Source organism: Colossoma macropomum, unplaced genomic scaffold (genome assembly GCF_904425465.1).
Source record: "Colossoma macropomum unplaced genomic scaffold, Colossoma_macropomum, whole genome shotgun sequence".
NCBI classification, from domain to species: domain Eukaryota; kingdom Metazoa; phylum Chordata; class Actinopteri; order Characiformes; family Serrasalmidae; genus Colossoma; species Colossoma macropomum.
In genome coordinates this window covers 6,406,531-6,550,709 of record NW_023494810.1, presented here as the reverse complement: position 1 = coordinate 6,550,709, position 144,179 = coordinate 6,406,531, and the positions used below count along the sequence as shown (strand labels likewise).

The 144,179-nt window shown below is 39.8% G+C and overlaps 1 protein-coding gene across 2 annotated transcripts; it reads right to left on the bottom strand.

Moving 5' to 3' along the window:
* Positions 1 to 51,280: 51,280 nt before the first annotated feature.
* Positions 51,281 to 136,245, bottom strand: pax7a (paired box 7a). Of its 2 annotated transcripts, none has more exons than XM_036559736.1 (9): positions 135,791 to 136,245; positions 133,239 to 133,474; positions 132,120 to 132,264; positions 131,426 to 131,554; positions 101,643 to 101,842; positions 89,879 to 90,044; positions 89,579 to 89,775; positions 57,234 to 57,483; positions 51,281 to 53,923 (listed from the first exon to the last, which is right to left on the bottom strand). In XM_036559736.1, the coding sequence occupies exons 1-9, from the start codon at positions 135,873 to 135,875 to the stop codon at positions 53,808 to 53,810; spliced, it is 1,524 nt and encodes a 507-aa protein (XP_036415629.1). In that variant the 5' UTR covers positions 135,876 to 136,245; the 3' UTR covers positions 51,281 to 53,807. The 2 variants fall into 2 exon arrangements, with proteins under 2 accessions (XP_036415629.1, XP_036415630.1); XM_036559737.1 differs by having other exon boundaries at positions 132,135 to 132,264.
* Positions 136,246 to 144,179: the final 7,934 nt, after the last annotated feature.

Sequence of the window (144,179 nt, the reverse complement as noted above, 5' to 3'; positions counted from 1 at the left end):
TCTTTCTGTGTCAGTGTGGTTTCATTCACGGCCAGACTTTTGACATATTTGCATTTTCCTTAAAACTAGTCTCATTCTGAGAACTCTTTTATGGAATTGTTGCGATAATAATTCCACTCTCCAACCAGCAGAGCGCAGTGTAGGTTATAATATTGAAAAAGTCCTGCTTTTGTTCTGGCTAAATCAAGTACATAGTTGCAATAGAAGGCTGGTCAAGCCATCACCCAGTTTAAGCCAAACTATTCAGCTTATAAAATTTGAAACCAATTCTCTGTCCTATAAAAACTGTTAAGCTTTTATGAAAACTTGGGACTATGAAGTGAGGAGGTAGAAGATATGAGTACATGCTGTGATGTGGTTGATGTTTAACCACTAGAATTTTAAGCTAATTACTTAGTTATTAACTCCAATTCATAAATATAATAAATAATTATAAAGCTGTTCTTTATATAGATATTAGAGTGAGGTATTGATGCGTGACCCCACATATGAGTTAAAGCTGTAACAAGATGTCTTATAGCACATATATAGATATATATAGATACAGATTCCATCACTTGAAAAAATGGCCATATAACATGTCATAATGATAAGACAGTTTTTCATCTCATCATAGATATAACTTACATAATTATGAGATACTACATTGTGATTATGAGAAAGTAAGTCCTAATTATAAAAGAGTAAGTAATTATTATGAGAAATGTTCTACAAATTATGAGATCTCTTTATTATAAGATAGCAAGTCATAATCATGAGATATCTCTTTATTATGAAATAGCAAGTCATAATTATAAGATGCTAAGTCAAAATGATAAGATATTATCTCATTATTATGAGAAAGTAGTCATATGTATGAGATGCTATTGTGAGATACTAAGTTATGGGAAGCTTTTTCATTATTATGATTTATTGAATGACTATATATTGTCATTTAGTAAATCATAATAATGAAAAGGCTTCCCATAACTTAGTATCTCACAATTATAGCATCTCATACTTACGACTGCTTTCTCATTTAGTTTTAAATAAAAAGGCAAATTCAGTAGAGGGGTTACATCTGTAACTAAAATCCACAATATAAAGATGGCAGACTGGTATGGATGGATATTGGTATCGGGCCAATATTAGCAGAAAATGATGATCTGCATATCAGAGCAAAATGAATCCGACCCAATCCTGTAACAAATCTATCCTGAAATAACACTGTGTGATGTGATGTTGTTAGCTGTGTAGTTCTTTCTGTGGAGTAGCAGAGTAATGGAGTAATTTGATCATGATAGTCTGCTTTTAGATGCTCACCTTAAGTGCAGTGCTTCAGTTGTCTAAGCTGTATTGGACCGGTACTGGTATTGGCCAATACTCAAGGCATCCATATCTGTATTAGTGTCAGAACAAAAAATAGTAATCTCACCAGCTCTAGTATAACAGATAAGTTTAGAAAAATTCTAAAGGCACCCAGAAAACAAACACTTTCAGGGAGTTTTGTTTGAGACACGATATTCCTCAAGAAACTTCTACCCTGAGGCCTTAACAAGTTCCTGGAATGGAAGTGCAAGGGCACCTTTCCCAGTTTAGCTCTGCGTGCTCACATACAGATGCGCAGTTGCCCATATATGCAACAGAGCGGAGTGCTATACAGCAGCAGATTAGTCTAAAGCGTGGGGTTCTGGCAGCGGCCTGCTCGCTCTGCGCCTGAGCCCAAATCCACCAGGCAGCAGTGATTTACCAGCATATGCAGCTGGGATCAACCGAGCCCACTGCTCTGCTCGACGCTAGCTCATTTCCCTAAACATGGACTTTATTTATTTATTTCCTTCCCCTCCTTTATAAAAGCAGCTTATAGTATGCATATGATTACTCTGACAAAACACCATTAAAGTTGCTTGTAAACCAGGTAACCTGGTAAGGCCCTGGATTAGGCTGTGAAACACTGACGATGCAAATTCGCCCGATGAACCATCTGTGCAGGACGGCGACGCGGAATTAGCCACAGCAGATGCATCCACAGCATACGCTCAACTTTGTCTTGGCTGCTCTTGCGCTGGTTATCATGCACAGGCACTTTCTGAGGCTGAGTGTAGACGGAGTGAGCGTCCTAAATGAGTTTCAGTGTTTAACATTGGCCTTCTTTGTTTATTTTCCAATGAGATCTACCTGAATTGTGTAGTTTAAATAGCTTGCATGTAGCCTGTGTATTGTGTGTAAGTTCTTACTATGCACATTTCATGCCACCCTCAAATACTGATATCAGAAAATATACTGAACTGTTACAGCCAAAGGGAAATAACAACGAATCAGTCATCATTTCGTAAAATAGAGAAAGCATTAGTTCTACTTTTACAAGCACAATGCTAATCAGTATCATTATTAGAAGTAGAAGGAATGGTGGGAGTAGCAGGAGTTGTAGAAACAGTGTAGCTTTCTTTTTAGCAATTTGACTGTTACCCCACAGGTAGTCTGTCCAAACTTTGCTCCATTGGTTTTGCACTGGAGGCTAATGTAGCTTATAGCGGCTAGTTTAGCATTGTGCAAACTGCCTGCCTAAACCTCAAACTGTGAAGTATTCTCTAACAGACTTGCTTATGAGGTTTTTGACAGTATTATCTATAAAAATGCAGTAGTATTGTAGTTCTTGGACACACAGAGGTGTGATTTTATTATTTTTTTTTACTAAATTCAACAGATATGTAGCTTTTCTCACAATCATTCAGCTACAGAAGCTAATCTCAGTTATCGCTGAGATAACTGAGATTAGCATAATCTGAGTTATCACTGATCCAGGAAAAAATAATTTTTTCCTGGATAGTCAACCAAAATCTAGGATAATCAGGGAAAATTCTAGATGGCAACACTAGAAGTGTCAGCCATCTTAAAGTCTGACTTTTGCCTGTACTATGTCCATGCTGTGTGCTACACTTTTGTCCCACTTTATAGACAACAATGTGCCAGAAACCATATAAGGAGGTCTGTTTGGGATTGCTTAACACCTTGACCCAGTTTGAAGTGTGGGATCATTTAGGGATGCAGTTTGCACAATGCTAAACCGGTGCCCAGACGCTTCCATTACTTGTTGACCACATCATAGCACCAGTACAAAAACAAAAGGAAAAACTTCAGCCACCAAATATGCCTTGGTTAATCAAGCACCTTTAGGGTGAGGGGAAAATTGTATAAATTAGATTTCTGGCCAACATATTGCTTTAATGTGGCCAAGTTAAACATTACTGCTGGGCTTCTGGGTGGCCCAAACATCTATGCATTGACCCCATCAGTGGCTATTGATCTCCAGTGATGCCACAGCCAGGAGTTGCTCTCTCTGGGTGGGTAGTCACTCAGTGCGATGCTAACATAGGTGTCTCTTAGCTAATGTAACAGAATGGCATTCTCCTTCAAATGCGTTGAGCTCTCCAGTAATGTTGAGTTAGGGGAAGCTGGCTGGGATTACGTGACTAGGAGGAAACACATGCTAGCATTTACCCTGCCATAGAGTGACCATGTTTTGGTTTTGAAAAAAGAGGACATTGAGGGCTGGAGGGAAGCAAAAGGCAGGCTGTGGACAGTAAATGTGAACATAAAAGCAAAACCAAATCCTAGACATCCCGGCCCAAAAAGAGCATATTTATTATTATATATACAAATATCGTGTTGTCTTGTCGTTGTAACATGTGGGCCTCACAAGTATAGCAGTATAGCAAGACGAACACATACACACAGACACACAGACACACACACACACACACACACACACATATATATATATATATACATATATATATATATATATATATATACATACATATCGCAGTTGTCGGAAGAAAAACTTATATCTCCATTTTTGACGTTTTTCAGTTTTTGACATCATTTGAAAATACCCATTACTCTTTACATTGTATGTAAATTTCATAATAAATGGAAAAGAAATGACTCAAAATGACTTGGAAAGAATTCTGGTTCCATTACAAGTAAAATATGTTTCTTCCTTCTTCTGTAGAATTATCATTTTGAAGATACGAGGTTTTCTTCCGACAACAGCAAGATATATATACACATAAATATATATAAAACCAAGCTTTTAGGGAAGAACCATTTATGCCTTCTTTGAGTACTCACAGTTTTATGTATAACCATTGCCTTCACTAAAGAACCCTTGCTGGTCCATTCTTTTAAGCATGTATATATAAATTTAAAAAGACTGTGTGATTTGTAGCTTAACGCTTGTGACGACAGCTAGCAGAGTCACTTTTCAATAGACATCCGACAGTGTCAGTCCCTGAGAAGAGTAGGTGTGGACAGACAGAGCCCTGTGAACAGTCGGAAATGAGCAGTCTGTTTCTACTCAGCTATCTGTGGAGTTTGGGAAAGAATCAAGGAAGTGCCTGCGCACCATAAGCACACTTTAAAGAACTGAAGCAGCAATCGCCACTGACATTCTTGGAGCCCTCCCAACATCATGTCCCACCAACACAGAGCTTAAGAGAACTAATACAAACCAGATTTAACGCCTGAAATCTGCGGAGAACAAATATATAAGAAGGGACAAGAACAAGTGTCAGCGCCTTTGATCTCCATTTGGCAGGCCTACAAAACAGTATGGCTTTTTCCTTCTCTGTTTCCTGGTAACTGTATGTGTTTGAGTGATTGGGTATGTTCAGCCCACCGAGTTGCGATGGGATCTTTTTTCTCCCCTAATAGAGTAGGAGGACCCTTAGCGTTCCTCATCGAACTAGCATGGCTTATTATCTGGCGCCCTCCTCAGCAGCCCTGTGGTTGCCAGACGCTCTGCAGACTCAGCTTTATCTAGTGCAGCACAGAGGTTTCCTCTCAAACCTGAGGGGCTTCTGGAATCTAACCACTGGGGATTCTTTAATACTGGGGGATTTTTTTTAAAAAGAAGGCAAACCAACAGACACAAGAAGTCAGGGAATTCCACAAATTCTTGTTTGTCACTAAGTAATCCTGTTACCACTGATGTGAATATGAAACGGTGTAAACATGGCAATAAACACATTTTTTTTTTCTGCCGGGGCGAAAATACAGGCGAGGACCCTGCTCTGTTCAGATACAGGGCCCGTAATGGTATCCTCACATAAGATGTCTCCATAAAGAGGCAACACAAGTCTCCAAAATGGTCACAGCACATTTGGTTTACAAGAGCAGATTAAAATGTTCTACTCAGTTTAAAAGAAACCTCGGAATACATTAAAGTGGCAGAGTCTTGCATCTGTTCTCATACAGCAGCCAGAGAAAACTCATCATTTCCATAACTTTCCAATTAATGCAGTGTTTTTGCACATTTAGATTGCAGATTATAGAAATCTTATCGGGCCATCTCACTCCAAAAACTGCAACATTACCTGGCTGAAGGTTTCAGAATAGAATTAATGTGATGGAGTGGAAGTGATACAGATAAAAAAGAAAGAATGAAAAAAATGTTATCTGCAGAAATTAAGTACATTGATAAAATACATGTGACTTTGTTTGTTAGTGATATACATGTTCATAGGATTTTAACATAATTTAAAGTGTACAGTGAAGCAATGCCTAACATAATGCACACTGGGCGTAAATGCAACCGTCAAGTAGGGATGGGCGATATGATGATGTCATCATCATTGAGATAAATATAATGCTTTTTTGAGCATGAGTATCTTCAGTACATCAAGAACTCTAAATAACTGCACTTATGTATGCATGCAGTTATAGAGAGCCTGTAAACATCAACAGCCACTATATAGTAACTGCAGAAACATCACAGTTACATAGCTGATTGGATGTCAGCCATTGTCACCAGATTGGGTGGGTTCTGAAGAATCCAAACCTGCCAAACCAGGGAGCAGACTTATGTGGGAATTGGGGAATTGAATTTTTATTTCTTATACACAGATACCAGACATTTAGCCAGCCCATTAAACAGTAGACGGCCACAATTATAGAGGCTGGACTGATGCCAAAGATTAGGCCCAGCATATACCTGACAAGTGACAGGGGTGACAGACAAGACAATGTAGGGATAGACAAAAATAGGCAGAACAGAATGTTCTAGGTACAATCACATCACATGTATGGTACAACACACAATATCACATTATATATAATTAATATACATTAATAACACAATGTATAAAAACGTATAACACCAAACACATTCCTTCAGTTCCCACAAAATTGGGTAGATTTTGATTAGATTTTTTGGGGTTGCATTTTTTGTCTGGAAACTATAAGAAGCAATCTTATATGGCAACCCTGATGTCAGCCCATAATAACATTACCTTACTTTAATGTTTTACTCATTTTTACCATTTTTTCTTTGTTGTCTCTTTCTTTAGGCCCTCTAGTGGCAATTCCTTCAATGGACATTTAAAACTTATTTTTAATCATTTTTATTTTTAGTAAAGATAATCAAAGAAATATTTTTGTCTGTAACTCTGTTATCAGAGAAGCGCTGTTAGCTCTGTGTGTGTGAAATGTGACTCTGCGTTGGGCTGCTAGTGAGCAATGAGGACTGAAATATGAGAGCTGAAAACAATTCACATCTCTCAACACAGACAGCAGTGCTGTGATAAAAAGAACAGCAGCTTTCATGTCACAAAATGTGATTTCACAATAAAAATAGCATTTATGCATAATAAAATGAATGTTCTAAATGTTGACATGCCTGCTCACCCACAAAGATGACAATCCAGGTTTCTTTCAGTTTTGTAATCATAAACCTTTCAGTTGAAATGTATTATGTCAATACTACTGCACAATGCAAAAGACCTCCAAAACAGGTGGAAAACATTAGGCTTTTGTGGCTACTCTTCATTTTAGCCAAATAAAAATTAAATGTGGCATTCAATGCATTCCAGCATATTCTCAAACCTCACAAAAACTAAACATTGAGATACATATCATGAACATGCCTTCAAGTATTGTGAAATTTTAGCCGTATTGCCAAGATTACCATGAGGTAATCACAGTAGCCTAATGTGTTGTTTTCATCACTATCATAGTAGCTCATTTTTAAATGTGAATGTTGCTCCAAGGCCATATGGGTTCACAGTGATATCCTTGCCAATAGACTAAAGTGCTCCCCCATGCTGTATAAGAGGGATTTAAAGCCCCCCCAACCTTTTTCTCTGTGCCACCATTAGATGATCTAATACTGCCTATCTTCAAACACAGCACGCTGATGACATGCAGACTCGGAGCACGGCTCTGGCTCTTCAGCAGCCCAGAAACGTGTATTGAGGGGTGATGGAAGGGAAAAAAGACAGATGGATTATTGTGTCAGAGCATATCTGACAATGACACTCATCAGCTGGGCTAAACCCACTGGCTGCTGCCTTACCTGGGTCACCCCCCGGTCACGTCAGCTCCAGAACTGCCACTAATGACTCCCTGGTCATGTAGCTAAAGTATAGAATATTTAGGGCTGTATTTCCAATATTTCGGAGTATTAGAAAAAAAATTTCAATGTGCTCATTTTCTGGCCAACTGAAAAATCTAAGGCTATTTTTTTTTTTTAGAGTTATGTTTAAATATGGCACTCATTGAACATAAGAGTGCTGGAAATATAAAGCTTAATGTTTTAATTGTGCTAAAATAACCAAAAGAGTTGTGGTAAATTTTAAACCTGTGTTCAGAATTGCGCCCTATCAAAGTAGAATTCCACCAATTTTCAAGCCACTGGATGTAAATAAAAGTCATTCAGTGTCGTTTGATACAAAATACTTCATTGTAGAGAAACTATAACTATTATGCCATGTTTACACGTTAGGGGTAGATGGATGAGGGCAAACAGGATATTCCAGTGTTTATAACAGAAACGTGATGGAAAATTCCACCACTGCCACCAGAGGCAGTCAGTTCAATTTTCCCAACTTTTGCCAGCAGCCACAGTGGTGAAATAAACTGGATGTTGAAGTCCCTGGTCACTCAATATAATACAAAAAAAGAGTGTTCTCCTATTTTTACATTTAAATGAGAAACATATGTTGCTAAAGCTCTCATCTAAAAATCTTCCATCTTCACTGGTTTTGCTGCTGCTTCTGTGTGTCACCTTGAGCTACAACAGTATTTTGAACAGTAACGTGAACACAGCCTTAGAGCCAGGTATTAAATTTCTGCTGTAACAAGAAAACAAAAAGAAACATGCTTCTACAATAAGGCTTATTTCTACACTAACATCTGGTAACACTTGTTGTCAGTTCTAGATTAAGCACAGACATTCACAGCTTGTAAAAAAAAATTAAATAAAGTTCGCAACAGACAGGTGTAATGTGTAAGGCCTTCTGTACAGCTCCTGAAGGCCTTACCAATAGGAGAGCTCGCTTGGCTGTATCTGCCTAGATACTACAGATAAAAAAATTCGAATTGGACAATTTTCCATTGCGCATTTCAAGATTACCATACTACTGTAAAAACACTACAGTACTTACAGAGTTCAAATATCACACTCATGATAATACTATACTAATTAAAATGGACTAAAATTTAGAGATATTTTTTAGTGCCTAGAAATCCACAGGCTTTCCTGAAGGCCTAAAACGTCCTGAGGTTCCACTCTGAACAAACACTACCTATATAACGCTTATGTACTTTTATGAATAGTGAAGGAATCATCATTATGATTAGCATGAGCGCACAATTTCATAATGCACTGAATCGTTTCTTAAAGAATCATAATTAAATTTAATCTTTGTGAGGTCACAGGTTTTCCCCCTCTAGTCTGCGCTAATCCACGGCCACAGGACGATTTCATCACCACTCATAAGGACACACACTCACTCCAGGTTTATTAAGAACCATCCAAAATGAAAAGAAGCACTGGTGAAGGAGATCCCCATTCAGCTAGCCTCAAGCATCATTAGTGAATAGCCTTTGATGCGAGCTGGACAGTGCTGATGGACAGCTGTGTATGGGATGAGACAGGTGAGAGGTGCAGCTGCTTCTCGTGTTGTCCCTCAAACAGAGACCGTGACCGATCCTGACAGATCCACTCTCCCACACACAAGCGCACTGGACCCTCATCACAGGCTAGCTGTCTTAAGCCATGTAACGCTCTGGTTGCTAGCTGGCTCCTGTTGCGCTAAGGCTAATGTAATTTACTGTAGAAGCCCAGGCTCGGACGCATATGGACGATATCAGTGCCCCCGCTACACCCCCTACACCATAGGCCGCACTCCGACAACATGGAGACAATTCCCTCCAAAAATCTGTTTGCTTTTTACCTCAGTCACGCTAGCAAGGATTCACACGCTAGCCCTGACGGGGTGGGAGGACGGACAGGAACGCTTCTGTTAATACTTGGCTAAGTTTACATGTTCATTCACACTTGATTACATGGGCCAACGACTTGCTTGAGGAAGTAAATGTGAAATTCTGCTGTGCTCGCACCAGCACTGTAAAACACACGGCTTTATAAAGGTTTACAAGGATAATATGATCGTAAGTGTCCTCTGATGATTAATATTAAACCCTTACATCATGTGGCATGATGTAATATGCAAAACCGAACCTGGTTAATTAATATAAGCTCTGTAATACAGTCATATGGAAAAGTCTAGGAGTCAAATTCCATGTTTTTGTTGATTTTCTAGGTGAAAATAAGTTACACATCCTCTACAGAGAACTAACTTCTGCATGTTTTAATGCACAGTTACAGTTTATTTACCAAGTTTAACATAGTGGAAAAGAAAGAAAGCATAAAATGTGCTTTGTGCAAAAGTTATGGCCCATTTTATGTCATTGCATGTTTTATAATTTCCAATATGTTAAACTTAGCAAAAAATAGGAAAGAAATCTGCAGAAAATTGCCAAGACGGTTAATTTATTTTAACTTTGAAAATCAGCAAAACGTATAATGGGGCATATAACATTTTGCAACACATACAACTGTTTGCCAATATAAAGTAGCCTTCATATTTTGATCTTTGAAATATTAATTCTCCTGCCACCAATATTCCTTAACTGAGGTTTTATGTATATATATATATATATATATATAAAACCTTTGTTCTGCTGTCAGAACAAAACCTCATATCTCCATTTTTGTCATTTTCAGTTTTTGACATAACTTGAAAATACCTGTCGTCCTTTACATTTTGTGTAAATGTCATGATGAATGGACCAAAAGATATGACCCAAAATGACTTTCTGGTATATATATATATATATATATATATATATATATATATATATATATATATATAAACCCCTTAAATGGTCAGGGCCCATACAGTATTAACATAGTAATACGTTCACAGAGTCTACATGTTTTGTTCCTTGAAATATCATTTCTTTCAGAAACTCAAATATGCTACTTTGCCTCTAGCAGTAAAAGTTTTATTTATAGCTTTGTTAACTTAAGTCAATATTTTGAATGGCAAATATGCCACAAGCCTAAACAGAGGTGGGACTTTAGCCCTGTCAACCAAGTGTTTATGGATCCTACTGCACAACCGTGCTAATCGGAACCAATCAGATTACACTCCACTTAATTCCACAGTGAGGCTGCAGTAGTTGCAGTGGATCCGGATGCCTTTACAGAAATCAAGACAGCTGGAAACAGAACGAGTGTCCAATAATCACATGTGACTGGTTTGGGAAATTAATTTAAACTAATATTATCTAGAATATGCATTTTTATCAAATAAAGTAATTAATTTGTTTTATAAAACATGTACAGAGTTTGGTTGATATCTTCTTTTGCCTAAATGTAGTAGTGAATAGTAAAAGCTCTGCTTTGTAGGATTTTAAGCATTGAACATTGCCGAGTTCAGGGACACCTTACCGTCTTTTAATATTTGATTTGAATTAAGACAAAAAATATGTGCAAAGATTCTGTTAACATAAAAGAGCTAATATTTTGGGTACCTTTACCTTCAATAGTCAGCTTCCTTTATACAAAGAGCAGGTTTTGTCTTAATTACAATTTGACAGTTTTCTTTTCTAAACTATGGTTTAAAGCATATATTGGACCTCAAATGTGGGACCCAGAGAGGTTTGTTAGATGAAGAGTGTTGATATCACAACAAGGGGATCAAATGTGTGGGATTTTGTACTATTTTGTCTGTTGTTCCTTCAGTTTTTCAGTATTGCGAAGAAAAAAAAACAAGATCTAAAGAGCTTACTAAGTTAATTTACTGCAAACTGATAAACTTATTAAGCATTTCAAACTTTTGACAGGCAGCGTTTATCGCATAGTTGAGATGCATGTTGTGAAAGAAGAATTCCATTGATTTTCCAAAATAATTATTTGAATAAGGATGTAAAGTCATTCAGAGTGGTTTGGTGTCAGAGTTGGAGTCAGAGTTGTTCACAGTGGTGGTGATGGGAACCAGACGTCTAAAGAGTTTAATGCCTCTGAAATCTTCCTCACAGAATGTTATTACATGAAATAGTTATGAATATGATGCTTGATGCCAGAGACATTACTTTATAATCATTTTGTGAGAAGTTTTTTAGCCTAAAACTGTATTTTTTATCCATTCTTGGTGGAGGGGTACATGCAGGGTGATGTGAGGCAAAATAGTCCCCAAAGACAACTTTTTAGATAATTACTATTTAATCTACTATTTATAAACTATTCATTTTAAGCTCCCTCACAGAAAGTTATTACATGCAATGGTTATAAATACTCAGCCTGAAGTCTGAGACATTGTTTTATAGCAGTTTAGTGATAAAGTTTTGGCCTGAAAGGTATTTTAATCAATTTCTTTTAATCTTTTCATGGTGGAGGTATTTTTGAAGGGTGTTCTAAGGCAAAATAGTCCCCAAAGTAAACACTTTGTTTTTCAGATTTACCAGATTCTTTTGTCAACATTGCAAATAAAAACTCAAAGATACATGTAGGTTCACTGGTGGCTTTGTATAATAATAAAATGGCTATATTTGCATTGTAGTCATGGCAACCCCTGGTTCCCATCACCCCCCCTTGTAAAGAAATCTGAGTCGGTAAGTTTATCAACAAACATTTCACATCAAACCACTCTGAGTCACTTCACATCTGTCATTCACTTGTGCAGAAATTTTGGAAATTGGTGGAGTTCCCCTTTGACTTCATAGCCAAGTCACTTCATATATTGCTCATTTGCAGCTTTCTTTCTTTTTTCAATTTGTCCTTTTCAGTTTGGCTGTTTTTCAAACAACCAATCCCGAGACAAGCACAAACACAAGCACAGCGATGACAAAAGCCTTCCTTATCACTCCGAGGAAACTTTCAGCCTAGAGCAGAATGTTTTCTTTCGCTTCTATCATAAGCATATGCACACAGACATCCCGATATCTTAATTATGTCTTTTTCTCAACACTTGCTCCCCACATTTGTGATTTCCACTTTAAAGAACGACGCAGACGGGCCGATTGGAAATTTTCAATGCTCTGATAGAAGCAGGTCTGGTGTCCTGTGCAGATAAGGCAATGTGTGCGTGATCCAAGCAGCTGAAATGAAAAAAAGAAGAAGACGAAGAGGAAGAAGAAGAAGAAGAGGAGGGGGGAAGAAAAAAAAAGCCCCGCTGACAAACAGTCCTCTCTTCTAGCACGCAGTGGGTGAGGAAGACACTCGAATGGAGGCCTTTGAGCGCGCTCCTTTAATATCTCTGCCACTGTAACATCAGTGAGGTGACATTTCGGCAGTGCCATCAAGATCCAACAGTGGCCATGCTACTTCTCTAATCAGTTATCCATGCGTAATAGGCCGGCGGTGTGTACGACATGAATGCGCCAGGGGACGGCCCTCTCCTCCACACACTTCCTCAGGAAATAGAGGCCCATTTTTTCCACCCTCATTTAAAAAAATGAAGGCCTTAAAAAGTCTCAGGACTGATAAAGCTGAGAGCAACAAACTTGGAGCTCCTTCATCTGCAGCTCACAGTGAAGATGTCATTTCTCCCAACCGTCATGCTGTAAACAGAGAGATACAATCACTGAAAATGTTGACTATTCATATAGAGATGGAGCCTAAAGGGAAATTCCCCTGATTTTTTAAAATGTCTGCAAAATTCAGTTGTTGAGATGTAAACATGATTTGAAATGTTTCATTTGTTGAGAAACTTACTGACTAGGATTTCTTTACAGTGGTGGTGATAGGAACCAGCCATCGCCATGTCCACAACACAAATACAGCCATTTTATTTGCTATCCAAAACCACCACTGAACCTACAAGTGTATTCTGAGGTTTTTTGTAATATTGATGAAAAAAATCTGGTAAATCTGAAAAAAAGAGTTTTCTTTGGGGACTTTTTTTGCCTTAGAACACCCTTCATGTATCCTTTCACCATGAACAGATTAAAAAAAACTGATTAAAATACAATTTAGGCCAAAACTTTTTCACAAAACTGCTGTAAAACAATGTGTCAGGCATCCATAGCCATTTCATGTAATAACAACTTTCTATGAAGGAGTTTTTAGAGGTGGATGTCTGGTTCCTCCTCCCACCACCGTGAACAATTCCGTCTCTTTTAGTTTCTCTAGAATGCAGTATTTCACACCAAACCACTCTAAATGACTTTGTTTACATCTCAACCAATTAATTATGTAGATTTTTTTTTAATTGGTGGAGTTTCCCTTTAAAGGGGAATTCCAATGATTTTTCAAACTGTGTGCGTAATTCAGTACTTAAGATGTAGACAAAGTATTTTGGAATGGTTTGATGTGTAATGCTCCATTTTATAAAAGTATACCAACTTTCTTTACAGTGGTGGTGTTGGGAACCGGACATCTCAATGTCTACAACACAAATACAGCCATTTCATTTACTATCCAAAACCTAAACATCTATTCTGAGTTTTGTATGTAATGTTGATAATGGTAAAATCTGACTGCTGGGACTATTTCTTCACTCTGTGTGTACCTTTCTGCCATTAATCTGTTTTAAAAAAAATGGTTTTATATCTAAACATTCTCAAAACTATCATAAAGCCCATCCCATCAAATCCATTTCATGTAATAGCATTCTGTGAGGAGCTTTTAGAGGCTTTAAACTCTTCAGACATCTGGTTCCCATTATCACTGTGAACAATTCTGACTTCACATTTCTCTAGAAGAAGCATTCACATCAGACCGCTCTGAATGCCTTGGTTCACATTTCAATGACGGTGTTATGCAGAACTTTTGAAAAGTCAGTGGAATTCCCCTTTAACACATTTCATACCATATTGTAACATTGTGATGAATAGACTGCTTTTGAATCATTGAGTATGTTTACATGCACTTAATAATCGGATAACTGCAGAAAATCAGATTTTGTCAGTAATCCAGTCAACATGTTCATGCTGCAGCTCTTTCTTTTAAACATCGCGTCACTTTATCTGAAAATATGAACATACATCATCTAGAAGATGAAGAATATTTCAATCCTTTATTTCATATTTGGTTTCAGCGCCGCTCCAAAAGTGTTTTGCTGCATCTCACGGTAACGCTGCTCGCTTATTTCTGGTACCGTCTGTTCTTGCGCATGCACAGACTAAGAAATCTGAAAGAAATCAGAGTAAGAGTTTACATGCACTGAGAAATCTGATTATTGAGCTAAAATCCAGCTCTCTTTATCGGATTTCTAGATTGGAGTATGGTGTTTACATGACCATTTGAATACTCAGATAACTGCAGAAATCCGATTATGATCAGATTACTGAGTGCATGTAAACACACTCAATGTTTTCTTAATGAGTATTACGTAAATGACTACATTGTGTTGATGTTTAGATTATTATATAATTGTGCCAGTTTTGGTGTATATATGAATGCAGTCACTTACTCCTAATCATCCAACTTTATTTAATAGATTTGAAGTCCTCTTGTAGAACGTGGCTTGCCACTACACTGTCATTGAGTCTGGACTAAAATTTCACTTTAAGGCTATTCATAAAACTCTCTAAATCATTATGGAGAATAAAATTGCGTTAGCCAGAACAAGTCATGTTTTAAATGAACTATCCAAACTCAAAATTAGACGACAGGCTTGGAAATTGATTTAAGGTGCAACCATGAACGAAATTATGTAACAACTGACAGAGAGGCGAACCAAATGAAAAGGAAAAGAAAAAGAAGCACTTTAAAGACAAGGCAACACTAGTTTAGACGAGTGCTGTGTTCATTTAACACTTTCAGCCTGTTTTTGTACTTTTCTTGCACTTGTGAGAATTTTAAATAAAGAATTTGTTGTATATACAGTATAAAATATGTTTGTTTTCTCATTAGGTGAAGGATTAGCTTACCTTTTTAGCCAACTTTGACCTGTATACAACGCTTCGGGCAAAAATTAATGGAAGATGGTTTCTTTGATTCATGAGATCCCATCACAAGCTTCAGATCTGTGCCCTGAAGTAATATAAAGAAATACATTTAACCTTTAAAGCTAAAGCAATAATTTTCTATGTAACATTTGATTCATTTTACCAGGTCAGGCTTGTCAGTGTAAAATATTTTCTCATCAAATACTGACGATGAGAACTGTAACTGAAAATGTTTCACTTTTAGAAGCACAGTAGGGTGTAATTTCTGATAAAAGTGCTGTAAACATTTCAAGGTTAAAAATATGCAGGCAATATTAGCATATTACTATGTTAAAGAGGAATTCCACTCCAAAATTCTGCATAATTAAGTGGTTAAAATGTAAACAAAGTCATTCGGAGTTGCACTGTAGAGAAACTTGCAGTGTCAGACATCTTTACAGTGGTGGTGATAGGAACCGAGGGTCACCAGGTCTACAACACAAATACAGCCATTTTATTTACCATCCAAAACAACTTGTGAAGCACAAGTCTTCTGTGTTTTAGATGTAATGCTGATAATGGTAAACAGTGATAAATCTGAAAACTGGGGACTGTTTTGCCTTACAGAATCTTATAAACAGCTCTCTGCCAGGATTCTCAAACACATTTCAGATCAAAACCATCAAAACCGCTGTGAAACAAAGTCTCAGGCATCAGACAACATATGTGCAACCACTTAATGTAACGTGAAGTCTGTGAGGGACTTCTAGAAGAATAAGGTTCTTTGAATGTTTGATTTGTTGATTGTTTTGGATAGCAGACGAAATGGCTGTGCTTGTTTTGTAGATGCCATGACTCCTGGTTCCTATCACCACCACTGTAAAGAAATCAGAGACAGTAAGTTTTTCCTCAATGAACCATTTCACATCAAACTTCTCTGAATGATTTTGAACCATGAACCATTTAATTTCCTGAAATTTTCAGAAAGTTTTAAAAATGATTGGAATTCTACTTTAATATGTTACTTTATAACATATATTATATTCATTGCAAGCAAATTGTTGTTGTCAGATCAAAACAATTCCATTTTTACACCATTTGAAAATGGCAGCTGCCAGTTACATTAGGTAAAAATTTCAGAATGAATGGATCGATAGAAATACTCCAAAATTACTTGGATTTAAATCTTATTACATTATTGTTAAGTCAAATTAAAAGTTAAGAAATTTATTTTGTATATCGCTGTTGTCGGAACAAAACCTCCAAAATCTCCAAAATGGTAAGAAAAAAACATACTTTACTTTTAATGTAAGTCAATGGAACCAGACTTTTTTCCAAGTCATTTTGGGCTGTTTCTTTTGGTCCATTCATCATGAAATTTACACACAATATAAAGGGCAACGGGCATTTTCAAATGTCAAAAACTGAAAAATTATAAAAATGGAGATGTAAGGTTTTTTTCTGACAGCAGCAAAATGTGTTACACTTATGTGTCATTCATTCAACACCTTACATTTATTTACAGACTAGCTATGTTTCACAGTTTGTCCAGCACAGGGATGTGCCAACATATTTCTGCTGTCATAGAGAAATTCCTACTCTTGCACAAACATTTAAGTTCTAATTCAGTTGTAGTAAATCTCTCTGCGTGCTTCTTTTTTGCACTCTATACATTACTGCATGTTAACGCTGGTTCACCCCTCCACCAGCCCCCTGGGCATACAGTATTCAGTCAGACTTTGCGGCCACTTTCCTATATGGTGGTATTTCCCGCCGACTGTGTCTACCATGGCTTCTGCAGTCCACCGCTCTGTAAGCTCCTCCGCCGAGCTGAGGCAGTGCCCGAGAAAGCCGGGCTCCGGCGCTGTTCCTGGCGTGTTTAACAAACAGCACCAGTCTGCCTCTTCATTTCCATCTGTATGCTATCACGGAGCTGTCAGCGCCCAGATTGGCCTGCGGTTCAGAGGGATGAAAGGCACAGGGAGATCCTGTTGAGTGAATAATCTCGCCAGTTTACAGAGAGAAGAGCCGGAGTCAACTTGACAGACTAAGAGTTGCACACAGGTTTGAGGATTCATGGGCAATCCGTTAGTCTCTTTACGTCTGGACGGGCGAATGTGAAATCAATGGTACACCCATGTAAGAGTTTGCTTGTGTGGCCCTCACTGGCTTAGAAATGGAATAAAAGTCTCACTTTTTTCACCTTAAGGGATAAGGGATGGTATTAAAATGAAGACTGAGCTCGCTTTCATGAATACAAAGTCGCATGGATATTTCGCATTGACTTTGCGAATCTCAGCATTCACAGCTGCTCTTGCTGGGAAAAAAAGGCTCTGGATTTACAGAGGGAACAATGTCGTCTGACTAAGCGAAAATCATTAAAACAATTATAACTAATGGAAACTAATCACTGTTGTTCCAAAACTCTGAAAGGTTCCTTCTTTGTCTTCTGGTAAAAATGGCAAAAAGAATCCACTTATATAAGAACAAATGCTCCCTCCTTTATAGCTACACTTCAGCAGACTTGACATAAGCTAACTTCATTAAAATGACAAAAATAAGTCATTATAAAGCATAAAAACATGAAGAAGGCTTATCTATGGCAAGATTTCATCTGTAGGTGGCAGCATTACAAAAAAGCCTGACCTGCAACACTTCACTCTGGGTAAGAGCCATTAGTCCTAGTCATTTGCTATGGCTAACTGTCCAGCTACTGCATATTTAGGCAGCTTTTTGGTCAGTAATACTTTTCAGCTACTGGTTTCTGAAAAAGTAGCAATTCATGCTACTATGTGCCCTCAGAAAACTGGTGTTTCTCTCAGCAGAGAGCAGAACAACCATAGCAGAACCAAAACACTGTAAAGCTGAGCAGGCTGGTTAGCTTTAGATGAGCTAACTTTCTTGCTAGCTTTCTTGTTTTGCATATTTAAACCAATTCTGTATAAAAGAAGTCATTCAGGCAGGTTATTAGCTCAAAATACAAGGTAAACGTGACTGAAAAGACTGTTGAAAAGTACTGCGGGATGTTAAACTCTTTCAAAAGCTAGCATTGTAGCGTCCACAGAGTTAGCACAGTGTCTGGCCTTCCAAGCAAGAAATGTAGCCTCAGAGTTAGCGCCAGTCCAGCAGAACTCTCAATATGAAGGCCAAGGTCCTCAGTTCACCTGCATTTTAATGTGTAACAAGTCTATTGACACCCCAGCGAGCTGAAGCTAAGCTGCAGAGCATCTATCTCGGAGAGAGGAAGCAGCAGGGGCTTGGCTCTCCTTGCCTCCACTTCATATGCAAAGGAGAGAGGGGAAGCGCCACGGTCCCTGGGCTAAAGTACTTTCCTCCTCACATAACCTAAAGTGACAACAGCGGCAGGAGCACGGCCAAGTGCGAGGTGGCACTCACTAATGCATAATGCACTTAGCTCCCCTCTCGCCTTGATTGTCTGCATTACAGGGGGAATCGAACAGGAGATAAAAAACAAATGTTGCTGTTCATTTCGGTTTACGCACCGGCAAAAACACAAGTCTTTTAAGTGGCCTCTCTCTTTTTCTCCATTCATGCTGAAGTGAATGAGGAGCGATGAGGAGGTAAATGAGGGCAAAAGGAGCCGATAGCACGGAATACTAATAACAGGCCTGAAAACACTGTGCTCATCTTGCGTCACTGGACTTAAAACAGCTCCTAAATGGGACACATTATTCATGGTAACAGTTTCTCCATTGAGGCCATTAATTTATGACCATTAATTATCATTTTCATCACTGAAAATGGTTTCAATGTTTGTGTTAAAGGGTCGAAAAGCACTTTTCTGGATCCCATGGAAAAAGAGTTTGGCACATTCTTCAGTGCATGCAGTTCAGATTTGGAAAGGTAAAAAAACCCACTTTTAGCTAATCATAGTTGTGATGTCACAAGCAAGAACACAATTATATATGTGCATACAGCAAATTTAGCCTGCCCATTGAAGTGATGTGCAATTTGAAGTGATGTACTGCAGATAGTCTGTAACTTTTTGCACTAGGCACAATAAAATAGCCTTGTGAAGGAGACAGCCAATCAAAACGGGTTGGTTTACGTAAAAGCACAGCAACAGAAACAGCCTTTTTAATTTATAGGGATAAAGAGAACCTGGAAAATGGCTATGCACAAATAAAAGATGACTGGTTTTGGTCCATAAAACCACACAAACATTAAAAAGTAAATTACTGGAGAAAAAAAATATAAAATACAAGTACAATGTAGAATGTAGGCCCTTTAACTTTATATCAGCCCTCGGCTCAAAACCCATACAGGAGTGCCAGAGGCTACATGGCGCTCTGGGGAGTCTCTTATGAAGCAAGCTCCGCTAAGGGCCTGCAGGTAGCTCCCAGGACCATGCTAACACAAGGCCTGTTTGGTTTCAGTGTTTTTTATTAGAATGGATCGAGACTTAAGCTCCATATCGGTGCCTTAGCCCCTCTCCCAGACATAGGCCCCCTTCCCCCTGCTCTCTTCCCAGCCCCACTGTGAAACTATATCAAAACAAAGCCCTTTGAAACTCTCTCTCTCTGTCTCTCTCTCTCAGAAAGATTATTCTCTTCTTTTCAAAACAGTCCTATATGGTGGAATGCAGTCACTTCCTTCACCGTTTGCTTAGGGCCCATTTGAAGGGAGCCAAACTAATAATTATTATTGCCGAATAGAAACTTGGCACAAACAGGCTCCCGTCAGCATGCTCACACACACACAGGTTTGTTTTCATACAATGTCAGGACCTATATGTAATAACGTAAAAACATAATAACATAAAATATAATAATAATAATCATTTGTATTATACATGTAAGTACCTATGTGAAATAATAATATGTCTCATGTATTATTTATAATTAAGTTCTATAATATATGCCATATGTATTGTATGCGTGTAGGTACCAACATGTAAGTATAATATGGCCCATACATATTATATACAGTATAACGTTTTTAATAGTCATTTATTTTGGCTTGAAATATAAAATTTTGGAGAACCAGGTTTATTTTGAGAAAAACAATATCACACATGTAAACATTGCAGTTCTACAGTCTTAAAAGTGGTTCTTCAGGAGTTCCTTAGTAAAGGCAGTGGTTATATAAAGAACCATGATGACACAAATAACAATTTAAATGCATAAGCAGTTCTTTGTGTGGATTGTTGGTTCTTCTATATGATGAAAAATATGTTTCACACAGTTTGTTGAAGGATTTAAAAGAAATGTTTTTATATAGAACTAAAGTGATAATCTCTTTTTCAGGTACTATAGAATTCTTTTTGCGAAGAGTGAATAAATCCTTGTTCCACAGAAAAGGTAATGTTAGAAGAGAAGGAAAAAAGTCAGAGTCTGCCATTATTTTCTTTTATTTCCAGTTAAAATGGCCATAATTACAAGTTATTCATTTTTCAGCATTAAAAAAGCAGAATATATATTTAACATAAACATTACACAAAGGAATCAACAACTAAACATAAGGTCAAATGTTTAGTATTTAGACTCTTTGCCTTCTATTCTTTTCTGGACCTGCCTTCATTTTTTTCAAGAAATCTACAGAAATCTGCAAAGAAATCTCCAAAGTTCAGTCAACGTTTGCTTGTCATGATCGAAATAATCCAAGTAAGAGTTTTATTTTCTTCTTTCTATTAAAGTGAAAGCTATAAGTATTGTTTATTGATGGTGACAGTTTGGTGGTCTACCAGGTCTTGCACAGTTGTTAGGGGTCCCATGTGCTGTATGTAATGATAATTGGTCAGATGTGTATTTCATATGTATAGAGTTACCTATATGTAATAATGTGTTTTTTCAGTTTTTGATATAATTTGAAAATGCCTGTTGTTCTTTACATTGTGTGTAAATTTCATGAGGAATGGACCAAAAGAAGCATCCCAAAATGACTTGGAAAAAGGTCTGGTTCCATTGACTTACATTAAAGTAAAATATATTTTTTCCTTTTCCTGTAAAGTTACTATTTTGGACATACAAGGTTTTCTTTCGACAACAGCGATATGTAAAGACCGATATGTAATAGAAATGAATAACATTTCTAAGCCTAATCCTAAACTTTACCCTAATCTCAACCCTTAACATCGAAAACCAAAAAGAACTGGTTTTACTCTGAAAGAAACATAAAGATTGTTAAAAAAGCACTTTATAAAGATAAAGTCAGGACCATTTGGTTGATTTTGTATGTTAGCCTGTTTTTCTCTTTTTGTCCTGAAAATGTACAAAAACCAACACACACACACACACACACACACACACAAACAGTGTATGACACCACCCCCCCCAAACCTCCAACCCCCTCAACCAGGCCTGTAGTATCAGTAACGTGTGATAACATGCCCGTGACTTCAGCCCACAGGGGGCTCAGTGGGAACGGGCTGAATTCCAGAATCTTCCGGCGAGGCGGCCGCCCACCTCTCCTTACATCACCCGGGCCCATTTTCACCATGGCCTCCAACACTGCCAGCTGCCCGCCTGTGACATCATTTTCTCCCCCAGCTGTGGCAGTATGGCAGCATTAACATGGGCAACCTGTAACCCCGCCCACAAGCCTTCGTCTTCCTTCCCAGTGTTTGACTATACTTTCAAGGCACAAGGCAAGACATATAACCTCTTCTTATCTTCAGTCTCATTTCACACTCCACTCACCCATCTGGCCCCTCTCTCACATAGGCCCACTCTATGTGGGAAAACACAGCGTACTGGCACTGGACACTGGCACAAAAGAGCACAAGAAAGAGAATAAAGTCCAGCTGTTCCATTCACGACCCTGGGAACCTACACCCACGTTCTGTGTGTACGTTTAAAAAAAACATATCAGTAAAATCCATTGATTCCTCCTGGAAAGAATCTAATTACTCATACAGCACTGTGCAAAAGTCTTAGTCACCTGTGATGATTTGTTAAGGTAGCTATCTGGTTAGTAAGAGTTTATTTGCTTGGAAGAAAACTCATATTAAAATAAATACAAATATATAATATAAAACAAAACCAGTGCCAGTTGCCCTTTAAACTATCTACACTTCATAAGAAATGGACCAATAGAATTGCTTCAAAAGGACATTGTATTTGGATGGTCCCCTACAGATGATCTACATATACTCACATTATTAACAAACGTTCTGGTGATACTCTACCTTGAGGTTAGGGTTAGGTTTAGGATTGGGGATAGATTTAATATAATCTTTCACATGCAACTTCACGTTCAGTTGCATTTAATAGATATTTATTCGAATGTTAGTTAAAGATAGACTGAGCATCTACAGCATTTTGGAGATTTGAGGTTTTCAGTGATACATTTATGATTTCACTGAGAGTAACTTCTTAGTACTTTGTTGTTTTGAATTGAGTGGCTGAAATTTTAAACAGTGTATACATTACATAAACATTAACATCATGCAAAATTAAATGCTTTTTATATTAGATTTTTTGTTTGATAACTCACATCAGACAGAGCGCATCATAATGTGCAATAATATGACAACATTATACACATTATACACATATAACAAGCTATATGCAGATAAGCTGAGCAGCAACCAATCAGATTGTTGACACGTAGTACTGAAACCAACTGTGTGACAGTCAATCTATGCCTCGAGAATTAAATACTTGTACACACACTGAGCACAAGATACAGCAGTTGTTTGTCTTGCTGCAATTATTATTTTTTTATTGTTTAAATATTAAATATTGTCATATTAAATATTTATTAAAATAAAATATTTATTGTTTTTATTAGGTGTTATTGTTATTTGCTACTTGTTGTCGACCAGAGGAGGATGGGTTCATCTTTTGAGTCTTGGTTCGTCTCAAGGTTTCTTCCTTTTGCTCTTAGGGAGTTTTTCCTTGCCATTGTCACCACTGGCGACGCTCATGGTGGCTTGGACCCGGATTTTTCTGTGAAGCTGCGCCTGTTATCACCTGTGTTGTATAACTAAACAACAAACCTTAACTTAATAAGCTACAGCAAATATAACATATGACTGTTGTCAGAAGAAAACCTCCAAAATAGTAACTTTACAGGAAAAGGAAAAAACCTACTTTTATGTTTAATGTAAGTCAATGGAACCAGACTTTTTTCCAAGTAATTTTGGGTCATTTCTTTTGGTCCACGATTCGTGAAATTTACTCATAATGTAAAGGGCAACAAGCATTTTCAAATTATGTCAAAAACTGAAAAACGACAGCAACGGAGATGCAAGGTTTTCTTCCAACAACGGCGATATACAAATAAAACAGAATAAAAATACAAACTCCACCTTCAACTACGTACACATTGGTCTTTACTACACTCAGATATGCTCAGATTTTTTTGCAGTTAAACAATCCTGAAATCCTGAAATCACTTTCCAAATCTCTGCTTTGTTATAAACTATATTAATTTATTCAACACATAATTTCCACTCAGTCAAATAGAGTGGAATCAGCAAAAGGACTTTGTAATTTTAACCTAATATAAATAGATTTAAACATATTTCATATAATAGATTCTTAGTTCAGAGGGGCTGTTTCTGGCTATAAGCAATATAAGCAGTGGCTTAGGGCCTCTGAGATATGAAGCAGGCCTCATGCCTGTACTTTTTCAAATTTATTCAGTATTGCTTATAGAAAAAATGCAGATTTTCTTTTTTGTGTGATCAAAATGTATTAAGCATTACTTATTTTTCATTCATCGCATGCAAAAGAATATTGGGGGTTTAGGGGAAGTTTAGGGCCCCCGAATATTCAGAAACGGCCCTGTTAGACATGATCCCCCAGAGCATTAGGCAGAGAGCACACATGCACCATTCAGTCTGATGTTGGAGAAACTCCAAAAGTGCTTTCCTCTCCTTAAAAGTAGATCCGTATCTCTCCAACATGGAGATACTTTATCTCCAAAAAGCCTGGAACCAACTAAGCCACACAACACTCTCATTACAGCCCCTTTATCCACCTGAAATATGTGATTTGGCCTCTGATAGGACCTTTCAGGGCTAGAAGTTGGCCACTTTTCCCAAACTTGGTAAACTTAGCAATTTCCTTATTGTTCTAGGGGGGATGAAAATAACCCACTAACACCCATACATTTTCATTCCCCGGGCCTAGCAAGGGTCTTAAAATGAGACTTTATGTTTCATACACGCCAGCATCTCGGTTGCTCCAATAATCCTGCAAATGAAATCGATTCCCCCCCTTCTCCCTTTCTTCAATTCAGAGCCCAGCTGGGTTTCCCATATGTGCCAGTAATGAGAGAGGGCGCGCTCGATCCCCCTCCATCGGCGTACCTGCTAAAGCCGGCCCACACCAGAACATCCAATCCTTCGTAATTACCTTCAATGCAAACCCCTGACGTATTTGAATAAAGTTATTGCTGCATATTGTGTCGCCACCGCCATAAATATGGATGCAAGAATCTAATGCAATTCATTACATGGCTCTCAGCGAATAGTACTCCGTCGAGTGTGTGATAGAAAGTAAATAGATATACAAGTTCGACACACGTTCTTTTAAGATTATCGCTATCTGCTCAAACTCACCCTGATGAACCTGAGCACTCAGACAGAGACAATAATAATCTTTCCCTCCAACACTTGGATGTGACGTTTGTTTAGAAGCACCACGTCCTTGTTGTTGTTCTGCTTTCGGATTGGAAGACGAAACTGATTTTCCTCACAATTATTTTAAATGGTTCCCCACCACTGACCTATTTCATGTGTTTTCTTCCAGCTGTTGTCAGTATGAGTAAACACTCATTTTATGGCTGGACCGGTCACCAAAATTAGATTATGCTGGTCATCCCTCTGCCAGAGTCTGTCTTTTCTGCTTCTGAGGAGAGAGTGAAGTTGAGACGAGACAGCATAGGTCATTCCCACTCTTCATATGCTGCACAAGCTTGTAGCAGATGGGGGCGGTCGAGCACGGATGTCAATAACAATGTCCCTTATTATTTACTCTCACCTCGATAGGAGGTGATTTACAGTGCTTAACTAAAATTTCAGCATGCAAATCAGAGTTATACACAAAAAATGTATGTCTACTGAATACATAGAATACATCTTGACATGAGCTAAACCTGGGCTGACCTGGCCCTTTGGGGTCCCTAAGATTTTTTTGGCTCCAGATATGTACAATCTTTTTTGAGACACTTACTTAAGCATCTTAAAGAACATAATGGTGTAGTTATATCCCCGAAGTTGTTAGGAGAACCCCTGGAGGTTGCAGGGCCCTAAATAATTGCTTACGCGGCTCATTACGTAGAGCAGGCACTCAGGCTTTAGCAGGGCTCATTACGTAGAGCAGGCACTCAGGCTTTAGCAGTGCTCAGTAACACAGAGATTAATAACTGATCATCACATTGATTTATCAATGTCTCAGAACTTGAGTGTTTGTAAAGAAGCTGTTTGTTGACTTTCTCTTTACAGTTAATCTAGCTTTTGTTTAAATAATGAACAAGCGCTGATGGAGTATCTTTTGTTTATTTTACTGGGTATATATGGGTTTTGTTTATTTAGTGGGTATGTATATTAAAAAGTAATCTCTTAAAAAATGTAAAAAGTAATTTTCTGAATGCTGCCTGTACAAAATGTAGCTTGGACTAAATACAGATACTTTATTTCTGTATTCTGAAAACATATTCCTAATACATTTATTGCATTACACTCTAACCCTGACAGCACATCCAAACAAATAAATAGGATAATTTAATGTACAATATGTAATATTTGTCAAATAAAGTGTGTTTTTTGGCAAACACATTTAATCTTATGTGGCAATGGGTGTAGGCCATCTGGTATTTTGATTAAGACCTTTTTTCGTCTCAGCAGCACAAAGAAAAAAATATTATGTGTTATTGTCGCAAAACTCAAAATACTAACTAGCTCACTGAATGATGTTGAAACAACCTGCAAAGACTGGTGAACTAAATGGCAAGGGTGACCTGTTGTGAAACGGTGCTTGGACCCCATGGATTGCCATCATCATGTGATATAGTAAAAAAATACAATGCAATTAAAAATGATATATTTTTCTATTTGTTTGCTTGTTTTTTACTATTTCAGACATGCTTCCGAGTCTATGAAAAGCACTTACATTTAAATGTACTTGCACTTATCTCTTAAGCAGGCCATAGAGGCGCAGGAGTGGATGTGTGTGTGTGCATACATGTACGTGCTGTGTCCGCTCCAGGGTCTCAGGTGTGTGTTATCTTGGTCAGCGCCTCTGGGAGCTCCTCCAGAGTGTTGCCTGTCAGCCTGTCCTGCCCTGCCACTGTAAATGACTCACTAAACAGCCCTGAAGTGGAGGCCGCATTCTGGGGGAGAAATCAATTATTTGACCCCCTGTATGTTTCACAGCGCATCTTAAACATGCTAGAGTGAATTAAAGCCTGCCAGAAAAAAGACTCAGTTCTTTGCGCGATTCCTACGATGACCGCCGTCCTGCCATAACACAGACAGTACCTGCATTCCACTAGCTAGTGTGTACAATCTCAGCAACCAACTGCTAATGTGTTCCAAGCTGGTAGTACATTCACAAAATTCTAGTGTTACAGTGCACATCTAGATAGATATGTTGTTCCCAGAATTCTGTTGACCATTACTGGAAACCACTGAGACACAAGTTACAGGTACTTTTAATGGCTTCTTAATAAACATACAGAGTGTGCAGTTTAATTTTTTTATCTACATGTTTAATGTTTACTTTTGTCTTACAACTAGTTTATTAGCTAGCTATCGGTTAAATTCACACTAGCTACCACACAGGTGTGGCATTTACCCGCCCACCGGGCCCCGATGACGGCCGCAAGAGCCGGCAGGAAGGCGGGCCCGAACTCCGAGCGGTGACAAACCCTGGCGAGGATGGCGAGGAGAGAGCCGTGAGTGAGTAGGGGATGGCACGCATGCCACACCAGGGTACAAAATTGAGTTCTGATCATGAAATTAAATCCAGAACCTCATGTGTACCTATGACGTTGAGATCTGACTAGGCCCGATTGCTACTGCCAAACTCAAACTCAAACCTGACTGAACCCACTCATATTACTGTGGAATGGCTACATCCCGAGTCAGTGTGTCCTGAAGAGACAACATGCCAGTCCTCCTGCTTTCATAGCTCTACACTAGGCAAAAATTGGTCCAAAATGGCAAAACATTAATCTTTTAATGGTCTTAAGCTTTTAGTGGGTAAACTTGCAGACAACGGTTTACAGAAAAAAGAGCAAATTTAGTTCTGCTGAGCATTGATGGCTTCAGACCAGGGGTTGCTTTTTATCTGATGTAACAACCAGGTCTTGTCATGTTCCCACAATGAAGATTCCACATTTGACTCATTTGGAATTTTAATCAGTTCCGTTTAGATTTTCGATATAGATTTTATTGTACATACAGATTAAGAGAAAGAGAAAAAAATCTGTTATTGTGTTAGTGTGTAAAATTTCTGTAGGCTTATTATTTCAGAACAAAACTACTACATAAAATAAACACCTCAAAACAAACCGGCCTAAAATTGGCCTGAAGCCTGATATTTTGTTGTGCCCAATCGGGCTTGGGTCAGGTAGCAGACCTCAAAACAAAGTGTACAAACACCAACACAGCCTGTGATGCTAATGCATCTGTTTGTACTATTTTAACCACTCAGAGCTTCTCTAATGCACTGTAGGTGCTGTACTAATGTGTTGTGTCTCTAAGTGACGGGCACGAGGGGTGGGTGGGCAGAACATCCCCCTGTCCACCATACCAAGCGACCTCTTCACCAGCTGACAGCAAAAACTTGACAGCTCTAATGAAAGCTGATTACCAGGAGGCATCCATTAATTTGCCCCTAATCACGACAAAGAGAGCGGCAGCACTTAACAGCTGTGAAATGGCAGCCGCTGTTCGGAAATGAGGCGCGGGGGGGAAAGAAAGGGGGCCGAGGACGAGGGGTTAGCGCCTAGGCTGTCATTACCTGCCTGCTATTGTAGAGCTCTTCCACCCGGCTTAGCTGCCGGTAACTTTATAGCGCCGCATTTGTCCGCCACTTCACCTGGAGCCTTTTGTACGAGGGGGATCCGTGGTGGCAGAAGAAAGAGAGCTGGTTTGCACATAGCTGCAGCAAAGCTCTTGTGATCCAGGTGAGAAAGCTGACAGTAACAGGTTTAAGCTCCCCTCCTTATCTGCTGAGTGTCAGGGATTGGACGCTGACCTGGGCTAGGCTGATGAGGGACAGGAAGGCCATGTGTGTTGGGGTTTTAGCAAATAAAGCATCAAGGTATTAGCAAAGGCCTTCGATTAATAAAGGCCAGACACTGTTGACAAGTATACGGCAAAGAAGCCTTATATTAGCAAATGCTTTTCAGATGCAACATGTCTGTTGTGGAAGGACACCAAATGCCAGGATTATGAGAAACTGGTGCGGTTGTTCCTGAGGAACAGCAAGCCAAGGCTTTTTGCTAATGAATATAGCTTTTTTGTTTGTCCATGCTTGAGCTCCTTCCAAAAGGCCTTGTTACATACAATCGAGCATTGCGCGCCATCTCTAAGCCAATATTTGTTAGCTTGTCTGCAGGATTCAAAAGAGGCCTTCCTATAGGAGCCATCCTAAACCGCCTGAGTGGCTAATAGGTTTTATATAGGACCCCTGGGAATCCCTGTGGGTCGGCCATTGTGGCTGCTACAAGGGGTCTGTGATCTTCCAGTGTGCGCTCAGACGGAAGAAGGTGGATTTCGAATCCTTATAATTATCTTACCATTGTGCTCCGCTTGGCCGAGGAGAGGGCCACGGGCGTGCGCTAGAAAGAAAGCCTGCTGGTTTTCATACAATACGTACCGCCCCACAGTGCCGCACACGCTAAATAACACTCCTAGCGTGTGATGCCAGGGAGCAGCAGCACGAGGAAGGAGGAAAATTCCGCTGGCTGGCAGCTGCTGGCAGACGCCGCTCTGTTACCTTTTATTACCATCATAATTAGTGACCCGCGGTGCCAGGCTCGCGGAGAAAGAGGCTTTTTGAAGTTGTCGGCTTGCAGGGCGTCAGGAGGGACCATGAGGAGATGCCAGAAAGAGCCAGCTTGATGGAGGTAGAGCCGAGCTCCGGAGTTGGGATAATATGACAAACAAGGCAGAACATTCCGTGTGGCATCGTTTGAATTAATCAGTCAAATGGCGGCGGGTGCGTTGGGCAAGCAGACACTGGAGTCATTTTCGGGGGCCCTGATGGGGGCCAGTGATTAAATTAGGGAGCTTTTAAAGACTGCACCAACATGTCAGAGTGTGTGTGTTGGGGGGGCGATAGACCTACAATGGCAGCTAGGTGTTTAAAAAGAGTCCAACACACACTGACAGGCTAATGGTCTCATTGAGCTCTCTTAGCATGGTGCTAATTGCCTCATTAATGACTGAGAACAACTGCCTCTAGTTGTTTTTGACCATGTGATAGATTATGCAGATGCTTTGGTCCTGTTAGCATCTCTGATAGCAGACATGAAGTAGACACACTGTCCCCAGAGTGATAAGGGATGCATGATTTATGCTGATATTCTCCAATATTTAATGTTTTATACACTACCGTTCAAATGTTTGGAGTTTTGTTTTAAATAATATAGAACCAAATTGGTAGTTGAAACATTTATAAAATGCATCAGTCATGCTGATCTAAACTAAAGTTTGATGATGAGTGGAACTGTGTAGGTAGTTCCACAATAATTGGAAAGCTGTATAGCACTGTGAAATGAACTCACGATAAAATTAATATCCATAATGTCTCATATTTGAAACTGATCACTGATCAAACAGTAATTTTATGTCAAGAGACTACTATAAATAGATCGTCACAGTTTAGTATTTACAAACATTTACTATTTTTTTGCCATGTCATTCTTGTTCCCAATGTACTTTAAATTGTGAATAAACTGCAAATAATTCCAAACTATTTTATTGTAGTGTTGGTGTATTTACATTCAAAGCAGTTCAAATATTCTTAAGCAGTCACTTAACATGGTACTAATTGCCTCAGCAATGACTGACAGAGCAATTGCCTCTAGTTGTCTTTGACTGTGTTGTATCAACAGTGATAGCAAACATATAGATCATGTCCATGGAGTAAAGAGGTAAGACAAGTTAAGCTGTACAGGTTAAACCTAGATGCTAGGCTAATTTTGATAAGTGTATTTACATTGATACCACTCTCAAACAGTCTGTTTGGTCTCTACATTAGGGGCCTGGCCCCACCAGATGTCACTGTCGCAACTTTTTCTTATTCTTTTCAGTATGACTTTTTTTTTCTTCATAACTAACATTGTTTTGTGTTCATTACATATGACAGTGGTTGGGCTGTCCGATACATTCCAAATATCTTCCCGTACCTGTTGGGTAAATGGCCGTAGGCTGCCTATTTCTCCTGACAGTCTTTGTCTGGTGAGCAAGGGGCCCGTCAGCATTAGTCTAACCAAGTGAGTAGTTTAAAAACACTCTATGCATGTTCAACATGCTTTCAATCACCAGCTGAGGGGCCCAAACATGTTGGCCCCATGCTGAGAGCAGCCAATAAAAAAATAATAAATTTACATACGTCCAGACGTTTAGTAATGCAGTTTACAGTGCGGGCATCGCTATGTAGCTAGCCATAGTTCCTCATCAGTTGTGGTAGCCACTCCTAATAGCAAGGCAATATAATGAGTCAAGTTGAAAATGTTATAAAAGTTAAATTTGGTACCAGACATTAGTGCAGAAATTAGAGATTAAACATTAGAGACCACACCAGCCAGAGGTTTTCAACATCACTGCCACTCTTAGCATGATACTAAGTATTTTATTAATGACTGACAGAGCAGCTGCCTCTTACTTTAGACCATTTAGCTGATCATGCAGAGGCTTTAACACGTTAGCTGTGCAGTATCGCTTTCCCTACAGTAAATAGAATCAATGACTGAAAACATATTGGTTGATTGATTTTGTCAAGGCATTTTCATGTTTCCTTTGCAAATTGTTTTTAAAATGCCACTGACTATTATAAAGCCATTTAAAAAAAAAACTATATTTTGCTCTGAGGTGGATTTGGTGAAAATAAAAAAAAATGCAATTTTTTGTTTTGGAATTTTTAGTGTGAATTTATATGCTATGAATTTAATTAGGAACCTGCACAAAACCATGCAGTTCCATGTATTTCCTACCTTAAAACACCTCTTCCAACTCATAAAGGGCTTGAATAAGATGTCCAGGGGCTGGGAATATTTGAAACTGTGCAGGGCAGTGGGTCCCTAGGACTGGAATTGAAACTAATGGAGTAGATTATAAACCATGATCCCAAAAAATGCTTTGACTTTTGTACATATACATAGTTTATTTACATGTAATTATTTTTATTTCTAAATATGCTGGTAAAGTAAGATTAAATATCACTGGTTGAGTACTTACCTTCTGGAGGATGACCGAATTTGCTACAGAACACAGAGAAGGCATACCAAGGAGCGATGTTGTTTGATTTTGCATGCTGTGAAACTCAGAATATTATGTTTTTTCACCACAAATAAAAAAAACAATTGTAATTTTACAACAGAGCATCTCTGAGGGTTGAACTTGCATACTTGACTAAATTCAAATGCATGACTTTTTTATAGTATTTTAGCTTTTCAGTTAGATGGTTAGCAGTTAAAACAACATGCTGCCAATGTGTGTATTTTCCGTTAGCTTTTTTCTTTTAAGGGCAAAGCTTGACAGGTTGGTACATTTTCCCATTTCTAAAGTAGCTTACTAAACTGAGGGACTGACCAGGCTGCTCTGAAAGCCACTGATCCATGTGGACATACACGATTACTCTTGGTTTATCCTGGACAAACAAATGGGTGGAAAAGATACTGCATTTATCACTAAACATTAGGTCTTACCACTCTATAGGACCAATTCATTACTGAGCTCATTGAGTTTAATTATGCTTGTCTCATTCACCTCTGGCTTCAATTATGATTCCAAAACGTCCGCATTCAGAGACGCTCACGAGAGATCTCACTAGACCGTGGCCAATTCCCTAACATGGATGGTAAATATATGGTACACACAGCAGTCTCATATGCTCTTAATGGCCTCTAAGAGCTTGAATTTAAGGCTTCTATTTTTACGGTATGTATCCTTGAATGTACAGCATGATACCTCTGTAGGATTGAAGGAATTCTATTCTTTTCCCCCTCAACGGAGCTGTTGTATAGGATTAAACTCTATGTCCTGGGCATAGCATGTACACGCAGTTGTGTGTACAATGCAGTTTTCAGACTCTCCTGCAAATCCTCATCTTATTATGAGCAAACACACAATTGCCATTAGTAATTGAACTCCGGTGAATCTAAATATTGAATAATGTAATGTTTTCCCAGGTCGAGGGCAGCGTTTGCCTGTGGGCTCCGTGCCGCTGGCACATTGGGCCCAAAACACACATACGCATGCATAGGCGGCGCTTTCACCTTTGCGTGATGCTCCCAGCTCACTCGAGCACCCAGTAAGCCACTTAAGCTCCGTTTCCATGGCAGCCTCACAGAGGCTTTTTAGCAGCCCGCCGAGGTGTTGCTTTTTTGCAGCTGAAATCTGAGCGCGCACCTCCAATATTAATGAGCTAATTACACGAGCATACATCCTGACTGCTGTTTAGAAACACTGGATAATGATGCCTATTTACATAAGTTAATTACGAGAAGTTAATGCGCCACTTTATGCATTTCTCGACTGTGCAAACTCGTGGAAAAAAAAAAAACCCAAAAAAACTGAACATTCTGAATAGCAAATGCAAATGTTTTGCATAAAAACGTAGCTCAGATGAATTGTGCCTAAATGGGTATTTGGCTGTTTTACTTTCAGACCCATTCAACTATCTATCCTAGAGAGTTAGTACTGAAACTTCTAGTGCAGTTATGCTAGTTAGCGTAGGTGGATGGTGGAATGCTGAGAGTTTTTCATGTGTGCATCTTTGTGTGTGTTTGAGGGTGAAATCTATACCTTGATAAAAACACAAACGCAGATACAAAAACTCTCTGCATTCCACTTTCTACCCCAGCCAACTGGCATAACTAGCATAACTGCAATGGACAAATCAGTCTGCTGGGTGAAATAGTTGAATAAATCTCAAAATACAAGAGCCAAATACCCATTTAGGCACGTTCCACTTGGGTATTCATGGGTAAAATAGCTATGTCTTTGAAGGAAAACAACACATGCACAAACAATTCTCTGCGTTCATCCATCCTCCTCTGCCTCATAACTGCAATGGAATAATCTGTATTAGCTTATTAGGCTAAGTAGTTGAATGAATCTTGTAGTACATGAGCCCATTGAGGCACAATCTGAGAGTGAAACATCTATATTTCATGAACTAGCAAATCTATATATCTTTATATGTGTAACTCTGCCAACTAGCATAACTAATAGCATTACTATATAGGAAAAAATCTGTATTAGCCTACTGGGGTAAATAGTTCAATGAAGTACAAGGCCCAGATACTCATGTAAGCCCAACCCACCAGTATGTTTTGTGGGTGAAATATCTATGCCTACATACATAGAAAAACCAATACAACCTCAAAAAACTTTCTATATTGCTAGAAAAACTAGCATAGACAAGCATAGCTCATCACCAGCAAAACTAGCATATATGGTGTCTTAGGTGCTGATTAGCTGATCAGCAGCAACAGAAGTTTTATACTGATTACCACCAAAACCAGCATATGTTGTGTTTTGGATGCTGGTATGCTGGTCAACAAGCATAACCATGCTAGGTGACCAGCTAAACTGGCACCAGACCAGCTTAGGCCAACTTGGACCAGCATGGAATTTTTGCTGGTATGTGCTGTGTTCAGTAGGGCACCATTTACCTCAGCCAACTAGCATAACTAGCTTAATTTGGAAGATTCAGTTGCCTGCTAAGTTAATTAGTTAACTGGGTCTCAAAGTAAAATAGTGAATTACCCGCATCTCTGCCAACTAGCCTATATAGCATCAGTTAGTCTAGTAAGCTAAATAGGTAAATGACTCTCAAAGTACAAGAGCCAATTATCGATTTACATACAATTTGGAGATTGTCTACATTTTTATAACCAAACAGAAACTCAGGACCTCTCTGCACTCCATCCTCCTGTTTTCCAACTAACATGATCACAATAGAAAAATCAGTATTAGCCTAGTAGGCTAAATCATTATATGAATCTCAAAGTAAAGGAGTGAAATACCTATTTAGGTCCAATCCACCCGAATGTTTGGTGGGTGAAATATCTACTCTTTTATAGAAAAACAAACCCACACATACGGTTATTGAGAAAAGCCAGGGGCCCTCCTACGGTGGCCCCCATGCTGTGCACCCTGGCGCTGCATCACAAGAAGCCTGAGACAATTCCCTCTCGCCCCCGCTAAGTTCGCAAAAGTCCAATTTTCGGCTAATATGGAGGTCGCGGCAGCGGGCGCGGAGGGCCTGGTAGGACATAATGGCTGCGGAATTGTAAATATTGGTTGGAGAATGGACCCAAATGGAGGGGGCAGACGCAGGGAAATTTCCATCGAGCGAGCTCACACTCGCAGCTTCTCCGGAGGCCCCGGTGCGGCAGAATAGATTTTCCATTCTAGTGTGTCACATTAGATTTTCGGAGGTGCTGGGTGGCAGGTACATGTCATTAGTAACACTTTAGCGCCGTAATGAACCTTTTTATTTATCCGCGCGCTCCTCTCATGAATGCATAAGGAGGCTCTCAGCCGTGCCCCCTGGAGAGAAAGGCAGAGTGTGGGAAAGCACGGAAAGGCCTTTGGAGTGTCTATTGCTATACGGAGGATAGGGACCAAGGGATGCTAATGGCTACAGGCACGGATATGTAAAGCTTAAATATTCACAGGAACCATACACACTTGTGCATACATACGCGTGTTTTTATGCATTGTCTGGACATGAGGTCGTATATATGTCCCATATACTCCTCTTTTATGATGCTTAGCTTGGAGGTATGGTGTAACTGGTATGGAACCTTTACATTATGTGGACCTTAAAAAAGGTTCTTCATACATTTTACACACGTAATTTTCAGAGATGGATTTTAAACAATTTTTTTTTCACTGAAAAGTTCAAAAAAGTGAAAAGTGACAAAACTTGGTATATCCAAATTCATAACTTTACCATTAACTTTGCTATTGATTATATTAGTAATTATGTAATCTACAGATTATTTTCTTGACTAATTGAATAAATTAAATAAATGCAACAGCAAACATTTTATTCTACTTTGTGAAAGCTGTAACTATAAACATATACACATTTGTGAGATCCTGCTGGTGTGGGTTTCCTCATTTTCAATGATGCACACTAAAGCAACTTGAAGGCTAGTAGGCCTGCTAAACGTGGTTTTATAATGACCTGCAGACACCCTGTTCATTCAACTCGCAAAGTAATTACTAAGCTGATTCATCGAGAATGTAAATTTGAATAGAGTAATTGTGGCAGCCCCAAATTTTGCATGAGAAGGAATAAACAGAGAGTTTTGACACACATTAATGTAGTGAGATTTTCACTCCAATTTTGGGCCATTTCTATTGATTCACTCCTCATGAAACACATACACAATGTAAAGGGAAGTTCAAAATGTGTAAAAACAGAAAAACTGATTTGACAGTGACAGTGGAAAAAATTGATCATTTATGGTTTTTTTTTTTCTTATTTTGTGTATATATATATATATATATATATATATATACACACTCATATAAAGAGAAATAGAGACGGACTGGTCTGGGTTTAAGATGTTTTTTGGCCTATAAATGTACGAAAACAAACAGACCTACACACATACACACAACCTCTCCCCACCTCAGTGCCTGGGGGCTGCTGATCCGACAGTGTATTTACACACTCACTTTCACTCCTCTCCTCCATTGGTGAACCTGACAGCCACTTAAGGAACACATCACTCAGATGAGCTCCAGCCCCCAGGGCAAAGGACACAGTGGGAAGAAAATGGCAGTCCAGTCGGGTTTGTCTCTTGAGCCAACACATTGCTGGGCCAACCAAAGCAAATGCTTATTTAATGGAAATTCCTATGTGGAGCTGGATGTGGATTTTATTTGTTCATGTATTTCCACATTGCTATTGTGAATTTCCACAGGCCTCAGGCTTATAGTAGAAACACTGGTCAGTTTTAATACACACACACACACACACACACACACACACCCTGAATATTTCCTGACCATCAAATGTGGGCAAAAGCCTCGCCAGCTCAGTGGCCAGGGGGAGCTGTGACATTGACTCTCCACAACTACCTGCTCCATGTAATTTTGCGGATGCGCTGGTTGCTCTGGAGGTGCTGAGCTTCTGAATCCATTCAGACATTTAAGCAGACATGGCTGGGGTCATCAGGGCCATTTAGGACTGCCTTCAGCTTGTGGGTGCGATACTTGTGGATGTGGGTGTTTGTCAGGGTTGGTTGTTGTTCCTGGAAGTTTCTTGATGATACATCTATTTTTAAATAAATTAATTACAAATGGCACTTGAAATCAATTAAATTCATGCTATCTTGAGTAGTTTGCCTCCTATAAAGGCACTGAAATACACCACAACATTTAATTGAAAATAAAAATAACAATGTGGCTAATAATGAAAGAGAGCTAGCAAGTCGAGAAAGGGTGGAGTTAGCATGCTAATATGACTGTATGTGTCCCAGAGTTTTATGATAGTACATTTTGATGTGAAATCACTTAAATTCATGTCGTGTGAAGTGATCAGGTTGTCTTTCGAGTTGCCATTCAGTTGGAATTTATCACATCTAAGTAAAAAAGTGCAAGTGTGACTAGCTGTGAATGAGAGCTAGTTAGCGCAATGTGCAAGTGTCCTTGGTGGGTTTTCAGGCTGATATATTTCGAGTTGAAATCAGTTTAATTTCCAGCTGTTTTGAGTTTTTAAAAATTAAAAATAAAAATAATGCAGTTAGTGATGAAAGAGAGCTAACAAGAAAATCCACAGTTAGCACAGCTAACATGACTGTATGTGACACATAGAGTCCTCTAATTCTGAGCTGAAATCAGTTAAATCTATACTGTGTGATCATTTTATCTTACTAGTTACAATTTGATTGGAATATAAATTCATATTATTTTAGTTAACTGGTCAGTTTGCAACCTTGAGGGGCCCTCCACTGAATCCATGAATATAAAAATAAGTATGTGACTAGTGGGAGCTAGTAAGTCAGGAAAGGATGCAGTTAGCATGTTTACATGACTGTACACATCCTGTAGATTTTTCTGATGCTACATTTTGATGCAAAATCATTTAAATTCATATTTGGTGAAGTTGTCCCATGAGTTGGCATTCAAATGAAATCAACCACAGCTTTTAACTGAAAATAGAAACGCTAACATGGCTAACAGTGAATGAGTGCTGGTAAGTCAAGATATGCCTCAGTTAGCATGTTAGCATAAATGTGTTCCTTTCAGCTTGTCCTTACTGATCTTTTTCTTTTCAGTTGAAATCTGTTCATGCTGTTTGGAACGATTTGTAGGGGATTTTGAAGTGCCCCCTATGAAGGGGCGCATGGCCGAAATCTACCGCAGTGATTAATTGAAAATATAAACGCTAATGATGAATGAATGGACAATGAATGAGAACTAGCAGGTCAAAGGCTGCAGTTAGCATGATCTCATTTGCATGATGCTAACTGGCCTTGGTCGCTTTCATGCATTGTTAGCAGAGGTGTAAACCTCTGACCTCAAGAAGATTGGATTGGATTTGATTAAAATTCTTTAGGAAATGATGTAATGGATCACCAAGAGTCAGATTGTCACTGTTCTTTTAGATTCTATTTCTTTTTGGATATATATATATATACGTTATATTTAAAATGAAAAACTGAATGCACAAATATATGCATGGAACATAAATCAATAAAACCTTTTGTGATTTTCTTAGAATGTTTACTAGAAAAACTAGTAATTAGTAAAACTAGTTTACTAGAAAACTTTAAACTTTTAATTTTGAAAATTCTAACATTCCTTTATTGATGCAGCTGCATTGATTCTTCATGATACGTTTTTACAGCCCTATTTGTTATCAACACTGTCATTTTCACTTTCAATGGCATGCGCTAATTTGTGTGTTGATAAATGGCCCTTTGTAGCTTTTGTGCATTGTTTAACTGTTATTTGGTAGTGATTGCAGCTCGCTCAGTGATAGTGCAGTGGTGCGCGCACACACACACACACACACACACACACACACACACACACACCTCTGCTCTATGTCCCAGAGTGCACTGAAGCGGGTCAGTCAGCCTGGCCAGGGCCCCATGGTCACTCCAGTGTCCTGCCTGTTCATTTCCCTTTCATCTTTAGTGTGAAATTGTTGCCGGTGTGCCACTGACCCGCAGCATTAAGAGGTCGGCTATTGAAATCTGATGTGTGCCTCTTGGTTGACAGGATCCCACAGATTGAGGGGGAAAGGAGAGACGGGGGGAGATCGAACTTTAATAGGCTCTCTTTAGGCTTTGTAGTGGCAGTGCTGTAGCACATATCGTCCAGTTATATGATCAGGGAGTGGGGGATGCTCTCTCAGCCTCCATAACTCCATATAACGTTAGAATAAATTCAAACATTATGTTTAAGTGAACATATTAACATGCATTAATCACTACTTATTATTTATTATTTTATTTTTTTTGTAATATTAGTGTCTTCCTGTGCAAATAAATGCTTACTGTCAACTAAAATGAAATAAAACCTTTTGGAAATCAGTGTGAAACATAAAAAATTTGTCACTATCAACTACCAGTTCTGCAGTTAACTAAAATCTTTTGTGCTTTAATGAAAATATTATGATTTTATGCATGTACAGCTGTTCAAAGCTGTGTTTGCTGGGCATGTACCACCTAGAATTTTTGAGTTCTGCTCAAAATGAGCTAAAATTGTCACTACAGAGACTTTTGGTAACATTTTTAGTAGTGTTACGATTGTTTTTTAGTGACAAAAATTGAATGTTCAATCATTTGTTTTAATAAAATAAACAAAGTCCAAAACGTGTTTTGAACCCTAACATTGAACCAACGCTGTAGAATGATCCATATATTTGTGCATATATGTATGTATGTATGGTCCAGTCATTGTGGACAACAGCTGGCATTTTCAGATTACATAAAAAACCCTTTAAATATAGCAGAACAAATGACCTCTAGCTTTATTAGCTGCAGTGAAGCACTGTTGTACCAATGTTTGGTAACTTTTGACTTTTTGGTGAAAGTTATGCAAACAAGAACGTATTAAATACTAGCCAAAAGGTTACTGGTGTTCAACTCTGGTCCTGGAGGGCCAGTGTCCAGCTTGTCCTCTAAATCTGACCATTAACTGATGAGTTGAATCAGTTTCTGCAGACACTCTTCACACAGAGGATAACAGTAGTTACAGTGATTTTAAGTCTCAGTGGTCCAAATCTCTATAATATATGAGACCTTGTCCAAAATGTTTGGCATCTAATTATTTTGAGGTCAGAGGTTTAGACCTCTACTAACAAATGCAGGCCAGTTTGCATCATGCAAATGAGATCACGCTAAGCGCAGCCGTTCTTCACCTGCTCATTCATTCATCATCATTTTTATTTTCTATTAAATGTTGTGGTTGATTTCAGTCCTCTGCTTAGACACGAATCTCCAAACAGCTTGGATTGAACTGATTTCTCAACTCAAATGTATCATCAGAAAACTGAAACACAGGGACAATCGTAAATGGAACCACTGAAAAAGTTCTACATCCAAAACTTGCAGAACTTTTGACTCTAGAAACCAAATGTTTCATTCAAAGGGAGTCTGTAATCACAAATAAATAGAGAGAGAGGGCGAGACAGAGTGAGAGAAAGAGAGAGAGAGAGAGGAGGATGGGGAGGGAGAGTCTATCATAGAAGCAGATAACTGCTAGATATGATTCTCCTGATAAGGGCCCATAATTTGGCTTTTAGAGATAGCTGCAGGGGTTACTGAGCCGAACGACGCCGATTTACGGTGTGTACGGCTGTGTGTGTGTGTGTGTGTGTGTGTGTGTGTGCGCGGGTGTGTTTTCCTCTTCTCCTTCACATTTTTTATCTCATCCATTGAAGGGCTTTTCATCTCTGATGATTTTCTCTCCTTTTTATGTTATTTTTTTTGCCCCCAGAAGGTGAGATCACATACTCACAGAAGCCAAGAGTGGCATGTTTTAAAGCGATGGACAAAATACAAATATTTGAAACTGTATTTCATGGCAATTATGTCAAGTTTCATGGCCCCGGCACAGTACTGAGGCGCAGCCTGGATGCCTTAATTTGTATAGAAATTGTAATCATTTGTTCATTTCAAGGTGAAAATTGCATTTTTTAATTTAAATTGTATCCTGCATGATAGGCTATTATCTAGAAAAATTGTCTCTGTGTATGGCGGTCTATGCCCAGGCGTCATGCCTGTTAAGCGCTTACTTCCATTCAGAAGGGGGCTTATGTACATCTCCCTAACAAAACGCAGGGTTTGTTCTTCACTTAGGGCCTCCTCTGTCTGGAGCTCATTTCCATTTTAGTTATTAATATTAATTAGTCTGCGAGCCGAGCCGAGATTTTATATGTAAATCAACACCGGGGCTTCACAGCGATTCTTATCTCGGCCTAGTGTCTCTCAGATTTGCAACTTCAGTTGTTTTTTTTCCATAACTGCTCTCTTATCTACTGACGAGGAGGAGAGATAGGTGCATGTATGAAGAAAGAATCTATTTAAATTGCAAAGTCTAGAATAATTTGCATTGGATCCTACTTGTATCCTAAGTTAATACAGGTGGTCCAGGCAAACGACACTCCAGAACCTTCCTTAAAGGCGAAAGTAGTCTCAGTAGCACCTCAGCTCCATGTGAGTCTTAAGAGCCAGGACATAAATGTTCCCTCACTGAGTAATTCATGATCCGTCCCGAACAAATGAATCGACTTTAAAGATCTTAATTCAAGCCGCTTCCCAGAATTCCTTTAGCACACGATTAGCCATCTTTTTTTTAAACCCATATTAAGTAGTAAAAATGGAATATGTGCCTTTCAGATGAAAAATCTCCCGCTGCCAGACGTGAGAGCGAAATCCCCGCTTACAGAGGCCTCCGTATGCGCAAAGCCGGAGTCGGAGTGGGAAGTCAGACAGGCCGCGGCGCAGGTACATTATGTATCCTGGAATAATTACGGGATTTAGGGAATTATGGGCTGCCGTAAGTGCTTTCACCGTGACAGCCATGAGAGACGAATGTGGCGACGTGCACTCTTAAGGCACGTAAGCCTCGGAGAAGAAGGCCTGAAGTGTAATAGGACTGAATCATTTGCTCTAACGCTAAGATACCAGCCGTTTTTGTCCTTCAGTCCTTGTTTTTTTTTTTTTAATGTCTGTTGAAGTTAAAAAAATATGTATACATGAAAAAAGAATACGTGCACTGTCCAGCTTCAGTCTCAAAGGGTTAGCCAAAAATGGCAAAGTTTGCAATTGTGCAAATGAAAAAAGTGCTAAATGCTAACTACTGGTTTATGTAGACTGGTAGCCATGTTAGCATGTGTGGGTGAAAAAAATCTATGAAATGCTCAATTCAAGTTCAGTTATTTTTAACTCATTTGGTGAAAACTAGGCAACGGAGAAAGTGCCAGCTAATAGCCACTAGTTGTGCTGACCACTAGCTGCATTAGTATTATTAGTAATATAGTAATATTGAGAAACTTGGTGAAAGTTATGCTAATGTGTAAGTGTTAGCAGCTAGCCACTGACTTATGTCGCATGTTATCTGCTAGAAAATCCAGCAGAGACCAGCATGTCCAGTCACCAGCAAAACTATGTGTTGTATTTTGGATGGTGGTATGCAGCTAAGTCAGCACCAGAGCAGCACTAGACCAGCTTAGAATGGAATGCATGCTATGCTATGCTATTTTTCAGGGTTAGCATTTTCTGAGTGAAAAACCTTTTTACTCTACTTTTGATAAAACCTAAGTAAATGAGAAAGTGTTATGTATGGTATGTACTGGTTTGCACTGACCGCTAGATGCATTAGCCACATGGCAAAGAATTTGAAATGAAAGCACAGTGCTGTTCTGTCATTGTTTGGCTACTTAAATTTGGCAAATGTTTGCAAATTAGAAGCTAGCTGAGAGCCACCAGTTTGCATTGACCACTAGCTGTGTTAGCCGTGCTAAAGGACTCCTTTAATGAAAATATATTTATTTGTATAGTGCTAGCTGATAACCACTGGCTGTGTTGACCGCTAGCTGCATTAGCTGTGTTGAAGGAATCCTTGAATAAATGCGCAGCACTGTTGTGCCATTGTTTGGTTATTTTTGGTTCAATTGGTAAAAGTTATGTAAAGGAGTGCTAGCCACTGGTTTGCGCTGACTGCTAGTTGCATCAGCCATGGTGAAAAACACCTTGAATGACTGCACAGTGATGTTGTGTTACTGTTTGGTTATTTTTCATTCATTTGTTGAAAGACATGCTAATGTGTAAGTGCTCGCCACTGTCTGGTGTTGACCGCTAGCCACTTTAGCATTTCTGCTAAAGCAAAGAACTGTTTTAATGAAACCACTGCACTGTTTGGGGTTGTTTGGCTATTTTTTATTTGTTTGGAATCACAAACCAGTCCCCCAGCACTAGACCACTACCAGACCCCCACACTTTACCCATATGTGTGCCAAAGTTGAACCAGGAGATCAGAAAGTGTAGCACTAATAGGTTCATTAAACTGCCTTCATTAAACTTCATTCTGTGCTTCAACTCTCTCAGGTCCTGGCCAATCAAACCCACTTTGGTGTCTCATTTTCCATGCCTGTCCAGCCCTGCTTCCTAGCGCCCAGCATTTTAGCGACCCCCGCTCTCCTCAATTAGATCCAAATCGAGGTCCATCTCTTTCTCGCTCCACTCTCCAGCCTCAGCCCTGTGCAGACGCCCCTCTGCCTACTGAGAGATAGTGGCCCACCGGCATCCCTCTCTGCTCCTGGAGCTCAGGAGTTTCATTTCCATCCCTCTGATCTAAACAAGCCCATTACTGGCAGGACACAAACCCCAACCCCTGGAGAAAGTGGCGGAGTTAAGCCACCGTGGCACCTAGCCACCTTCCTTGACGGCCGAGCGTCTAAGTGCAGGCGGCCGTATATGGAGCACCAGGGACTTTTTTTTTTATTATCAGAACCTTTGCAGAAGAGGCGAGCGGAATTGGCTCTTGTGGGTTCTGTTTATCCCTCCTCCTGTAGTCAATCAATTACGGCATCAAAGAAGGGGAGAGGAGAGAGGCACAAAGCGGAGGCGCAACGGCGGACGGAGGGAAGGAGGGAGAGGAGACGAGGGACAGAGGTGGAGGCCTCAGGATGCACGTTAGAGCAGAAGGGACAACCATAACACACGCTTGGGTCTAATCCCGGACACGCCAGAACACGAGGCAGGAAAAGGGGACGGGTGGATGTGCCACCCACAAACACACGAATGCACAATTGAAGGACTTGAGTGACCAGAACTCAGAGTAGAAACACTGTAGCTGTGAAGAACAATGCACATATTCATCTCACTGAGTACAGTACTGTTAAAGAGCAATGACCTCTTGACAAGCCTCTCTTCTCCGCACTCCTTTAGGTTCTGGGTTAACAGCTGCTGTGAAGTAATCACACATCCGACAGCAGCGATTTACTAGACAAAAACATAACACTAAACGGTAACATTAGCTAAGTAACTTGGTAGGCATAATAGCAAGCGAGGGAGTAAGTTAAGCTACCTAAATTGGAGGTAAATAAAAAACATGGTGATGAAATGTATGATTAAGTAGCTCAGTAGAGAGCTAACAGGCTAACAGACTCCTCCAATAATATTCAGAGACAGGCTTTGAGTTTAGATCCTTACGGTGGGAGTATATATATATATATATATATATATATATATATATATATATGATGTTTTAGATTTGGAATGACATAAAAAAATGACATAAAACCAAATGTTTTTGAAATGCAGTAGAAATAAAATGTAGGTTTATTGTACATTTTTAAATGACTTTACTGTCAGCATTAACATACTTTTACTGTTAGCATTCATTACTTATCATTGTAAGAGTTTTTTCCACAGTCATGATTCGACTGTGGAGGGTGTTCATACAGGGCCCCCTTGTGGGAAACACTAAAACCAGGTAAATGCTAAAACCAGCATTAGGAAGTTATCTGATTTTAATCTAATCCTCAGAGACACTCTGTTGAAAAAAAATAGCCATAATATGTACTTTCAGCCTGTTTGGAGGTCCCTCAGTTCAGCCACAAATTTTAAGATATTTGAATTAAATTTGAAAAAAAATTATATATTTTTATATATAGTTTTCATTAAATATTGATTATATCAACAAAAATATCTGGTGAGTAGATTTCTGGCAGTCAGTTAAAATGCTTTATTTTCATCTACATCTCCCAACAGTTCACACTCTAATGTGTATCATAGCCTCAGCTGTGGTGAAAAAATTAATATTTGGAATTTTACAGCATGACTTAGTCAAGCAACATGTCTGCCCCAAGCTGACACCCTCCTCACTCTGTGTTTTGGGGAAAAATTACAAGTAAATATTTTGAGCACTTTTTCCTTCATTTTCATGTTTAGTGATGAAAAATTCTAACATGTAAATTAAAGGTGTACATGCACATGTTTGAGGCTCATTAGCTAATTATCAAAGCCTTTATAAGCTGGATGAGGTGTTTTGAAGCAGAAAATGCATGAGACTGCAGGGTTTTGTGCAGCCTTTCCAGTTTAAAGTTCCAAAACACATTAGAGAGCACTTTCAAAAATGTTCCTTTTTCCCATGATATACATTATAGGCTTTTACACATACAGAAATTATTAATGCTATATTTTGATTAATACCAGTAAAAGAATAAGAGAAATCAAAAGGTGTTTTATATATATCGCTGCTGTCTGAAGAAAACCTTGTATCTCTTGCATTTTTCAGTTTTTGACAATGTGAAATTGTCTGTTGTCATTTACATTATGTGTACATTTCATGATGAATGGACGAAAAGAAATCAACCAAAATGACTTGGAAAAAAGTCTGGTTCCATTGACTTACATTAAAAGTAAAGTATTTTTTTCTTCTCCTGTAAACCTCCTGTAAATCCTGTTACCATCTTGGAGATATGAGGTTTTCTTTCTTCCGACAACATATATATATATATATATATATATATATATATATATATATATATATATATATATATATATATACAAATATATAAAATAAAATGTTTGTATGTGGAGTGTATGTATATTATACAGTCATAGGCAAAAGTTTGAATGTCACCTGGTCAAATTACATGTTTTGTTGATTTTCGAAGTGAAATGAGTCGACACAGCCTGTACAGAGAACAGACTTACTTAAAAAATAATAAATACAAATAAGAAGAATAAATAATTACATGAATTGTAAATAAAAACCTATTAAATAATAAACAATTATTTGTGATTATATATAATAAATTAAAATAAATTGTAATAAATAAAAATAAATAATACAATGACAAAGTAAAAAAAATATATTTTTCAGCAAATTTTAGCACAGCTTCTATTCATTTGCTAAGTTTAACATATTGGGAAAAAAAATAATAATAAAACAAATGAAATGTGCTATAATTTTTGCTCAGATCATGTTTTGCATTTTTCCCATTATGTTAAATTCAACAAATAAGCAGTAACTGTGCACTAAAATGTGCAGAAGTGTGTTCTCTGTAGAAGGTGTGTTCATTTATTCTCATGTAGAAAATCAAAAACAAACACAAACATTTTCAAAAAAATGTGTTACTTTGTTGACAATTCTGCAACATTTCCCCAAAAACCCACCCCAAAGCAAAATATGTAAAAAGATCATGTTTTATAGTCAATGTTTTCTTAAAAACAATTTTAATCTATGAATACTGGATTCTGAGGGCTGCTGAAAATATGAATGCTACATAGGTCTAAAATAATCTGGCATTATTTTTTCCAAGCATAATCTCTCATATCAAGATGTTTTAATCCATGGTAATTTATAAAACATCAACACAGACATAAACATGTGGAAGGACATTATTTTGTTTACACTCATAAACAATCTAAATAACATGATAAAAGACCAGATACTACAGTACATTGTCCTCTTATCTGTATCAGATGATGATAAACGAGTGATTAACACATCGTTGCCACCGACCATCCCGCCATCCACAGATACCCTGAATGTGCAGGATGCCCGTCTGTCGCGCCTTCGGAAGAATGCAGTCAGTGTCGCTGGTGTCAGTGTTATATGTGGAGCAGCTGAAGCTCAGAAATTCCTGTGTGTGTTCAGCATATCAGCGGTCTGGTGAGACTGCAGCAGTCTGAGACATCAGACCCCAGCGCATGGAGCCCAGCCAAAGCAGCCAGACGGATTTCAGCGCTGGACATTAGAGGAATGAATGGCTTCCTACAGCTGTGCACAGCGGTCAGCCCCGAGCCCATTTACACACATGCAGAGAGCCGGGAGGTCCTCAGATGAAATGCATGGAGATAACTGGCTTCGGACATCAGTGGTGTGATTTAAAACCCTCATCATGAAGCGCCGAGCTTGCAGAGAGTGCAGGAGGCCTGCGTATTGAGGTTGACAGAGGGGGCATTGTAATGGTCAAATAAGGCTCAGTTGCTGTTATTGTTACTTTATTTCTTACTTTTCTGAATGAGAGCAAATAGTAGCAGCACTGTCCATCAAAACTTTGAGGACAGAACGTTTCAGAATGTTTTATACACAAACTGTCTGTGTCAGTTTGCAGTAACGGGATGTCTTGGTGAGTCAGAAAAAAAAAGATTTGGAAAAAAAGAACCTCATAAATTATTACTGTTCTACGCCCTTAAAATGGTTTGTCAATTCTTATTAAAGGCAATAGTGATATATAGAACCATGACAACTCAAGAAAGAGAACGGTTTAAATGCATAAAGTCTTTTTCACATAGTTAAAAAATGGGTTCTTCTCTAAACTCTTAAAAAAGATGATTCTTCAAGTGTTATTTAGTAAAGAAAATGGTTCTATGTAGAACCATGGACAATCAAAGAAACCTTTGCATGACTAAAGGGTTCTTTATATCATGAAAGTGTTCTTCAGACTGATGGAGAATGTGTTGTAGATGGTTCTATATAGCACCTTTTTGAAAAGGGTTCTATAGAACATCAAAAATGGTTCTATTATTATATATATTTGGTGCTATATAGAACCCTTTACAAAAAAGATGCTTTAGTCATGCAAAAGGTTCTTTGATTGTTCATGGTTCTACATTGAAGCATTTTCTTTACTAAAGAACCATTGAAGAATCATCGTTTTATAAGAGCATACGATGGAAAATCTATGTTATTTGTTCCTTTAAAGAACCTGTTAAAATGGTTCTATAAAACCAGAACAGCCAAAAAATCACAGTTTTTTTTTTAAGTTTTTGTTCATTGATGGACCCCTTTGATCATTTTGACAGAAAAAAAAACATTGTAAAATGTTTATTACCGGTACATTTTCAGTCTTTCCAAAATAGTTTGTCCATTTATGGATTTTTACAGTCAACCAATAAAAGTTTAAACCCAGCATTTTTTTTCCTGTCTTAAACATAATATGACATTTCAAGAGCTTAAAGCTTTTCAACAAGGTGGAGACTACAAAGCAAATGATTGAACGTTTGTCAAAACAACTACTATTGCATCAGTAATACTAAACTACCTCTTTCATTATGTGATCTAGCCCAGTCGTCACCAATCCCAGTCTGGGAGATTCACCTTCCTGCAGAGTTTAGTTCTGACCACCATCTGCAACACTTTCTCCAACTATTTAACCTCTTCAGAAATTCCTGATTGGCTGGATTGGATGCATTAGTGTTTGGCAAGGAGGGAGCGGCATGTTAGATGCAAGTTAGAACCAAAGTCTGCTGGAAAGTAGCGGTTTGGTGACCACTGATCTACACTTTCAGTGTCCAGTTACTTTTACATTAGATATGTTTATACCTGGATACGCAATAAATGTCTGACATTAGCAAGTTAGCTAGCCAGCTATCAGCCATTACGCTACCATTACAATATTCAATTCACATTAAGTAACATCCTAAAATACAGTGGACATAATAAACTGAGCCCACTGACTGACATTTTCAGCAGTAAATATACGAATCATGAAATATTATGAATGACACTCAGTAGACTACATGTCCAAATGAATGTCATCAGTGTTTAAAAAAAACTGGAATGCAAAATATCATTTTATTACTGATACTACACAGGGCCCACTCACAGTCATGACCATGGAGACTGAGTAGGCTACTCGTATTGTTGCTAGCTAAGTCTGCTTTAGTCTAGTTCCAGTAGTTGCTCAGTTTAGCCTACAGGCTCTGTAGTTGGCTATAGTATTAAAGAGATGAGAAGGTAAAGTAATATTGTGTTAACTACTCATAACTCTACACACTACAATGAGCCCGAGAAAGTTCACTCTTAACTAACATATCGATGCTATAGAGCCATGTAACATAATTAAGAAATCAACAGGTACATCAGACTGTGTTGTCTCATTAACTGTATGGGGACCCTGTCCTTTCCATTAGCAGTGGTTCTACAGAGATGGACTTCTATAACATATGTTTAATGTGTGCTTTTTCAGTATCAAACACTAAGATGCTAAAGAGAAAGAGAGAGAGAGAGAGAGAGAGAGAGAGAGAGAGAGAGAGAAAGGTAAATTTAATACAATCAATATGATTTAGTAAAGTTTCAAGATGGATATTCAATATATGGGTCATTCTACAGAAACATCAGTTTTTGTGTCCCTAGCGTTTACAGATACATTACACTTGAAAACATGTTAGGGTTACAATTTATTTGTATTTTAAAAGAAAACAATACGTAATTTTAACAGTTACACCTTCTTGAGCCGTCAATTTAGCAATATTGGTTTTTAAATCAATCACATAGAATTCCAAGCACCACAGAAGAGCTCGTCCCCATGTGTAAAGGGTGAGGCCATATTTTGAGGTAAAAACATGTGTTTCTACAATTTTAACTGCAATAATCTATACATGACTATGAAATATATTATTTAAATGACATTAAAAAAAGCCAAATAAATATTATAATATACATAATGAAAGTTGTGGTCCCCAGGAGTCGTGTCACTGGTGTTACTGCGTCTCTTATTTTGAAATAAAATTCACACTGATGACATCACTTGACTTCCTTTTACCTATTTTCTGAGGATCTATGAAGAAAAGCACATGGTGAGTCCACTGTGTCTTTTCAGTTATCAGAGATTTTCTCATTTAGCTCATGATTTCATATGAAGCTTTTAGTTGAAGTCACTGGTGTGACTGACTTTATTCTTAGGTAAATAGAATACAAATGGATTAAATTACATATTTTAGTGGATATTCCATGATTGACAACATGTGGTTTTATGTTCTGTAGCAGCCATTTTGTAAAATGCATTTTTCACTAAAAATGTCACTGGTTCTACCTTTCTTATGTGTAAGACCAATGACGATTGGTGACACCAGTGACTCCTATGGATAGATAAAAAAGTGGACATTTCTGTAGAATGACCCACATACGTAAATAAATAGTCAAATGGTTATTGAATCAAATTAAACAGCATAACTGGAGTCAAATCAGTTTATGGAACAGTAATAGCGAATGAAATGAAAAGGAAAAGGAAAACAATTATGACTGGGTAAAAAAAAAACTCTAAACGAGAAATTAAGAGTTGGTCAATTTCCGGTAAAATGGACCTCATTAAAATTTGGACCCTAGGTACACATAGCATTGCACACACTGGCCTTCTATGTGAGTAGTAACTACCTTAGCCTGCCCAGTGATTGAGCTGAGCGTAGTGTACAAACAGAACCTTGGCTGACAATGACTTACAATATGCTAATTTTGTTGCTACTCCTTTTGGAATTAAAATACACAGAGTGTTGTCACAGACCACCCTTTCTTAATTTAACATCCAATCGAAACAGCCTTGAAGTACACTGTCAATAGATTTTCAGGAGATATTTTGATATCTATACTTTATATATAAGATAATCCACTCACATAAGTCAAAGGAAAATAAGTGACAAACAGGAGTTTCCTAAACTGGAGTTAAAAAATATTGTTAAGAGATGCAGAGAAAATACAACTCCTAACAACCACCTGGAAGATCTGGTAGACCATCAGATAAACAATGCTTTCATCTTTGAGAGAGAGGAGAAAATCAAGCTGCTTCAGATCTGAAAACATCCACAGGTCCATCCTTCCACTGTGAGAGACAACTCAGCGCTATGGGTCTGAAAGGATGTGTAGCTGTCAAGAAGCCTCACTGAGAGAAGGAGACGGACAAAACAGAAGAAAATCTGCAAACCAGAAGAAGCTGCTGGTGTTCTCAGAACAATGGAAAGGCCGGCCCAGAGTCCAGACTGAATGATTACCGAATGTGTTTGGAATCACTCGGATGAGTAAAAGCAGAAAATGCAACCAACTTCTAAGACTGAACTTTGGAGGTGTGGAAAAATATTAATTATGAGACAGCTTATCATTATAAATCCTCTATTATAATCCACAGTTTGTTATAAACATTACATTTAAATATGTGCACAGCTAAAGCTACAAATGGAGATTTCAGTTTAACCGGCAGACTAGTTATGTTATCTTTGTGTTTTTTTTATTAATTTATTTTTTATTTGTATCCTTAGTGGCGGCATGATGACTCTGTTGCTTCACAGCACGAAGGGTCTGGGTTTGATTCCCGGGCCGGGCGACCAGGGTATTCTCTGTGTGAAGTTTGCATGTTCTCGCTGTGTCTGCATGGGCTTCTCACCACAGCCCAAAGACATGAAATCAGGCCAACTGGAGAATCTGAAATTGCCCCTAGGTGTAAGTGTGTTTGTCTGTGTGTTTGCCCTGCAATGGACTAGCGACCTGTCCAGGGTGTTCCCTGCCTTCTGCCCAATGACCGCTGGGATAGGCTCCAGCTCCCCCTGCACCCCAGGAGGATAAGCACTTTAGAAGATGAATGAATGAATAATATCCTTAGTGCTTAAATGTATGCAAAGTGATGAATCAGAAACATAATATACATAATAATATGAACATCACAGTCAGTGATCTGTTTTAGAGCTTTAATTGGTAACATTTACGCCAGTGTTACAGGAAAGACACCAACAGGCTGAAGGAAATTACCAAATACAAGTTTCCCACTACTCTACTACGTCATACAGCAGAATAAATTATACCATGAGAACGTACACACACATGCTGAACCCAAATGGAAGAAAGCATAAACACAAATCCTAACGAAAAATGTTTAAGGGCGTGGGGGGCTCCGAACAGGGAGGGACGCTGGGTAATACACTTTTAATATCCAAATGCTGAGTAACGCACGTGTTAGCCACGGATGGTCTACGCCAGAAGCACTTTAGTCAGGTTCCTCAATCGTTCCTTCGTAAAATGTTTACGATCAGGGCACAGACAGGTCCTCCTTGGGTCAATGCGGTCATCAGTACTTAGACAGATGAGGCCTTTGAGATGATGGTGACCCTGGTAGCACCGAGCATGTCTGTGTACCCCCCCACCCACAGTCTTACTGGTCCAACAGAAGATTCAGTCATTTCTCAGGAAGAGTCTCGGACTGTTCAAACGTAAGAGCTATTCACATATTTATTCCTTCGTTTGTCATCAAGGATCCGCGTAATCGTAATCCGTCTGTCCGTTCACATGGCGGTTAAAGAATTATCAAAAAACAAAAGACATTTCACACTTTTTTGGAAAGTTTGGGAATGAAATTGCGCATCATATTTCGTCAAGACCTTACCACAGTAACCGAAGATAATACACTTTGTCTTTCTATTTGTAAATGATACATATCGATCCGAAAGATCCAAAGCAAAGAAATAGAAACCAGTAAAGGTAACACAAAAAAAACCAAAACAAAACAAAAAAAAATACATTATAAGACTCACGCAAATCCCTTGTTTCATCTACCACTGAACATCTTTTTTGTTTTAGTATAAAACATACTCTTTATAAACAAACAATAAACAATCTGCTTGGTCTACTGTACAACTCCATTTATAAGCAACTAAATAGACTGTGTTGAGGTGTGAACTAACAGGGCTACACAGAGGTCAAAAATTCACTAGTTTGTTTAGAAAAAAGAACAATTTTGTACAAATCGGAACGCGTGAGATTTGAAATTAAAGGAGAAGCCCTGCTGGATGGGATTGGATAGCCGGCACGGAGAAGGAAAGAGCCGGAGAAAGAGCGAGAGCGACAAGGAGTGAGATGGCACCACAGGAAATGAAAAGAAGGAAAGAGAAATGGAAATATGAGTGAGAATTTGATGTGCCGCTACCTGTGCCCTTTAGCTGTTTGAGAGGATTATTTGATTTGCCAAAGTGCACGTGAATGCCACGGCCTGTGGGCCTCTGTATGCTTCCCAGGAGCGTTGAGGGCGCTTGGAAAAAGTGGAATGCTCCAGAAATTCATACTTGGTCTCAACTCCACATGTGCAAAGGTGTTCTTTCATCTTGAAACCTGAATTTTGTACATTCTTATAGCGTTTTTATAGATAACAGTACATCATACAGTGTCAGAAAGTCTATTTGAGATTACTCAAGAACCTGACACGGTTTGAAGGAAGCATGAGATGATTTAGGGATGCAGTTTGCACGAAGCTAATTGCTTGTTATGCTAATTACTTGTTAGCTTCATTAGCCTCGTAGCTCTGGTGCAAAACTTGGTACACCCAACATGTCTTGGCTGACTACATTTGGAGTAAATATGACCTTTCAAACTGCGATTTGACTTAAAAAGTTCAGGGTAAGGTCTAGTTTGGGGTTAGCGACTTTGGTCCTCCTTTAAAAATAAAGTAAAATGCACAGTATTTTCCCCAAATCCTCTTTCCTAAGACAATGCCCTTTCCCCCAGGACAGCTAAGGACAGAACGAGCATGGGAGGGGTAAGGGAGGAGAAGGGAACATTTGTCTAGCGAAAGTCGACGCTAATTCCCAGCAGGATGCACTTAGCCAGACTTCCCACAGAGTGGCCAAGTTCGTACGGAATGTCAAGTGAAATATGAAAGTGAAGGTCAAATTGCTCAGGAGCGCTGGCGCTCCGGGACATGGGGAAGTGGAAAACCACCGGCCACATGCTAGCGTGCTAGCGAAGCACACCGCTAGCATTTCACATGAAGAGCTCAGCTTCAGAGAGGAGGAAGAGCAGAATGGTGAGGTTAATAAAGCAAAGAAAAAGATACAATCATCGTAATTACGACAACTATGAAGAGGATAATCATCAGAACAATATCAACAGCAAAAAAAAAAAGCTTATCAATTTGAATGACATTGGAATTCATAGACAACTATATACAACATGTTGGAAATACATACAGAAATGCTAATCGTAGCAGTCATTGGAGTCATTGGAGTGGCTGTGGCATTGGATTTGCCTCGTACCCTTTATGAGGCTGGTCAGGGTGGTAAGAATGGGCAACTGGAAAGGGGGAAATATAGACTGAACCAGTATTTTCATTTAAAAACTAGGAACTTCAAGGGAGTGAAGTCTCGCTCCTGCATACAAAGGAGACTAGCCGGTCCGGGACAGAGCCACGTGTAAGCTGTAGGTCTAGTGGTGATCAGTAGGCCTGTCCTGTCTCCACCTGCAGTAGTCCAAGGACAGCGGAATGATCACCCAACTTCATCCTCCGCTGGGTGGACAAACTCACATTCTTAGCCAGGTAGTCCACTGCACCTAGAAACACACATATATCGTTGAGTACAGAGCAGTAGGTCGTGTCAGTTTGCTTAAATACACATACTTTATATATTATTTTCCATTTACAATAAATGTAGCGGATCAGCCAAGATGTGCTTGATGTCTGGAGTTTTCCTCTTCTGGAGGTTCAATTCTAATCTAGCTAATGATTAATGGAAGCTTACATTAGTATCATGCTAACTGCCTACTACCTAAACCACACACTCACCTCAAATCGTGTCGCGTTTGCTAAGTAATCTCAAATGGACTTGTTTACGTGGTTTCTGACGTTGTGTGATTTACTATTATCAACAAAAATGCTATAAAATGTTTCAAATTCAGGCTTCAAGATGAAAAAAACAGCTCAGCTCAGCTTTGTCAGGACTTGCCAGATTAACCTGAATGTCGCTTTGTTCCTGTAAAGTGTTTCACAGCCCATCTTGTTTGCTGAACTGTATTCTGTTCATTTCGGGCTATTTCCAGTTTGTTTGTTTTACCATCATAGCATCTGACTGAAAAGCTTGTTTAGCAGTAGTGGCACATTCTGAGTGCGAAGCTGTCACATCTTTCTTTAGTATCTGACCAGGTCAAATGTTCTCTTATAGAAGTAAAAAGCAGAAACTCAACATTAGCTGTTGCAGAAAGTGAGTTGTTACTTAGCGACTGGTGCTCAGAGGAATGATACAGGTATTGTGAAACACTTACGCTGCTATGACAGATATCAGCCTGGAAATGCTCCTCAACCAATCAGACTGTGCCGTTAAAACTGACTGCCATATAAACTGTTAATATGGAGAAAACTATGTTGGCTAAAAACAGCAGTAGCAGCCATCTTGAAGGGTGAATTGTTCATTTTCTTTGTCATTTTTAAAGATATAAGTATGTCATACAGTGTCAGAAACTACAAAAGCAAGTCTATTTGAAATGATTCATCTACTTAAAAAAGAGTGTGATGATTTAGGCATGAAGATTGATGCTAATCACTATCATACATGTTAGCTAGCCTCATAGCATTGTTCAGTCCTGAGCCTGTTTATGAATTTTGGATTTGTTTATGGAAAAGATTTGGGTGATTATTGGTTTGTTAGCAAGCTCTGTTGCTAAACTAGCCAGCAAAATTGTACAAATTTGATTCAACCACTTAGCATAGCTTAAGGAAGAGTGTGTGATGATTTAGACATGCAGTTTGCTTAATGCTAATCATTACCTATCGTTACTTGTTAGCTAGCCTTGTAGCGCCTGTGGAAACTAGAGAAACACCAAGCATGGCTCGGCTCAGGGGACAACTGTAGGGGAAAACTGTGCAAATGTGACTAATAAACATATAAACTAATATAAAACAAAATTGAATGATAATAATGATAAAAAAAGTTGATTAAAATGTAAACAAAGCTATATTTTGCTCAATCCTGAGCCTGTTGTCTGTAAAATACTGCTATAGATGAAGTAGAAAAGCATGGCGTCACTCAGTGGAGATGAAGTGTGTGTGTGTGTGTGTGTAAGTGTGTGTGTGTGTGTGTGTGTGTGTATGTGCGTGCCAGTCTTTATTACTCTTGGCATCTCGGATTTCATGCCTCACACACTGCTCATCCCCCCTTCATTTTCCTCATCAAACCCCCTTTCATTCATCCTGCAGTCATTAAGCGGCCCACGTCGCTCAATCTCACCCATAATTAACCTGACATTCGCTCATCAGCGAGCCTCCATCAGCTCCTGCACCTTCATATTGATCCAACACTATTCCTGCACACACACACACACACACACACACACACACACACACACTTACACAAACTCATACACACCCCACCTGCCCCTTACTGAGGCGGTGGGCACATCCACTTCAGTTTGCCCCAGTGACAACATCAGTCACTGATTATGCTAATTCAATCAATCAGTCCTTTCCTGCCCTGCGGTGCGTATTTGCGCGAGCGACTGCGTTTTGCCTGGCTGTATGTGTGAGGGAGAAAGTGAGAGAGGTGGCTAGGAGGACAGTGGAACCCTGGGGGTGTGAGGGGCTGACTTTGAAGTGGCCCCCATGCCCGTTTTCCCAGTGGAGCACAAACGAGTGTGACTAACCCAGCCGCCCCAGGGCACTGGAGCAGCTCTTTATCAGGAGCATGTGTCTGCTGCACTGGCCACAGGGGTCAGGGCAGGAGATTCGGCCACCGATTGCCCCGACTCAGCACCCTGACTGCCCCTAAAGGAAGCAATTAGGATTGCTGGGACTGGATCATGGAGGCTGGAGCCACTGGGCTAAACCTGTGATGGGCCACTCCAGGTGAAAGGAAACCAATTAATTAATAACCTTTCCTGAATAACTGTATAATGTGCTGAATCAGACAGGTGATACCTAAATTAGCCTCTACTGCTTTAGACACTGTAAGTGAGTCATTATTTATTAAGATGTTAATACTATATGGGTGTTCAGTTGAATTCTTTAGGTAGTGACAGTGCCAATCCAAAATTTCACCACATTTTCAATTCTATCAGTTCATCTGTAGTTAAAGGAATAGTTTGGGAAAATAACACATGAGCACAACTTTCCACTCACGCTGGATATAGTTGATCAACCAAGACATATTTGGTGTCAGCATTTTGTTTCTTTAGTTTAGCTGGTGCTACATGGCTAATGTTCAGCTGCTGAAACTGCATCCAGATGTTCAATTAGGTTACACAGACTTGGTTAAGGACACAGTATGACTTAGTGTGTAATATAAAAATGAACAAAACTTCACTGGATAGCTGAACTCTGTTAGGCAGCCAAGGACGCTGGTTACATTTGCAATTTCTTTTATTTCTATTTACCATAAAGAACACCTGGATGTAGTTTGAGTGTGTTGAGAGGTTTTTGCATCTATTTACGGAAAAGATTTGGGTGACTATTGGCTTCTAGTGCTTGTTAGCAATGTTAGTCTTTAACTAATATGTGGACACCAGACGTCTTTTTTTTTTGGATACCAAACATGTCTTAGCTAATCAACTACAACTGGGGGAAGTAGAAAATTACGTAAATTTGATTTTTGCCCAAATCATTCTTGTACACCTACCCTTTGGGTGTCCATCTCTGGTCCAGCACAGATTGATTCAAGCTGATATTTGCCCAGTTTAACAGGTGTGCTGGATTTGTACCACTTAAACAAGATCTGGACAAACCTGACCAATGCTCCAAAAATTTCCTACAATTGTTTTGAAGAACGTTCCTGAGAGTGTTGACTGCTTCAAACTGCAAACAATGTTAAATCTTATTTCTCTACTTTTGCCATAAAACCCAAAGGTAAACACACAGAATTGTGTGGATACTCACTCTGGCCATACTGGCTGTACTGGTAGCCAGCGGTAACAGGGTCCACGCTGTAGCTTGTAGCGCTGTAGGTTGGGGGGCAGTAGGACTGTGAGGAGGCCAGGCTGTCCACACTCTTGATGGGGTCAGAGCGCTGGCTGCAGCTGGCCGAGATGGGGTTAGAGGCCTCCAGACTGCCATGGAGCGGAGAGATGGAGAAATCATGCTGGGACTGAGAGGGTACGGCACTGGGGTTACTCAGGATACTCATCACCTGCAGAGAGAGAGAGAGAGATTGTAAGGCCATTATGTACCTCATTTGATCTGTAATAGAATGTTCTTCTTCATTGCTGTCCAACGTGTACACTTATCACACTTGATGGCACAAAATCCGTAGGAGAACCACTTCAGGTTCCTTTAAATGGGGGGCTCTTTACAGGACCATTGATGTAAAGTGTAAACCATCTAAAGTAATGTAGTAATATAAAAGTTCTGCTTACTAGAACCAAATTTCAAAGCCAAGAGCCATTTAGGAACCTTCATTTTTAGGAGTGTTTTTATAGCTCTACCTTGTTGGTGTACAGTTAGATACTACAGTCCATCTTCTGATGTAGTTTGTGTTAGCCACCTTCTAGCCACTCTAAAGTTGTTCTTGGATCATTTTGGGTGGTGGTCAGTGGTGGACCACACATACCACCTTCACACAAACTGAGAATGGTCCACTACCCAAACCATATCTGGTCAAGAATAGTCCTGTGGTCAAAAAACTGAGGTAGAAGGTAGCCGACAAATGGCAACAGCTGGACTGCAGTGTGTATTTGTATAATTGTATAGTGGACCAATAAGGTCAGTGATGGTCATAAAGTGGTCAGTGAGTAGATAAGCGTTTCTAATAAAGCCAATGGAGAGTTTATAGTAACTCTTCAGTGATTATTCCTTGTGTCATCAATTCTCAAAAATATTGATGTCAAGCATTTTCTAAAACCAAAAACGTATATATGGAACCAGAGTTTTTTCCAAGCCATTTTGGGTCGTTTCTTTTGGTCATCATGAAATTTACATACAATGTAAAGGACAACAAGCATTTTCAAAAAATGTCAAAAACTAAAAAACGTCAAAAACTGGAGATACAAGGTTTTCTTCCGACAACAGCGATATGCATTTATATTATGCATATAAATATGCATTTATTTATTCATTTATTTTAATTTATGACATTGAACTTGATGAAAAGTATAGAAATGAGAAACTACTTTTTCTTCCACTTAGTCCTTGATTTCTGGCAGTTTATTTAGTACTAATGCTAAAGCTTTCAAATATCATTTTAGTGTCCACAGTTAGTAGTTTTCATAAGAAAATGGAAAATCAGTGGTATCACCCATCTTTAACAGAGGGACATGAGAGAGAGTTACAGAGAATGAGAGTGCCATGCGCAGAGCAAGGCCAGCATGGATTCTCAGGCTGACCAGGATGACCAGAGGGAGAGACAGAGAGAGAGAGAGAAAGAGGAAGAAAGAAAGGCAGAGCAAGAGAATGGCCAGGCCCATCACACTCCATCAGCGGTGTCAGCCAGCCCCCTGTCCCAAGGCCTCCGGCACAACAAGCGCTGAGGGAGAGTCTAATCCCACCCGCCAGGCATCCCGCAAGCCCTGCGCTCATGAATAATAATGAGGAGAGAGCACAGAGGCCCCAACCCAGCCAAGTACGTGTCTCTCCAGTTCCAATCAATGGCCAAAACACTTTACACAACCCAACCCAAACCTTCCTCCATTCCCGGGTATCCCGACGTGTAAGGAAACAGATCACTCAAATATGAAGGTGAGCACTGGTACCATTATCTTCCTCAGCTTCAGTGAAGATTTAATAAAGATTATTAATACTTTCATATATCAAAGCGCTCATATTCCACATTCTACCTTCCCCTGAAGTCAATTTTTTCCACCAAAAACAATCAATTAATTTTCACATAATTTTCCAACCACTTAAACCGGCTGTTTTAGTCATTGTGCCTTCAAGACTGACCTCCGTTCTCTTTGACTGACATGCATTGTTCCTTGTTCAAAAAGCAGTCTGGGCTGAAATATACAGAAGAAACTGTTAAATTCTGAGTGAAATCCTCATGGATGTCGGAGAATATAAACTTCTGCCACTCCTTTCAGATGTCTGGATACTTTGGAAGGCTGCAATGATCCATCTGCTTTCGCCAAAGCCAAGAACAACTCAACATTCAGTCATTTTCCACACATCTTTCACTCCGAAACCACAGACTGTCTGCAGTAACAACACTACTTGTCACATCATTGTGAATGTGTGGCTAAACTGCTGAACGCTAGTCATATGTAAATGTGCTGATGGCATTGACATCACAACCATGATGCCTTTGAAACTGGCTATTTTCGCAACTTTATATGTGACCAGGGAGCGAATGGCATGGAAAGGTAATGGAATAAAAAATGGAAAAGTTTGATTGAGGCTGTTGATTTTCTAAGAGAAAATAAGTTGATATATCCTCTACAGAGGACACGTTTTAATGGAAAATTACTATATATTTGCTAAATTTAACATTTAATGTGGTCTGTGCAAAAGTTATAGCACATTTTATTTTTTATTTTTATTAGTTTTTTCAATATGTTGAACGATATGTCTAAATATTTACAGAAAAATGTCAGATTTAAGAGGATGTGTCAACTTATTTTCACTTAGAAGATTAACAAAACATAAAATTTGACTGGGGCTGTTCAAACGTTAACATATGACTGTATAGTTTTGAACTATGTGCCTTTTCTGCATTTGATAAGTGGAGGAAATTGATTACAACTAGGGTTTGTATAACTGGGGTTTGCTACATTGTAAAAATTGCTTTAAAATGTTATTTCGCTTTGTTAATTCAATTTGTCATTTCAAAGTATCTATTTGAGTTGAATGACACCAGTTAAACTGTCTGTTACAACATGATTGTTTTAGGCCTGACAAATCATTTTTTACTGTATAGTTAGCCCAACATCTCTCGTTTCTTGGGGAAAATAACGCAACGCTATCAATCAAAGAATTGAGATGGAACAATGCTATAAACCAGCATGGAATTTCAGCCGGACAGCTGGTCTCATACTGTTAATTTGATGATTTAAGCTACAAGTATGATGGTGAATGGAGAGTGGATTGATAGAACCATACGGTTGCCAGTGAGTCTTGGGTTATTCTGTAGAGTAAGGCCAGATGTGGGACAGAGAGAGGATTGAAATGGGAGGGAAACTGTTTAGCAAGGCTGAAAACACTCTGGACCTGTCCTACAAACAAGATAGTAAATCTTTAACCTGCAGTACACATCACAGCATATTTTGAGGGTTTTATGGGGCTGGCCCTTTCAACGTCCTGGGAGATGAGGTCTAAAAAGAGAGACAGAGGGATAGATCATGGAGAAAGAGGGATGGAGAGGTGCCTCACACATGATCTCTCTCTCTTTCTCTCTCTGTCTCTGTCTCTCGTCCCACATCAGGTTCGCATTGTCTCGTGCTACGCTATGCTGGCCTTTGGCCTCCCTGGCTGCTAAACCAATTAGTCCATCATGGAGCTGCTTACACACACACACACACACACACACACACACATACACACGCAGACACAACCTTGCCGCACTTCCCACGGACACACACACTCCCCTCCGACGGCTCCTCTCAGAGCGAGTTTTAAATGCAGTTTAAACTCAACAGCCTGCGGCGGGGAAGTGAAAAACACAGACCCCAAGAGTAGCCATTCAAGCCGCCTTTGTGGAAACAGCACACGCGCTCCAGAGCAGCAGAATTAATCATATTATGATTAATATTCCACCAAACGCTTCTCCCAGGAAATATGAAGCACTTGAGGCACATCAGAGCCGCAAAGCTGGTTAGCCATTTCCTCATGTTAATTCTATCAGTATGGACCCCCCCTTCAATCCTTACACACACACACATGCGACACAGATCCACATAAGCTGGAGTTTCATACCCCCCCTCCAGTCAGGACACATGTGACGCACCCATTTGGACAAGAGATTGGTCCGTTTCCTGATTAAAATGGATTAGCGAGTGCGAGAGCACAAGTAGCCCTTGTCGGGACGCAGTGGAGGGGGCCCACGAGGGTGGTGAGGGGGTGCTGATGGGGGTGTGGGACTGGCTGGCTCGTCGGGGGTCCAGGGAAAGCAGCTGGAGGGGTGGGACAGATTTAGTCATCAGTTAATTGAAGCTTGATTACACCGCTTCCTTTTTTATATGCACATTAAATTAAAAAGCGGCAGACAATCGAGGCCCATTCCTCTATCAGTGCTTCTAATTATAAGGCGGCAACTTTGCGAGGAGTTCCTCAACATGAGGGGGAAGAAAATGACCTCTTTTAGAGAGTGACTGGCAAGCAACTTTTGCAGCTTTGCTTAGAAAGTGGACCAGAAACTGGCCAATTGTCACTTTCAGTACTGAACGTGTTGTGGTTTACATGGTAGAACCTCCTCAGCAACACGTTTTTGTCATCATGTATGTGTACACGCTAACTAGCCACTTTCTTAGAACATCCACATTGTGCTTCCTCTCACTAGCCACTTTATTAGAAACATTTGCCTACTGGGCTGAAGTCAGAGACTAACCCTCATTTAGTCAAAATGGCCTTTAAGTGCAAGTTATTCTTTTTTCAGATGATATTTGTGAAAAAATTTGCTATAAGACAATCTATTCACCACAGGAAGGAGATAGTCAAGGGAAAATAAGTAAACAGGAGGTTCTAAAACTGAACTTCAAAAAATGCTTCAAAGATACAGAAATACTGTGACTTCTGACAACTGTGCGAGACCTGATAGACCACCGAAACTGTCACCAACAGATAAACAGCACTTAAATCAGGGGTGACAAACTCAACCACTAAAAGGGCCATATAAAATCTCAACAAATCTGTGGGCCAGAGAATGTCTATGTTTTTAGTTCATTTTTAATTAAAGTTGTTTTGAAACCCGAAGTGGCAATTCTTATTCGACATACACAAAAACTTCAACAGTAAAATATTGCCACTTGTAGTAAACCTTGAAATATTACATTACTGCTTAAAATATTCAAAATTGAATTGTCCCCAGGAGCTCAGTCTTTTAAACATGCCTATTTGCTTGAACGAGACACCTGGCATCTTTGCTGCATGTTCATTAAGACCTGGGCTCAGTTTCTGAGCTGCTGATCTGATGTTTTTATTGGTTGAACTGCAGCTGAAATGCAGCTAGTGTGTTTGGTGATATGACTGGTGTGGAGTTGTGCAGAATTGTGTTTTGTGGGCCGGTTAGGACTGTGTCGTGGGCCTGATCTGGTCTGCAGGCCTTGTGTTTGACACATGGGACTTTCATTTTCTGAAAGGATGTGTAGCTGTCATTAAGCCATTGCAGAGAAAAAGAAGTATACAACAATAATTTGCAATGATTACTTCAATCGCAAGTGGCAGAAAATGAAACCAACGTCTGAGACTGAACTTTGGAGATGTCAAAAATAGCCCTGCAGTTTTCATTTCTTTGGAAAACTGAAAGCAAGTCTCCAGAAAAGAATGGGAGCTGTAATAAAGACAAAGAATAGATTCAATAAATGCTGCATTTTTTAATATTACTTTTTATTTAATTTTCTATTAACCCTTTGTTTTGTGCTATTTTTCCTGATGCTGAAAAATTATTGACTTGACTGGAAATTGAATGTCCAAAAGCAGCTCTGTGGTCAGAATGTCCACCAATCTCTCAGTCATCATTTGTTTATCATTGTTTTTATCAATGGTTTTTACACGTCAGTGTCAGTGCTAGGTTGAGAGTGGTCCAGCACTCCAAGAGTAAGTTGGAAACTGACCACTAATGAAGGTCTAGAGGATGTCTAACAAAATTATGAATGAACAGATGTACACCAGTTAGAGATGTAAGATAAGAATTTCTAATAGAGTGAGTGGACAATTAAATAACACAAAGGATCTGTAAATATAGGTCACTTTTGTCCATTATGTGCTCTCAGTGAGAGCCAGCAGGCCAACAACCTAATACCTCTCATTCTTGAGAATTAGAACAAGTTACAAGTTATTCCATCATTAGACTTCCTTTTCCTTCTGCTGTGAAGTAGTGAAAGACCCTTCAAGTTGAGGTGTGGGTTGGTTTGACCTTGACGCACCTTGGCCAAACGTATAAGTGCTAAACTCTTGCTGCAGGCGGGAGATTAGACCCTTCAGCTGAGCCGAGATATCATTACAAATCTGCTCACCCTGGGACGCTAATGTAGCTAAATAAACAAAAATCAATAGCATTCCCACTCTTAATCTGATATGAGAGCTGAGCCTAATCTGAAATATCTCCAGTTGGAGCAGGAAAAACAAGCACCTCGGGCCACCAGTGGCTATTGCTGCTCCGACACCGATTAAAGCTCAGGGGAAGCAGACGAAAGATGAGCTGCATGCAAACGTGGGTAGTAACTAGTTCTGTTTTTCTCAGTTAGTTGAACTTAAATGCAATTTTTCTGAATTTATTTTGTGTGAGTACGTTTTACTCAGTCCCAATTTAGTTATTCATATTCGGTCACTGATTCCTTTTGGATTCAGTCTCATTATATTGTGTTGGTTCAGCTCCTGGACCACTTTGCTGCTCTTCACACCTCTCACTTTGGAGCATTAGCATTTTATTTTAGACCAAAAGGATCCCAAAAAAGAAGAACCGCACAAACTTCAGTTCCTCTTAAAAGTAAAGGATCTTAACTGGTTCCTGGCTTGGAGGTCATGGTTTTATTGGTGTTTTTATTTTTATTACGGATTTTTTTAAACCTTGAAAAGGTTTGTCACACTAGCATACTTTCACTGTCCAAAGAAAAACAAGTACCTCCAAAACGGTAAGTTTACAGGAGAGGACAAAAAATTTTGGTACTTTTAATGTAAGATTTTATTTCAGGCAAATTTGGAACATTTTATGGGTCCATTCATCATGGAAGTTTCAAATGAGGCAGACAAATAAAAATGGAAAAAAAATGGAGATCTTTTGCTTTGGACAGTGACAATGTCTCTTTCACAAAATGGTTCTGTAAAGAACCATATACTTGAAGTTTACTTAGGGAACCAAAAGTGGTTCTTCTGCAGCATCACTCCAAAGAACACTTTTTGGCAGCATTAATTTTGTGAGTTTAGATCAGTGGTTACTACCCCTGCTCTTCAGACTTTAGCTCCAACCCTAATCAACCCAACCTGATTCACTGAATTGCTGCCTTCAGATGTCCTTGATTCACAAAACTGGTGGTCTGTTAGGTTTGGGTTGGAGGTGAAACCCACTGGAAAGCAGATCTCCAAGAAGAGGTTTGGTAACCTCTGATGTAGATGCTGAATGTATTAAGAAGTTTCATTGCGGTTCTTTGGGGAACTCTGTACTTGAGGAGTTTTAGGACTTTAAAGTTTATAGTAACGGTAATTGTAAGCTGTTTTTGCTTTGCTACTGTAGCTACAACCTCAATTATTGTTTACCTGAAGTTACAAGACTTTAATTTGGTTTGGGCTGGTGATGGCGCAATCCTACTTCTTCTTTTCTTTCTTCCTTGCTAAGCTTTAAAACCAGCTACGTTTGATTTGAATCACTTCACTCAACATGAGCATCTAAAAGTTGGCTTCCATATTGAAATTGATCAATCACTCTACTACCCCACAAGAAATACACAGCTATTGTACTGTGGAGAAGTCAGAGACCACCCTTATTTATTGCATTTCCAGTCAAAATAACAATTAAGCACAACTTGTTAATTTTACAGGAGTTACTACATGAGACTACATGAAATAATCTGTACATTCATGGCATTGGGCAGACACTCTCATCCAGAGTGACTTACAACTTGATCGTTTTACACAGGTAGGTAAAGGTAGTGTTAGGAGTCGGTGTTACCCACTACACTATACCAACCACCATAAGAAAGACAGTGAAAGTTAAAGGAAAAGAAGTGAAAAAACAGGAGTTTCCAAAACTGGGGGGTCAGTTAGGGATTGTTAGGGAGTCCTAACAACTATGCAAGAACTGCTATACCACCAAAACTGTCCCAGACAAACAGTACATAAAGCTTTCATCTTTGAGACAAAAATCAAACTCCACTCTTACTTCAGATATGAAAACATTGACAAGCGTTTTTGTCCACCCTTCCACCGTGAGAAAAGAACACAACACTAGGAGTCTGAAAGAATGTGTAGTTGTCAAAAAGCTCTTGCTGAGAAAAGGAAACAGACGCAAAGAAGAAAATCTGTAAATCAAACAAAGAAGCTGCTGGTGTTTTCTGAACAAAGGACTGTCCACCACAGACCTCAATGCCACTGAATGTGTTTTGGGCTACCTTGGATTGTAAAAAGCAGAAAATGCAACCAACGTTTAAGACTGAACTTTGGAGGTTTGTTTGTCTTCGAAAGCTTCCAAGTAATTTTCCATTTAAATAACGGACATTTTGATGGAAAATAAAAAAATTAAGGTTGGTCTCTGACTTTTGCAGGGTACTGTATATGACCCATGTGTCAAACACAATCCTATCCGGCCCACAAAAGTATTTTAATTTTCTATTAATATTAACCCGTTTCACAGTACACTACAGTCCCCAGCATGCACTGCAACGTAACGTGTGCTCTGACTCTCCTACCCCAACCACATGCTGTCTATGGGACAGCAGTTAAACCTCAATTCTGCACCAGTCATATCACCAAAAGCACTAGTTTCATTTCAGCTGCAGTTCAACCAATATAAACACTTAACGTCAGCTCAGCAGCTCAGAAACTGAGCCCAAGTCTTAATGAACTTGCAGTAAAGAAAAGATGCCAGGAAACTAATTCAAGCAAATAGGCTGGTTTAAAAGACTGAGCTCCTAGGGACATTTCAGTTTTGAATATTTCAAGTATTCATGTAATATTTCAAGGTTTACTACAAATGCCTATATTTTACTGTTGAAGTTTTTGTGTATTTTGAATAAACAATGGTCAATTCGGGTTACAGCACAACATTAATTTAAAATGAAATAAGAACATTTATTCTCTGGCCCACAGATTTGATAAGATGTTTTCATATGATCCCCTTAGTGGTTGAGTTTGACCCCCCTGGTATATGACATGACAGTGTGTGGTGTTCCAGGCTAGATTTGCTAGATCAGTTGATGGAATTTATTCTCTTTTTCCAATTGATATAATTGGCCTGGTACCAGATCAGTGCCACTCAGTTTAGTCTACACATTTCTGACCATACTTCCCTGCTCACTCCCCATCAGGCCCATCCCACTGTCTCTTTCTACCCGGCCTTTCTCTTTCTCTCTTCAGTCTTCTCTCTCCCTCCCTCTCTCTTTATCCAGCTCTATCTTCTGTAGCACTTTTTCTCATTTGTCGGCTGACTCTGTATGAGCTGTGTGCGGCACAGATAACCGGTGCAGGACTCCAGCGTTTAAAGGACAGCGCCTCGGGGCGTCCCCTGCCTCTCACCCTACTCTCTCTCTACTCTCTCTCTCTTTCTCTTCCCCCGATAGATTACTCAATAAATAATAATAAAAAAAACTAATTAATTCTCCCAACTTCTGAGAGCCTCCAGCCTGCAGGCGTCTGGAGCGCGAAGCCGCAAATTGATACAATGTGCATCCTTTCAGATAAACAAACAGGCCATTCGCAACACACAGAAAGGGATTCTTTCATACCCGCCTAATTTCCCTAACAGTCAAATTATGCATTTTTTTGTGCGCTTCGATGTCTGACGAGTCTTTTTCGCGCGCAGTTCAGCTCCAGAAAATAGCTCGACAACTGACGGGCTAAAAGGAAATCTGTACGACGCAGATGAGAATGTTTCAAGAGACAATTTAACCACAAGGCGAATGCTGAGTCTTTGTGAGAACCATAAGGGCCTACTAGATTACGTTTTCACAAGTGAAAGTGGAGGAACAGTGCAGGGTTTGGAGGATAATAATAAGTAGGCTGCTACTTTTTCGAATAACAGTTTAAAGCTGCACTCAGCGTGGTTTGACCTTTGACTACCAGACAAGGGAAATGTCACAGATGCCTGAAAAACAGACATCAGCAATAGCTTGAGGGAAAGATTCAGCCAAAAAGAGTGCATAACTTTCTCCTTGGCCCATATGTAGTCGATTAACCAAGACATGTTTGGTGTCCAAAGTTTGCTTCTCTAGTTTTGCACTGGAGTTATGAGGCTATTTGCATTATAATTTTGATATTTGAGTATCTGTAAGAGTTACTGAATGAATATTCAGTTAACAAACTGGGAACTTGGTCAAAATTAGCGTAGAATTTGCTTACTTCTTATGATAGAACTGGCGGCTGATAGAACTCTGCTCAGTTGATGATGTGCCAGCAGGTCAGTTTGTCAGAGAAATATGTTTTTACAAATAAAACTTTCCCTGAACTGTTAGCTTGCATTGTTCCCGTCTGAAACACCAGAACAGCAATTTCAGTTTTCGAATACTGGCACCTTAAACGGTAGTTGAGAAAAGGAAGCTTATACCCCACCAATTAGCCTAAAACTAAGTCTACATAATCTACATAATCTTGCTTATGTGGTTTCTGACCCTAAAAACATACATTTGGACAAACCAGCAAAAGTACGAACAAAATTCTGGCTTCAACTTTGCTACTACTGTTTTTAGTAGTGTTGTGTTGTCCTTAAAATGTGTCACATTGTTTTGTGATGATTTAGATAAAAAGTTTTCACAGTGCGAATTGGTGGGGCATAAACTTCTATTACTGGTTAGCTAAATTAGTCTTGTAGTTCCTAAGGAAGCAAATTTTTAGACAACAAAAATGTCTTGTCTCATTGACTACATTCAATTTTTTAGATTAAATCTTTGTAATATTTTGGCTAAACTATCACTTAAAATATAAATAAGATCGACCAGAGTTTATTACAACTATATATGGAAAAATGGCCCCCCAATAATGGAAATGTACCCACAAATGTACAATATGGTCCTTAAGGCCCAACTGTGTACTTTAAATAAATTTAAAAGGTCATTTTCTTTGTATATAAATAGTGCATGTTTGTACCTTTTTATAGCAAGTTTTATAAAATAAATGTAAAAATAGAAAATTAGAGAAAATGAAATACAGGATAAAAATGTAAAAAAAATAGATGAAACAGAATGTGTACCGTTATGTTCCCAAGCTAAAAAGAGGACTGAAGACGTATCCCTAAGGGTAGCGCCCCAGTGACAGCGACTGTATCCAAAAAGATCAGTTTAGGGCCTTTTTTATCATTTAAGGTCTGTTCAGTATATTCATAACCACACAAAAAGCACCCTTACTGCACAATATATAAACAAAAGGGTTCTGGAAGCTCTGAAAGCAGAAGGGAGGCAGCAGAACGAGACGGCGAGAGTGGAAGCAGCAGCAGACAGTAGATCAGTGGTTGGTGGGGGTGTGAAGTACAAAGGCTTCAGTGGGACTGAGTTAGCCTCAGGACTAGCCTGCCTGCAGAGAAGATAGCAGAGGCCTCAGTTCCCAATACCAGCCTGTGTGCCAAAACACACGCGCACACACTCCTAATCTGGCCCTCAGTGGATTATGAAGCCCTTGTCGCCGCTATCTCCCCCTCTCCCAGTCCCCACTGCCCTCCGGTGGTACCTTCAAGTTTAGCGGAGGTCAGGGGGGCAAAGCGCGGAGAATGCGCCCTCCAAGTGTGTGCGAGTGGGCGCGCTCGAGCGTGTGTGAGTTATCGGAGACGAGCAGAATAACATCTCGCACCTTCACTGATCTGCCAGCCTGATACCCGACTCAGCTGGAAATTGCGAAAGATTTTTTTTTCCCCTTCGTAGTTGCTATCGCATGTGGGTTGATGTTATAAAAGGGAGACCTGAGGGGGTGATTAGGGGAGTTGGGATGAGGGGGGTGGGCGGTGTTAGGGGAGAGTATTATAAATAAGCATGTTCCTTTAATTCCTTTAATTCACCAGTCTTATGGACAACCCGTGTTCATCCTCCTGTTTAGCTTTCTGCTTAAATGGATACAGGCCTGAAATGGATAATAAACAGTTTATGCAGTTTGCACCATTTCAGCTTGTTTAGTAAATGTTTTGATGTAACAGACACAGTATACATTAACCACATACTTTTCACAGTTTCTGCATAATTAAGTTGTTAAAGATTGTCTAGAGAGATGTACCAATTCAGAGTTGTTTACAGTGGTGGTGATGGGAACCAGACATCCAATGCGTTTAAGCTATCTTACAGAAAGTTATTACATTAAAATGGTTATGAATGTGCTGCCTGATATCTCCGACATTGTTTTAAGATAGTTTTGAGAGAAGGTTTTGGCCTATTCACTCATGGCGGAGGGGTACATGATGGGTGTCGTAAGGTAAAGTAGTCCCCAAAGAAAACCTTTTAGATTTACCACTATTATTATCAACATATACAAAACTTATGTAGGTTCACTGGTTGCTTTTGAACGTTAATAAAATGGTTAAATCTGCACTGTAGACATTGTGATCCCTGCTTCCATCACCAATAGTGTAAAGAAGGTTGCTAAGCTACTCTAGTACAGATCATCTCACCTCAAACTACTCTGATTGACTGTGTTTACCTCAATAGAATTATGTAAAAAAATCGATAAATCAGTGGAATTTCTCCTCAAAATGGCTCATTATGCAGTAATTCCATGGAAAACAATGCACAATAAGTCAATAGTATTTAATAATAATAATAATTGGACATGTAAAGGTTTGACCCCCTAAACTTTAAGGGACCCTAATGTGGGCATAAGTTATACATTAGTTTCAGAGTATTTACTGAGTAATTTATTAGAGTTTTAGAATATAAGGCTTAAGATTGATAACGGAATAATAAGCTTGTGACAAGGGTGAAAGATGATTGTGAAATTCCATGTCAAATCAATTTATTGTCCATATCATCACTGTCCAAAAAACAGTATCTCTATTTTTGTCCATTTTTATTTTTCTGCATAATTCAAATATCTGTCCTTTATATTATGTGGAAATTTCACAATAAATGGATGAATAGAAATGTTCCAAAAACACTTTGAATAAAACCTCCTTACTTTAAAAGTTAAGAACATTTTTCTACTTCTGTAAAGTGTTTTGGAGATGCTTGTTTTTCTTAAGACTTCAACAATATGTAGGTCCAACTTCTCACTCTCATAACTGCATAACTTAAAGATTTGATAGCAGTTAGCAAAATAATTTATAGTTGTTACTGAATGAAAGTCTTCATAACTAAATAATAGGCTTGTTTAAAGGGGTTAAGTGGACTAGCTTTACTTTATTACATTAGACTGCAGACATACTGTTTTTAATCAAACATCGGCTGACCACAAACACCGGACGAAACACAGTGGCCTTACCCTGCCCTCACACTGCACATTTATCAACTGGTGATCAGGCGTTTTTTGTGAGAAATCTGCCACGCAGAAATATCTCTCAACCCCCCACCCCCCAAACCCCCCCCCCAGTGCCGGCTGGCCGTCCTAGCACAGCCCCCATCTGAGGAGACAAAATGACTATTTAAAAATAACAGTGGTTGCATAAATTCAATTAGGGGGCTTTTGGTCACGGTGGAAAGTGAGCGCGGGGCAATTAAAGGGCCTGCGAGCAGCCCAGCCAAGCCGACTGGTGGCAGGGAGCAGATGATGGGGGCCGAGCCGGGTGTCACTGCCTTAATTGGCCGCAGCACATTAATCAAATGTGAAAAGAAGCTTCCGTCCAGGAGAGACGGAATGAGAGAGGGACTGGGGAACGTGGGAGAGAGAGGGAGTGAGAGAGATGGGGGGGAGAAGGAAATGAAATAGAGTCTGACCTGCGAGGTGCTGAAGGGATGAAGCGAAGGTGTGATAATTGTGTACAATTAGGACTCTGATTGGCACTGACAGAATCTGGGCACTGACAAGGCCAGGCACAGATGAGAACCATTAGCAGCCATTGGAACAAGCTGTCACTCCTCAGAGCCGCTTAACTGCATCAAACAGGCCGCATATGGCTCCCCCTCGCCAAGCCTTTCCCTCTCTCTCCTTCCACCCTTCTCTCGCTTTCTCTCCTGTTCGACTTCTACACTAATAAAAGCTGAAAAGGACGGGTAACCCAGCGGCCATCACACAGACCTTTGACGTGCGTCCCCTCACAGTTCTGCGCTTGTATCGATTAACTGTTGCCTACCATTAAGTCTAGGCTGCAACGGTTAGGCAACAAAGGCAATGAGATTGATTAAGGAAAAAAAAGCTGATGGTCACTTTAAGTAGTTTTTTTGCAGGCTTTCTTGTGGCCATTCCGCTAGAGGATAGAAATGGACTCTAGTTATTTAGTTAATAGAATCAAAACAAAATATTTCTCTGCAACTCTGTTATCAGATTAACTATAGCACTGTTGTGTCTCTGTGCATGAAATGATATTAATCTATGTTGAGCTGCTAGCGAGCAATGACAGATAAAAGGGGAAGGGTTAGGACCCCCTGACTGTCAGACCAGCTCACACTCGTCCACAAAGATGGCTGTTCCAAAATGCGATACAACTGCAGCTTTACTGATTAGAAAACAATTCCCACGATAAAAAAATTGCTCTTAAAAGCAATAAAAACAATTGTGTGAATGCTGACTAGCTTGCTCACCAACAAATATGAGAGTCCAGTTCACCTAAACCATGAATATTATACACATATCGCCATTGTTGGAACAAGACCTTGCATCTTTAAAATGGTAACTTTACAGGAGAAGGAAAAACAAACTTTACTTTTAATGTAAGTCAATGGAACCAGAATTTTTTCCAAGTCATTTTGGGCCGTTTCCTTTGGTCCATTTATCTTGACATTTACACACAATGTAAAGGCCTACAGGCATTTTCAAATTATGTCAAAAACTGAAAAATGACAGCTATATGTATGTCCCAAATGCAGTGCAAAACCTGAGGGACCTCCAAAACAGCAAGAAATAACCATTATGCCTACTTTGGGAAGGTTATTGGCTTAAAATCCAGGCTTGTTTTTCAATTATTCTTTTTAAGAATAATTTAAAAAAGCAGTGAATTATTTTATAACTGTTATAAAAATACAGCGTTCTATAACATCCACATAATACATGTAGTCATTCTGACAGATTGCGCTATACTAAAGGAAGTGTGTGTGTGTGGACGGGGGGGGGTTAATGTAAAGCTTCTACAGTTCTTTTTGGCACCTTAAAAGAAGTTACTTGTCACTAGGATATGTCATTAAGTACCGTTAAACAGCAAGTACCAAATAGTACCAAGCTAGCCAGCTACTCCTCATTGCTCTCTTATTTAATAGGGACAGCAGCTACAAACTGACATAAGATCAAGGCCCCCCTTGATATAAATAACCTTGGGGGTGGGGGTCATAATCTTTGTATCAAGCAGTGTTAACTAGCTAACTGTTGCTATTTGAACTATGCCATGCCCAATGACACCCACAATAGCTAACATTTGATAGCAGAGTATAATGTAAGCTAACAGCAACACTCGTGTAAACACTGTAACCATGTGGGTGATTTCAGCAAAGAGAGCTGCAATTATGCTGCCAGGTGGACAAGCCTGGCAGGGGAGGCCATCATGGACACCACATTGGTGTTATGAATGATTGTGAGGCTGTGATGGAGTAATGCGAGAGGAAATGGCAGAACATAAAATAGTAGATAAATCAAATAATAGCCAATAAATCAATTCTAGTCAGCCACAGCCCCACTGTTAGCATCCAAGCTATGAGCCACAAAACAGATTTCCTTTTCTCTTGTGAGGTTAGGGGTCAGTGAAGTGCAAAGTGAGAGACAGTAGCCAAGGCTGAGGCAGCTAACCCTTAAACGTTCTCAGACTGAAGGACAGCAGGCTGCTGGAGAAGCTGAGGCTCAGCCGCTTGAACCTTAGGCTAGTATTCAGAAAGTGCTAAGACTTATTCAGTAACTATTATGAATCTAATCTGTAAATCACGTAGTTTTAGAAGAGTGAGAACTGAAGTGTGGATCATCATATGGGCCCTTGCAGTTTAAACATGCCTTCTATTGGGGTGCAGTGGCAGAGCGCATGGGGCGCGATCCTCTATTCTCCGCTAGTGACATGCTTGACTGGCTGTGGGATGGATTCAGCCAGCAGGAACAAGAGAAGCCCCCCTCACCTCCGAGAAACACACACACACAGCTCAAGACGGTGCCTCGGACGAATTAACCAGCCCGTTTTATGATTCCAGAAGAGCGCTTGCAGTGCAGCTGGGGGAGCGTGCGAGCAAGCGAGAGAGGGAGAGATAGAGAGAGAGAGAGAGAGAGAGAGAGAGAGAGAGTATAGCAAGGGAGCTGGAGTTGGGGTGGGGGGGTTTGTTTGCTAAAAACAGCGGGGGAGCGTCCCAGTGAAAAATGTCAGGTCAAATTGTTCTTGACAGTGTTAATATCTGCACCTCATAGCGATAATTACATGTAAATAAATAGTGAAATAGCTCTCAGCTGGAGGCGGAGAGCAGAGGGCTGCTTCCACGAGCCAGCCAGCTGGGGACCCCAACCCACACACACACTCATTTTACACAGCAGGGAGAGAGAGAGAGAGAGAGAGAGAGAGAGATACACATATGAATCTGAGAACAGAGTGATCAAGATTAAACAACTCGAGCTATGTAAAAATGCTGGGATGCATTTGGATAATATCTGTTTTGCACCAGGGAGCTTACCGCCGACCCAATAACTACTTCAGTTCATAAAATGACTTTAAACCCTAATAGAGCCTGAATGGAGCCACATCATACAATAACCACAGCCTGCTGTAGTCATTCCTTAATTGTTTGATTGTCATCCCATTATTACTCAATACTAATTCATCACTGGCTTCTCTACAACTGCTGCCACCTGATCTGCACATATTGTGCTGTATTGTTTCCTACTTGTGTTTGGTACTTCTGCACTGTTGTACCTTCATTTGTTACTACTTACATGTTTTGTTGATTTTCTAGGTGAAAATAAGTGAACACGTTGTCTAAGAACACATTTCTGCACACTTTAATGGACAATTAGTGCATATTTGCTGAATTTAACATACTAGAAAAGATAAAATAAAACATTAAATTTCACTTGTACAAAAGTTGTGGCACATTTTACATTTTATTTTTTCCCAACATGTTAAACTCAGCAAATAAATAGAGATTGTGCTCTATGTCATGCAGAAAACTGTCATATTTAATTTTGGTTCCTTATATGTCAACTTACAAACCATCATTTGGCTGAAGGTGTTCAAACTTTTATGTACGACTGTGTAGGTTTATTTGCACCATGTCTTAAGTTAATTTGCACTATGCTGTATGTTCATTTGCACTATATTGTAAGTTTATTTGCACTATACTCTGTTTTCATTTGCACTATAGTGTATGCTTATTTGCAGTATATTGTCTGTTCATTTGCACTATAGTGCATGTTCATTTGCACTGTACTCTATTTTCATTTGCACTATATTGTAAGTTCATTTGCACTATACTCTGTTTTCATTTGCACAATAATCTGTTTTCATTTGCACTATATTGTAAGTTCATTTGCACTATATTGTAAGTTCATTTGCACTATATTCTATTTTCATTTGCACTATAGTGCATGTTCATTTGCGCTATATTGTAAGTTCATTTGCACTGTACTCTATTTTCATTTGCACTATACTCTTTTCCTTTGCACTATATTGTAAGTTCATTTGCACTATAGTGTATGTCTATTTGCACTATACTCTATTTTCATTTGCACTATACTCTTTTTCTTTGCACTATACTGTAAGTTCATTTGCACTATATTGTAAGTTCATTTGCACTATAGTGCATGTTCATTTGCACTATATTGTAAGTTCATTTGCACCGTACTCTATTTTCATTTGCACTATATTGTAAGTTCATTTGCACTATAGTGTATGTTTATTTGCACTATAGTGCATGTTCATTTGCACTATATTGTAAGTTCATTTACACCGTACTCTATTTTCATTTGCACTATATTGTAAGTTCATTTGCACTATACTCTATTTTCGGTTGCACTATAGTTTATGTTCATTTGCACTATATTGTAAGTTCACAAATTAAGAATTTCACCATAAATCAAAACTCATTTCTCTACAGTAAAACAAACTTGAATATGGTACTAAAGGCCTTGAACTTGAACTGTGGTCATATAAGAGACTCGTTCAGTGATATTAGGTATCTCAGACAGCTAGAATTCAATCTGCTGCTCCAGCAGAAGTCATTATGCAGCAACGGAGGACTGGAGGAGTGTCAAAGGGGAACGTGGAGGCCTGTGGGCTCTTAACAGTGGGGTGCCAGTGTGAGTGAGAGGGAAAGAGAGATTGTGTGGGTGTGTGTGAGAGCGAGTGAGAGAGTGCTCGTTGCAGTATTAATCACGTCCATGCACCTGTCAGAGTGGCATGTGGAACTAACAGGAAGCACATTGGAGAGGGACGCCGGCCAAAAGGGCCAGGGCTACCGGGGCAGGTTCACCCACGTCTGCCCCAGCACACATTGACTTTCCGACCTCATGACCCTGTGACCTGCTGCTCTGAGGGCATGGCCAGGCCTGGACCCACCTGTGTCCAGAACACTGGCGCTCCATGTTTACCACCAGCAAATTATACGCAAGTAAAGGCTCCAAAGTGGCAGTTTAACAAAATTAAATGTGTATTGTTTTTCTGGTATCAATGTAGCTGACCTGCTGAGACACGTTTGGTGTTTGAAGTTTGCTTCTTCAGAGCTACAAGGCTAATGTAGCTAAGTTATGGAAGCTTCTCTACTTATTAGCATTGTGTAAACTGCATGCTTAAATGAGCTTACATCTGCTTCCAGGTCAATTTTTAACAACAATGAATTTTACCCACTTTTTATAATATGCCAAAACTTGCGCACAAGCCACATTTTATGTTTTATTTATTTTTCTAATATATTAAATTCATCAGATAAACAGTAACTGAGCATCAAAATATCACTAGGGTGATTAAGGGCACATCTACAGTACCTTCACCCCTTTAATGTTCAGGGCCCACCAGCGGGCTCTAAAGTTTCATTACACGCTTTAATAACTCAAGAATAGTTCAACAAGTTTGCACTGAAGTCCCTGTAGTTACTAAATAATAAGCCTTAGTATGTAATAAGCCTGGGATTTTAAGGGGTTCAGTTAGGGATCATAACTGTACTATAATCAGTTGCAGTTATATTTTTAAGATATATCACCACCAAACACTTTGTCATGTCACCAGGTTTTCTGTGTAATCGTTTGTCTTAAAACATTATGAAAAGGTGTAAATATGAACCTTTCCATTCACTGTTATACCTTTGATGGTACATTTAGATTGTTTGAACCTTCACAAACAAAAATGTACCCGCACAGAACCTTTATTTCTAACAGCAAACAGCAATTTAGCCCCGCCCATTCATTCTGAAGTTATAAGGAGTGTTTTAGCCCAGAATGCTTTTTGAATGAGGCAAAATGCAAGGCAGCCAACCAGAACAGCTGTTATTTACATATAGCAGTCTTAAAGGCACAGCAACAAAATCAGCCTTTTCAACTCTAACAGAGGTCAGGGAGTGGTCATGTAGAAATGAACGCTTTTGTTACATAAAGCTACACAAATTATACAAGGGGACCATGGGTAAACACTAAAATAGAACACTTCATGTTCTGTTATCTTTTAAAAATGGACCAATTCAGGCTACTGCTGTCCTAGCTGTGCTACCTACTGTTGTCCGTTGTTTATAGGTAACAGCAGCTTATATAACATAAGAAACCACATATGCAAGTCCATTTGAGGTGATTTAAGAAATCCACATGATTTTTGGCCTGCAGTTTGAACAATGCTAATTACTGTCATCCATGTTAGCATTAGCCTTGCAGCTCCAGTGCAAAACTAAAGAAACAACTTTTCAGTGCCTTCACACTGTTTACTGTTATACTACACACGTGGTGTTGGGTGAACCTGCGGGGAATAAAAGTGTGGAGGTGCTGTGTCCTTCACTCTGTGCTCCTCCTACATGGCCTGCTGTTAGTGTGTGTGTCTGTGTGTGTATGTGTTTGTATATGTGTGTGTGTGTGTGTGTGTGTGTATGAGAGTGGACAACATGGACAGGCTGCTGACTGGCTACAGCTGCTAAAGGAGAACCCTACGCTGGACACTTGTGATATTTTAAACATCTGGTATTTTTGCATAAACTGTTTTGGCTGTATTGATTTAAAAAGCCAATAATGTGGTGGGTCCACCAGACCACTGAGTAACAAACACATTGACACCACACAAGGGTTAATGGTGGAAGAAGCTGAGATGCAGGCCAGGCCTACAGCTGTGGAAGTGGGAACAACAGCAGTGAATGAAATGGCCTTTAGGGAAGGAATCAGAGCTGAGATCTCTGGCCAGATCACGAATTTGACAACTTCTCCCGCGCGACTCTCAGCGTAATTGGCGCTCGAGATAGGATCGGTGCGCGCACAATGTACCCCCCCCACCCATACCCCCCCCCCACCCCCCACTCCACTCCTCTATTTTGTAGGCACTTCCACTTGCGTGGGACACACAGTGGCGCGCGAATCGCTCTCAATCGTTTCCCTCCTTTAAATCCTCCGTCTTCTAGGATTTGCTGAAATTTATATTGGCTGCCTCTGCAAGATAAATGTAAATCGCATTCCCTTATATTTGCTATTTATCGGGATGCGGCGGCTTCACTTTCGGCAAGGGAAAATATCTCTCACCCGCATACAAACAGCCCTGCATTTAAATAGCATTTTTATTGTCCGCCGTAGCCTTTCATCCGAGCGGCGGGGGAAAAAAAAGCGCTTCCTCCACTCCAGGGGAGCGAGAGAGAGTGAGAGAGAGAGAGAGAGAGAGAGAGAGAGAGAGAGAGAGAGAGAGGGAGAGGGAGAGAGAGAGAGAGGAAAAGGACAGGAAAAAAGGTTGGTGATGGCAATACAAAATGGAACGTGGAAGAGTAAAACAAACACATCCAAACTTGAAGCTGAAAAGGTAACAGCTCTCGTCTCCATTGGCCCCTAAAATAGATGATGTGCTGCTATTTATAATAGATCTCCGGTTTATGGTGAGGCTGGCAGACTGAGGCTGGAACCGCCTCTTCATCTGAAGCAGGATTAATCCAACGCCTTCTAATTGACACACATAGTGAGCTACTGCTGGCACAGATCACTTGAGCTCTGCACCTGCACTCTCAGAAATAAAGGTACTAAACTGTCACTGGGGTGGTTCCCTCGAGGGTACATCTCAGTACCTTTAGTCAGGGAATATATCTGTACCATAATCCACTGAAATGATATTCTCTAAGCTGTGTTGACTCCACACACCCAGTCTCGTCTCCAGGCTTTTTATTTTATTGCTGTGTTTTAAAACATTCGGTTATGAAAAGATACAAATATGTACTTTTCACCTGGAACAATTTATTTAAGGTTCACAATAGGACCTTAAAACCTCTGTTGTACCTTTGAGGGAACATATACACTGTCCCTTTATGAACGCAAAAATGTACCTGCACAGAACCTTTATTACTAACAGTGTGTTAGTAGTAATAATAATAATTCAAATAAATCTTTGAATTCTTGTCAGCTGCAGTCTGGAAAAGTTATTGTCCATTAACCCTTGTGTGGTGCTCAGGTCTGTGGGACCCATTTTCAATGTTTACCAAAAGAAGAAAATATGTGGTGCTGTGTCCTTCACTCTGTTCTCCTCCTACATGGCCTGCCGTCAGTGTGTGTGTCTGTGTTTGTATATGTGTGTGTGTGTGTGAGGGTGGACAACATGGACAGGCTGCTGACTGGCTACAGCTGCTAAAGGAGAACCCTACACTGAACACTTGTGATATTTCAAATATCTGGTGTTTTTACATAAATCATCATGGCTGTATTGATTTAAACAATAATGCGGTGGGTCCACCAGACCACTGAGTAACAAACACATCAACACCACACAAGGGTTAGGTGTTGGTTCCTTATGGTTTTGTAATGTGTTCTGGCTTTTGTGATGAGTTGATATTACAACGTAAAGAACCCTAATGGTCAAACAGGTGACCAATGGCTGATTCTAAGTGCATTTGATGTGTTCCCAATGGTTTTGTAATGTGTTTTGGTATCATAATATTAGGGTTTTCTGATGGTCCTTTGTCAGTACGGTTCTCCTTATGTGTAAACTCTACCTACTATAAGAAACCCAGAGCCCCAAATAGACCCCCTAATGTCAAAAGTACAGTAATATTTTGCTCCTGGCTACGATTTTGGGAAACCTAACCACGTTTCTTGGCAGCTCTGGACCTTCAGCCCCCCCTTTCTCCCCCACCAGAAAAACCCTCTAATGCGCCTTTTTCTATTACAGCCAAATATAAACAGTATCTGCTTTAATATGGCTTCTAATTATTAAGTATCTGCCCCCCCAACACCCCCACCCCCCACCCCTTGAGCGTACAGGGTATACAGATATGTGCTGCGCGCGCTCATCCGCTTTGATTCGTCGTCAGGAGAGCGTGCCAGCTGACACGGTGCCCAGTCTACAGCTTAATGCACAAGTTTTTTTTAATAACGCTGGGGTTTGAGTGTTGGGGGGAAGTGTTGGGGGGTGGTATTACACGCGCTCATTGATATTCAGGAGAATAACGTCTCGTCAAAAAGTCGTCGAGGGAGAGAGCTCGAGCGCTAGAAATTGTTTGTTAGGTTTCTTCTTATTTTTGGCAGCGCCAGCACGAGCGTCTTAAACGTAATTCATCCGTTTTTTTTCTTCTTCTTTTCTTACAGAAGGGTCTCTCTCTCTCTCTCTCTCTCTCTCTCTCTCTCTGTCTCTCTCTCTCTCGCGAACGCGCGCGCGCGGCTAATAGAGGAGAAGAGGGGATGGCGGTTGCAGTGTTGGAGTCTCTCGCGCCTTATCTCTGTCAGACAGTGGGTGAGGAGAGGCTGGCGTTAGCGCGCGCAGGCAGCACTGCGCAGGCCCGGGGACACGGATCAAAGGGAAAAGGCGCGCGCGAGAGGGGTGAAGCGCCGCGGTTCCCTTCTCATCCCCGCGGTGTGGGCCCGAGCGCGCGCCCCAACCAAACAGCCCACCAGCCCACCAGCCCCTGCACTCTATAATTCACATCCCTTCACTTCCCTCATTCCGCGGCACACGCGCACGCACGCGCACCAGCTTCTCAACAAACGAAGCTTCTCTGCCTTTTCATTCAAGAGTTTTTTGCATTAAAAAATGTATATTTATTATTGTACTGTGGCTCAGGTTTTTTATTTCAGATATAGTCAAATAATTAAATTGTACACTTCCATATTCATTTGTCAGGACTGAAAATGATAGCGACACTTCATTGGACGTCTAGGCTGTCAATAATCTTTGAATGATAATCAAATGTCACTGAAACTCGTTATAACAGATCAAATATAACAATAAGTCTTATAACAGCTCTCTCTCTCTCTCTCTCTCTCTCTCTCTCTCTCTCTCTATATATATATATATATATATATATATATATATACGTGAAAAATCCCCAAGGGTCACTGTTGGAGAGAGTTACAGAAAAAAGGAGCATCTTGGGGTACATCTCCTCTGTACCAACAGATTGTTTGGAAGGCATTCCAGGAGTCTTTCCTATCATAAGTGTCTGGAGTTTGCTAAACATTACTGGGACTTTGACTGGAACTGTGTTCTGTGGTCAGATAAAATAAAACTTGAGCTTCTTGGCAACAGACACTTAAGGTGGGATTGATGAAAGCACTGAAAAGATGTGATGCCCACTGTTAAGTATAGTGGAGGGTCAGTGATGCTGTGAGGCTGTTTTTTCTCCCACGGCCCTGGGAACCTCGTTAGGGTTCATGGCATCATGAAATGCCAAGATGTTCTAAATCAAAATCTATCTGCCTCTGCCAAGAAACTAAAATGGGTCGTCATTGGATCTTCCAGCAGGACAATGAAACAAAAATTGTCCAGATCAACACAAAAATGGTTTACTGAACTCAAAATCAAGCTTCTGCCATGGCCATCACAGCCCCCATGATCTAAACACCATAGAAAACCTGGGGGGGGGTGAGCTAAAGAGGAGAGTGCATGAGAGAGGACTTAGGAGTCTGGATGATCTGGAGAGATTCTGTAAGGAGGAGTGATCTCAAATTCCCCACTCTGTATTCTCCAACCTCATAAAATGTTATAGGAGAAAACTAAGTGCTGTTTTATTTATGGATTTTTTTTTTAATTTTAGAATAAATTTACTTCAATTAAAGATTGGATTTTTCTCTTTTTTCAGTGTAAGATTAAGCTAATTCACCAAAATTCACCTTTTTACTCATCTTTACAGTAATTCTAAAGGCTTCTATAAGGGTACTATTTATATATGTATGAATTCCATTCACATTTTCTATTTGGTCTCCTCAAAGAGCTAAATACCTCCCCCCTTTTCACACACACACACACACACACACACACTGTTTGCTCATTTGCAGCCAGTGCCATCAAAGAGCCCCTCCGTGCTGTTGTTTTCCCCTCTCTCCCAGCAGGTGTCCCTGTCATCCAGTGCAGAGGAATCCATTCCGACACATTTGCCAAGGAACACAGTTCCCAAGAGCGGAGTTTAAAAACCCATTTAAAGAGACTTAATGGTGAGCATGGGTCTCCTATTACCTGCTCCATCTACGGCTCTGCGGAGGATAGAGGAGGAGAGCTCTCTCTGGCACGGCTTCCCCCCGCCCACCCCTGCCTATCCTAGCTCCAGAAATGCAGTAAACTTGTGCATATCTTCCCGAGATAACATCAATTACTGATTTTCTGCTTAGTTATACAGGCCCACGGAGCTGTATTAGCTTCATCAGTATGGATATCTGATGGAGCGACGCTTGACTTTGGGAAACAAACACCGTTGGAGATCTTGCTGATGTTCCATCTTCCATTCGAACCCCCACCAAACCTCAAACTACATTCCCCAAGGAGAAATCGGGGAACAGGGTTGTCACATGGGTTGGTTGGTGTTACTTACTGGTACATCAGGAAGGAGTGGATAGAAATACTCATGGTGAAATATTAGGCTTTCAGGACAGAGGTCACACACCTTACCTTCTCCCTTACTAAAAGAGAGTAAATCTGTGGTGTTTTTCTGTGTTTTAGGCCACAGAGTAAAATTGTGGAGTCAGATATTTTATGTTATCAATGAGATATGAACATGAAATCAACACAGCCGCTGAAAAGGGGTAAAGAGGAGTGTAGTATTAGTGTATTATTTACTCCATTTGAGTATAAAGGCCATTAGCATGCCTTTTAGGATGACAGCCTTTGTGGAGTTGACTGTCACATTCATGATGGGGATGGTTGTCACATACCACTGGACATGTGATTTCTGTGATCTTGAATAAATCAAAACAATCAGAAAATTATATCTCAATTTCTATGAATGTGAAATGTCTTAAAATTACTTGCTTTTTTATGAGAAACTTCGGTGTAGTCATTCATTATAGGTTTAATTTAAGGTGCAATGATTGTGACAACCAATCCCGTTGTTGGTTGGTTGTTATCATATTTTTGTTGATTGATAGAGTCTGAATTCAAGAGATCACAGACAATTCAACGAAATCTACATGTATGCATAAAACATATGTGCAGTGGCACATGTGACCACCGTCCACATATTAAATGTTTTTACATTTTCTAGCTCTTTGAGAAAAAAGCTTTCATTGATTGTAGGTGTAACTTAAGGTACCACGATTGCGACAGTGTCACAAATGCACTGAAAACCTAAAATCTCATCCCACCAATGAAAAAAGTGCATAATGCTCAACTCATTTCACACAGGACACCCTGACCTTTCATTACATCTATATTTGACTCATCTATTATTTGGTTCATGAGAAAAGAGTGCCACAGTGAAAAGTGTGAAAACCCACCCTATGTACCCCCTCCATTGGAAGGAAGGAAGGAAGGGGAAAAAACAAGAATGTTTTCCTTGTTTTTTCTGACCTATGCTTTCACCAGCAAGCTTGTGGCCCTCTCCTTCCCCCATCCAACACCTGCTGTGCTGCAAAATGAAAAGGGGCCAGGAAAAAAAAAAGGAAAGAAAGAAAGAAATGGCTCCATACCTCTGGCCCAGCCAAGCACGGCTTAATAGATCTCATTCTGACACAGTCCACCTCCAAACTTTCTAACAAGTGGCGACAACAACAAACCACTAGGTCGTCGGACGCGGATGGCTCTTTCTGCCAGGCCGTAATGAGAAAAATGTGCGGTGTTGTCTGGATGGGTTACGGGATTGGAAGGTGGACGGCTGTCCTGGGATCAGCGGGGATCCATTACTGTCGGCTACTGGTCCACCGCAACCCATTTGCCCGGGAATCATGAAATTTCGGTCAATCTTTACCAGCCACCGCCAGCCCATCAAGAGCAGAAATGGCTCGCTTGTGTGAGCGCACGGGGGCCTATCTCCGCCAAACAGATGTTGTCTGAAGAGGTTCAATATAGCTAGAGTTATTTTTCATCTCCAAGAGCGGAGATGCACAACCTCTTTTTGAATTGGATTTTTTTTTCTGGCTTGAGTTGCAGGCCAGCAGAGAGGAGGAGAGCTATATCCGAAGACAAGTTAGAACTTTTATGCATAGGACTTTCCTTTCCAGCTTAAATTGCCTTAATTGGAAAACACTGATGGAATGCTGAGCATCTCTTCAGATGCCTTAAAGCTTTAGGTTCAGCCAAAAATCAAATTAACACGAGTTTTCCTCTAATCCCAAAAGTCATCAGTCAGCCCAAACATGTTTGGTGTCCGACATTTGCTTCACACTGAAGATACAAGGCAAATGTAGCTAACAAGTAGCAAATGGAAGTGTATACTCCACCAATTAGCATCATGCATGCCTACATCACCACATATTTCTCAGTAACAGACTATGTGGTTTCTCAGACTGATATACAGTTATCTATATAAATAGACAAGAGTGTATGAAACAAGTATGTCGTATATTGTCAGAAACCACATTTGAGGTTACTTAATAACTAACATGTGAGACTTCCCTGCTGAAAAAAAACATCTGGTCTTTGCTGGTTTATACTGGTCTAATGTTGGCCTGGTGCTAGTTTAGCTGGTCACCCAGCATGTTCATGCAAAACTCAACAAATGTTGATTTTGCTGGTGACCAACAGCTGGTCTTTGCAGTTTTTTCTAGCAGGGTGGGCATGCAGTTTGCACAGTGTTAACTGACTATTTGCAATATAATGATGTCTCTCAGCCAGTCACAACCATCGTTAAGTACCACTTTTTCTAGCAAACGAAGGAAAAACGTGACAAGAACAAACCTGCAGTGAGAACAGCAGTGGCAGGAAATTAATCAGATTTATTAGGCTAAGAGATGCTGAGGTGGTGTTTCAGAGGGATGTGTAACCCAGAAGCATGCAGTCCTAATCACTGGTGATAATGTTTGTATTTCACTCCCGAAGCCGAAAACATTTCGGATTTAATTACGTGGAAGACCAAACTCAGCTCAACGTCAAAACCATAAACAGGCGCTAAGGTAAGCTAAACTTAACCTGGGTTGTATTTGCTAACAATGGGCCTCATTCACCAAACGTTCTTAAGATAAAGTTTCTTCTTAAAACCCACTTACGCAGTTTTCACGAAGATTCTGACATTCACCAGTGTTTTCTTAATTGGGATTTGTTCTTAGGTAAGGACAGAATCTACACACTTTCAAGAGCACAAATATGTGAACAATTCTGTGGTTTAATAACAAATCATGAATCTGATCTAGACTTTTTCTTAGGACCTTTCTCAAGAACACATTTAAGAAAAAAACTTGATATAGGTGAATGAGGCGTAATATCATCTCTAAGGATAAATAACGTTATAGATCAATGTTAAGATCAATTAGATAAGTTAGCTAAGTTAGCTTTTCTTAACTTAGCTGCTGACAGATAGCTTGACAAATCAGAGATATTAAACAGGACTGTAAAATGCTATAAAACATTTGGTGTAAAGATAAATTAGTGCACTCATAGGGATTTCATCACTTCTTTTGTAGCATTAAAGTTTGTGTGAAGCCTTCATGTACAAGATAATGAGTCTTCCTCAACTTCTAACGTTGCTCCAGTATTAGCAGTAGCTCTTTTGTAGGGGCAGATTTTTTACCTCACATGTCCTCCTTATTAGATATGAAAACCTGCAGCTTTAAATTGGCCTACGTTCATAGAGCATGTATGTCTCAAGTGAATAACCTGTAAATCCAGTTTATTTTGAACAACAAAATGTCTTAATGTACTTCTCTTAGCGCTTCTAAGTTTTCCATTGTGCTACTCAGCTTTTTAGTCTGTTAGCCCAAGTATTACAGGTACCATCAGTAAATTTCTACTGAGAGAATTGCCACGCAACAACGTCCTCCAAGTTTGTCTGGCGCTAGAGGGCGCTCCCGAACACGTCCAAAATGAAGGGTTTCCTATGGGGCTTTTGTGCAAAATCATGATTTGTAAATGTTTATAAGTTTCAAAGAGTAAACATATTTCAACACTGCTATTCTATTTTTTACTGTTTTTGAGCACCAGTTATAGGACTTTATAACATTCATGGTGTAAGTGAGCGCAAACCACTTCACTCAGCCAATAAGCTGATGGACTCACCAACCAATCAGCACTCAGTAGCAGCATTGCTAATATCCTACAGCCCAAAACCTATTTACTGTAGAAAAACTGTAATATACAGGCAAGTTTTCTTAGATTTGTAGTGGAAAACATCCTTCTAGTTTCCAAAATTAAAGAAAGTCCCAGCATAAATGGCTAGAAACATGTTTAATTTTTCATTTTTAGCGTTCATTTATAGAGGTCTCGCCCCCAGTGTTTAGCAGTTATGTTTTTGATATAATGGGACACATTATATGTGTCCCAGGCTTCACTTAAACTGGCTCCAGCACTACCAGATACCCTGAGCTAAGTTTGATGTAGGAGGTGGGGCTTGTCGGATGAGGTCTAAACTTTAATTACTTGTTAGTTACATTAGCCTCATAGTTTTAGCACAAAGCTAAAGAAGCAAACTTCAGACACTTTGCTGATGGTCTACATTTGCAACAAAGGGACAACTGTGTCCATTTCTTCACTGAGTGATTCCTCTAAGTTTTTGCCCAGACTGGGTTCTGCAGAGCTGTGGAGGCATCAGAAGGGTCAGGACGTGGGGTTGGGCCGTAAGTGACTGCAGCAGATGCTCATGGGCCTTGCGTGCGGTAGGGAGGCCGGACGTTTCGTGTGAAAGCGCTGGCAGGGACAGCTCAGAGGGTTTGAGTTGAGCCTGAACTCTGCCTCCGCTGTCAGGACGGACATATATCTCCAGCCCAATGAGAGCATGATGGCTCTTCCACATGGCTGAGAGAGAGAGAGAGAGAGAGAGAGAGAGAGACCCCCCCACTCCACCACCACTCTTCAGCACTCTCAAGTTGATGTATAGGAACGCGCACAAGGGTGCAAAACTCATTCCAACGCACACCGCTCTGCATCGTCGTCTTGTTTGGTCATGGCCTTACAGGCTTTGAGAAGATTAGGCAGTGCGATGCAATTAAACAAACTACAGTGTACCAATATTATTAAGCAATTTACCCCACAGTGATTTGAGCCTCGCTAAAATGACTAATTGAATTTCTGCCTTTGATGTGGACCAACAGTGTTTGAAAGTCGGAGGAGAAACAGGGGCCGTTGTTTCAAAACATCGAGAATGTTAACAGAAAAGGTAGGAAAAAGAGAAGAATATCGGAAATTAATTTCCAATTCCTCCTCTAGCCCAAAGGCTCCCCTTCTTAATCCACAGTGTTAGCTGGGAAAAGGTTTATTATATTATATTTATTATCGAATCCCGAGAAAAGGCCTCCAGAAGCCGCTTGCTCTGCCGGTATTAAAGAGCTAACATTAATGGGGGGAAAGCTCTCCGTGTTCTGTGGCATTTACGCAGGTTGAGCAGGAGAGCATTAGTGCTTAAAACCTCTGTGCCACGATTAACAATCACGCACACTGCGAGGAGCCCATGTTATCCCTCTGACGCTGGAGCAACGAGAGGAAAAGCTCTTTTTTGTCATCAAATCCTTAATTCTTTCTTCTCGGGGGGTGAAAAAAAGAGGGGTAATACCGAGAATGTTTCCCAATCTGCTTTGAGAAAAGGAAGAAAAAAGAGGCAGAGAGAGGGAGAAAGAGAACTCCCAATAAAACATGTGTGAACGAGGGGGTAATTGTGGACAAATGCAGCATTGAAATTCATTTTCAACTCTTTACACACCATTTCAATCTTATTTTCTGCTTGTTAGCCACATCTTGTTGGTGAGGGTCGGCAAGACTGCCCAGTATTGATGGGTAATTGTGTATAATTCACTCTTCACATGCGATTTGCATCAATACGCATCATCTTTTCCCGTTATTTTAGCGAGAACCCACTGAGAAGCTTTCCTCAGCGCTCGCTAATAAAGGGGGCCAAAGAGGATGAGATGCAGAAGAACAAACATTATCCAAAAGCGCCACATTCAGCAAGACATATTCACCCACACGCTCGCAGAGGACACACGCATACGACAACAAACAAATCCACTTGTCTACAGTACACAAACACACACACACACTGAGCGGACGATGCAGAAGAAACTCGCAGTCAAAGGCTAATCTAATGCTGCCTATTGACTCAAATGGCAATTAGGACACCGAAGCATCAAATCGCATTCAGTAATTCTCTGCTTAGTCCTTTCATACAGAAAGAAAGGATGACAAAGAAGTGGCAAAAAAGCGTTTATGTACAATGCACCTCATGACAGTGTTAGGACCATATACTGTGCAAAAGTCAGAGACCACCTTTTCATGGATTTTATTTCCAGCCAACACGGCCAAGTGCAAGTCATGTATTTCTCTGTGTCAGGAAAAAGAGGAAGCCTCAAGACTTAAATGTAATCATTTTTTCCCTTAAATGGTCAGGGCCTGCCAGCGGGCCTAAAGCTGTATTAAACACTTCTGTAACCTAAGAATAGCTCAGCCAGTTTGCACTAAAGTCCCTGTAGATACTGAATAATAAGGCTTAGAATGTGAGAAGTCTGGGCTTTTAAGGGGTTAAAGTTCAGTCTTAGAAGTTGGTTGAAAAAGAAAACCCAATTACAAATTTACTCCCAAACTTCTTTTCCTCACTACGGGCTTCTTGACAGCTACACATCCGTTCAGACCCATAGCGCTGAGTTGTCTTCTCACAGTAGAAGGATGGACAGAAACACCTGTGGATTTTTTCACATCTGAAGCAAGATTTGAGCTTACTTTTCTCTTAAAGATGACAGTTTTAAATACTGTTTATCTGATAGGGACAGTTTGGTGTCTACCAGGTCTTGTGCAGTTGTTAGGAGCCCCATTATTTTTGTACCTTTTAACAATTTTTTGAACTCCAGTTTTGGAAACTCCTGTTTTCTCCTTCCTTATGTAAGTTCATTATCTTGCATCTGATATCTTACATCTAGTGTGTAGATAAGATGTGTTTGGGAAGTTGCTTGTGTGAATGTTAGTGTCTCTTTGAAGGGGAACATAATGTCAGTGACTCTTGGGAACAGCTTTTGTGAGGATGTAGCTATAACTCTTAGTTGTAAGATTGGAGGGATGGAAGTGTTAAAGTGGCAGTAACAAAAGTAAAGAGTGGACAAATTAAATAATGATATATTTGATATTTTACTTACTTTTTTTGTTTGAGACTTCTGACACTGAAAAGTGAGTAACTTTTACTTAATGGTGGTTTTGATGGGAAATTAACTTAAAAAAGGGTGGTCTCAGACTTTTGCACAGTATTGTCTCCCCTGTGTCCCCAGTAGTTGTACACTTGAAGCAAGTGGTCTCAATAAAACATCAAATCTGAGAGCGTTTGAATTCTAGATGGTAAGTGTTTTATTGGCACCCATGTTGGATCTGGATGTGCCACTTTATAGTTAACTCCATTGCAGCCTTCTGTTCAAATGTTTTGAGTTCTTCCCAAACAATATCAACATCCCTGGGAACTCTGGGCAGGCCTCCTAAGCTGGTCTTCATATAGGCTTTGTCCCACACAAGACAACCACTCTATTGTAAGCCAAAAAGGATTTAAAGAAGTCTATGCCAAGCTGTGGCACTCATACAAGTCCACACACTGGTTAGAATTGTTTGCTTTCTAATCACATGCAAGAACAACTACAGTAAATAGAAACTTCACGGTAAGTCAGAGTTGACATGGGAGAATATGACAAAATATTATAAATGAATAACTTATTCAGACTGTCATACTGCTCTCACAAAGACAGATGTTTAGGCCAATGGAACCTAATTTTGGTCCTGCCCTGGACATTGTACTTTTCCCTGTTCTTGCACACCCACTTCAACTAAGTAAGGGCTTGTTAATTAGTTCATTAGTTGGGTCAAGTATGTCCAGAACTGGCACTGTTTAGGCTGATACTTAAACTAATGTACCAACCTGTGGGGAGAGGCCGTTGCTGACCGGGTTCATGTGGTTGCTTGAAGCGGAAGGGCTCATGAAGGTGTCCGAGTAGCTGGAGAAGGTGTGACGATTGGACGAGAGGCCGTAGGCAGAGCTGCTGTCTGCCGAGAGTCCTCCTTGGTGCATGGAAGAGGGCGGGAGAGGCTGAGGTCGATGCAATGTACTACTGCCATCTAAAATACAAAGGTATACTGTATTAAAACGACAACCTAAAGTAACTAAAGTGGAGGTCTCTTGAAAGCACTTGATGATGTGCAGAAGTTGATTGGTTTTTACCCTGTGAGAGGGTCGTGCTAGGGTAGGTGGTCTCTGGAAGCTGGTAAGTTGGTAAGGTTGGCATTCCAGTTGGAGGAAACCCTCCAGGTAACAGGTGGTTGAACGCTGCCAGCTGATTGGCTCCAGCCTGCTTACGCCATCTGGCTCTTCGGTTGCTAAACCATACCTAGAAACAGAATATACATGAAGGAATGAGAGTTAGAATCAAATGGATACCGAAAAAGGTCCTCTTTGTTATCAACATTACGGATGTGGATGAGGATACAACTTTCTGTAGGATCTCTTTTTACAAGCGAGACATTCAAAATGAACAACGTACCAATGGCTTTACTGATACTCTCTCAGAAATAAAGGTTTGAAACTGTCACTGGGGCAGTGCCCCTCTTGTCACTGGGGTGGTTCCCTCAAGGGTTCATCTCAGTATCTTTAGTCAGGGAACATAACTGTACCATAATCCACTGAAATTATATTCTCTAAGTTGTATTGACTCCACACACCCCGTCTCGACTCAAGGCTTTTTATTTTATTGTTCTGTCTTGAAACATGAGGTTTTGAAAAGGCATAAATATGTACTTTTCACCTGGGAATACTTCTTTAAGGTACACAGTTGGACCTTAAAACCAGTGTTGTACCTTTGAGGGTAGATTTGAACCTTGGTGGAGGAAAAACGTCCCGGCACAGAACCTTTATTTTTAACAGTGTACAGAGTGTGTGATTGAGAGAACGTCCCTGTGGGAAACTGTGCTTTAGTACACAGTGAGGCCCCTGTTGTTCTTGCTAAGTGGCTGAGGCTGTGATCTATGTAAACAAGCCTCCGTAAACCACCATCAGAGAGGCAGAGTGATTATGGGGTCGGAGGTAGGCCACACATCTCCCCAGCGTTCAACTGTTTATCAACCTGCTCGACACTTTCAAGACAGCCAGTAGAAACACAGCTACCACTGTCCTACACCTTCTCACTTTCATACAATCAATACACATTTCAAGCCTTGTTTTTTGCTTCATATTTAAAAAAGGTGGTACACTCCTGAGAGTGTATGTTCCGCCAAAAAAGAAAAAAATAAATAAACAAGGCATGTTTGTACCCATAACTGAAAAAGGTATCCACCATTATCGACCAAATCCTCTTTTCTCCGACTCATTGTCATCAAACTACAAAATAAGCTCCCATAGAAGCCAAAGCGACTCTAGACGCTCCCTTTTTTACCGGGGGTAATTTACACATTGTAAAAAGGCTTCTGCTTCAGCAAAACATGAATATAATTAGAGGTTGTGAAAAGGCTTGGCCCGTACAGACGGCAACCTGCTCTATTTCCCTGGGACAAGGCCGGGGCCCCGTGTGCGCCAAAGGTTGAACGACATTGATCTATGCCTCGCTCTGGCAATTCATCCACACTTAATACACTGTCAGCGCAGTTCATCTACTGTTGTGTTTCAAACGGGCCGGCCCATTGTGAGGCCAGATGAAAGGGGGGGACAAAGGCCTCTCAATACGGCAGACCGAACACTGGCCACAAAGAGTGGGCGTCCCTTTTTAAACAGGCCTTTAAGAGTTCCACTTTCATGGTATGCACACAAGAACACACTCTATTCGGAGGCGACGACACCGCAGACACACTCGACAAAACACACACGCACGCAGATACACACACACACACACCCTCGCCAGCTCCCCCCTCTTACAAAGCAGTATTTATATTGTCTGTGTGCAAAACTGTCAGGCCGCTAGCAGCTAGCATCTCATTCAGAACAGCTTCAATGGATCTTTAACGTTTGATGCGACTAAAGATGACTCTTACCCATCTGTCAAGTGTTGGGTTCAAACCCTCTTTTTTCTTTACTTTCAGAAAGCACTGCCCACCCTCCCCCCAACTTTCAGTCCCTAAAGCTTCTGAGGGGGCTTGTCCCCCTCAACCCCCGCCTTAACCCAGCCCCAAGTCTTAACCCAAGCCCCTCTGGCATGAAAAAGGCAACGAAAGTGAGTCTCATGTCCTTGAGTGGCTCCGTAAGGGTGCGCTGGAGCGGGTGGCTAAGCTTGAACTGACCTCCTACTGGGGCTGGACAAACAGTTTGCCTGGCCCCGGGGCAGGGAAGCTGTGATGCACCACTTCCTTCCCCCAGCAACTCCAAAAGGCATCCAACCCTGCGGTGCCACCTGACCTACGACCCTGGGACCCTACTCTTGACCCTGTCAGCCTTTCATCTCCACAGCAACTGTCTTCCTTCTACTCCATCCAGAGGTGTCATGGTCCTGAATCATCACAGCGAAGTTACATAAACTTTTATGAACCCAAAAATCTTTTTTTGATACTGTGAGTTGGTGAGACATGTGGGCAAAGTGGTGTAGACATCCTTCCACACAAGAACTTTCAGGAGCTCATGGATACCAGAACCAGATTTCAGTTCCTGGGCTGTAGTTTCAGGAAATGTTTCAGTTCCTACTCCAGACTGGATACATTTTTGGAGAACTTTGGAGCCCTTTGAGGATACATGTCTAGAGACAACTTGATAAACTTTTTGTGCTGGGTTTTAGTGCTATTAATAAGGTTAATTCCCCTCCAACATCTGGACATCTTGAGTAATTGATAACACAAGCAAACCAAGCAAGCTTGTTAGTCAAAGGAACTGCCAAAAATGGTAGAAAACCCCCCCAGTGGAAGAAGTAATGTTCATTTTTAGTGTAATGTGTTCTCTGTACACAAGACACATATCTACATGCTTAATTACAGTTTTCTTGTCCTGCCATTCTTACTTACATTACGTCCATGTGCTAACTTCAGGCTTGTTGTATATCAGACAGAGTTGTTGATTGCATCATTACCCTTTGAGCTCTGCCTTCACAAGGCACTGGATTAGTTTAGAAATTCCATACTTTGTTCCCACCTCAATAAGTCTACTTTCCCATCTTCATTTAGCCCAAAATGTCTCATGGTTGTCCCCAGACTCTCTCATCATGAGATTACATCTGGCCCAGCAAGACAAACTACAAATTAGAATAGAATGAATTTACCAGCAGAGCAAGTGAGAAAGAAGAACCAGCTATTAAAACGCCCAGGCATGAAACCATTTCTCAGCATCGAAAAGTCTGAGTTGTCAACTCAGATGAGCTGAAAAGCACAGCAAATCAACAACATAAGTCTCAGTTTCCTCCATGTTTGCTATGTTGCTGTACTATACTGCCACACAGTTTCCGTCACTTCTGTTATGTTACGTAACGGTCACAGTTCCTAGTGCAGTGGCCATGCAAAACAAGAATTCATTGAGGATCATTTCAGAACTATTTTACTCTTCAAAAGGTTCCAGAACCACGGGTGGAAATGAGCCTTAAGACCACACTGTGCTACACGAGGCTACATTGCAATCCTCACCCGTAATTCTATAAAGAGATTTGAAATCCTCTTCTCACTCTCACAGTGGAGACTCTTCATCCTTGCAGCCCGCAAGCTGAGACAATGGCTCTAGATCTTGTGCCCTGGCCATGCGGACAGCCGTCTGCCTTAATCATAAGAGGAGCCTGTGAAGCCGATCTGTCTAAGTGAATTTGCCATGAGCCCTTTGAATTGAAAGCAGCGTCACCGAGGAACACAAGTTAACTGGAATGCCAGCAGTGCGCTGCTCTATCGAGTTAAAGCTGCCAAACATTAAGGCCTCTGTACCCATATAAAAAACTGTTCTGTTTAGTGCGCATGGAGGTGGGGAGGGTAAGAGATGAGTGCATTACCAAATGCCTCTTTCTGTGTTTGTGTGTGTGTAAGGATGCTGCTTGGGTTTAGGCCACACCAGCCGTTGCCTGTGAGCTGGATTTGGGGCTCCGCTCTGGAACCCGATCACAAAGTCACCTTGGACAGTCCCAGATTCCCGCACTCCACAATCCAGTCTAATTCCTCCGCAGAGACGTGCCTCATCCCTCCCCCTGCGGAGGCCGTGTGTGTGTGCAAGGGCTTCGGTGTTGCCCCTAGCCTTGCCTACCGAGACTACAGCTCTGCCACTTTCTGGGGGAGGAAATGGAGTCTGAGTGGCAAACCAAGCCTACAACAAGGATTCAAGAGTGTTGTATAGTGGGGCCGCAACTTAACAAGTGCCACTAGCGCTTGTTAAGACGATGTGTGCAAAAATGTTTGGTATTTTTGCAGGACAGGTAACTGTGGATGTTTTCAAGATGTTAACATCTTCCCACATATTTCTAAAACAGTAAAGTCTTAGAACAGCACCAACATGGTGAACTGTGGGATATATAGATAGCCCAACACTGCTTTGATGTGGTACTTGGGAAAGGGTGGATCAAAAGAATTCTTCAGCAAAAAAATCTAATTTACACAATTTCCAACTTATTCAAGATGTAGTTGATCAGCCAAGGCATGTTTGGAGTCCAAATTTCGCTTTAATTTAGAACAGGAGCTGCAAGGCCAGTGTGCTAACAAAGATTACAACTAAATGGTCACCTAAATAGCCCTAATAATTTCCATAAAAATACATCCCTGAAGCTTCTCTTAAAACACTTAAATCACATTGAGGTAATAATTACGGTCAGACTTGTCCAGACCTATCGAACTGGGGATATTCCAGGCCAAAGATGCTGCGGAGATTAACGTTTACCCTCATCTAACACTCTGAATTCAGTTCAGGAAGGCCTTGCTAATTAGTTGATGAGCTGAATCAGGTGTTTAATGAGGCACCGCGCTGAAGTCTGCAGTGTTTTGGCCCGTCAGGACAGGAGCTTGACACATGTGGACTAGTCGATGTGTTTTAGGACACAGTACGACTTACTGTGAACTATGAGTCAATTATCTTGGCTAATAAACTACATCTAGGACAAGTGGGAAATTGTGTGAATTAGATTTTTTGCCAAACTATTCCATTAACCCTCTTAAAATCCCAGGCTTATTACATAATAAAATTTATTATTCAGTAATTACAGGAACTTCAATGCAAGCTTGATGGAGCTATTCTTAGGCTGTAGAAGTTTGTAATAAAGCTTTGACCATTGAAGGGGTTAAGTATGTGTTTTGCACATTTACGGACTAGGACATACTTGAAAAGTTACTGGAGGGCACATGAACATGCACATCAGTATGCAAAACCGCAAGAGTGAACTTTGGGGCAGAGCCAAATTGATCTGTGCGACAAGAGATTTTACAGTGAATTGAAACAAAAGAAGGCATATCGCCCCCTTCATTTTCTACAGTGTATTGCAATCTGTCAAAATGTATCATATAAGCATCAAACAGCATGATTAAATAAACCATGCATTGACATTGACTTTTTTCAACAATTCGTGGTATCACCTACTTTTTGATTTTGTCAGCTAATTTTGCAGCCTGACTGTATCTACACACACCATGTACCAGTACAGTGCTAATGGAAATTAAAGCATTAGGTCACTGCTGAATCTCCACAGCAGAATAGTCACAACAATTTGAGCAAATGGGACTGACAAAGATGTCTTTTGCTGCCCTTTGGATGGAGCTGGCTTCATTGTTGATGTTGTTATTATGAACATCTCTTTGTATCTATGTACATGGAGGTGTAAATCTATGTGCTAGTGTGTTGGTGTGAGTCATTGCTAGTCTACCAATGCTCCAGTCCAAAGACAGGGATCCAAACCTGTTCCCTTCTGTCCAGTGCAGCCGTCTATGGAGATTTGTGTTTACGGCACACACCTGTCACGGATAAATGGGATAATATTGCACACACACACGCACAGCTTTTCTATTCTCCTTCTTCCAGACTGTTTACCGTCCCGTGTTTGTGAGAACAGTGGCAGTCTGGACTGGCGACTCCACGCACTCTCTATTCACTCCATTCACTCTCTTTCACTGTAAACAGGCCTCTACAAATTGAGGAGGGTTTTGAATTAGATCCTGGTTGCAGTGATAGCCCTCTTACTGAGGCATTTAGACCGTGAATGAAGGAGCCTAGAATTAAACAAGAAACATGAAAAATTTAACCCATCATTTAAACCAGTGGTGTGCATGGACTGAATCAAACAGTAATAATACAGACCTCCACTATGTTTTCTCTCTCTCTCTTCCTCTCTCTCTCTCTCTGTCTGTGCCTGCCAGACTGGCACTATGCTAATTAATGTAGCTGGGAGTGCGGATCGCAGAGAGGAGAGTAGGATTAGCCTGATAAGTATCAAAGAATACAGAGCGACTGAAAGAAAGTCATTTAAATTCTAATAATAAGAAACTGTTCGAACATTCACACTGATGCATTGCAACAATTTTGCTCTTCTGCAATCTACATAAATCCTATTTATTCTTTTATGGCGCATAAGCCTAGGCTCCCAGGAATGGGGCTTGCCTGTTGGGCTGGGTGGGATTTCTGTTATGCCGCTCCCCTGTTCTTAGTTCAGCTTAATCCTACATCAGACTCAACATGGCTTCTTTAATTGTTGCTGCCTTCACTGCATAAGTCTGACGCACTGAAGGAACTAGCCAACTATTGGCAGTACTAAAGTCAAGATGATACTACTGATGCAAATCTAAATCATTAGTGTTAGCCTGTGTATGACAAGCTGTCCTTCAACAACTTCTTATTGTATTTCACTATACAGCTATGGTGCATTAGGCTAATACTTACTGTCATGCTAAATTTTCCTGACAGTGTTAAGTTTACAGATGAACAAATGGGCTAAGAAAAAGATAACGTTCCCTTGGCGGTTGCTAGCTACTAGCATAGAGATACTAGCACAAGTCCCTGATAAAAGGAGGCTAACTTCTTGCCAAATTGATTTATACGGTTCATAAAAGGCGATGCTTATACCTTATTAGATTCCCCTAACTATAATAGCTTCATGCAAAATGCTCATTGGCGCTGAAAGAGGATCTATGTGGCACCAGCAGAGAACAAGCAGCTCCATGGCTCTCTGATGAGTGCTAACTGATGTGGAGTCCGCCACAGCCTCTTAAATACTTCAGCCCAAATAAGACGAGAAAGTAATTCACTTTCAATGGGGAAAAAAAAACTGATTTACAGCAGTCAGCAGGCTCTTCATCTCCTGCTCCCTGCTGCTCCTCCTCTGTAGTCATCCTTCCTTCAAAACACCCCAGGATTTTATGTTTAACCCAGCTAACATTTCAAAGGAAAGGCAACAAGTGCAGTCTCTGCTCTGACAGTCTGGGACGTGACTCAGTCCATAGAAGTACTGTGAAGCTAAGAAACTGGAGGGAAAGAGGCCAAGCTGGGCTCTATGACTCCATAACAGTGCCCCGGTCTCCCAGCTCCCCGTCACGGCAGCCTGCAACTGATATGGATCTGATCCTATGATTTGTCAGCCGGGGCGATAAAACTGCAGTAGGGCACTGGAAGAGCTGCTGGTAGGGGGGTGGCAGCGCCCTGATGAAGATGGATGTAAAGAGGAGCCTCATGAAAAGACACTAGCTGGGGATCTGACACCAGAGATGTTGCTCCACAGTCAGCAAGGGGCTATAGGGTTATCAGAGCAGGCAATTCTTATTGCTGTCTGTTTCTCTGTGGATGCACTGTGTGGCTATGGTGCTGTTATACAGTAATTTATATCAATCTGAGGTCAACTTTTTCCCCTGGAGCTGTACATCCAACCCTAGAACTATTAAGAAACATCGATTTTTGAGAGTATTATCAGGGATAACTCACTACCGAAGCTTCCAAAACATTTATGCTTGCAAAACACATTGTCTTAAACTTGTGGCATTGCTACCTAATAGCGAAGCCACTGAAGAACAGTCAGTTCAGTTCAGCCAGTTCACATGCTTGAAGTGACACTATCTTGCAGTTGCTTGTCCTTGTGTGAAGGCCAAGGGGGTGCAGAGGAAGCACTGCCCTGATGTGCTCTGAGCCTGCAGCAGATGATCCAGTGGTTGAGTGGCCCCTCTCCTGGCCTCTCTTTCACCCCATTGCCCTCTCCTCCAGTCCCACTAAATTGACATCTGCTGGATGGGTCTGCACAGCTGTGGAGGAGCAGGTCGTCAGCCCGGCCAAAGGTCTGTCCAAAGCCCAGCCTGGGAGAGCCCACTAGCAGAAAAACATCCCAGACTGGCCCAGCCAGATGAGAAGTCCTGCTAAAACAATCCCAGCTTCCTTGTTGCCCTGCAAAGGCATGTCCTGGGATGTTACAATCGTTGTTGAGAGACCTGCCAATGCATCTGGAAATAAAGGGGTCTTGCACAAGCTTTGGGTCAGTTCTGTAATTCCTTGCGCAACCCTTCTCTCTTGGATAAGTGAACTTCCGTACTTGTTCATTGAAGTCGGTCTAATGCACTGCAGTGGTATGAATGAAGTCAATGTATCTTTCCAACGATTCCATCAGGCAATTTGTAAGATGGCTCAGATGGAGTGAAACAGACCCAGTGACAAAACCACACATGACATGAGCAGGGAAAAAAGGGGGACTTCCACAATAGTCTCTATAGTCCACAGCTGGACCCTCCCCCTTCCCCAGGCCTTCAGCCGAACAACATTGAAGACCTATGGCTATTATTTACTTTGGTTAACCAGAGTCACTTTCTTAGAGTGACCTTTTAAGAAAATTAAGTTTGAGTTGACCTTTGGAGATTTTCAAAGTGTTCCAGAATTAGATTATGAGGAAAATTGCATTAACAAATTATATCCATGACTCGAATGCCTCAGCTTTTCACATGACATCCTTTAGCTCCATTATCCGCCAAGACAGGGAGGGGAGAGAAGTGTCCTTTTAGTTCTTCGCCTTGTCCAATCTTTTCTTCATGTTCTGTCTTCTCTTGTTTGCATCAGTTGCCATAAATACGCAAAACTTAACCCACCACCCTTTCGTGCTGGACCTGAAATGTTTGATTGACCTACAAATGTGGCTTGATAGTCATTATTAAACGAGAGGGAAGAGGGCAGGGCTACATTGCATGGCCATATGGCTTTCCACTGACTATTTAGAGGAGCTGTGACAGTGTGCCTGGGGGAAAGCACACCTGTACATGCTACTGTTGCTAACATGTGCAAAAGAACGCAGGAAAAGAGAATGAGATTCCTGTCGACAAGGTGGAGGTAAACAGGAAAATATGTTCTTTTTCCTTTCCATATTCTACCGTAATTCATAATCTTGGGACAAACTTGTCTGTTTGACCTTCTGTAAACACAGTGTTGGGTATTGCATCAACGAACTGGTCCTGAGTTCCTCTAAAAGATGCAGCAGATGACTTACCTGTGTCCCAGAATACAAATTTGTCTGGAAGTACAACTTAAAGTGTGAAATACTGTGTAAAACAACCATCAAATAAATCTCTCAGCATCCACCCACAAGTGGGGAAACAACCATTTAGACACATATGTCTTCTTCCTTGAGGACTGGGAGACAGAAAGAGACATATGTGGAATCCGTTACTGTGCTGGTGCATCTGTTTTGATAGGGATTGTGAACACAGGGAATGGGGATCCATGAAGGGCAGGGAAAAAGAGTGCTGGGAGCAAGGCGCCCTGGACCACCCTCTTTTTTATTTTTTTACAAGCTCTTGATTGATTAATGTTGTTGTGGGGGCACAGAGTCCCCAGAGGGTGAGAGAGATCACTGATATCTAGAGGGGTTTACGAGAGGCGGTCGGCTTTTAAGTGCTAGGAAGAGATCCCAGGCCAACGAGAGAGATGAGAAACCCATCAGGAATGCATTTTGTCTCTCTTTCTCTTTCTCTCTGTCTGTTTGACCCCCCCCCACCACCACCACCAACCCCACCCGTTCTCAGAGAACAGCTGCTGCTATAACTCTACTGTATTTGCTTTTTGGTGTTACATAAAACTGCAGCATGCAAAAGCTGTCAAAAAGCATCTTGCAGGCTTGGGTGCTCCCTGGACTGACATAGAGCAATGAATTCCCAGCGGCACCAGAGGTCAAAACAGCACGGATAAATATATAACGGACAAAGATGATAAACACAAGCCTTGAGAGCGAAGTAGAAAAGCAGATGAAAAAGATCTTGTGCATGGTAATATATCTGAAAGCATTTATGCATTTATGCAAATACGCTTGGCAGATGTCACCCTTCCACGATTATGTCAAGAACAAATTGACTGCTTTGATTCAAGCGCAGTTGGAAGACGATGAAAAACTATTCAAGGGAAATAAACATGTCTATGTAAATACATTATAGTCCACTGGAGGCATACTGAATTACGGATGCAAGAAGAAACGGCTGAAGTTACTTGTTTGATTTATTCACTGAGTTGTTTAAAGTTATCACTCAAAGTTTACTCATGAGGCAAGAATTGCAGAGTGACACTGTCAGTACACTATAAAGTGCAATGCGTTAGGGTATGATGGATTTTGATAATGAGACCTTTTGTTCCACTCTTGTTAATGATAAAGCATTAGAAAAGATGAGCTAGCAGTCCTGGCTTCACATCCCACTGACTGGGTACCTGGTTGTGCCCTTGGACAAGGTATCTAAGCCCCCCACTGCGCCCCAGACAGTGCTGCTGTGCTGGCTTGTTGTGCTGCCCCCAGATAGCAAAATGACAAATTTCCCTTGTAGTATCAATAAAGCATATAATATTGCATAAGCAAGGTCAATCTCACACCAGAATATACAACACTGCTAATGAAACGGTCAAGGAAAATGACTTTTAGTGTAATTGTTTATCTGAAAATGTGACCATGAGTCTATTTGCCTCGTCATGAATGTTAGAGTTCTTCACAGTTTACATCCATTGTCTCACTTAAATTAACTTAATAAGGTGTTGAATTGAGACTGAAGGCTGGCTGTACACAGTGAAACTTTTATGCAACTAGTTGCCGGTGAGTTGCCTGCAACATAATTCATGTGCAACTTGATAGTTACATCGAGCAATTAAAGTTGCATGCAACACTTTCCATTACCAGTGGAATGGGCAAATTAGCAGTTTGTATTTTTTGATACACTGTATCTATTGCTATACAATGTCATCCGTGAGGTGATTTACATATAAGCAACATTTTTATCATCTTTGTGTATTTTCCTATTGTCAGTGCCATTCACTTTTTTATTTGCTTCTATATGGAACCTTTTTGAAAGGGTATAGTTCCTAAGGGGTTCTTCCATTGTTACAAGCTTGAGATCATAACAATAGAAGAACGCTTTATGGTACTAGATAGTACCCTTTTCAAAAAAGTTCTATATAGAACCATTTACAGCACATTCTTCATCAGTCTGGTTCTGTATAGAACCATTTTACAATGCAAAGAACCTTTAATTATGCAAATGATTCTCCTTTTCAACCACCCAATAAACCATCTCCTGTTCTTTTTTTTCCCATTCATCCAGTAAAATAAATTGTTTGGAAGTATCTCATTCGTGATGTGATCACATGACACACTACTGGCGTTTTGATTGGCTGTTTCACAGAGTTAAGACACTTAAGGCACCTGCACTTGCATGAAAGTTTCCCTGTAAAGCCATTCTTGAGGAGATCTATTGACTAGGTTAAAAAACCTGTATACCTATAATAGGTTGAAAGCGACCCTGTACACCTGGGGGATTTTCTACTGGATCTGTTAGAGAAACTCTGTTAGTATGGAACTCTGATGAATAACAACCAGACTAAGAATGATTGCACCTCACAGCTGCATGAACCTGGCTAGAGAGCATGTTCTTGGGGAGACTTACTCACTCATCACAGGCTTTTCTTCAGGAGTGTATGGAAAAAAAATGGTGTCTGTGGTGAATATCTTCTGAACTGTGGCCCCAAACCATTTATTCTGAGCTCCACAGCTGTTGTTCTCTTCTGGCCTGTTGATGAGCCTACTTGAATGTATACACTGCTGCGTGTGTGCGTGTCTAACCTGTACGCGGGCCTCGGTGAGTTTGGTTCTCTGGGCCAACTCCTCACGGGTGTAGATGTCTGGGTAGTGCGTTCTTTCGAAGGCTTTCTCCAGCTCCTCCAGCTGCTCGGCGGTGAAGGTTGTGCGGCTGCGCCTCTGTTTTCTCTTCAGCGGCAGGTCTGGCTCCGACTCAACGTCCGAACCCTCGTCTGTACGGTTACCTGACATGTAAACAGAATAGTTAGAAGTTCCACCACAAAGAAAGCCAACATTTCCTTGTAATTTTAAGCACATTGATGTACCAATTTAAAAAGGTCTGACACTTATTTTCCTTGAATATAAAACTACTTTGTAGCTTTGGGTGACTTTTTGAAAAGCTGTATAACACATTGTAGGATTTTTGCAAAAGAGAATAGTGGGCTATAAACTGTTGCTACATCAACTGCCAGTGGGCAAAACCATCCTTCACAAACAACAGCATAATAACTCATCTCCCATCTCACATTTTTCTGATTTTGCAGTATTTCTCAGCCCTTAAAACTGTCAAAGCCTGTGTATAGGACTATATTTTGTTTCCTTCTCATGACAACATAACTTATGTACTGGTTTCAAAATGGTAACAAAGTATTTCATAGTAGTTACTGCATAATAATACGTTAATAACTAAATTATAATCCTGCAATTTTAGGGTTCATTTGATTTACATGAAATTTATAATGATTTATGCAAAATATAGCACAACATGGTGCATGACAGCAAAATACACAGCAAACACTAAGAAGCAAAGAATTTTAGGTAAAAAAAAAAAAAAATTCCAAAATTGTGAAAGACCCAGGGAGTGCAGTCACAGCAGTATTAATGTTCTGTTATCTTCACATAGAGCCCAGGCTACAGTTCGTATGGCTCTTATTCACATGAGTGGAGTCTTCAGAAGCATAATCCTGCCACTGAGCTCTGGAGGCCTGGGGACGATCGCTGGGAGGGTTAGGGTAATCTACGCAGGACACCTTGCCATTCTGCATCCCCCTTATTCTCTCTACACCGGCCTGAGGCTAGCCGCTAAGAGGCAAGTGCTTGAAATAAGTACGTATGATACTGTATTACTTCTGGGCCATTGAATTCCCCAGTCTTTGTGTTCGGAGCTAGGGTTCAAAACATGTTACAACAAAATTGTACATTACCTTTTTTTCCCTTCCTCCCCTAGACACACTGTCAAACACAAGTACAGATTGCAGTTGGCGGTTTTGCGTTTCAGCCTGGGATGTATTTGGGCTCTACAAAGCCAAGCTCCATTACGGTTCAGGCCAAGAGGAGCATTTGTGAGCAGAGATACGGAGTGCGCTTAGTTATACTACTGCAACACATTACCATGATAATTGCGTCTAAAATTGCATCATACTGTATTCCCGAGCCACCTCTGTGTATCTATTCACGGAGGCAGCAAGGCTTTTGAAAGGTCCTGTCACAAAAATCACACTCGCGCATTTGCTCGCTGTAAACGGTGGAGTGTTGACAAGTGGCGGAACACGGAAGCGTTGCTCCAGGCCCTGCGGTCTTGCATCATCCACGGGAAAGGAGAGAAAAGGCGAGGGAAGAAAGAAAGAAGGAGGGAGAGAAGAGAGAAAAAGAGAGAGAGAGAGAGACGGAGATGGAGACGGAGGGGCTCTGAGCACCTTCCCCCGCAATGCCACAGCTGCCATAGAGAAGGCAAATCTCCTTTAGAGACAGCATGTGCCCACTGCTGCCTGGCTGGACCACTTCAGCACAACATTTCCCCCCTTCTCTCAGCTTCTTCTAGCCAAAGCATGGAGCAGATCAGCTCTCAAACCCCCCCCCCATCTGCCAGGACCACTACTGCCACAGTCGCGGTGCCAACAAAGGAGGTGACGAGGGCCTATGTGGGTTTTTGTGTGTTTGTACATGTGTCTATCTGTTGGTCTATGCATGTAAGTATGTTTTGAGCATGCACCAAAATTCACAATAGGAAACCATGAAAAGAAAAACACAAAAAACAACTGTGTTAATAAAAAAAAAGAACAACCAAACTGGCTCGGCCTCAAGGCCGGCTCTGGAGTTTAATTAAACAAGGAATTAGGGGATTATATGGAGACTATCATTACAGGCCACTCGAGGAGTCTTCGCCGAACGTCTTTTTTGTCTCCCTCGAGCTCCAGCTCAATGATTCTCAACGGATTACATGCGGCCGCAGGACATGAGTCCGCATTCATTAAATCAATTCTTTTCGTCTTCCCATCTTTTAATAAAGATTGATTTTTCCAGCAGCCAGCCTGCACTCCAGTAAAAATACCCTTGAACATACAAAGTTGAATATGTACATATCCGGGAATATCCCTTTGTTGGTTTTCATGAGGATGCGGCACAGTGATTTGCCACTAATGCACCATGACAACACTTGAGACTGGCGCAGTGGTCTATAGATCACTTTCCAAAGTCACCTCGGCCTCCTGAGGGGGAAGGGAGCATGTGCTGCTGTGTGTTTTCTCTTTTTTTTTTTGGTTCCATGTTTTTTTGGGCGCCACATGATTCTGCACGAAGCCGGATTCCATCAGCTTAGACAGTCTACGCATCTCAATTTGCATTTTCCTAGACCTGGACCTTGCTTGTGGTTAATTACCAAGGTTAGAATCTTCCAGTCTGTTGTGCTTCACCTACTTACTTTACTTCATTCTTGTCCTTTACATCCAGAACCATGGTTGGTGCAACCGATGTTCAAAAGCGACGCGAAGGACTTAGTACAGCTTCCTCGGACGGTGTCACAAACCTTGATATCAGCAGCTCTGAGAAGTTTGGACAGGACTGAAGGTCAACAGGGCCCCCTGACAATGAGCAAAGGATTATGGTAATGAAACAGACGCTAGCGCTGATAGAGCAGAGAGAGAGGGGCATGATATGGGCCCCATCTCTATCCCAGCGAGATCCTCTGATTGGGATGCTGGGTTTTTATCATGGGGCCAGGATCCCCCAGATAGTCTAGAATGGATTATGGCACACAAGTAATATGGCTAAAGCCTACGTTCCCAGCTAGGTTGTGAGGGGAGCCTGGGGTGACATAGCTGCCCCATTTGTGGATAGCTGGAGCCGGAGCTTTAATCTGGAGTTAGATACCTCAGACTGCGACTTCTAGACATGTGGGTGGATCACACAAAGGCAAAGGAGAGATTATAAATACAGAGCCCAGGTAGACCCAATGCTACAATAATCCATCTAGGGATCTGTCTAGGGTTCACTTCTTTGAAATCTAAACTGTCTCAAGGCTTAAATCGAGCAGTTTGTAGTCTTGTGGTCTTTGAGTCTCCTTGCTTGTGTACAGACAAGAAAATGGTGATTAATTGTCACCTTCATTGAAACAAAATCCCTGCGGAAGATGAGGTCAATTCACAAACACGGTTCGCTGTTTTAAGACAATAAGGTACATCCTGATTAATCCTCCACATAATGACTTCGCTGTAATTCCATTTGAAGGTTCTGGGGATATTGATAAAGTGCTCAAGCCGATGCCTGCTCACTTATCAAGCAATTAAAGCCTAATTATGTTCCACTCAGTCGGTGCTATAGCCAGGATGTGTTTTCCTCCAGGGCCCAATGTGATCTTTAACTAAATATTGACATTAGGCAAAATTGAATTTGGGATGAATCAGGTGCAAAACAGATGTTCTGTCAGAGTTCTGGATCACGCCCCATTCAAAGCAAACCCTCATGGACTAATAAAACACGGAGATAGATAAACTAGCGCCAAAAACGAAGAATTGTTTTGTCAAATTGAGTAGTCTCATTAATTAAGAGCAGGCCCTCGGTTCCCTAGTGGGATCACTTAGAGCGCTAACGATGCATGAATCATTTAAAATGAATCTGTTTTGATTAGAGCAACACTATGAGGAAATGTTGCTTACAAGACCAAATGTGCAATTTTAAGAAAAAAGTCAGTTCTATACCTCATAATAGATTCTTTACTTCATAAAAAGCCAGGAAATGATTGTACCTGGCAGTGGATTTCTTGGGATCATAAGCAGCGTAGCAATTTTTATTGTACATAAAACATGAATGCTTTATTTATGGTAGTATAGTTGTCTACAGTGGAAAAACAGGGATAAAAAAGCCAGACTGTGACATTTTATTTTCTTTGCTTTTTATATCCTCAATGAGATTTTAGCCTCAACAGCCACAAACCTTAAGGAATTCAGACAAACTATTCAGGCTATTCATAACCTGTAGTCTACACACACAAGAACTGGGACCAGCATATTAGCATCAATGTTTTTGAAACTGCTAATGGAACACTAGCAGCCGACTAGGAACATTCACTGAATTACAGAAAATCATTACTTTTAATGCCCAACAACCCAGAAAAAAGCTATTGCTAACTCTGAGGAGATTACAATACTAGCAAAGATTGTTAGTGCTTTGGATCCTTTGCACATAATGACACACATAATGTACTTCCAGAAACGTTAACCATAGATTATCTTCGTCGTTGAAAGCTTCTCCACATGTTCGCTAAAAAAACATCAAGTCCATTGAGCTACACCACTGTCCTAGCAGAGCTCATGTTCAGGCCCCTGCATACTTTTTTTTCTGACTTCAGACAGATGGGATATCCATCACCCCTCTAAAACTCCTCCTCCACCCCTCCCTATTGTCTTTTTTATGCGTCTTTTTTCTTTTTCCCTCCTTCACTCTTACCCCATCTCTCTCGGGGCCTTTTCAGCTGAGGCCCTGAGTAAAGTGTGAGGTAATACAGCCTTGATCAACTCCACCTCGCAGCTGGACGGTCCATAAAAAGACCCAACCAGAGGTGTGGGTTATCTCCACAGTCGCGTTTATCCACAAGGGCTATCTTGCTAAGACTCTTGTAGACACTTAGGCAGTCATGTACAGGATGTAGCGATGGGTGTGCAAACTTTGCACCTAAACCAGTGAATGGGGGGGTCAGCTTTGTAACACAAAGGAGCTAATGCTGACTGTTTTAGCAGTTGGAATGAAGGCTAATTTGAACAGCTTGGGGAGTTTTATGTATCCAAACACTAAAAAGGGTGTCTGTTTGAATTGTTTTTTGTTTTTGTTTGTATTTATTATTATTACATGGGTTGTTGGAGCTAGAACTGAAAGTGCAGGTTCCGCCATCACCCGGAATCCTCCCGAATTAGTCAGGGGATAAAGGATGATAAAAAGCTTCCATGACATGGGGAGAGGGAGGTAGCGGCAGCTCGAGCCTCATCTGCTATGATTGCCTTTGAATCAGTATTAGCTCGACATTACGGCAAGATTCCATGGAGCCTTTTTTTAATACCGTAACCAATGGCCTCGATATCAGCTGTACCTTGCAAACTACCCAAGACAGAGGGACAAAAACAGACAGGGCTTTTTTGCAGTGCAGCATTAGCTCATAATGGCTCATTTTGAAAAGCATATTAGTTCCAGCATAATTACAATCAGGCCCTCACACTTGCTATTTTACAGGCATTCAAAAGGACCAGCCTTGGAGCAGCGGATGACACCAGTTGAGTGTAAATGACAACAACAAACGCCCCCCCCCTTCCCTTCCCCACAACCCCCCACCCCCTGCCTTTGCATCTCCCCCCACACATACCCATAGGACAAAAATAACAGCACATCTTCCCATCTTCATTTTTTTGTTTACATGTTTATTTTGTGCGCGTCTTTTGTAGGAGTTGTTGTTGCAATTACACTTTTTGTCAGTCATAGTGGAGCAGGGGGGTGTGCGGAGAGGGATGGCGGGGGTATCATTATACAAACAGCCCCCAAATCGAGGCATAGTTTTGCCTTAGCGATCTGATTTGCTATCTCTGACATCCATCTGCCTCTCTCGGCAATCTCCCTGGCTCGCGGCCTGAATTTAAAAAACCAAGCCTCTTCTTTTTTTTTGCCTGTCCTCAGGTTTGTTTGGGGGGGATTGAACCTCAGATACTGGTGTGCCCACGGAGAAAGAGTAACGTGGGGGGGGGGTTGGTGTTTAAGGGGACGTTGCAGCAAGATCAAATAACTGACAGGGGAGTCATTTGCATTTTTTGGGATCCACGTCCTTAAAGTGTTTGTGCCAGAACTCGCGAAGCCTGGAGAGATGATGAAACAGTGTGGCTGAAAGACTTCTATAAAAAGAAGAGAAAGGCTTTAAATGAACGTATCCTATGACTCAAATTTGTGCTCTGACAATGAGAAGAAAGAAAGAACACTGGCTTCGTTGCCTTGTTGCTTTTCTTCGCTCGAATCCTACAGTAGAGACGGGCATGCTCTCAATGCGCCTCCACTATGACTCTCTCTGTGGTGGCCTACTTTATATCCCAACACAACCCCCATTGAGTTTTGCTCATTCATCCATTCAGCAGCCTCGCTGCTGCCCAGAGCTGACCAGTTGCTTATACATACGGTCTCAATGGGCAGCTCTTGTTCTTCTTAGGCGCCAAACAGCTCCTATTGACTCTGTACTTTACTTTATACTGTACTGCCCAAGGACAAGAGCCGAGCAAGTGTACGCTGCAAGCCTTGCATTCAAGTACGGAACAAGATTCTTGGGGAACTATTTATTTATTTATTCATTCATTCATTCATTTATTCATTTATTTATTTATTTATCTATTTCCTCCACATGATTTAAACAGAATTCCATTATGAGCTATAATGCCTAGCTAGTTAGCTTTTTCACTATAGTGATAATGGCAAATGTGTTAATTACATTGTAGCTACATGATAATAATATTATATGTAGTATTAACTCTGGCATGTGGCTACAGTACTGAACATTAGCTGAAGTTAGAATGATCAAATTTGCTTTTAGGTTAGCAAACAAGCTAGCATAAGGTTAGCTGTATATTTTTGTTTTCTTTGTTTCTGACTTTTACAGCGATGATAAATATCTTAACCCATCTTAGCAAGAGCTACAGTTTCTAAGAAACGTTAATGTTTTGGACATAAGATATAAATGAAGGAGTTCATGCATTTGAAAGCCAGCTAGCTTTCATTAGCTAATGTGAACTGACAGTGGCTGGTTAGCCTCACTGACAGATATTAAATATTTCTTGTTAAAGGATACATATTACATATGTCTGATATACAGAGGCAAACGCTGAAATGACACAATAAAGAAATATGTTTCATTGGAATGAATCTGTTTTTCCTTTCATTTGTATTGATGGAGATTTTACTCATGCAATCTGTTTTCATTGTGCCACTGAGGGTGGGGTTACCCAGAATTCCTACCTCTTATTTTCTTATTTGTACTCAATTCTCTTCATAAAAAAACCTATTTTTGTTGTTTGTGTTACAGGTTGTTAGCCTTGTGCTAAAGCTTAGGTTTGGGTACATTTAACATGTTTTTGTGTTGTTCACCATGATGGTGTTTCATGTTCAAATTTACCAGTGTGATAAAAGTAAACAGGAAGTGACTTTTAGCTTAGCGGTGGGTTACTATGCTCACAGTAGGCATCTTTGAAAAGTTTCTGGTTCTGTTGTCAGGGTATCACATGTTGAATCCTGGGGATGCAACAGCCCAAAAAACCACTAATTATTAGCATGTTATCAACAATTTTTTGTTGCTCTGCAAACTGGTAATAATGGCTGATATATTTTTAGCCAGTTTATTGATTGGGAGCTAGTGGAGGACACAAGGCATTTCTATTTTGATTTTTTTTTGTCCTGTATATATATATATATACATATATATATATATATATATACAACAGGAAAAAAAAAAACAAAATAGAAATGCCTTGTGTCCTCCACTAGCTCCCAATCAATAAACTGGCTAAAAATATATATGTATAGTGTAAATTAAAAGAGCTATCTATTTTAAGAGTGATGAAATTGTCCATTAAATTTACGGAAAATTTACTGGTAATTTTTGCCAGTACAATTTTTTTTACGGATTGATATAAAAAAGTTGCCACAAGTATAACCCGTTTCAAAACAGCCTCACACTGTCAGCTCTTCTTGTGAGCCTCATTGTGGAGCATGCTCTCGTGCTCATCTTCCAGGATTCCCCAAGAAAATTCCTACGCTTTTCTTCCCCGCGACATCGGGGTAAAACTCACATCCTTTGAGAAATGACAAGAGCGCCAAGCGAAAAAAGAGACGAGGCCTACGAAAGGAGAAGAAAAAAGATGAGAGAAAAGGGCCAAAAGAGGGGAGGGTCTATAATCTTTGGCTCCCACAACAAACAATTAGACCCTCTTTTTTTTCTTTCAGTGAGGTAGAGAAAAAAAGGAGGTTTTAAGAGAAGAGAAGAGAGAAAGAGAGAAAGAGAGAAAGAGAGAGTGAGAGAGTGAGAGAGAGAGCGAGAGAGGGCCAAGAGAAGCGGCAGAGGCGCAGGTCTTTTATGGCTGCTGTCATGCGTGTGAAGGCGCGGCACAGCCGTGGGAGCACACGCCTCAACCTCCAACAACAGCGCGGGCCCGGGGCCTCCCGGCTCCTTTTAGCCCCGCATAGACGCTGCACCGCAGGGGGCCATTAGGGCCTGAATAGGCCGCTGACAAGCCCGCGCAGCTTGGTGGGGTATCGATAAACGCTGACATATTGACTCCCTATGCCCGAGCGCCAGGGGACAGGCATGCCTGAATATGTAAGCGTGAAGGGCTTGAAGGGTGGGATTATCCCCCCTTCATCGCCAGCAACACCACCTTTTAGAGAAGGAGAAAGTTTAGGGTTTCTTTGGGTTTTAAAGATTTAAAAAGTTCTATAATGGTTATGGAATGCAGTGAGTTTGTGTAATTAGGCTAAATGAAAATTTGTCTTGAGTGTAAATTTTTTAAGAAAGTAAGAAGGTGGGATTAAGAGGGTAAGAGGTTTTTTTTAGAAAACTGAAAGATTTGCAAAGTAATCCTGTGATGACCACAGCATGCAGTGATGCAGCTTGCCATTTTAGGCTAACTGACTTTTTTTCCCAAAGAAGTTAAGCCAAAAATAAGTTGAGTTTTTTTGTGGAAAATGAACTCTAACGATTAAAAAGGTGTGTTCTGTCGTGAAGACAACATGCTTTAAGTTTCTTTGCACTCTGCTGTTTGACTTGCTAATTTGTCGTAAGTCGAAGGCAAATTTTTGCCTTAGCATGAATTTTTTTCCCCCCAAAAAAGTCCCAATTCTTCACCCCACAGGACTAGAAAAACAACAATACCAGACACCACTCCCAGCTGTGTTCCTGGGGGTCACTCTACCTTACCTGCCACTCAGAAGTAGCAAAGGACTTTGACACACCAGGTCCCCATTCTTTGTTTAAAGAAAAAAAAGGATTTCATTTCCTAGGGTGGGGTCCCTACTAATTAAGGTCACAGCTAAAGTAATGAAATTAAGAAGGGCAACAAAAGCAAGGAAGGCGAGCTGAGGGACGGGAGGGGGGCATACCAGCCAGCGCAGACCCGAGAAGCCCCCTCGGAGGCCCTGTACAGAGGCAGCGCAGGAAATCAAATGCTAACTCTGGGGGCTTTGGGTGAATGCCACGAGATGGGCCAATTTATTTTTCCTCCAAGAATGTACAGGATAGAGTTTACGCCGGAGAAGGAATGCGCAAAAAAAGACGAGATATGCGCCTGGAGGAGGTTCCCCTTCCAACGAGGCCAAGACGGGAAACTTTTTCATAATGAAGTGCAAAGGAAAGACCAAACATGTTGGGGTATTTAGGTTATGGAGGTGGAAGTTGTGGTCTTTACAAAGCCAAAGAGCTGCAGTGTTACATTGGTATATTGCAGAGGTTTAGAGGAGAGCTGCATTCATTCCTTAAAAGGGAATTCCAGTGATTTTTTTTTATAAGTCGTAAATCAGTTGTTGAGATGTAAACAAGCCTTTCAGAGAAATGTGATATGAAACGATGCATTGATTTGGATTACTTTACAGTGGTGGGGATAGGAAACATATGTAGCTGTTTCATTTACGATCCAAACAATCAGTGAATCTATGTGTGTCTAGGTAGTTTTATATGTAATATTGATAATGGTAAAATATGAAAAAATACATTTTCTTGCATGTATCTCACTGCCTGGAATAGAGTTAAAAAATACATTTTAGTCCAAAATCTTGTTGCACAACTATTAGTGCATTCATAACCATTTCATGTAACTTTCTGTGAAGGGCTTTTAGAGGCATTAAATGCATTAAACATCTGGTTCCCATCACCACCACTGTGAACAATTCTTATTCTACGTTTTCTAGATTGGATAATCTCAGATCAGACTACATAGCTTACATCCAAACAGTTCAATTCTGCAGAAAATTAGCAAAATCTACAGATTTTCTCTCTAAGTACATTTATATTTTTTATCACAATTACTATAACAACTTCTATTGAGAAAGAAAGAGAAAGAAAGAGAAAGAAAGAGAAAGAAAGAAAGAAAGAAAGAAAGAAAGAAAGAAAGAAAGAAAGAAAAAGAAATAAAGAAAGACAGAAAGAGAGAAAGAAAGAAAGAAAGATTTAACAAAACAACTTAAAAAACTGCATGGCCAGGACTGAGATTCACAAATAGTACTCTGTTGAAGACAACTGAAAAATACTAACACTATTTTAGTGTTGTAGTACTTCAGTCTGGGCTTGAGGTTGTAAATTAGTGGTCTTGGTTTTATCTGAGTCTCATTATACTTTGGGCTCAGTCTTGTCTTGGTCTTGGGGTAAGGTAGATTCAATCAGCCAAGTGTGATGCTTCCATCTAAACTCTTTTCTATCATTACAGAACAGCAACAAAACCTTCAAACAGGATAAACAGTCCTTTCTTTAAATCAAATCTGTTTACTGCCAGTTGAGGATCTAATTGATCTTTCCATGATGGCTTAACTGGATATTATTTGCTTGTTGATGTTCATTGGTACCAAAATTCAAGCATCCCCTGAGAGCCAATCAGATTTTTTTTTACCATCATGTATATTTATATCGCTGTTGTTGGAAGAAAACCGGTAATTTTACAGGAGAAGGAAAAAACCACCTTTACTTTTAATGTAAGTCAATGGAAGCAGATTTTTTTGTTAAATTATTTCAAAAACTGAAAAACAACTATATATATATATATACATATATATATATATATATATATATATATATATATATATATATAATTTTTTTACAGATATATGATATAATAAAATATTATGTATTTATATGTGTAATGAGTGATAATGAATGTACAGTGCATGATTTTCTCCTGTATTTTACTCTTCTGAAAAAAATCTTAATCTGGTCTCGATCTTGTCTCCGACTCAACTACTACTACTACCAAGTCTCTGTCTTCACTCGGACTCACTGCGTCCAGATCTCGGCCTTGACTCGAACTCGCCTCTAGTAGTCCTGACTACAGCAGACTTTTATTACATCACGTGACCAGGCTGCCACGCCTCTGCCAGGCATGGTAACTGAATTTCTCCAGCTCCTCCGCGGCTCATTCAGAGCTCTTTAATATTCTCTGGGTTTAGAGGTTACAGTAACCCGCCACAGCGCTTGATGTCAGATCAGTGCTCCATATTGTGCCTTTAGCATGTAAAGGGGGGAAGTGGTTGGAAATGAGAGCATGCATCCCCCTGAGGAGGAAGCGACAGACGACGCATAAATAAGCCCATTAGTTAAAAATGGGAGGCGAGCCACATTTCCGTTAGAACATACGGGACTTTGGCCCCGTCTCTGAGCTCACCGGCCACACTGTGTTTTTTCTTTTTTTTTCTTTTTTTTGTCCTAACTTGGTGGAAAGAAAATACACATTTCTGATTCGCAACACTCTAGGAACATGTTTATTGTCTTGGCGGCCCCCTCCTTTCCCTAAAAAATGGCCACATGTTAAATGAAAATAATGAAGATTCCATTTGTGAAGGAGATCAAAAGCATAAAATGGGCAATGTTATGGCCCTAAGTAGCATGCGCTAATGGTGATTTTAAAGCAGCCGAGCATGGTGTGAATGACTCTAATTCATCAGTGTTCAGGCCGGGCCGCACGGCTCTAAACTTAATTAGTGTTGCACATTATGTGGGGGGCATTTTCTCCATTGTAATGAAATTAGGGAGAAATGCCTGTTGTCTTTTTTTTTCCTGCCAGTGCGCCTCGCCGCTAATCCGCTGCACTGTCCCCGGCCATGCCAGCTGTCAAAAACTTTGACATCTTTGGCAGGCGGCGAAAATCGGTGACGGAAGAAGTTTGAAATCATTTACAGGAATGAACGCGAGCTATTATGAGTGGGCTCTTTTGTTAGGGCCCTTAATAGGAGAGAGGGATGTGCACAGTGGAATATCTTCAATAAGCACAGCAAAGAGCAGAGGATGATCTCTTAAACGTTTTTAATCTCTCACCATTTCAGTTACACTATTACAACTCAGTTATAACAAGATTCTACACTATTTTTACACCACAGGCATTTCACATCCATGTGTTCTTTTAAAGGGGAATTAGGGGAATCAACATTTGTGCATTTCTCCCATACGGAGTCGACTGCGCCGTGCGGGGGGAACTCACCATGGAGGAATCATTCATGGTGATAGGAACCAGACGTCTGCAGAGTTTAAAGCTTCTGAAAGCCAGTTTACATGAAAGTTATTACAGGAAATGGTTATAAACATGCGGCCTGATACCTGAGTCATTGTGTTTTGATAGATTTGTGAGAAGGTTTTGGCCTAAAGTATCATTTTTTTAACCTATCCTTGGCAGAGAGATACATGCAGGCAACAGAGTACCCAATGATAACCTTTACTGCTAGTTTATCATTATAATTATCGTTATAAAACTCAGAAAACACACTTAGATTCAATGGTAATTTTGGATAGCAAGTAAAATGGTAATATTTCACCACTGTGAAGAAAAGTGAGCTGGTAAGTTTCTCAATGCAACAATTTACGTCAGACCACTCTGAATGACTTTGTTTACATCTCAACAATATATTTATACAAAACAATATCATGCAGATTTTTAAAAATATGTACGGAATTTGCCTTCAAGCACTTCGTTAAATCTTATTGCCATTGTTAGTATTTTTATATCTGTTGTTTACCACAGGATGCAAGAAAATGCCTTGAATTTTGTGAGGAAGAGGAAAAGATTATGCCCAGTCACTGGGGCCTCTACCAGGACAGCAAGGGACTCCTGAGGGGGCTTAAACCACAAGGTATGAGGAGGCCCAAACACTTGGGACAATCCACTGCAGACATAAACATTACATGAATGACTAAGACTTGAAAATGTACAAATGACTAAACGAATGAAATAAATGAAATCTTATCTGTTCCTCAAGTTTAGTATCATTATCCACTGAGATTTTGTTGTTGCCATTCAGAATAGGATGATTTGGATGTCACTGTCACTGGGTCAGTACCCCTCTTGTCACTGGGGTGGTTCCCTCAAGGGTACATCTCAGTACCTTTAGTCAGAGAACATAACTGTACCATAATCCACTAAAATGATATGTTCTAAGCTGTACTGACTCCACACACCCCGTCTCGTCTCCAGGCTTTTATTTTACTGATCTGTTTTAAAACATTCAGTTATGAAAAGTATAAATATGTACCTGGAAAAACTTATTGAAGGTTCACAATTGGACCTTAAAAGCACTGTTGTACCTTTGAGGGAACATTTACACTGTTTGTACCTTGATGAACGAAAAATGTACCTACACAGAACCTTTATTTCTAAAAGTTTAGTGTTATCTAACCTCCCATGATTCGGTTTGGCTTGAAAGAAAAAGAATAAATGAGTTTAGTTGTGGGACGCATTATAGACCCTTTCAGGAATTTTCTTTTTTTATGATATGTGTTGTCGGGAGTGGGCTTTAAACGTCGCCACTGTCGAAAGAAAAACAAATGTCTCCAAAATGGTAACTTTACACAGGTGGGCAAAAATGTTCTTTAACTTTCAATGTAAGTTTAAAGAGATTTTATTTAAGGCAATATTGGAGTGTTTTTATTAGCACAATCATCATGACAGCAACACACAACTGCTGAGCTCACATTACGCTGCAAAGTAAAAATCGCAAAAAAATGGAGATACTTGTTTTGCTCTTTTTTTGGCGAGTGATAATATATAATAAATGTCAACGCTGTATTATGACTGTATTAGAGAAATAAAAATGTGTTTTCCATTATACATCAGCGGTTATTCTTTTCAAAAACTTGTTATATGCAAAAATGTTACAAATGGATAAAATACCCATTGTCCTTTACATTGTGTGTAAATTTCATGACGAATGGACCAAAAGAAATGACCCAAAATTACTTGGAATAAATTCTGGTTCCATTAACTTACATTAAAAGTAGAGAATGTTTTTCCTTCTCCTGTAAAGTTATCATTTTGGAGATACAAGGTTTTGTTCTGACAGCAGTGATATACATTTTGGCCAATTATGATTCAAATTTTCCTCAGAAATTGTAAAAACACACAAACCACTATAATGCAGGCACAATAGAATATTACACACTAAACAGCGAATCTGGTTTATTTGCAAAAAAAAAAAAAATGTATAACTTTGTTCAATCTCACTTTTTTCTTTTTTTTATTGTTACTGTTGCAGTGTGGGAGCCTCTGAAGACTCCTGGGCTCAGGTGGCTCGCAAGACTAGCATCCGTCCCTGGTGAGGAATAAATACAGACAGGCTTTTCCAAACTCTGTGACCCCTGAGCATCTAATGGTGAGCAGATTTTGTTCGTCTATTTAAACCCAAAACAAATCTACTGTGTAATGACTCCACTTTTACATATGACGGTTCTAAAAGGCGAACATTACATAAGAAATGTTTTAAATGCAGGAGCCACATAAGACGATGCTTACTGCTAGTAGCAGTGTTTCAGTGTAAAGCAACAAAAGGCAGCATTCTTCAACACAAAAGTCTCTTCAGCACATCAAGTGTGGAATCTGGAGGAGAAAATATCCATTTACTATCAAAGCTCACACACATACAAAGCTACGACTGCATAAAGTGAGCAGACTGACCTTCAAAGCTCTCTAATGAAGCTTAATGGAGCTCAGCAGGATTGAAAATTATGTTCTGCTGCAAAACCTCACAAGCAGTGAATTTGGAGTATAATGTGGTACAGTATTCCTGGATTACTTTGCAAACATATGCCCAGCAAATCTTTAGCAAATAATGGCAAAATATGCATTGTGTTGCATATCATTGCTGTTGGAAAAAAACCTTGTAAGTTTCATGATGAATGGACCAAAGGAAACAACTCAAAATGGCTTGGAATAAATTCTGGTTCCATTGACTTCCGTTAAAAGTAGAGTATGTTTTTTCTTTCTCCTGTAAAGTTATCATTTTGGAGATACTAGGTTTTGTTCCAACAGCAGCAATTCCAGAGCATGAGATATAGAATATTCCAACCTTTGGGATAATCCCAAAGGATATAAGCAGCATTTTAATGATGAGGCCAGTAAAAAAAATGCTGTTCATGACAAATTGCAAGTAATGTGCTGTGTGTACAGTCGCATGCAGAAGTTGGGTTAATTCACATTTTTCATTGATTTTCCAAGTGAAACATTCTCTACAGGGAATAAGCTCAAATATGGCATTTTAATGCTAATTTTAATGCATAATTTCTGTTTTTGCTGAGCTTACATATTTAAAAAAAATAATAATTATATAAAATATAAAAGGTGCCATAACTTTTGCACAGATCACATTTTATGTTTTATTTTACAGTATGTACAATTCAGGAAATAAACAGTAATTGTGCATTACAATGTGCAGTGTGTTCCCTGTAGAGGATGTTTTAGCTTATTTTTACTTAGAAAATCAATCAAAATATGTAATTTGACCCAAATTTTTGTATATGGCCATATTTCTTTATTGTTGTAACTGAGCTCAGAGCTGTGTCAAGCGTACACTTTCACTCTCAATAGTTTATATGCTGATACAAGAACATTTTTCCTAGATTAATGACGACGATCCCGATTAGAATGTAAATAGCAGTTAGTTCATTTATAGTTTAATAGCCATTTTTATTTATTCTAGTACCATAATAAGCATCTACACTGATCTAAGCCACAAATTCGTCCATCTCTCCAAATTTAATCTTACAAAATCATCCCGAGCACAAAATACAAAGCAATCAAAGCACTCACTTCATGAGATGTGCTTCACACAAAACCTCTGACAAGAGGCGCTTCTGCTTTCCATTTGTTTTCTGAGAGCTGTTTGGAGTGTGTGACAAGAAAACAGTTCTAAAACATCCAATTAAATCAGAATTGCCTCCACTCCAGCAGCAAACGCAGGTTGGAGTCAAAACCCCTCTGGGATCTAATCTGCGGCGCTGAGAACCCTTGTCCTGTCCGAAGGCATGGTCAGGCATTACCAGAGGGAGATGGGGAGGTGGAGAAATGGCCTTTGGAGACATCGCTTTCTCTTCTCATGACAAACACATACTTGAAAGTGACAAAAGCCAGCAACCCCAATGCCAACTCACTGCTCTCCCGGTTCCTCCTCCCATGGTGCAATAAAACTTTGGTCTAATGAAAGCAGCCTAATCCCAAAGGCATATCGACCTGCACTGCGACCCAGCATCACCTGAGGTTTGTCTCAATTTTCAAAGCACAGATCTAAAGTCATTAACTCAGAAAGTGCAGGCAACTGTAGACGGAAAGTCCAAGCCAACATTCACAACAATGGATCTTCAACTATTATAAGTGCATCTATTTAATATCCAGTCAAAAGTTATTTATTTGTCAGGTTCAGGGAACACTCTCAGAAATAAAGGTACTAAACTCTCACTGGGGCAGGACCCCTCTTGTCTCTGGGGTGGTACCCTCAAAGCGTACATCTAAGTATCTTTAGTCAGGGAACATAACTGTACCATAATCCACTGAAATGGTATTCTCTAAGCTGTACTGACTCCACACACCCCGTCTCGACTCCAGGCTTTTTATTTTACTGGTCTGTTTTCAAACATTTGATTATGAAAAGGTACAAATATATACTTTTATACTGGGAAAACTTATTTAAGGTTCACAATTAGGCCTTAAAACCACTGCTGTACCTTTGAGGGAACATTTACATTGTATCTTGATGAATGAAAAATGTACCTGCACAGAACCTTTACTCCTAATAATGAAGAAACATACAAAACATATATGTAATATAAAATTATACAAGCCTCAACATTATCAGTATTTACGTTGTCCACTCTTTGTCTTTATTACAGCTTCTATTCTTTCCAGCAGACTTGCTTTCAGTTTTTGCAGGAATATTTTTCCACACCTCATTTTCAAAATGCAAGTGATCCCTAGAAATTTAGACGTAATCTTACTCTACATTTTCTTTTTTTTTGTCTATTGTGTAACAGCTACACATCCTTTCAGACCCATTGTGCTGAGTTGTCTTATCAAAGTGGAAGGATGGACAGAAACACCTGTGGATGTTTTCAGATCTGAAGCAGCTTGATTTTCTCCTCTTTCTCAAAGATGAAAGCTTTCAGTGCTGTTTATCTGATGGAGGCAGTTTTGCTGTCTACCAGTTTTTGCAGGAGTCCCACTTACTCTGTATTGGTTAATCAATTTTTTAACTCCAGTTTTAAAAACTGAATCTTCTTTAACTTTTTCTATCCTTATGCAACTGGATGATCATATCTAAAAGTCTGTAAAATGAATATTATTATTTAATTGTACATTAAATAAATGAAGAGTGCACAATACTCTGTATCTCCATTTTTGTGGTTTTTCAGTTTTTGACATAATTTTAAAATGCCTTTTTGCCCTTTATATTGTGTGTAAATTTCATGAAGAATGGACTCAAAGAAATGGCTCAAAATGACTTAGAAAACATTCTGGTTCCATTGACTTACATTAAAAGTAAAGCAGGTTTTTTCTTTCGCTTGTAAAGTTACCATTTTTGAGATAGAAGGTTTTGTTCCAACAGCAGCGATATATTGGAATATGCCTGCTATGACTGTGGCCTAAACTGGATTGCAAACACCAACAATGAAATAGAATCATGTGAACTGATGAGATATTCTTATGGTCTTAAAAATAAAGGTGCTAAAATGGTTCTTTGGAGCGACGTCATAGAAGAACCACTTTTGGTTCCGTTCAGTAGATTCAAAGTTTAAAAAAAAATTCCCATAAAGAAATTTAAAGGCTATACCTTTAAAAAGTTTCTCTTGGAAACAAGAACCACTTAGAGACCTTTATTTTTAACAGCACAGATCAGTGTTCATACTCTGAGTATCAGCTGCCGATATTAAAGAACAAAACAACAATATAGAAGAAAGATAGGGACCTAGGGGGCCACGGCCGTCGCAGCCCGGCTTCGTCAGCTAACGCGTTATTGATCTAGTTTTTTTCATCTCAGTTGTTTGTTTAGAGGAGCCTCATCCCTGCTAATAGCTGTCTGCGAGCGTAATCTCCCCCTGCTCGGGCCCTCCTCCTGTCCCGGGCCCCTTTTTTTTTCTCTCTGCCCTTTTTTCTCCACGCATCATGCAGCCGAAGTTAACTGCAGCACTATGGGGTGAGGCTCTGGGAGCCGATTGTGTTGCTAATGTTGACACCTGCCAGATCAGGCTGGGTTTAGGGGGGAGTCGTTGGAGTCTCTCCAGAGCCAGAGCGAGATCACCTCTCCACTGGGTGCTCTCTTTAGGAAGATTAAGAGCGGGTTAGCGGGGTCACAAATCACAGCCCTCCCTCCGATCACTGGAGGCTGAGAGCCAGTATCAATGATGGAGTGGGGAAAATTTACTTCTGATATTCGAGGACAACTTTTGAATTTAGCGCTATAGAGTGAATCTGAGCTTGTTTAGTAGATTTTCTTTCGAGAACCACAAAAAATGCATCAAATTAAAGTATAAATTAGGAATCCAGCTTATTAATAGATTTATTGCAATCAATGTGTTCAGCAGTGAAGTCACAACCAGCAAATGACGCTGAAAACATATGTGAACATTAGTGTGGGAGACTTTTTCCTTTACACTTTTAAAATAAAGTGTCACAAAAGGTTCAAGAAAAAACACTTTTGGTTCCCCCTTAAAAAATAAAATATTTGTGAGGGCAAAAAAACCTTTTAAAGGTTTAAAGAACCTTCATATGATGTAAAGAAAATTATTACCTTATTATAATTTAAAGGCTCTTAAAAAATTCACACTTTAAACTTCCAAAAAGTTCTTTGCACTCACACATCTCATTTATAAAAATGATTCTCTAAAGAACCATCTATTTTTTGGGGAAACCAAAAATGGTTCTCCTATGTCTTACAAGGCTTCTTCAAAGGTTCTTTACTAAAAGCATTGAGTTTATATAGAGAACTGTACACATAAATGGTTCTTTGCATGGTTAAAAGCTTTGTCTCTATGACAGAAAACCTGTTGCATGTGGTTCTTTAAAGAACCTTTTTAAAAATAATTTTACATAACACCAAAAGTATTCTGCTATCATTACAAGTCTTAGAGTCTTTGATAAGAGTGCACACTCTTAGTAAAAAAGGTTCTATATAGTACTGAAAAGGGGTTCATTGGCTCATAACAATAGTAGAACCCTTTTGGTGCTATTTAAAACCATCTTTAATAGAGTTCTTTGAAGAACCATACACAACAGACTTCTTCTTATCATAGACAATAAGCATTTTATGGTTCTACATAGAACTAAAACCTTTAATAAACCATCAGTGCTTTCAGCAACTACACAAAGTCGAAAAAGACAAATAAGAAATGAGAACAAAATTTAAATTTAGCAAATTGACCCCAAAATATGTCTAAACATCATACTTACTTTGAGAAATGAGAATGGAATCTTTGTTCTTATTCTATTACTATTTCTACTCTATATCAGGGTTATTACCATCTTATTAGGTTTGGTGCAATATATCTATTGGCAAAAAATAAGAACACCCCATTAACAAATAAACACATAAGATATGCAAAACATGATCCACACAAAGAGAAAAGTACACTTTACTATGTTGGTGAATCCAAGCTTGTTAGTACACTGAGCTCTTTTAGTGACAACAAAAAGCCCAGCGAATGAAATAAAAGGGGAATTTCCACTTATTCCACCTATTTTTTATTTGTTCAAAATTAAATCATTGAGATGTAAACAAAGTGATTCAGTGTTGTTTGATGTGAAATAGTTCACTGTAGAGAAAATACCAACTCTGATGTCTTTACAGTGGTAGTGATGGGAACCAGAGGTCATAAGGTTTACTGTGCAAATACAGCTATTTTATTTACTATCCAAATGACCAGCTGTGCTTTGTTTTTATGTACAATGTTGATAACAGTAACATAGTGATACATCTAAAAAAAAGGTTTGTCTTTTGCTTTATAGCTCTCTGCTTGTACCCAATATGTTTAAGACCAAAACTTTATCTCAAAACTATTGTAAATTAATGTTTCAGGGCAACAGTGTTTATAACCATTTCATATAATAACCATCTGTGATGTAGCTTGTAGAGGCATTAAACTCTTCAGACGTCTGGTTCCTATCACCACCACTGTGAACAACACTGACTGTGTAAGTTTCTCTAGAACGGAGCATTTCACACCAAACTGAATGACTTGGTTCATTTAATTTACACTAATTATTTTTAATCTACAGTTTTCCATCATACAACATGACTAGCCCTCTTGTTATCTTGACATTTATAAAATCTTCAACTTCATAATGATAATAATAACAATAGGAGGGCCAGTGTAGTGAAACAATGAATGTAAAACTTGGCCACTGTAAAAAAATAAATAAATAAATAATAGATGTGACTTTTTCACAAAAGACAAAACAGCCTGGTTGACTTTTAATGTGTGCAAAATGCAAATTATTGTTTTTAATTATTGTTTTAGTCACCTTTTAAGTTAAAAAGTTGTAAAAGTTGTCTTTTTTACAGTGCATTTATTTTATACACTTTTAGCTGAACTTTCAAAGGGTTACAAATATAAGACTTTGCGTGAATCGCTTTGATATGCAGTAAAAAACACCAACTTAAAACATCAGACCAACTTAAAACATGACTTCATATAGTAACAAGCAATTTGCTGCTGTTGGAAGAAAACCTCATATCTCCAAAATGGTAACTTTACAGGAGAAGGAAAAAAAACTTACTTTGCTTTTAATATAAGCCATTGGAACCAGACTTTCTTTTGGTCCATTCTACATGAAATTTACATACATTGTAAAGGACAACAGGTATTTTCAAAATATGTCCAAAAAAACATTGATTAAAAGAATCATTCATTCAAAGTATTTATTTAGGTTGAATTAAAGTAATTGATTTACTTGTTACCACATAAAGTAATTTGTCTAGGTTGTGTAGGCACATCTGATCTTGGTTAATTTCATTTGAAAGCAGTAATGAGGTGCAGAAATGTTCAGAGTTTGCCTTGTAGATTTGACAGAATGCTTTTAGGATTCACCTCCAACTCTGTGCACATGTACATTAATGCAAATAACACTGATCCTCTCTCTCTCTCTCTCTCTCTCTCTCCCTCTCTCTCCTTCCTAACATGTTGCTGTCCAGCCCGATCGTGTCAGTTTGAAGCCCCCATTCAAAAGTATTCATGCATCTGCCTTTGAGGCACAATGGCCGCTGGTTTATAAACTGTCTGCCCGCGAGCCTGCGGCCTTTAGTCCGCATTGTCTTCCTCGCCTTAATAAACTTTTTGAAGGAGTTCATCAACTCGCCTTGAATAGAATGTGCGTTGAATCTCAAGACACAAAATAACAGAGGGCTCTTTTCTTCACCCCCCACTCACCCCCCCCATCCCTTCTCCTCCCTTTCTCTTTCTCTCTCTTTTTTTTTGCAGGAGCAGTTTGTCTGACAATGGAGAGAGGAGGCTGTCAGACTTCAGAGAGGTCTTAGGCCCAACACGGAGGAGAGAAAAAAAGGAGGCAGCATTCAATTAAAGAACAAAATGCTTTTCATAGGAAAAAAAGGGGAGAAGACAATCGAATTTTCTCTCCATTCAGGCTGGATGGAGGATGATTCAAGCGCTCCCTCGATATCTTATTCAAAGGGAGAGAAAACACACATTCAGAGCTGCACAGAGTGCAAGAAAGGAGAGGACAAACGACGAAACAGACACAATGGCACCTCCGAAAAGCGCAGCTTTCCTTAATATTCACAATAGAATATACTGGAGAGAAAAGATCATCCCATCACATTTACTGAGGAAAGAAGAGCCTCAGTGTGGAAATACAGAGCAGACATTATACTGAAACACATGGTTCTTCAAGGGTTCTTTAGCAAAGACAGTGATCCTACATAGAACCATGAACACTCAAAGAACCATTTGTAAACTCAAAGCGCTCTTTGCAGGATGAAATGGTTCATCAGATAGATGTAGAATGTGTTATAAATGGTTCCTCTTTGAAAATGGTTCTAGATAGCATCAAAAAGGGTTCTTCTACCCTTGTGACATTGTAACAATAGAAGAAACTTTTTGGTTCTATATAGAACCATTTTCAAAGGGTTGTTTACTAAAGGGAATGGTTCTATTTAGAACCATAATTTCTGTATATAAGTATTTCATTAAATGGTTCTTTGCCTGGGTTCTACACAGAACCAAAACGGGTTCTGCAATTGTGATGATGCCAAGCTTGATGCTCTATAGAACCATTTTAAAAAAGGTTCTTATTAGAACCCTATAGAACATATTCTCCATCAATCTGAAGAACAATGTCACTATGCAAACAACCATTTAAGCATGCAAACAGAACCACAGTCTTTACTAAAGAACTCCTGAAGAACCACCTTTTTTAAAAGTTAGGAAACAAATGCTTTATGTTTTTTAACGTTTTGTTATTTTATTCGGACATGCAGCAAATTTGAAAGCAGCAATAAATGTTTAATATTGGCTAAAAGCCATTAATCCACTGTTCTACCTTTAAAGTGTGTGAAAACTCGAAGGTCTTAAAGGAGCCGCTCTAATTAATTTCATACCCAATTAGGACGGATCGCCACATGCAGGCCACGCTGGGGTTCTGGCCTTTAGTCGCAGTTTTAAAAGCAAAACGCAGCCCGGCCATAAACCCCACAGCAGAGAGAGAGAGAGAGAGAGAGAGAGAGAGAGAGAGAGAGAGAGAGAGAGAGAAAGGGAGAGGGAGAGAGAGAAAGAAGAGAAAGCTACAGAGAGAGAGAGAGAGAGAGAGAGAGAGAGAGAAGAGAGAGGGAGAGATACGGACAGAGACAGGGAGATAGAGGTAGTGTGTGAGAGAGAGACAGAAAGAGACACAGAAAGAGAGGGAGAGAGAGAGAGAAAGAGAGAGGGAGAGGAGAAAGATACAGATAGAGAGACAGGGAGATAGAGGTAGTGTGGGAGAGAGAGAGACAGATAGAAAGAAGAGAAAGCTACAGGGAGAGAGAGAGAGAGAGAGAGAGAGAAAGAAGAGAAAGCTACAGAGAGAGAGAGAGAGAGAGAGAGAGAAGGGAAATGTGCGCAGTGCTCTGATTGCGCTGTCCTGCTGTTTCTGCGCGAGCGCGTGCGCGTTTACACGCCCTAATCACATCTGACAGGTTGGGCGCTTTGGGTTCAGGAGAAGAAAAGCTGGTCAACTTATGAGTTCCGAGTCAGATCTCCAGCAGATGCTCCCCGCGCGGCCCGGCCGTGTCAGCTCCTCTTTCTGCGCCTAATTGAGCGTTTAGTCAGAGACAAGCCGCAAAAAGAGCCCCGATAAAACTGCAACGCAGCCCGAAACACAGACCATCACCGCAGAACCCGCGCTAAGGAACAGTGTTCTGATAACGGAGAGCGCAGCAAGTTTATATCAGTGCGTAATGGTATTGTTATAAATGCATTATTACTGTCATTACTATTATTATTAGTAGTAGTAGTAGTAGTAGTAGTAATTCAAAAATAATAATACTACAACTGAACACCTATTATGAAATTTATCAATAATAAATATATCAATGACTTATTATTAATACATAATGAATATATTATGTTGATTTTGTAGGTGGACATTTCTGAGCAATTTTTATAGCACAATTTTCATTTGTTTGCTGTGTTTAAAAACATAAATATAAAACGTGCCATAACATAACATAACATAACATAACATAACAAAATTTTATGGTTTTTTGTTACATCAAATTTAAAATTTGGCTAAAGTTAAATTAAATAATAATAATAATAATAATAATAATAATAATTTTGCATTAAAATGTACAGAAGTGTGTTCTCTGTAGAGGCGTGTTAGCGTATTTTCACCACGAAAACATATAATTTGACCGGGTGTCCAAACTTTTGCACGTGATTATACTTGTAATATATGATAATATTACTCGTAGTAAATTATATTTTACAACAACAAAATTAACAATAATAATAGTAGTAGTAGTAGTAGTAATAATAATAATAATAATAATAATAATAATAATAACATACATAGTGGTAATACCTTGATAATACACTAGTAACAATCCATTTATAACCACGCTATTACACATTTAAAACTACTCTTCATTAAACTACCTCATTAAACTCTAAACTAGAGTTTACTGAGGTTCCCGTTAAACAGAGAGGGACAGTGCGTCTCGCTGATGTGACTAAGTGTTCGATCGCTACTTGTTGCTAAATCAGCCTTTCACGCGCGCTGAGCTGCCCAGAGCTGCTGAGGGCAGATCATCTCCGAGTCTGAGTGATTTCTGGGCTCCTTCTGGCAACCTGGGATCCGCCATTGTTCTTTAATAGCCACTTGAGCCGATCTTTCAAACGGCGGCCAACGGGAGTGAAACGCTGAATTAGAGCGTCCACTGAGCCGCGGTCCGCGCGCCCGCCCCGCGCTGACCCTCAGCAGCGCAGCATTCACTGCAGCAGCGCGAGACACGCTCACATCGGCCTGGTCATTAAAAGCGCACGTGCTCTGGGGTAATGAGCCGCTGTGACGCAAACAAACAAATAAACTAACGTTGAGCACAAACAAACGCGCTGGTCAGGCTGGTGAAGCGGCCTGTGCACGCGCGCATGCACCACAGGCTCTGTGTAGAAGCTGCTGTGTGATGTCATTAATACCTGTCTGCACTTTAATCACAGACTCGGTTTAATTGACCGTGTTTAAAGTTTGATTTTGTTTCACTTGTTGAATCTGCTGAAACGCTCGCGGCCTCTGTGTGTGTATGTACCCCTGCACCCTCAGCGCCCCCCTTAACGGGCGCAGACCGCAGCGCCACAGCTCCCGCCATGTGCGTGTCAAGTGTGTGAGCCGCCCTCACAAATCAAACAGAGGAGCAGAGACCAAAACGGAAATCTACGCATGTCAGAATCAATTGTGCGCGCGGATCTCTCTGAGCCATTAACTCAACACGAGCGCGCTCAACACACCGGCCAACAGGCTAATTATCCGCGAGGGAATCGCGCCGCCGGCAGCCGAGAGGAGCAGAGCTGAGCGAGAACTAAACGAGAACTGAGCGAGATCCCCAACAAGACCTTCTCAGAGGAACCTCGGGCTCGAGCTCTCAGCAGAGCGCGGGTTAAATCAGACTGACCGTGTTACCAGTCTGCTCCTCAGCGCGTGAAAAGCCACAACACTCCAAACAGCCAAAGAGGAAAATGATTCCCACAGAAAACAGCACTGTTCTGATGAAGCCGCTCGCGCGCAGGAGACGCATTTGGAAATACAAAGAGCTCGCGCCACATTTCAGCCTGAACCAAAAGATCTGTGAGGAGATCAGTTTACTGTGAACCATCCCGACCAGCATCTCCACCTTTCAGAGCTGATTATTATTATTATTATATTAATAATAATAATAATAATAATAACAATAATTAGAATAAGAATAAAAGAATAATATTGACAACAAAAAGGAGAACGCTATTAATGACAAACTATTATCATTATTATTATTGTTGTTGTTGTTGTTAACAACAGTTAATACCACTAACGATGATAATTTAGTGTGTAATAATCTAGACACTAATAGAGTGTTAAGAATATCGGATTATTGTGGGCGAATACTTTCCAAAACAAAAGTATCGTTCGAAATCTTTTCTGTCAAACAATAACTGAAATAATAATAATAATAATAATAATAATAATAATAATAAATGACTGCTCTGAACTATATATATATATATATATATATATATATATATATATATATATATATATATATTACACTAATAATACAATATAATTATATAATTACAGTTATTATTATTATCATTCCGAATAAATGTTGAGAGTCATTTTAGTTCTAAATTATTAGAGTTATTCAGCTAATTCTGTAATAAATGATTAGCGTTGGGCAGATCTGAAGATAATACAGTAATAATAACCCTGCAGTAACTTAGCTCAGCCACTACAAATACAAACAATAATAATAATAATAATAATAATAATAATAATAATAATCATGATAATAATAATAATAATAATAATAATAATAATAATAATAATAATGGAAGCTGCAGTGCTGTAGTGCAGTGTGTGTGTTGGTGTAAATGGCAGAGAGCAGCAGTAGAGGAGGTTAATCCCAGTTTAATGCAGGTCCACTCAGTGCTGCGCGCGCTTATCTCTGCCCAGCATTCGGGGCTCCGTCAATTTCAACCCGCAGAAAGTGCAGATGGAGGAGCGGAGCCCGAGGAGAAACGCTATTAATAACTAAAGAACTTCCCCATACTTTCACTAAACCTCTCTCTCTCTCTCTCCCTCTCTCTCTCTCCCTCTCTCTCTCTCTCCCTCATTCTACTCCAGATGGATTTGTTTGAAGTTTTTCTGCCGCTTCCTTCCCCCCTGTCCTTCTCTTTCGAAGGAGAGAGACTTTTCATTTTTCATATTTCCATATAAATGTGGACCGAACAGGAGAATAACGAGAGAGAGAGAGAGAGAGAGAGAGAGAGAGAGAGAGAGGTAAAGGTGTGTGTGTATCTTCTCTGCTCGTTATTAAGAGCTCATTGCACTGTTTATCAGTAAAAGCAGTGGAGTAATTAGAGCTGGTTAAATGTTGTTGTAATGATGTGTGTCTCACTCCGCTCTCCGCTCTGTATCACTCCGCTCTGTATCACTCCGCTCTCCTCCTCTCTTCTTTATTATAGTGTGTTAAGTGTCTTTTCTCTGCTGTTCTCTCTAATTGAATGATTGAATGTGCGCAGTGACACTCAGCTCAGGAGCTCGGGGCTCTCTGACAGCCCACCATCTCCCCTCCTGCCCTCTATTACACCCCCCCCAAACACCCCGTCAGCCCCTCTATGTGATCAGACTGAACAGCTCAGGTAATCCTCCTCACTACCACACACACACACGCTGCCATCAGAGTGAACTACAGTCTCACTGTGAACTAAAGATTTGTTTCTTCGCCCTGATCAAGTAAATAACCTTCAAACTCAGATCATAGCGGATCTGAGAAGTTATGAGAACTAAAACAAAACAAAGTCCACATTATTTTGTGTACATTGTGATGTGTGATCGGGCTTTAGTTATATTGTTAGTAAAACGACCACGAGAGAGTTTTGAGTGTAAAAATGAGGTGGAATTAATATCCACATTGCCAACAAGAAAAAACAGTTATAAATAAAGAGAGAGAGAGAGAGAGAGAGAGAGAGAGAGAGAGAGAGAGAGATATGAATGGAGTAATAAAACCAAACAAACTAATAACTAAACACTAATATAAACAGACATACAAACAAATGAATGAATACAAAATGGATAAGTACACATGCAGGCAGGCACACGAATAGATAGATAGATAGATAGATAGATAGATAGATAGATAGATAGATAGGCGATTTATATATAACAGATTTATATATATATATATAAGACAAATAAAAAGGAAAAAATAACGATAAATAAGTAAATAAATAAACGAACTGGCAAGTAAAGGAATGTAAATATGGATAAATTTACATATTAATATATGGTTAGACAAATATATGGAAAGGTTAAATAAATAAAAATAAATAAATAAATAAATAAATAAATAAGTACACTGTGCGGTACAGAATGAGCTGAAATCTCCTGAAGTGAGCGCTCTGGGCCACAGCGAGCCGTTTAGAGATGAAAGTGAGAGAAATAAAAGGCTCCGCTTTAATCGGCCTTAAAACCCCTTCAACATTCACGCAGCGCGAGCAGAGAGGGCTGATGGGGGATAAATGCGTTTGGTACCACAGCCGGGGGCTATAACACACACACACACACACACACACACACACACTAATAAGTCTTAACGTTATTAAGTGCTGTAAGGATGGAGAGATGGAGGAGAAACTGTGGATGGATGGATGGATGGATGGAGGTGAAGCTAATACAGTGTTTTGGGGAGCTGAGCGCTGCGCTGCGGACTGCTGAATGAACTCAGTGCTGTAAGAGCTGCTCATCACTGAGACACACAGAGCCAAAATAAACTCCTCACCTACAACCAGCAGAATCAGAGGACACACACCTGCACCGCGCTCAGCGACTCAGATCAGCACGGAAACGAACACAATCATACATCTGTACTGTCTGAAGGTCCAACAGACAGAACGCATCAGACAAAGTTTATCAGCGGCTCAAAGTCACACTGCTATGATCATACAGCGGTTCAGTCCAGATGCAGATCACTGGTCAGTCGGAGCTTTTCCTCAGTCTGTTGAGTTCACTCAGTTATTATGCTGCTCGACCCGCTCAAACACTGTCTTACACACACAACCACACTCACTGCACAGTCACAACACGATCTGCTCCGCTTTCCTCTGCTTTTACACCTCCACACACACACCTCCACACACACACACACACACAGAGAGAGAGAGAGAGAGTTTGTATTCACTGAGGCACTGTGTTGCAAAGGGTTAAATTAAGCCCCTTGATGAACTGATATATAAATGAAAAAAATTAAATAATAAAATAATGTAAATAATAAATAAATGAACAAATAGTGTATTATATATATAATTATGCCGTTTTTAATGTAAATAAAATAGTGACATTTATTGATTAAATACTTTACATTTAATAATAAAATGACTGCTTAAATTTCTAAGAACTACTACTCCTACTCTTAATAATAATAATAACAATAATAATAAGTATTACAATAATGAGAAATCGAGGAAGACGAAAAAGTAAATTTATTTATTTATTTCTTTATTTTTTTTTACAAATTCATTTTTGTAATCACAATAATAAATAATAATCCATAATTTATGTACTTGCCGATAACATCTATTGTTAGCTCAACTGGGAACGCCAACTATAATAATAATAATAATAATAATCATTATTATTATAATCATCATCATCACTATTATTATTAATATTATTATGATTGTTGTTGTTGTTATTGTCTGGTTGCTTCGCTAATGTAAACAGTGTTCAGTGATGTCCTGGCTGACAGTGTGTCCTGCTGTCCTGTCAGCTGTGTTTCAGAGCTCGTTAACAGGAGGCTGAGAGGAACACGAGCTCCACAAATTAATTTACGAGGCTCAGAGTCTCACAGCGGAGCCACATAAATAACAGAGCAACGAGCTGAGAGCACAGCTACTGACCACTGAGCCGTTTACCACAACTATTTACCACCAATTAACCCCGCAGTCCACAGACTATCCACAGCCCTCCGGACTGTCCCTCTGTCCCTCAGCTCAGCGCACTTTCCCCGCAGTGACATTTATTGCTGGAGTTTCAGTGAACTTCACTGACTTTTATTTTGAAATTAAACACTCAGTTTTACACGAACAGCTCGAGCTACACCTTCCACACCAGCGCGCCAAAACACCTCAGTCTCTCCGACAAGCAGCTAACAGCGAAAATAACAGACTCCAAACAGAGCAGCAGCCTTTACACACACACACACACACACACACACACACACACACACACACACACACACACACACACACTCCAATAGCTCACTGGTGAATAAAACTACCCGCCAAAAAAAGAAGAAAAAAAGAAAAATTTCACAATCCCAGCAGCTCCACTTACCTTTATCCCCCAGAATCCCGTCGATGCTGTGCTTCGTTTTCTTCTCCCCATCTTCATCCTTCTTATCACACTCATCATCATCGTCCTTCTTCCCAAAACGCGCTCTCAAAACCCGGCTAATGGAACTCACTAACACAGGACACACACACACACACACACACACACACACACACACACACATCAGCTCACAGTTCCCTCCGTTCACAGTGTGTTAAAACTCTGCAGTTTGATCTTGAACACCAACCGAGAGGCTTTGAGTCTGAACTTCTGACCACTTTTCAAATGTAAAATTCCCACATAGTAAAAATAAATACATCATTTTTTGGTGTTATAACTTTTCCTTATTCATTTAGGTCAGCTCAGATTCCTCAGTGTAGCTCGAATAACACCATCATCCGGGTTTTACACGGTGTTCACTCACCGCTGGGGTTTCAAAGAAGGCGAATTTTAAGGCCACCGCAATCATCTCAAATTGTAAGGCCGCCTTAATTAAATCCAAAAACTGAAGGCCATCTTAATTACCTCACATTTAAGACCACCTTAATTACCTCAAACTTTTCAGCCACGTTAATAATCTCACAGTGCTAAGACCACCTTCATTTCTCCGCTGTTTAAAGGGCGCCATAACGAGCTCGAGCTCCTATAACAGTCTGTGCAGTCAGTCTCAGTAGGAAGGAAAAGGGGGTCTGCTTACCAGATGAGGCCTCACCTGAAGGAACCGTGCCTCTGTCACACACCCCGTCCTTCAGCAGCTTGTCCCGGATCTCCCAGCTGAACATGCCCGGGTTCTCGCGCTTGTACTCCTCGATTCTCTTCTCAACGTCTGGCGTGGCCACCTGCTGCAGGGGTCAACACCCAGCGTGCGGAGCAGAGGAGAAAAGAAAAAAAAACGCATTTAATTTTGTGAAATTGAATTGAAAAATAAAAGTCCTTTTAAGGTGGTGTGTAATTTATTTTCGGACTTTTATTTTAAAACGGCCAAATAAATATTGGAAATTGTTAATATTACGTTCTTGCTAATTGACTGTTTTAAGGTAAGTAAGTGTATTAAAATGTACATGCAATGTATTAAAAGTCACTTTAAAAGGGAACACAGCATTATATATATATATATATGTATATATATATATATATATATATATATACATATATATATATATATATATATATTATTACAATACATAATATGTAATATATACAATTTTATATATATATATATATATATATATTACAATACATAATATGTAACATATACAATTTTTTATATATATATATATAAATAATTACAATTTTAAAAATCTAAAAGTCGTAAATGTTTTATAAGTGTCCTATAGATTCTATAAATAGTTTTGACTTAAGTAAAAAATAAAATTAATCATGACGTAATGATGTGAAGCTATCTATCTATCTGTCTGTCTGTCTATCTATGTTCATATACATATATGGTAATATAAAATATTTAATAATGTAATATTTAATTGCGTATATATAATAATATTTAATAATATTAAACATTACTATACATACGTAATTACCCATATACAATAATAATGTTAAATATATATAAATGTATGTGTATATATATATATATATAAAGAGAGAGAGAGAGAGAGAGAGAGCTTGATACATAATCAGAAATGTAAGCCCTGTAAATGTACAGTAATAACTCTATGGATCCTGTTCACATCAGAATGTTTTCATTCACTGCGATGAAAACTCTGATGAACAGATCCACATGTATTCGGTTTGTGTGCTCCCTCTCTCCCCCTCGTGCCTCGTGAGGGGCGTAAAGATGCCCCCTAAGCGCGCTCACCCTGGGCTTGCTCCCCCCGATGGCCCCCGGCCGAATGGAGCCCGTTTCCTGGTAGCGGCAGAGGATTTTGGAGACGCAGCCGTGAGACACGCGCAGCTGGCGGGAGATGACGCAGGGTCTGATGCCGTGGTGCGCCATCTCCACGATCTTATGGCGGATGTGGTTGGGCAGCGGCCTGCCGTTGATGAACACTCCGCCGAGCTGGTTAACGCGGCCCTGGCCCAGAGGGGTCGACACTGTCTCGGGACAAACACGCACATTTCAACATTCAACACCTCTGAGAGAGGAAGAGGCTCAGTGGAGAGAAATGTTTATCAGTTCAGCCTAAAATCACAGAAACGAGCGGTTTAACTGAGTTTGTTAAAGTTGAAAATGACATTAAAACGACGCAGAGCTTCAAATCAGCTTCTGTTCTTTATTGATTTACAGGAAAAAGTGATTTACAGAAAAACCGAGGGCATCAAATGTTTGGTAAAACAACAAATACGGACAGTTTCTGTTTTTAGACGAATTATGAGTTTAAAATAGTAAAAAGCAAACCTCAAAAATACAAACTTTATCAGACGCTGATCAGAGCTAGAATTTGAATTTTGAATCAATTTTCTGTTATTTTTATTCGACTCTGTAAAATAAAGAAACAAGCTTTTTTTGGAGTGATGCTATTGGAGAACCACTTTTGGCTCCAATTTAAACTTTTTAGTGCAACTTTTCTTTTTTGTAAATGAGCGAGAAAATAACTTTTTTTAAAGTTTCATAACAACCAGAAGGTTCTATTACAAATCCACCTTTGCACGTCCAATAACCATTCAAGAACCTTTATTGCTTAATGGTTCTATATCGTACCAAAATAAGGTCCTTTGGCTTGCAACAACAGTGGAACCCTTTTTGGTGCTATACAGAACCATTTCAAAAGGGTGTGGAACCATCTACAGCACATTCTCCATCAATCTGAAGAACGCTTTCACGATGTAAAGAACACTTTAATCATGCAAAGGGTTCTTCGAGTGTTCATAGTTCTATATATATAATATTTTTCTTTACTAAAGAACCTTAAAGAACCATCTTTTTAAGGATGTCTTTAAAAACCTGACTTGTTGTTGTGGAATCTCAGTTTTTGATGGACCAGCCTGACAGAGTAGGAACTCTTTAGCACCAGACTAGCAGTCGTGAAAGCACGTGCCCAAGTTCACGCTGTAAAGTTTGATTTGTTTTATTTTTGTGTTTTGTATTGTATTTATATTTTGCTTGGTGTGGCTTCTGGCACATACCTCACTCATCTCACACCACATATCTCCTTACATTATTACATCATTTCAAACTCTTAATCAAAAAATAAACATATTCTATCAGCAGGACCTGCACTCGCCTTGCAGCACATACTGTAACTGATAACAGTTATACGTTAAAGTAAATATTAAAGCTATACTGCAGACATTTCTCCATCAGGCTCGTGCCACACTCTGTAAGTCCTATTTATCCTGTCTCCTGTTCTCATTTGAAGCACTACAACACTCCACTACACCCCCAGCTGCCCCCCCACCCCAGCCTCCCGTTCAACAGCCCCTGAAGATGCTGCACTTTTACACCTTGATTATTCCTAGTCATGCAGTGCAAATATTGGCCTGATCCTTTGAGCCGTCTCTTAGCTGTGTGTTTGATTTCAGCAGGACTCTTCAGTAAATCCCGAAGCTCGAGCCGCAGCACTCGCGAGCTCGAGCGCCTTTTCCCTTCAGCGCCTCTTAAGCACGGAATTCTCTCTCTTTGGGAAGATTTCCCATTTCAGAGAGAGTAAACGCCGCCTTTTCAGCGCCTTCGTGTGTGTGCACGGTTTATTTCCGGCGCTGAAACAGATGAAGCACTTTGACTACAGTCTAAAAGACCCTGTCTGATTGAAATTAACGCCACTTTCAGCAACTGAAAGTTTTACTGTTTTATTGTTTATTTGGGTTAAATGGCTTCCAACTTTCTTACCTTAAAAAAGGGGTTGAAAGAAGTTTTTCTCCAAACTTTTTAAAGGTGATGAAATGTTTAATATTTGTCAAAAGCTGACGTGCAGTTTTTGTGGTTAAATAAATGGTTAGACTTTAATTTTAATTCGACTTTAATTCGATTTCCTGATTTTTTTATTTTATTTTATTTTATTAAGTTATAAATACAAATTTCGCTCCACAACATTCGCCTGCATTTTACCGGCTTTGAAAAAGAATTAAATGAGCTGATAAAATACCTGGAATTCCTGGTGCTGCTAGCTGAGCAGATACAATCGTTGTTAAATGTTCTGTGCGAAATCATAAATTGTAAAATCATTTTTACAATATATTTCAAATTCAGATAAATATACACTTTTTTGTAAATTGTTTAAAAATATTTGTGCAAAATCTTTATGAAGTAATCTTCGTGAAATCTTCGTCAAAATATTTTTGGACATTTTTTTTTTATAAATATTATTTGCAAAATTTTTTGCAAAGTCTCAGAAAAACACTTTTCATGATAATTCTGTAAAAGTTTTGTAGCCTCTGAAAAGTCTTTGTGAAGAAGTGCTGAGAGTTTACCTTCCAGGGGGAATCCGGTGCGGGGGTAGTTCTGGCCTGGTGCTGGCCGGACCATGCGAGGAACTGTTCCTGGTAAAGTAGCCATTCCAGCTACTCCCAAAAAAAAGCGGAAAAAAATAAAGTGAGTCAGAGACGCAGCGGTCACACAGATAGCTCCAGCCTCGCCTTCACAGAGGATCTACAGCAGCTCCAACCTCTCACAAAGAGAAAAAACAAACCAGAAAACGAAAGTCCAGCCACAGCAGTGGACACTGCGCCCAGGAGAAGCGGGGGAAGTGAGAGAGGCTGTGATTTTTCTTTTTTTTTTGTGATGAAGGAGAGTCAGGGAGGAGTGGAGAGTGCAGGGCAGAGGTGAGGGCACCACAGCGCTCAGGACAGCGCGGTAACGGTGTGTGTGTGCGGGTGCGAGTGAGTGAGGGGTGTGTTAGTGCTCGTAGCTGCTCCTGCTCGTGGCTGGGGGGAGTTAAAGTGGCCCAACTTTGGAAAAAGATATAGGGGGGGGGAGTGGGCAGCTATTGGCTTTAAGAGAGAGGAGGCGGGGCCTAGGAAGTGTCGACCAATAGGATTAAATACAGAGTGAAAATCACACACACACACACACACACACACACACACACACACACAGGACCCGCTGGTCTCCCACGCAGTTCTAATCAGGAAATGTTAAATGGCGTTTTCATTCATGACTGATTGGAGGTGGACGACAGAGCGCGCGCTAACCAGGTTCACACACACATGCACAGGAACACAAACACACACCCTCACACGTTATATATATATATATATATATATATATATAAAATTGCAATTGTATCATTATTATTATTATTATTATTATCATTGTAATTGTATTATTGTATTGTAACATTATTATTGTATATGGGTAATTACGTATATGTAATATGGCGTGTGTATATGTTTTATGAATTATACTCTGCATTTATATGAATATTTTAAATTCAGAACTTATGTAGCCACTATATAATGCAGAATAATATACTATATACTATAATGTATAGCACGTGTATAGCAGAGCTGCACCGGTCATGTTTTTTTTCCAGACTTTGACTTTTTTCCAGCCAAATTGACCATTTCTAGGCCTTTTATTATAATAATTATTACCTTTATAAACACCTAAAACTCGCACTGTGAGGGCGACATAAACCCACGAAACACATCAGCACATTTCCAGCACTTTCCATCAGCCAAAGTCACAGCTGAACCAACATCACAGTATAAACGACATCATTTCCTCTTTAACTGACCACTTTAAATACTTTAACCGCCTCTTTAAATAACATCAATCAAATAAAGTGCTGCATCCAAAGCAATGAGTCATGTATAAACATGCTATGACATTATGGTGCAGGCGTAGCTGTAACATTCATACAGCGCGTGAGCTCTTACCTGCCTCACACCACTTACATCAAATTAAAGAAATCACGAGTTCGATTTTGGCCGATTCCCATCGCGCGCCGCTGGTGTGGAGTGTCGTGTGTACACACGTGAAGTTTGGCGTTTGTTCACTCAAACTGTAAGTTTCTAAAGAAACACGCAAACAGAATAAACAAGCATGAACTGCACGTGTTCCTATGATAAATTAGTCATTTATTCCTTTTCCTCCCACTAACACTGAGACACGTGTGCAGATAGAGATCATTTGTGAAATATGTGAAATATTTTCTATTATTTGCGTGAGAATCAGTCATGTTGAGTGAGCTTTTCTACGGAGTCTGTCTGCAGACACTCCGCCAGCCCAGCTTTCACCAACCTGTACAGCATCAGAGTGTAACGAGCTGAATGTGTTACCCGAGTCCTCAACCTCTGACAGCATGGACCACTGTGCACTGCTGTGCTGCTGTGCTGTGGATTTTAAAGCATAAGTTATTGTTTATTAAAGAGGACCTCAGATATAAAAGGCTATCATTCTGTATCATTCAAATAGACTGTTATCCTCCTATTATCTACACACATCTCAGCTCCCTGACACAGCTCTGCACCAGGGACATGTATCTTTCAGATTTCAGCAAAACATTTTGATTGGCAAAACGCCAGTTAAATCGTTTCTAATTCACGTTAGTGAAGGTCACCATAGATGTCTAAAGTACATTTAAGGCAGAACTGAACAGGGTCATGAATCATTATTAAAGTGTTATTAGCATTAAATTTATTCAGTTGTGAAATTAATTTTTTAGACTGCACATGCCAAAAAAATGTCCCTGACTTCGTAGAAGAACCAGAGAAAACAGGACTGAACTGCAGGACAAAATATTCCTGAATTTAATAAAAGTGTTTTATTTTTTTATACTGAAACAAAAAGTAATTTTTCACAAATCATGAAATATATCACAAATAGATATACATCTCTCATTGTCTGCATATATATATATATATATATATATATATATATATATTTTTTTTTTTCTATTATACATACACATATATGCAAGTATATATCAAGTCTTATATATTATACATGTAATTATCCATATGTAATAGTCATGTGCCATTAGCATTACACACATTTATGTACACATAGATAGATAGATAGATAGATAGATAGATAGATAGATAGGTAGATAGATAGATAGATAGATAGATAGATAGATAGATAGATAGATGAAGTGTTATTATTATATATCGGTAATTGCATACATGTAATGCCAATTGGACTATTACATATGAATATTTACATATATAATATATATGACATATCATTATTATGTATAGGTACTTACATGTTACACTTACAATACATATGAAAAAACATTATTATTACATATACATACTTACATACATATGTATATATAATACATAGGGGATATATAGGACCCTATGTCCTGACACTGCATAAAAACAAGCCTGTGTGTGTGTGACCTCCGTAGGAGCTGGTGTGAATGGGACGCCGTGTGCCAGCAGTGCTGTGGAGAGCTCTCCTGGTGGAAAGCAATTTCACAAATAATTTTTTACAACAATTAGGGAGTGTGCGGGGGTGAAATGCCGATTTCACATGCAGATGCGCTGGTGGGGGAAGACCCTGCACCCGAGCATGCAGATCTGACCCTCAGAGCCCCAGCTTTGGTCAGAGATCCGCACTGCGCCGCATTAAAGTCCAGCATCAGGCAAATGAAAGCTCAGCTCAGACGCCTTTCATGAGAAACCTGCCTTTCTACCTTCTTCCACACGTTTATGAAGCTCTGCAAAGGAATCTCTCTCTCTCTCTCCCTCTCTCTCTCTACCTCTCTCGCTCTTCAGAGCCTGTTCTTTGCACACAGTAAAAGTTAACCCAACAGAAGTGTTAAATTAACTTCCTTCATAGTTAAGCTACATATGAAGTGATCAAATACATTCCGAAAGTGAATCAGTGTAACTCAGGAGTTTATTTAACATCTGAGGGTTGTAAAGTGGAGACACAATCCAGTACATTTAAAGTTCAGAAGTTGACTGAACTAGCACAAAGTCATTACTGCCACCATTGTAATTATACTGTTATTGCCATATCATAACAACAACAGTGTCAATTAAAATAACTATAATAGTTTTTACACCCCCTGAAAATGCAACAAGGCACTGAAATAGCTACTCAGAATAGCTCAAGATAATATAAAGTTATTCTGATGCTATCAGCTCAGTGTAATGCCATTATTGCAATATTAATATAACTTTTCATTTGTAAACAGATTGGGCTGTAGATAAGACCATCGCTCCATCTGCCTTTCAGAGGAGCAGAAATAAACCTGTTCTTTTCATAGCGCAGTGATACCACAGGCCTAATTGCTTTAATTGATTCGAGACGGGCTGCGGTGTCATTATCAACCCCAGTTTCCCAGAAAAACCATTAAATCATTTGACTTGGGTGCAATCTGCACACTCTGGCTAGTTTTGGCTGTGTATGTCCAGGGAATCAGGTTTAAACATTGCTTGGCTGGTCCATTTTACACCACTGCCCAAGTCAAATAGACACACATTGATTGACTGATAACATTCAACCACATGGACATTATGACATTTCCAAATGCACAAAATAAAAGCTTAACAAATACTGTCTTCCTGTAGTGACTACCATTTTGTCATAAAGAGAGTGTAAAAAATAAAATTTGCATCACTACAAATGTATGCAAAACTTTGGGCACCCCTAGTCAAATTACATGCGGATACATTAACACGTCCTCTACAGTGATCACACCTCTGCACATTTTAATGCACAGTTTCGGTTTATTTGCTGAATTTAACATATTGGGGGAAAAAAACACATAAAATGTGGCCTGTGAAAAAGTTATGGCACATTTACTTTTTATTTTATATTTTTTAATATGTTAAACTCAGCAAAAAGCAGAAATATTTAAGTGTTTTCTCTGTAGATTGTGTGAAAACGACAACACATTTCATGGGGGGGGGTGTAATTTTTGCAGATGACTGTGTTCAAAAAGGAATATGGCCACTAAAAGTTCATAAGAGTTTTAAAATTTCATAAATAGTTATATTTCACTTCTGTTATTGTTCCATAGGCCAGATTATAGTAAATAAAAGAGTGTTAAACTTGTCCTGGTAAGAGGACGATTGTAACCTATAGTCGAGCATATTAAGCATGTACAGACGCTGAAGTTTTTGTGTGGTCCCGCAGTAAACAAAAATGTTACAATTGTACTCTACGAGCTTCAAATGGAACATATGGAATGTCTTTTACAAGCTTCAGATGTCTGTGTTTAATCTAGAACAGGCAAAAAATTAGCAATGTACATAAACACTGTATTCACTGTATATACCATATCATAATTCCTCTGGCTAAGGACTTTTCCAACCATCCTCTGCTGTAGTTACTTTAATTTATAGCAAATATACATGTTATGTAATGTGTTTACAGAAAAATTCCCTGCTCAAATCTTTAGCTGTACGAACTCTACTACATACTATATATGTGTGTGCATCTGGGTTATTAACATGATTCAATTTTCCCCCAAAAATTAAATAAATATGTGACATATCAAATTATTTCACAGTACTGTATTTATGTGAAACAACCTTCAGTGCGTCTGTATAAAATTCATTTTAATTTGTTTTGGCCCCAAATGTCTAAAAATGTCAGATGGCAAATGTTCAAACATATACGTCGTTTAAATAAATTTAAGTAAAGTAAAAATGACCAAAACAGGTGATTTAGTTAGTTTAGTACAACATTCTAAATATAATAGTTTGGCATAATTTTTTGTTTGAAAACTTCAAAATCAAAAACACATTGTAAAATATGGCAACTTCCTCAAATGTTAGGCAGCACAATAAAAAACAAAGGACTTTTATTTTGACATGCTTTTAGGAAAGAGGGGCCAGCATATTGCATCATAAAGAAGACCCCAAGTGGCCTTCATGGTGCAATGCCAAGGTCAGTAGCCCTTACACAAATTTTAGAAAAAAAACATCATTTTTGAGTTATGGTCAAAATGGTTCAGTTTACCATGTCAGATGTAATGACCTACGAAAACTATGAAAATGTGTAATTATTATAATGTTTGTTTACTTAAAAAAATGTAAGTTTAGAATAAAGCGTTTATATTGAATAAAACAGGTGTCTAAGTTAATGCCTGTTTAATTTGAAATTAGTCTGAAAAGTCAGGTGGCACAACCAATATCTCAAATGGTGCAACCAGACTGGCACAGTCTTAATAACTGAAATAGGCAATTAAAAGCTTTGAAAACACTAGCTATGTTTAAGATTAAAAATGAACATAGATATTAACGTAAATATGTATAGGCAAATATAAAAATGCACATCATGTCCAATTTATTGAGATTTTTAAAAAATGTAATTTTGAAAAACCTTTATTGTCATATATATATATATATATATATATATATATATATATATATATATCATATATATATATATATATATATATGAATGTTTTTAATTTATGAAATGTCTACAGTTTCATAAAATCTCCTTACATTAATTTATATTAAAAGAAAAGAATGTGTTTGTTTCCTTCTACAAAGTTGCCATTTCAGAAATGTTTTCTTGCAAGGATGGGGTGGCTTACGATCGCATTCCTCTGCATTATCCTGACACGATATTTCATTCCATGAGCACAAAACCAATTTATGCTCATGAGTCAGAGACTCAAACGATCCAAAAGGGACCACGGGTTTGACTCCCAATTAAAGTCTAACGTTGTTCCTCAAAGTTACGCTATGCCAGCTGTCTCCTGAGTCAGTAAAGCCGAGGATGGACCCCGGTTGAACTCCAAAACTCTTCTGCCAAGTCTCCCTGGCCCAGCACAACCCAGCACACCAGGCACAGATTGCTATGGCGGCCGCTGAGGGCCCTCCCTGTGGACTCTTGTTAACTTGCTGAGGCACGCTCACATCTGCTGAGAATTATGTCAATGTGTTATTGCTTCCTCACTAGAATTATTTTATCCGGATGGCCAGTGTGGCAGTGTAAGATGTCATGTACGAGCAGAGGGCCTCTGCTTGTTAGACTTCACACTTTCATTAATGACAGGGAGCAAGGTCAGAGATACACATCTTTATGATGCAGCACAGTGCAGGACAATGTTGTCCAAGCCTGGCTCGCATAGTGAGGGGAGAGGACTACGTAATAGCGCTGTAAAAATGTCAACAAGTTTTGTGCATAGAAATGAAATAGTATATATGAAATACTGTATGTTAGCCTAAAAGAATGAAAACATTTAAAGACAGACTCCACAAAGGAGGTTAAATTCAATACGCTGTATTTGAATGAGCACATTTAGTTATAGTACATTTACAGATTCAGAATTAAAAAAAATACTTTGAAGCTAACAAGAGACATAAGTAAGAGCAGAAACTGACCATTTCTGCCCAGAACATATATCATCACTGTGCATCATTTGATCACAGTAGCTGTCCTTTATATTGTGTGAACATTTCATGATAAATGGACTAACAGAAATGCTCCCAAATCACTTGGAATCAAACCTCTTTACATTAACAGTAAAGCTAAGAATGTTTTTGTCTTTTCCTGATTCTCAGCAGTGCAGTAACACTAACATGGTGGTGGTGTGTTAGCGTGTGTTGTGCTGGTACAAGCGGATCAAACATAACACACCATCACCACGTCAATGTCACTGCCGTGCTGAGAATGATCCACCAAATAGTACCTGCTCTGTGAGGGTCCATGGGGGTCTTGACCACTGAAGAACAGCGTGAAAGGGAGTGAAAAATGGACAATGAGCGTAGAAACAAGGAGGTGGTCATAATGTTATGCCTGATCGGTGTGTGTGTGTGTGTGTGTGTATATACATATATATATATACACACATAGAGAGAGAGATATCCACCACTAGAAATCCACAGGGGTGCTAGCAAAAACTAGCATTATTCTAGATAACAGCTTTACTGTTTTTCCATTAAGAGACTGGCCATAGACTCCACCTCTGCTTGAGGTCGCTGGTCATGAAGCAATAAGGAGGAGAACATCTACTCAAAGAGCTCTGAGAAGTATTCAGTAGAACTTTGGTTAGATTGTGGCAGACAGTCTGGTGGAAATACACTGTACATTGCTTTCTGCTTTCAGTATTGTCTAAAACTGATCTAATATTGTCTGGATGGTCACAGGAGCGAAAAAATTTATATCTTCATAACCATAGTTTCCATAGTTAATTACAGAATAAGATGATTATCTCCACTATCCCAGGAATCTGCATTAGCATGCGTTATACATGTTAGCCTACTGCCCCCTAAAATTACATCAGTTTTATGCAACACAATTTTATGCATGAACTTCTTCAGCTTTCAGAGTGAAACCTGCGCTGTTTAATGAGTTTCTCAAAGTTATACTGATCACTCTTCATTTCACTGCAGATCAGCGAAAGTGTGTGTGTCCATTGAACATTTTAATCATCATTCTGTGAACAATTGAAGTGGAAGCGATGAAATGTATTATATGCTCTCGTTTTTAAGAAAATGTAAAGAATTCTGCAATAAGGCTTCGCATATTAAACCATTTTCCTGTTTCTTCATTAAGCAGCATCAATGTTTTTCCTGGTTGTCAATGACACAATAAAGAAATAAAAATATACAATAATGAATGAAGTACCTTTTCTCACATAACAGTACAAGAAACCTCTATTAAAAAGGGACAACCAATAAAATACTCACACAATAAACCAAACGAATATGCATATTTACTTGAAACGAAACAGAGGTAGACAGTCCAGCGTTGGAACATGTGGAGATTTCCAGCGCGATAAACAGCCCAACTGCGCTGCGGAGCAGACACCATTTCCCTGAAAATAAGTAATTGCTCTGACCAGTATTGCATGGAAATTAAAGCGGTATCAAGATCCATTGACCCGAATTAAGACCCCGCTGGGTTCCTGATTACCCCTTTTGAAGTCCTTGCAGGGGGGTT

Coding starts and splice junctions, on each gene's coding strand:
- pax7a (XM_036559736.1), bottom strand. CDS start 135,875: ATGGCTACTTTACCAGGAACAGTTCCTCGCATGGTCCGGCCAGCACCA. Junction 131,555..132,119: donor TTCAGGTGAGGCCTCATCTG/GTAAGCAGACCC, acceptor GTCCTGTGTTAG/TGAGTTCCATTAGCCGGGTT. Junction 89,776..89,878: donor TAGCACGACCCTCTCACAGG/GTAAAAACCAAT, acceptor TTTGTATTTTAG/ATGGCAGTAGTACATTGCAT.